This window comes from Nuphar pumila, chromosome 14, assembly GCF_984573655.1.
Source record: "Nuphar pumila chromosome 14, dmNupPumi1.hap1.1, whole genome shotgun sequence".
Taxonomy (NCBI): Eukaryota; Viridiplantae; Streptophyta; class Magnoliopsida; order Nymphaeales; family Nymphaeaceae; genus Nuphar; species Nuphar pumila.
The window spans coordinates 31,171,447-31,315,625 of NC_143262.1; the positions used below are offsets into that span (position 1 = coordinate 31,171,447).

Genomic DNA, 144,179 nt, shown 5'->3' on the forward strand with positions numbered 1-144,179 from the left:
TGGTCAATGGGACAATGTGTTAGAACTAAGGGAAGAGATGGGTGTTAGAGGAGCCATCAAAAGTAATCCAGGTTGTAGTATACTTGAGGCATAAAATGTCTGTCTAGAAAAAGATACTGCAACTTATCCATTCCAAAATAAACAAATTATATAACTCAAACAATCATCAATGGAAATTCAGATGGGTTACTTCGCTTGTGCTGATATTCCTTTGATGTGTCAATGCTCAAAACTTCTGTGCTTCATCATCTTTATTTGATTAGATTCCACTTATGTTAGTTTGATTACATTTTAATGAGATATGGATGTCCTTCAAGTACTAAACTCAAAGCTTTTCCATATGGAAGTTTTTGGTGGATATAATTGGGCCTGAACTTTTTTGAAACTGATTACGGCTTGCATCTATCCATCTTTCTTGCACTATCGGAACAACTTTCAGAATCACAGGTGTTCACATGATGAATATCCCAAACTGTACATTTGATGTTAGAGATGCTGTGAGCACAGTTCTTGTTGTTTTAGACTGGTTAGCAAAGTTTGCCTGCACTGACAAGGAATCGGGGTATGTTTGGAAGGCATGACAAGTTGTCTTCGATACTTTGATGTTGACTGTCATGCCATTGTTTCAAATGAATATAAGCTATTGACTGGTTCTTGTAGAAGAGAGAATGAAGGTTATCTTTGTAAAAAATGTGGTGATTTTGGAGGGTGGTAGTAACAAGAGAGGGTAATAGTTACCATATCATCTGATGTAAATGTGATAGTGCTATATTGGGCAACATAGGAGGAACATGGGAGCTGCTTGAGTTTTATTAAATGCAGGCAAGAGTGGTGGAGCAAGATTGATCTGCAACCAAGAAGGTCTTTCAACTGCTAAGCAAAAGAGCTACACTATGGCAAAGAGGATAAAAGATTAGTACTGACATGCTGCAGCATAAAATCTTGCTGTTCAGGATGGAAAGAGCAAGGGTTTCGTTCACAAACACAAAAGGAGCAGGTTATCCAGACTGAGAGGTCGTTGGTAGTGGAATTTGAACTTCAGTTCTTTTAAGATGGAATTTTGTCCTGCTATTTGTGTCTGGATAGTTTGGAGGATGTGTTGGTCAGATTAGGGAGGTGTCGATTTGACGCATGGGGGGTATACGTCTTCTGATTAGTTTATGTCTAGTGGAATGTTTCATTTGTATGAATATGACAAACAAAAAAGCAAAAAAAGAAAGTACGGAAAGAAGAGATGTATGGCGGAGTGTGTGGGGGGGGGGGGGGGGGGAGAGGAGGAGAAAGAACACATGCATAGAGATTCTTTCTGTCTTAGGTTCGAGAATGTATGAAAGGGCAGGCACATCTAAGGAAGAACGAATGGAAGTCCATTACAGAGAAGTGGCCTCTGAGTATCTATATTTTACGTTGCTATTAAATTTCTTTAGTACTTCCAATCTTTGAATTTCTCTACACATTTTTCCCGATAGAGGCGGCTTATGGTGGTGCTTATGGAATTATTACAGCAGGTGGGTCTAGTAATTATGGGCATCCTTTTGGTCATCTATGATACTAGGCCCAATGGGTAAATTAATGGGTTTGTGTTACAGATGAGCGTTTTACTCTACACAGGCTTGGGCATACCGGGCTAGGGCTGAATGTTTGAGTTTGCTGCATCTTAACTTCATGCTGATCCTTCAGATTGACTGGGTTGTTCAGGTGTTCAGAGATGCACGACGTCTAGTGCACTATACTCATTCGTGGATCCCATGAAGGGGTTCGTAACATTGCCTTTGACAATGCTTCGCTAAAGATAAGCTAATGTGCAAGAGTACATGTTGAAACTTGGCATTCATAGATTCAGATGGTCATTTTATGAAGACCAAAATTCATTTCATAAGCATCATGCATGTTCGAGGTCATGATGAATAAGAAGCTTGTCCATACCTCATAGGATGTTGGTAGGCCTATCACTTGACTCAATACTGATCCAGTGATGAATGCAATCTGGAAGCCGAGGAACTAGTACTGGTCTTGACGGTGCCGGACTTGGTATGCACAGTTTGAAATAGGTTCTTTTCCTTCTTCACATTCAGTGAATTGAAGTGTAAACTTAGAAGACAACATAGACCATTAGATTACAACTGCATATTAGGAAAAGAAAAAAATCTCTAGAAAGTAATTGTTTGATGACGGTTTGATTGAAAAGAAGCACTATAGATTCGTTGAAACAGGGAGGGATGGGGGAAAAGATTCAGAAACAGGTAATGGGAATGTTAAGTATGGTGGATTGAGTGGTGTAATAGTATTAGATTTAAGGTAGTCATGGTAGCGGTTGTTGCACCTGGATTGAAGACATAAGATCATGTGGCAGCTCTGACACCATATGAAGCATCTTGAGAAAGATTTCTACGTTTTTTTTGTAATTAATTTCTGGAGGTAGCTGTTTTAATTAGTCATTTGTGCATACTATTTTTTTCAACTTTTTTGCATTTGTCTTTATAGACCTAACCTTTACAAATGTGATTCACATAGTTTTGTTTAGTAGAAAATAGGTCTCTCATCGTGTATTTGCAAAATATAAGCAGTTTTTTCAAGGGATTCAAAAATCAATGACCCACAAAGTGTCAAATTTCCAAGAATAAAAAAATCATATTTTCATATCGAAAAAATATGACCCAAGGTTTTCTAGCAAACAAAATATGTTGAACACATCTATTAGCTCAGATTGAGTAGATACAGGGGCGGAGCCACACTAGGGTCAGGCTGGGCACAGGTTAGGTCAGAGTAGCAGTGCCCACCCTGACCCGACCTGCCACTTAAGTGCCCCCATCTATCCCGGTTCTGACTCTCTCTCTCTCTCTCTCTGAATCTCCTCCTCTCCCCGATGTTCTCACGATGGCCTGCCCGTCTCTGCACTCTGGCGCATCCTCCGTCTGACCGGCGGCACCAGCAGCAGTGGCCTCTTATGCTACATTGAGGTCCTCTCTGTCTCTCTCTCAACTGTCTGACATCTGGTGGCTTCTCCGGCATAAGCCCTTGGGTCTTCTTCTTTTCATTTTTTCCATTTTTTCATGAATGAGAATGATGAATCACGAATGAATATGTATTTTAGGTTTTTTTTTTCAATTAGCATAATGTATGATGTTTGATAATGTTTAAGTTTTTGATTTATTTATTTTTAAATAGCACTTATTGGGAAAAGCTTTTCATCGATGGTGACCTTAATGGACATGTAGGCATTAGTAGGGATGGATTTGAGAGTATCCATGGAGGCTATGGTATAGGAGAAAGAAACGAAAGTGGAGAAAGGATTTTAGATTTTGGTTTGTCCTATGATATGATCTTAGCAAACACTTGGTTTAAGAAGAGGGAGTCCCACCTAGTAACATTTAAAAGTGGGGTTAATACGAGTCAGATAGATTTTTTCCTACTTAGAAAGAGAGATAGGTGTTGTTGCATCGATTGTAAAGTTATACCGTGAGAAAGTGTAGCTACACAACATAGAGTCTTAATTTTAGATCTTAGAATTAGACAATGCCGCAAAAGGAATGGACATAGGATAAATCTTAGAATTAAGTGGTGGGCACTGAAATGAGCTAAACAAGGAATATTTGTAGAGCAGGTAGTTAAGAAAGCTGATTGGTGTCTCGAGGATGATTCAGAATCAATGTGGAATAAGATAGCGGGTGGCATGAGAAAGATGACTAAAGAGGTATTCAGTGAATCTAAAGGCGGTGCACCGCTAGGTAAGGATACATCATGGTGGAATGAGGATATCAAATTAGCTAATAAGGTTAAAAGAGAGTATTATAGAAATCTAAGAGTCGTGATAATGAGAATTTTGAGAAGTATATGATAGCAAAGAAGGAAGCTAAAAAAGTAGATCGAAATGCGAGGAATAAGGTATATAAGGAGGTTTATGACAAGTTGGATACCAAAGAGGGTGAGAAGGATATTTATAGGCTTGCAAAGATGAGAGATAGAAAATCAAGGAATGCAATTATCATCATCTCACGCACGCTTCTCTTATTTTTCTTGCAGATCTTCAAAGCGCAAATGCATGAAAACAGAACTGAAACTGTCATGCTGAGGAATGACCCTATTAAAGCCATCATGTATGAAAAAATGGGAGAGCCAAGGCAACAAGTACTGTGCTTGCCACTAGTATGGTTCTGGTTGCAAGGCTGGTGATGTTAGCGCTCTTGAACACCAAATTGTCCTCAATTGTGGTTGCTATTTGTGTAACAACAAATGCATATTTGGTTAGGAGGTTTAGCAATGTGACATATATTGCTATTTTTGAGCTTAATTTGTCCACTGAATGATTCAATGTCACTTGAGATTCCACTTCTTTTCCATACATCAAGTATCCCAGTACTGCAATTGATCCATAATTGAATGTGCAGAGGGCAAAGCAAGTCATCAGTACCTGAAATACAGTGTCACAAATGAACCTGCATGATTATGGAAAAAGACTAGCATACTCGCACAAATTTGTTGCAACAAGGTTATCATACAGATAACTAGTAAAATCTAGAGAAAATTCCATTTAGAGACCCAGCTTTTGCCAGATATTTCAAAAGGATCAACATTTTAACAACAAATTAGAATCATGCTTCTCGAGCTCAATATATATATATATATATATATATATATATATATATATATATATATAGTGCTTCTATAGTGGTACAGTACCACCATAACTTCCGATGGTACACACTATCTCTAAGCTCAAAAAACAAAATCTAACTTTGGTTGACCTTAACATGTCTTATTTATTATGTTCATGTGTTAAAGTTGACTCAAATAAAACGTTTTATACCATTTCTAAACCACTTTTATGGTGAGCCATTGATTTTTCATCATCTAAAAAACGAATCTCATGGTGTATTAGACATGTTCTAAGATATTAAATAGATATGTACGGTTAGATTTACCAATCGGTGGCTAGATCCATATAAACAAGAGCATGTACCACCATAAGATATCTTAGTCCATAACCACCATATATTTTCCCAGATATATAAATAATTGTCCTGACCCACATACCATACCACGGTAGACACTCTTGTTTACATGGATTTAGCCCAACATATGTTGGATCTACCCATACAAATTTGTTTACTACCTTAGTAGGTAGGCTTAATCATCTTTAATACATTGCAAGATTAAACATCCTAGACTAAAAACCTATGGCTCACAATTCAAGAAAATGAGGATTATTGAAAAGTGGCTCAAAACATCATTGTGGGAGAGGGTGTTGTGTGTTCTTCCCGGAACACAAATTGCGTGTTTCGGTATGTACGGAGGAATATTTTGGGACCCGAAATAATTCATATGCCAATGTTGCCCACGATGACTTTATAATAAAATAACATATAAAAAAGGTAGATACACTTTTGACAGAAATGTCCTCTCGTAAGATAGATATGTGTTGGACGAAAATGCCCTTCCGGTCCCCATAAATAGATTTGCACGTTCCGCCTTTGTTTTTAGCTTTTGTTACAACACATGGCTACCTTCTCGTTCCTGCCTTGTGTTAGATAGAAAACTTTTTCGGGTTCGTTCCTACCTCGTAACTATAAATCGAATGACTAGTTCGATCATTGGTGGGCGTCATAGGGGGATTTGTCGGCCATCTCTTTTTACAGTCTTCTCTTCTTTGTTTTCGTTAGGCAGTATGGAAAAAAAGCAATGACGCACAAACATTCCAACAAGTGCCATTAAGGTCACATCGTGAGTATCTTTCCATGTCATCATGCTATTGTTGAAGAACATATATCGTTGTGAGTGTCATTAAGGCATTGTTTTGTTATTGTAGGTAGATTTTATCGTTTCAACGGTTCGAAACTTGAAGACATTTGTAAGATGCTGGGACCTGTTGACAAGAATGCTTGGTTACAGATGCGAACAAGGGCCTCTACCCCATCCGGTATCGTCCATTCACTAAGTATATTCAATGTAACGTAAATCGCAGTTATAGTAACATATATATCAATTTGTGAGATATTTTTTTGTTTATTAATATCGATTTGTAATATACTATGCTGAGATATCGTATATCGATTTGTAATATATATTATGTGTTTTCTAGTGTTGATTTATGAAATATTTTTTTGCTTGATAATATCGATTTGTAATATATTATGCTGAATTGCCGTATATGGATTTGTAAGATATTATGTATTTTCTAGATTCATTTATGATATATTGTTTCGGTTAAAAATCTTGATTTGTAATATATTTTGTTGAATTTTCGTATATCAATTTGTATATTGTTATGTGTTTTCCAGTATCGATTTGTGAGATATTGTTTTGTTTGTTAATATCGATTTGTAATATATTATATTGAGTTGTTGCATATCGATTTGTAAGATATTATTTGTTTTCTAGTGTCAATTTGTGAGATATTGTTTTGTTTGTTAATCTTGATTTGTAATATATTATGTTTAATTTTCGTAAATCGATTTGTAAGATGTTATTTGTTTTTCAGTGTTGATTTTTGAGATATTGTTTTGATTGTTATTATCGATTTGTAATATATTTTTGCTGAATTGCTGTAAACGTATGTGATGGCTAATGCAAATTGATGTTTTGCTCATGACAGTATTGAGCATATCAACTGGTTACAATGAAGATGATGTGTCTCAATCATTGGAAAGTCATGGAGAAACTTACATCCGTACTATCAACGCACCTGAAGAAGTGAATATGTGCACTATTGATGCATATGATAATAAGGGTGCAGGCATTGAATTCACTCTAGACTTGAATATTTCAGCAGACGAAATGCAATTCGATAATGATATTTGTGAACACCCCAATTTTTTTCAAAATTTTGTAAAAATACCCTTTTTGCCTCTGGCCTCCATTTTCTGAGTAATTGAGTCAATTTTGAGCTAAAATTCCAGTTATTTCTCAGATTCACTAGAATCAAAATCCATTTTCTATATCTGACTCGATTTTGGATACAGATCTAGTGTCAAAACACCAATTTTGAGCCCCGTTATCCAATTTTTAAATCAAATTTTATAAAAATCCAAAATATAATTTCTGAAAGGTTCAGAGAGTCCATCCAGTATTCGTTTGGATCCACTGCTCTGTATTTCTTGATTCAAGGTCCAAAACTCAAAATATTTCCTCAAAACTGTGGATCTAAACCTGTTTTCTGAAGAAAACTCCAAAGAATAACCCGAATTCTCAGAAAACTCCTCTTTTGTAAATATTTTTAAATTTTTGCAAAATTAGTTTAAAATCCTTTAGTTTTTAGAGTTTTTATTTCAAAAACACAAAAAAATATAAAAATTACAAAGAAAAAGAACAAAAAAATAAAATAGAAAAGAAAAACACAAAAAAATAGTTTTAGAAATCCCTTTTTGGAAATGGACTTTTTGCTAAAACCCCCTTTTTGAGAAAACTGTTTCGAAAGGAACAACTCTTTTGAAAATTTTCAAAAATCTTCATACCTGTTTCATATTTTTCCTAACGGCCTCTCGTTGTAAAAGAGAGACCGCAGGGAAGGGAGGGGAGAAGGCTTCATTCGCCTCCACCCTTCGATCCTCCTCCTCCACAGATCACCCTTCCATTCCCAACCACCCACTTCTGGATCCTTCCTCTTCTCGATCCTTCTGCCCCTCCCTATATAATCAAACATCTAAGAGGCAGAGAGGATCATCGATTGTTCTCGCATCCGTTTCTCGACGCATCTCCCCTTTTGATCCCCATTGCCTCCTTTTTTTCAGCAATAGAAGATCTCCAGAGCAGAACAAAGAGAAGGCACTTTTGCATCCTTTAGAACTTCAATTGAGTCACAACATTAATCCTTGGCAATTCGCCTCCACCATCAACTATCCATTAGCATCCCTCTCGGTCAGACCTTTCCCCCTCCTCTTCTTCTTCTCGATCGGGAGAAGAGTTTAAGAAGAAGGTAGAAGGGAAGTTCCTTCTGGCCCCTGCAAAGAAATCAGGTAAGTTTCCACCCACATTCTCTCTGGTTATTCTCCTTCTGGACAATGTCGTTTAACAATATTACTTATCTTTTTATGGTTTTCTCTTATTTTCTATGTCCTTTTTTTCTTTTATTTATGATTCTTTTTCAATTTTCCTTGTTCTGCCCCATCGAAGCACCCCTGCTAACATCGATTTGCTTATAACAAATCGATCTTCCTCTGTGCGACATTAACAAGAATTCGATTTTGACATTTTCTATTTATCATTTTCCTTTTTGTTGGTTTTGAATTCCAGTAATTCTATGTATGTCGATGTTCTGATTATCATACCGTAGATCGTGACTCTAATTTATGTCCTGATCTACTATGATTTCTTTTCCCTATCTCTATTTTTCTTTTATACCTGATTTCTAGTTTTCTTTTCAACAATCGATCAGTACTTTGATCGTCCATTACTAGTCGGATCCCTGTTTCGATTATCGGTAAATGTTGGATTAACGACCGATCAATCTTGATGTTCGTAATGGTCTTGATTTCCTATCTATCCATGAATAGTTTGTCTTCGCCTTGGTTTTTTAGCAGTCTACAGGTTTTTATCGGTCCCTTTTGATAGGTTCACTTCATCTGGATTTTTGTTCTGTCGTGAATAGCTTGTTTTAGTTATTTTTCTTTTTACCTTTGACTATCTCCTTTGATAGTTGATCCCAACATCTGTTCTTCTTCTCAGTAATCGTTCCTGGATCACTTTTGGTTTGCATTTATTCTTGCCTTCGCATAGCTATTTTTTTTTTTTTACTTTGATCGCCATTAGTTTTATTTTATCTTCTTTGAGTACCCATGTTTATTTTGACTTCTTTATAAACATTGAAATGTAGTTGGTTTGATCTACTTCCATTGGTTTGAGCATTTGGCCATTTACTTTGATCACCGTTAGTTGACAGATATGAGAAGTCTGGGGTTTATGGCAGATGACTTCAGAAAATAACTGCTCGATTAATCCCTCGATCCATCTGCTTGTGTCACTCGCTTGTTGATTAGTTGTAAAATTTGCTGGCCCCTTTGTTAATCAACTGTTATTTAGACCCATTGATCTCCTTGTGGGGTCTACGTATTTGATTTATTAACAAAAGCTTGAATCCACAGATTCACTTGTTGGTTTATGCATTTGATGTATTAACAATCGTTTAAATCTGTTGGTTTATCCGCTGGGTTCATGTATTCTGTTTGCTAATTGCTGTGTAAATCCATTGATCCGTGTGCTTCAATCATTTTGTTTGATTCATTGATTACTTGCTAATCCATCGAGTCCCGTTGTTTCATTTCCACCTACATCATCATTCACTCCTTATGTCTGGCTTGACCCTCACAGTAGTTGTGATTATGCTCTATCTTCGATATATATTTTCAGTAGCAAAAACCCAGGTGAGACTTACCCTCTATCGATCATGGTTAAAGTGCCATGCTGCCCTCCCCACTGCCCTAGTATGTTGTTCAATAGCTATATTCCATCCTGCTATATGTACATCTTCTGTCATACGCCTCTCATAGCAGACCCATTGCAGGGTCATGGCTGAAATACCTTTCAAAGCTACATGATTATAGGCATTGTGGCCTTAAGACTATTTATGCCCATCAGGATATGGCAAAACAAACAAAAACAGATCATAGTGATGTGGGGTTAAGGGCATTTGTTGCCATTAATAAAAACTCTGCAAATAACCAGACGACATCATGAGGAGAGGAATATGAGAAAAGGGAAAGGCTTCTGAGCAAGCCTCTGCTATACCTGTCAAATTTCTAATAGATTTATCGTCTCTGTAGCCTCATTACAGGTGCCTCTGCTTTTGTCTAAATAGTGGTGTCTTATTGTTTTTTCATTCAACCTCTCATTCAACACCAGCATATGACCAATAGCCTATCCAAGCCACTGAAGGTCACAAGCATATCTGAAGCTCCATCTACGAAGTTACTGCAAAGGCTGTAGATGCGTGTGAAATTCCTAGAGCATTAACGACCCTACATTCAACCGAGGAAGGGTTAATACTTCAAGCACTCAGAGTGTTCTTTGGTTCTTGGCAAATGGATATCTTCTTAATAATACCTGTCACTCCACCTCTGCTTCAGGGAGTTTGAAAGTTACCACTTCTCTGTGCCCAAAATTTCATCATATACAGGTTTTTAACATACCAAATTAAGTTCATAGCCCAATAAACAAGGGTGATTAACCCATACACAGAATCCCAATTTTATAATAAATTGCCCCTCATAGCATTCTGCCTGTATGGTGACTTTAATATCATACATTACATTTTTTTTTCACGTGCCAGGCCATCTTTATCACCTGTTGCATGTCACGGTTCACCATCATGCATCTCTTGCTCCACCTGTAGCACTCCATGCATACATTTTTTTTTATTATTCCCATCACCTTTCAAATAGCAACATTGTGCTATACACACAGCAGGGAGACCTCTGTCTGCAACTGTTATCATCACCTAACCCACTCCACCTTTGCACTTATCACACACGTGCACTATATCACAACACCTCAATTCCTAACCCATACCATCTCCATTTTTTTCACAGCAGCATAGATGTTGCCATTTTGCAGGAAATCATCTTCTGTCATCCATCTAATTACTGTAAGCCTATTGGTTTGATTGAAATATATGCCCATTCAATAGATTTCTGGACTGACTATGAAAATAAGTTCAAGTAGCAGATCTGGATTACCGTGAAAGTAGATGTAAATGATTCATCTGAGTTGCCATGAGGATAGATCTATTCCGTCATGAGTGCCAAAATTGATAGTCAGCCTGTTTAGCCATAAGGAGCATCCTCCTGTCAGCTGTGAAATCCTCAGTCGTTCTTTATAAGACATTGGGGCCTCACCTGTAATATCTTTTCACTCCCTCTCTTAATATCTCATTATAGTATACCCTGCTGCTACAAAACCTTGTTCATCCCATTATATGTCACCTTTGCTGTCATTACCTGCCAACACCCACCACCAATGCCTTTAGTTTTTTTGCTGCAATTGCCATCCATATTACCGCACAACAAGCAACAACATTTTAGGAATTCCCTGCATTATTCCCCTGTCATTTCCAATCACTTAACAGTACCATATGCATGATCAACATATCTCACCTACAGTTAGCCTATCAATAGCAACTTTCAAAGTTGGTATAATTTCTCTAACTTGCACTCATAGCAAATCTCAAAGCTATTGTAGCTCCTTGATCATGTATAAAGCATCTCCTATTAAGCATGTATGACCATGTTTTTTTTAGGCATTGAGGCTTAAGCAATTTTGTAAGCCTTTAATGCATCTTGCTATCTCCTTTCTCATTGGCTAGTATACCAAATAGGCATTCCAACACACATTTTCTTGTTAACCTAATGCATAGTATTTTCATTAGTACAAGACAGATACATGAGCATCTCATAGTTACATCTCACATCTAATATGATATTTCATCGTCCCCTTTCCTATTTGTCAAATCATCTTGGTATTAACCTTATTTTGCAGGAAATGCAAGGAACTTGCTATTTTCTTTCCTAGAATTAGAAACTCTTGTAATTTTAAATTAATTTCAAGGATGTAATGGTTAGATAATAATGAGAATTTTACATTTCTAGCATAGATTAGAATGTATGAGCATGTAAACATCATGAATTATCTATTTCATATCATTTTTCTTTTATTTCAAAAATTCACGAATGGGAACATGAATGGCACGTGCATCATCCTAATAAGAGGTAATTAATCCTAAGCAAATGACCCACATTGATGGCCATAGTCAAAATCTAGACAATGCTTAGGATTTTTATCTTTTATGGAATAACATTGGATCCACACTGGATCTCTTTAAAAAATCATCATATTTTCTGAATTTTTCCTCATTTATTAGAGTTTAACTTGAAATTAACTTAAAACATATATCAATGGCCATAGTCAAGATATATTGAGAGTTAATTTTATTTCAAACTCTATAAAGGCACCAAAATGTGTTTTATTCTTCATTTGAATTTAAATATAGATTGCCTTATAATACATTTTATGACCATAGTCAGAGATGTATTATATTTTCAATCTTATTTTAATTCACTTAAAGAATGAAATATGCTTTTCGATATCCAATTTTCAAAATTCTTTAATTCATTCATCATTTAGGATAAAATTACATCATTTTTTTTAAGTATTTCAAGTTTTTCTTCAAAATCCAAGTAATTTTGAGATGATTCTTCAAATATCTTATTCATTTCTCAAATCCATCTTCAATTCCTATTCAAATTCATCTTTCTATTCTCAATTCTTTCTCATTTCAAAATTCAAACTTCAAATTCAAAATCCAATTTGATTTTGAAATTTCGAATTCACTTCTATATTCAAAATTTAAGTTTCAATTCAAATCCAATTTCAAAGTTCAATTCAACTTTAAAAATTCAAATTCATTTCCATTTTCAGGATTCAATTTTTCAATATCCCAGATCGTATTTCAAAGTTTAATTTAAACTTTGGAATTTCCAGATTCATCTCTTGGTTTTAAAATTCAAGTTTATTCTTTATTTTTTGAAATCTCCAAAGTTCTATCTAAAGATTGAGTCTTGATTCTCAATTCAATTCATTTATCCAAAATCAAGGTTTTGAGATTGATTATGAATCTCAAAATTTGATTTTTCCTAAATTTAAGCCCACTTTCAAATTCAATCTGGATTTCCAAAATCCAGATCTATCTTCAAAATCCCATTTGGATTTTTAAAATCTCATTTGGATTTTTAAAATCCCATTTGGATTTTTAAAATCCAATTCCATCTTGGATTCTAGATTTAGAACCCAATTCCACCTTGGATTCAGATTTTCAGATCCAATCTCATCTTGGATTCCAAATTGCAAGATTCAATTCCATCTTGGATTCCAGATTTCGGATCCGATTCCATCTAGGATTCTAGATTTCAAAACCTATTCCATCTAGGATTCCAGATTTCAAATCCCATTCCATCTAGGACTTCAGACTTCAAATCCAATTCCATATTAGATTCCAGATTTAAAACCCAATTCCATCTTGGATTCCAGATTTCGGATCCAACTCTATCTAGGATTCTAGATTTTGAATCCAATTCCATTTAGGATTCCATATTTCAAATCCGATTCCATCTTGGATTCAAATTTTCAAATCTAATCCCATTTTTCATTTTGATTTCCAATTCCAAACTCAATTCCATTTTCAAATCTTATATTAATTTTCAAATCTGGATTCCAATTCCAACTCTATTTTCAAAATTTACTTTTTTCAAGTCTAAATTTAACTTCCAAATTCAGTTCTTGTTTCAGGTGCTGAATTTAAAACTCAAGATCAAAGATCCTTTTTTGAAATCGATTCTTGAAAATCGATCCGAATTCAAAGTTCATCTTGACTTTGAAATTTCATTCTTACTTCAAGAATTCTAATTTCAAATTCCAATTCTCCTTTTCTCTTTATCCAAGATTTATTTTCCAAACTCTGATTATTCCAAGATTTAGAAATTCAAGTCCCTTCTTCCAGATTCTTTTCCAAATTCTAAGTTAGATTCAAAATCTAACTTTTTCAAACTAATTTCAAACCTTTTGAATCATTTCTCCAGGTATCTTCAAATTATTTCAAAATCACTTGAAAAATCCTAAAATTTCTAAATTATTTTCTTAAAAGCATACATCTCTGCACTTGCATTCCACAAATATAATTCTTTGTGCATTCTAGACTTAGAATAATTTCTTAGATAATATTTAGGCAAAGTAAAAGGCATAAGTTCGATCCTTGGTTCAATTACCCCTGGTAAAGGCGCCAAGAACGGTCGAACTTCGTACCGACGAGCGAATCCCGTCTCTCCATTTTTTTGCAAAATTTCCAAAATGGAGGCGAGTAATTTCAAAATATTTTTCAAAATTTAGGTCAAGTGAGACCTTTGCAAAAGAGTTCCTCTCACTTCTTTCTTTTTTTTCTCTCTCTTCTTTTCTGTCTTTTATTCCCCTTTAAAAAGAGAATAGAGGCTAGAAAGGCAAAGAAAAGGAAAAGAGGAAAACAAGAGGAAAATTTTTGCAATGATCACAGAAGTTGGCGACCATGATGGGACCCGTCTTCATCTGGTCGGATCTATGCCTTCTGCTTTGCTTTGATATTGTCTAAGTTATTATTCTACAAATGTCAGCTTCATTTCCATGCAAACCTTAGGAGCCTAGACTCTGTCCTAGCTGACATAATGCATATAGGATTTAAGTATGGTTTGGTAGGACCATATTGAGGAGATTATTGCATGCTCACTTAGACTTAGGTCTGAAATACAACTCTCCTCAATTCTAGGGATTGAATGCAAACAATGTATGCAAGTGTATGCTTCTCTTCATTTAAATTTTATCTCTTTAGGACTTACATTAGAGTCATCTGGTTTATTGCATGTTGAACATGTTTTCGAAAACATCCTCTACCTATATTGTCCCGGTCTTCACGTTGCTGGGCTGTCTCACTAAACCATATTTTGGGAGAGAGCCTCACAACTGGACCACTTATTTGGGTTAACAACCCCCTACCACGTACTTAAGGGCCATAGTCCGAAGTATATCGATAGGTGCTCAAGGATATTGGGAAGCCATTACCTTAGAACTAGAGAAATATTTCTATGCCACATACTTTAAGCTTTGGCTTGAGTATATCGATGTACTTTGATTGGAATTAGATGATCTGAACCATAGAGTTAGGATTAAGGTCCAACAAGTTATTTCAAATATTGCATTTAGAGTCAGCTTTTTAGGGAGTACTGTGTGCGTATCCTTGTTTGTGCAGCTGTAATTATGTGATGTTTTGTATTTCCTTTTTTAAAACCCTGGGTATATTATTCAAAATTTTCCTTTATCTTCACCACCGAGGTGTATATTTTCCTCTATCTGCATCCTTTTCTCTTTTAGATCAAAATTTTCTCAAAACCCTGGAAATTCTTTTTTTCTAAATTCTCTTTATCTTTCAAAAATTTCAGGAATGTATCTATTCTCTTTTCTTCAAGAGTCTATCTGTAAGTCCTACATCCTATTTGATTCTCTTCATTCTTCTTTGCCCCAGTATTATTCCAATGGCATCCAATTCCCCCCAATGCGGTCTTTCCCAGAGATCATATCTTCTATCAGATAAGGAGTGGATCCCCATATCATCGGGCTATTCAGACTCATTCCTTCTTCCTTCGGTGGTATTATTCTTGGTTCGTCACCTTCTCGCGTATGTTCCCAGACCACTTGGATGACTGTGGATTGGAGATGGCATCGACAGTAAGCACGCATACCATCAACGAAAGTCTGATTCAAGCTATGGAAGAACGATGGAATCCACATACCTGCACATTTTGGTTTCCATGGGGAGAGATGACTCTACTGATGGATGAATTCAATGATATCATGGGATTGCCAGAACCAGCGGGTCAGCCAGATGATCCTGTCGAGCAGCAGTTCTTGATCAACATCAAGGGGGTAGATGTTCGAGAAGCTTTGGCTAGAGCAATGGAGAGCAAATCTTGGCTTCTCATGGAGATCAACAAAAATCAATTCATTAACCTGTTTGGAATCTATCGCAAGTATGGAGCATACGAGGAGGTTGGCACCTTGTCCCGAACAACGAAAGATAGAATTCAGCATGCCATGGTCCTATGCACAGTGAGATTAAAATTCTTTCAGGACGGTCAGAATTTTGTTGATGTCAAAGTTGTCCAACTCTTTCGAAGATGGAAAAACAAGCAGACCCGTCATATTTTAGTTTCTATGGTCGCCCTAGCCTTCCTTTACCAAGGCTTGGCTCGCTTTGCTCTTGGAGAGACCATCTTGGTGGAAGGATGCACTTATGCCCTACAGTCGTGGTTTCTGCGACACATGCCATCAAAGGCCAGTTCCTTCAGGTTCAACAGTAAGAAGTCGAAGTTAGCTCTTCAGTATCGAGCCTTGATCGAGAGTCTGCATCAGGAGGAGATCGTTTGGGATTACTTCAACCAGCAGGAATCAGGTCCTCGCTACACTTATGCACGGACAAGCGTTACAGATTGCTGGGGCCCTTTATTTGTGTCAATTATTAGCCCGAGAGGTGTTTCAGACAATTTTCGCAGCGACAGGTTCATGCCAACACTCATTTCCCGATGGGCAACATGCCAGAATTTAATCTACAGTCGAATCAGTGGTCTGGGGCATACCATGCTACCAAATACACTCGGGACTCTTTCATTTCTCTTTCTGTATTTCCTAGACCCAATGTATCTACTGAATATCAAGAATGGTGGCAAACTGTTTGACCACCATCTCTTTGTCTTTGAATTTATCATCAATAAAGTTTACTTTTGTTGTACTGAAAAGCTTTTTGAGCCAAATTTTATTCTTTTATTCATTTTATAGCATAAATGGTCACGATTCTTGTGATGACCTCATCCCTGGTAATGGGACATTCTTTTTAAATATCTCTCATATTCTTCTTCAATATCTTTTATCATGGTTGACGACCTCGCCTAGGTAACAAGGCATGTTTTTCAGTTATCATGAAAATGATAATGCAATTGTCACAAGTCTTGTGATGACCAAATCCCTGGTAATGAGATAATCTCTTCAAATTGTCTACCAAATCCTCCATTCTTCCCTTATCTCAAAAATTTTGTCTTAAAAGCTTCTTCCATATCCTAACCATCCTTTATTTTGCAGAAAACATTGGCATTATAGAAATGGTTCAGACAAGAAGTGGAAAGCAGACAGTTTCACCTCAGCCCAGCGATAGTGAAATAGAAGGAATGAATTCTCCTAGGTCGTCTAGAGGACGAAGTCAGGATAGAGGGGATGATGTAGATCCCATCATTTACCGCATGTTTCAAAAGATGATGGCCAAAATGGTGTCTGAGCAGGCCGAGGCCAGTCTGAAGAAGGCAAATCCTAAGAACAAACTGAGGAAGAAGCCTGTGAAAAAGCAGGTAAGAATCATCAGAAAGAAGGTTCAACCAGACAACACTTTTGAGGGAACTGAGTCAGTAGAGGAAGAAGAATCATAGGAAGAACAATTTGTGTTCAGTCAGAATCCTCCATGACAGTTCATGAAGATAGTTGAAGAGCCCGAATCAGTCAACAACAGGCCTAAGTATGGGATCCCAGCAGAGGATCAGCAGTTGAGGGAAGTAACTTGAGCAGTGAAAGACATTCAAGCCAAGAGTAAGGGCAAGCAGACCTATACTGGCGAGGACTTTTACGATGGCCTCAATGAAGACGATACTCTAAAGAATCTCCCTCGCAAGTTCATTAAGTTTGATGGAACGGGCAATCCAAAAGCCCATCTGACCACGTTCTATGCAGAATGCAGCCGCTTCAGAAAGGACAAGAGGGCTTTGTTCATCTGCTTCCTGCGCAACTTGGAGGGAACAACAACAAGGTGGTATGCGGACCACATCAATCCTATCGAACTACGAGAGTTTGATAAGGTAGTAAACATATTCATCGAGTGCTTCATGTTCAATGTCGAGGCCTCGCCCACTCTCAACCATTTGTACAACCTGAAACAAAATGAGAATGAGAAAGCAAGAGAATTCATTCACAGGTGAAGAAGCACCTGTAACAAGATGAAGATTCCCATTTCAGAGGAACATGCACTGCAGATAATCCTCATTAACTTTTCTCAACCTCTAAGGAGTCTCATCTCCACTTCTCTAGCGAAATCTTTCATCAAGCTGATTGAGCGAGCAGAATGGCTTGAGACAGGGATGAAAAATGGTCTTTATGTGGGTTTCTCTCTTGTTCGAGGTAACCCCGAGTAGAAGAAAAAGGCGCATTTTACCTACTCTATGGACATTTCAAACAGCAGCGGTACAAACAGTAAGAAAAACAGAAAAAATTGCAACAAGAGTTCAGAAAGCTCTAAAACTGAGAGAGCAAACTCTGCAGCTCAGAAAGGGAAGTTTGTCAAGCTGCTACCTGTTTAGCCAATGACACAACTAGAAGTAAAACCGCACATGAAACTGAAGCACGATGGCTGGAGTTATGACAGAGAGTTCATTGCTCTAGAACAATCCCGTGAAAATGTTTTGGAATATATGCTTTCCAAGGGGATGGTCAAACTCCCTAAAGTGGCTGATCCTCCAGTTATCATGGGCAAGTGGAAGGAGAAATTCTGCAAATTTCACCAAATTGTAGGACATGACACGAAAAACTGTTTTGTCCTCAAAAACATTATCCAGGACTCTATCGACAAGAATCTCTTGATCGAGGATAACGAGGAAGAACAACCTGAGATCTTGTCCAAGCCTTTTCCAAAGCATTCAGCATCTATAATTTCTAAACAAGCATCTTTCCCCTATGGCAGTATTCGACCATGTTTCAGCCAGGACATTCAAAATCAGCATCAGGTCCTAGTACTACACCAAGCTCAGTCCACCACCAAGAGGGTGGATATTATTTCAATTCTCAGCAAGATGAAACTGACAAGTGAGACAGCAGGAGCAACAACAAAAATTGCTATACAGACTCCTAAATTCTCGAAGTGTTTCATCAAATCAGCTTCAAAGAAAGGTGAAACATCTTAGTTAGTTCAGAGACCTATCACGGCTTTGTCAAACATTTTCATCATGCATTTAGCCCATGCTTCTCTTGAACATCAGCAAGTTCTGGATGACTTGCTAAGAAAAATCAAGGTAAAGCCAAACATGACTCCGCAGGACATGGATCAGATAGTCAATCAAGCCATGACAAACACACCAATAACCTTCTCAGATGAGGACTTGCCAAAGCCTCATACATTCCATAACAATGCTCTCTACATAGTGGTGCAGACCAGAGGCATGACTGTCCCACATATGCTCGTATTATGGAGGCAGTAGCCTCAATATCTATCCTGAAATGACAGCCAAGGCCTTGGGCCTAAAAGAAGAGAAATATGTCCCGGATCTGATAACGATCTACGATTTTGACAACCACGGGCAGACAACCAAGGGGAAAATATTCCTTGAAATCTTTATCAACTATTCAGTGCACACAATGTTATTTCATGTGGTTAATGTGCCGCCTACGTATAATCTTCTGCTAAGGTGCACATGGATTCATAACACCAATGTTGTTCTCTCCACCCTTCATCAGTGTATCAAATGGTTGAAGGGAAGCATGATTACCACAGTTTTGGGGGAAGATCCGGAAGAGAGACTCCCACAGCCAATGATTTCTCGTTCTACTTTCACCGCAAATATCTCTAGCATTAGGGAAATCGATGAGATTAATCTGAGTGTCAGTCTAGACATGTTGAAGCTGAAAGAAGTCCAACCTACGGAGAATGTCACAGTAGTGGTCCAATGGTAGGGACCTCACTTCTACAAGCTAGGAGAGTGCCTCAATTGCGCTTCTCTCAAGGATCATCCTTTGTTCCCTCAGTTTTCAAAAACTAAGAAGGGATTCGATCTATTGATAAAACATGGCTACCAGCCCTTCAAGGGCCTTGGTAAGAATGAGGATGGCATACTGGAGCCAATCATTCTCGCCCGACACATCACCGGTTCAGGACTGGTTTTTACTGGTCAGACATCGGGCAAAAGAACCACATTCATCAAAGGGGCTGAATAAAGATAATGCCTTTGTTTTCTGTTTTCCTCTTTCTTGCTTTTCTAGTCATCTTGTAGGGACAACATAATCCTGGTTTTCCTTCCTTTGTTAGAAAAATCTGTAAATATAAAGTTGTTGTCTTCAGCTTTAGCCTATCAATGAAATTTTGATCTTTTCTTCACATCTTGGCATATATCATTCTTTTACTTATATTCTGTCTACATCATTATTCTTCATTTCTGTACGAAAGGCTACTTTGAATTTTTTATTTTCCTCAAACAAACCTTTTCTTTACAATTTTTAGAATCGCCAGAATCATGGCACCTAAACCATTCAAAAGGCTCGTTATCAATCCCAATTTTCTCAAAATAAATCCAAACCGGCCAGAATTTGTAAGATAAAAGCAGGGGCAGGGGTCAGCAAGGTGACAGGGCAGATTGAAGAGTTAGCAGAGTTTGACTCAGCGATTCAAGAATTGCTAAAATTTTCCATTATTCAGAAGCAGGATGAACCATCGCCTTTGGTTCAGAATCCGACAGAGGATGTCAACATTGGTTCATAAGATGATCCGAAAATCCTCAAAATTGGCTCCACCTTGAATTCAGATAAGAAGCAAAGGCACGTCCATTTCCTCAAGCAACATCAAGAGGTGTTTGCTTGGACTTATGAAAATATGCCAGACTTATATCTCAAACTAGTTGAGCATCGTCTTGTTTTGAAGACAGACTTCAAGCCAATCAAGCAGAAACTAAGAAAAATGGATCCCCGAGTGGCGCCCCAAGTTAAAGAAGACTTGAGGATTTGTTAAAGGCAGGATTCATTCAGACTATTGATTATCCAGACTGGTTGGCGAACATCATAGTAGTTCCCAAAAAGAATGGCAAAGTCCGGATTTGCATTGATTTCAGGGATCTCAACAAGGCCACCCCAAAAGATGATTATCCACTCCCTAACATCGATCTTTTGATCGATAGTACGGCGGGCCACGTCATGTTTTCCTTTATGGATGGATACTCAGGCTACAATCAGATCAAACTGGCCGCTCGTGACCAGTCAAAAACTTCTTTTACCATGCCTTGGGGTACATTTTGCTACACAGTCATGCCGTTTGGGCTCAAGAATGCTGGGACAACCTATCAGAGAGCAATGGCCGTCATCTTCCATGACCATATGCACAAGAACATGGATGCCTATGTGGATAACATCCTGGTCAAGTACAAAGAAGGAGAGGATCATCTCGATGCTCTCAGCCAAGTCTTCGAAAGATTTATTCTCTACAAGCTGAGGCTCAACCCACAAAAATGTGTCTTCGGAGTAAAGTCAGGCAAATTGCTTGGCTTTATGATCAGCAAGAGAGGAATAGAGGTGGATCCTGCCAAGGCGAAAGCAATCATTGATATGCCATCTCCAACCAATCTTAGAGAGCTGAGGAGCCTTCAAGGGCACATTCAGTCTATTCGGCGCTTCATCTCTAATTTGGCCATGAGATGCAAGCCCTTCAATCACTTGTTGAGAAAAGAAGTGAAATTTGAATGGAGATCAGAATGTCAGCTTTCATTTAAGCTCATCAAGCAGTACTCCTTAACTCACCCATTTTGAAGCCACCAGAATTGGAAAAACCACTTCTCTTGTACATTTCTATCAACCAAAATGCTTGTGGCAGATTTCTTGCACAGTTTGAGGAAGGCAACCGGATAGAGCATGTCATCTACTACGTAAGCAAGACTTTCATCGACTACAAGAAGAGATATTCTCAGATAGAAAAGACATGTCTCACCTTGGTATGGATGTGTCAAAAGTTGAGACATTATCTGCTGGCATCATAAATCAAAATTCTATCAAAGCTTAATCCTCTCAAGTACATCCTTGAGCAGCCTTTCCTTATTAGACGTTTTGCGAAATGGCAAGTCCTCCTGATACAGTATGATTTAGAGTATATGTCTCAGAAGTAAGTCAAGGGCCAATCTATTGCAGATCAGTTGGCAGATTTCTCTTTGACAGAAGAGATCAAGGTAGAAGACGATTTTTCTAATGATCGTATCTGCAGCGTTCAAGAGTCCCCAGTTTGGACCCTTTTCTTTGATGGAGCTAGGAATATGTCTGACATAGGGATCAAAATCTTATTGATTACTCCCGAAAAGGAGATGATTCCTTATTCTCTCAAACTTAGCTTCCAATGTACTCACAACATGGCCGAGTACGAAGCTTTGATACAAGGCCTCAAAATTCTGCAAGACTTTAAAGTAAAGAGAGTACATGCCTTCGGTGATTCATTACTTGTGGTCAGCCAAGTTAATGCTGAATGGCAAGTCAAAGATTCAAAATTGATCCCCTATCAGAAGATTGCCTTAGCTCTCATAGGCAACTTCGAAGAATTTCAGCTCAATCACGTCAAAAGGGAATACAATCATATAGCAAATGGTTTAGCCTGTTTGGGGTCCATTTTGTCATTCAAAGACAGTGAATCTTGCCGCTCCTTCGAGATTGGCAGACTTGATCAACCTGCCTTCGTTCCAGCTGAAAAAGTAAACCAAGCGACTCAGAAAGAGAAGCCTTGGTACCAAGACATCAAAGATTATATTGAAACTGGTGAATTTCCACCAGAGATGCCAAGAAATGAGCAATGTACGATCCAACGCATGTGAGCCTGCTATTTCATCCTTGTCAATACTCTCTACCATCATGGGTTCAGTTCTGAGTACACCAGATGCTTAGACAGAGATGAAGCCAGGGAAGTTGTCCAAGAGGCACACGAGGGAATTTCTGGTGGCCATGTCAGCTACCAAACACTCGTCAAGCAGATCATTCAGGCAGGATATTACTGAAAAACCATGCAGCAGGATTGCCATCAATTTGTGAGAAAGTGCATCAAATGTCAAATGCATACACCTTCCATTCATGCGCCAACCACATATTTGCAGTCTGTGGTTTCTCCTTGGCCTTTTTCGACGTGGGCCTTCGACGTGGTGGGTTCAATTACTTCTGCCTCTAATGGCTACATATATTTTCTCGCAGCTACAAAATACTTCACCAAATGGGTCGATGTTGTAACTCTGCGAACGATAGAAGGCCGACATGTGGTTTCTTTTATTCATAAGAACCTTCTTTGTCGTTTCGACGTACCACATGATATTGTGTCTGATAATGGTAGTCATTTCAAGAATGAGAGGATGAAGACCTTCTGTTTGAAGTTCAGGATTCATCATCACTTCTCAACTCCTTATTATCCTCAAAGGAATGGTCAGGCAGAGGCCACCAACAAGATCTTGATCCGCATTTTGGAAAGAACTGTAGAAACAGACCATGATTGACACAATGCACTTTGGGCATACCGAACCACCATTCAGACTCCGACAAATGCTACTCCTTCAGAGCTTGTTTATGGGACCGAGGTAGTATTACCTCTCCACATTCAGAAGCTGACATTCAAATTTGCATCGTTCATAGAACTCCCACTCGATCAGTATCAACAGTAGAGGTTGGTACAACTTGACCTGTTGGATGAGAAAAGACTCAAGGCGGCAGAGCATGCTCAAGCTTATCGTCGAAGGATAGCTCGACATTATGTCAAGTCTGTTATCGAGAGGAGATTTCAAGTTAATGATCTGGTACTTAGATCGACAACTCTTCTCAAACATCGCCCATGGGGCAAGTGGTCACCCGATTGGGAAGGCCCTTATGTGGTTAAGGAAGCGCTGCCTCGCAATTCATATCGGCTGATCAACACAGATGTGGTAGAACTGCCAGATCCGATCAATGCTCTGCATTTGAAGAAGTTTTATACTTGAAATGTCCATTCTAACCTTTGTACCCTTCAAAGAGCCTTCTTCAATAAACAATGATCTTCTGTCATTTCAATACTGGGGCATTTTTATTTTATATATATATTTGTCTTCTTTTCAACATGTGCAGGCAGGATCAGACAAACTCTTTTTCCTCAATTTTATTGATTTCCATTAATTTTTTTGTCAATCTTTATTAACTTTATCAAAATTTCATCAATTTTATCAATTTTTATTAATTTTTATTAATTTTTATCAATTTTATCAATTTTTGTCAATTTTTGTCTGTCCCCCTTCAGGTTAAGGGTTAAACCTGAACCTCGTTCTCTGAGGTATGTCCCTTTCAGGTTAAGGGATAAACCTAAATTATTTCCCATAAATTTCTCAATTCTTAATAATCTTTATTCTATTCTCCTTCAGGATAAGGGATAATCCTGAAGACATCATAAATAATTCAAATCTTAGACCATCTTGGGTCAAAAATCTTGAATAAATCCCCCATCTTTGTCGTGATCGTCGGAGTCAATTCGTAACTTTTGTCGATCCCTCCAGAATCCAACTTCAGAGTTGGAATTATTTTCTTCCCATCTGAGTTCCGACTCAGGTTTTTGTTTTACTTTATTTTCTTTTAAAGATCCGGGTTCCGACTCGGGTCTCATTTTATCTTATATTTTTGGAGTTTCGAGTTCTGACTCGAGCTTCCTTTCGGATCTAACACTCGTGTTGGACCGATCGTTGCTTTAAAGATCCGAGTACTAAAACTCGGGTTTTCCCTTTATTTTCTGTTTTTAAAAATTCGGGTTCCGACTCGAGTCTCATTTTATCTTCCATTTTTTAAGTTTCGAGTTTCGACTCAGGCCTCCTTTTAGATTCAATGCTCGTATTGGACCAATTGTTACGTTAAAAATTCAAGTTTTCAAACTCAATTTTCCCCTTTTATCTTTTATTTTTAAGTTTCGGATTTCGACTCGGGTTTTTCCCTTTTATCTTTCGTTTGAAGTTTCGGGTTCCGACTTGGACTTCCTTTTAGATCTGACGCTCGTGTTGGAACCAATCGTTGCTTTGAAGATTCGAGTTTTCAAACTCGGGTTTTTCATTTTATCTTTTATTTTAAGATCCGAGTTTTGACTCGGGTTTTTCCCTTTTTTATATTTCGTTTGAAGTTTGAGGTTCCGACTCCAACTTCCTTTTGGATCCAACGCTCGTTTCGGAACCAATCATTGCTTTGAAGATTTGAGTTTTCAAACTCGGGTTTTTCATTTTATCTTTTATTTTAAGATCCGGGTTCCGACTCAGATTTTTCTCTTTTATCTTTTGTTTGAAGTTCTGGGTTCTGACTCAGACTTCCTTTTGGATCAAACGCTCAAGTTGGAACCAATCGTTGCTTTGAAGATTCGAGTTTTCAAACTCAGATTTTCCATTTTATTCATTCATTTTTAAGATCTGGGTTCCGACTCGGGTTTTTCCCTTTTATATTTTGTTTGAAGTTCCGGGTTCCGACTCAGACTTCCTTTTGGATCCAACACTCGTGTTGAAACCAATCGTTTCTTTGAAGATTCGAGTTTTTAAACTCGGGTTTTCTATTTTATTTTTTATTTTAAGATCCAGGTTCCGACTCGGGTTTTTCCCTTTTATCTTTCGTTTGAAGTTCTGGGTTCCGACTCAGACTTTCTTTTGGATCCAACGCTCATGTTGGAACCAATCGTTGCTTTGAAGGTTTGAGTTTTCAAACTCGGGTTTTCTATTTTATTATTTTATTTTTAAGATCTAGGTTCAGACTCGGGTTTTTCCCTTTTATATTTCGTTTTAAGTTACGGGTTTCGACTCAGACTTCCTTTTGGATCCAACGCTCATGTTGGAACCAATCATTGCTTTGAAGGTTCGAGTTTTCAAACTTGGGTTTTTCATCTTATTCTTTTATTTTTAAAGATCCAGGTTCTGACTTGGGTTTTTCCCTTCTATATTTCGTTTGAAGTTTCAGGTTCCGACTCAGACTTTGTTTTGAATCCAACGCTCATGTTGGAACCAATTGTTGCTTTGAAGATTCAAGTTTTTAAACTCGGGTTTTCCATTTTATTCTTTTATTTTTAAAGATCCGGGTTCCGACTCGGACTTTCTTTTAGATCCAATGCTCGTGTTGGAACCAGTCGTTGCTTTGAAGATTTGAGTTTTCAAACTCGGGTTTTCCATTTTATCTTTTATTTTTAAAATCTGGGTTCCGACTCAGGTTTTTCCCTTTTATCTTTTGTTTGAAGCTCCGGGTTCTGACTCAGACTTCCTTTTGGATCCAATGCTCGTGTTGGACCAATCGTTCTGTTGAAAATTCAAGTTCCAAACTTGGATTTTCCTTTTAAATCCCTTTTTGTTGGAGTTTTGGGTTCCGACTCGGATTGCCCTCTCGGATCCAATGCTCGAGTTGGACTATCTTTCTGATGAAGATCTAGGTTCCGACTCGGGTTTTCACTCTCTCTCAGGTTAAGGGACAAACCTGAACCTCGTCCTTTGAGGTATTTTCTTTTCTCCTTTAGGATAAGGAATAATCCTGAAAACACCGGCAGTGATTCCCGCTTCGATTTCCAAGTATCTTGAGAGTGTCGGTCTCTTTTTCAAAATCTAGTGCTCGCACTGGTGTATTTTCAAAAATCCAGTGTTCATGCTGGTATATCTTTCAAAACCCAGTTCTCATATAGGTACATCTTTCAAAATTCAGTGCTCATACTGGTATATTTTCAAAAATCCAGTGCTCGTACTGGTACATCTTTCAAAATCCAATGCTTGTACTGGTGCGTTTTCAAAATCTAGTGCTCGTACTGGTGCATTTGTCAAAATCCAGTGCTTGTATTGGTACGCCTTCAAAATCCAGTGCTTGTGCTGTTGCGTCTTCAAAAATCCAGTGCTCATGTTGGTGCCTTTTCAAAATCCAATGCTCGTACTGATACATCTAGCGCTCATGCTAGTGCCTGGCTGACTGATCAATTAGCCCATCAGGTTTAGTCTTTGCGCTAACCGTTCATCACAATTCAATCTCTAATTCTCAATTCCAACCTTCAGGTTACCATTCTATCAAAAATCAATCATTTTCTCTTGCGAAGGACCCTCTTCTAGGGAGAGTTCGAGGGAGCTCATTCCTTTCGCATACAACCATTTTTATCGTTCGCAAGAACCCTTTTCTAGGGAGAGTTTGAAGGGACTCGTTTCTTCGTGAACTGTTTGCAAAACAACAACCCAATTCTTACACAAAGGAACCTTTTTTTAGGGAGAGCTTCAAGGGAAGCCCGTTTCCTTTTGTGGCCCCCAATTTCTTAATTTTGGCCACCCCCTTCACAGAGGACCCTCTTCTAGGGAGAGTGTGATGGACTTGTTCTTCTATGATACTTTTTCAACCTCATTTTCGGTCACCTTTCCATAAGAGAAGCCTAAAGATAGTGAGTTTTGACAAAAACTTAATTTCTCTTCGAAGTTCTGTTTTGCAAACACCTCCTCTTTAGAGAAGAGAGGAGTATTTTCTATTTTTCATTCAGATAAGGGTCAAGCCCGAGTCTCTCTTTTTGGGGAAAAAGAGAGAAGAATTTTGTCATGGATGTGTTAATTCGATGTCAAGCAATTCCTTTCATTAAAGATTTCTAGAACATTTTTGCCAATTTGCTACAAAAAATAGTTGTTGATCTCAAAGCTTTTATCGCACAAAGAATTACCTCGAACTACCTTCAGTATTGTTTACAAAAGGATAAGACTTGCGAAGAAAGAAGAAAATTCAAGTTTTTCTGTTGGTCAACCAAAAGGATGAAGAAAAAATCTTCGATATGACTAGCGAAGGAAAATTCAATGATGTTGAAAAGCCATAAGTGAACCGATATTGATCATAGCTATGGCACATTCTTAAAGAACATTCTTCTGGCAGTAAGGTAGAGAAAATATCCTGAGCGATAAAAAGAATTCACTCAATCCATATCTCCTCAGTCATTTAAGCTGCAATCAAATATTTGCAAAAGGGATCTCTCAATTAAGACGAATATGCGAGCTAGACCTTCAGGGACAAAGAAGATTTGGATCATCTCCAAGATGGAGTTTGTGACGGATCTTTCTAGGAAAAGTTCAGATCACCATCAAGATGAAGGCGAATGCGATGAACCTCCCGACAAACCCTAAAAGATATTTGATTTATACTATCATCAAACGATTTTTAACCCAAGAAACAAAATCATCAGTATGATTCCTGAGAAAAAGAAGGATCAGAGCATCTCCAAGATGAAGGAGTTTATGACGTACCCTTTCCAGAAAAAAAGAAAAGTCAAGACATCTCCAAAATGAAGGATGATGTAATAAACTTCCCCTTGAAACCCAAGAAAGCTCAATATCTCAAAAAGAGTGCCAAAAAGATCATCATGAGTAAAATTCAGATATCAAACTGCCAAACTGCCAAGAATCTTCTTTATTTATGTGAAATTCTTCTATCAATATATTTCCATTCAATTGCTTTTATGAAGCTAAAAATATTTTCTCTCTTTTCATATCAAGGAAATTGATATCTTCCTTAAAGAAACTCAACAACAACAAATTTGAATCTAATTCTTGATTTTGTAGAGTTAGCCCAATTGGAGGTAATACTCTAGGTAGAAAGAGGTGATATTTTTTCGCACTAAGCGTGCATATTTTAATCATTTTAAATCAACTACAATTTTTGCATCTTATTGGCAATATTTTCTAGTTATCCCAACATGAAGCAAGAACTTGATATCCATTTTTCACATATCCTGACGTCGTCCCTCATTAGGACAGAAAAGTCCTTCCCTTCTGTTTTGATCTGAGCGCTTAGGCTCTCGGATCTACACACTTCCCTGTGTTCCCCAGTGTCCCGCCATATACTGTTTCCACTCAGGATAAGGGTTAAACCTGAACTTTCTGCAAGAGGTTATCTGTTTTAAAAGCTATTCAGTCTCAGCAATGAGATGCCCAAGATCAATCCCTTTTCCAGCTTTAGGGACCCCCATTTTTCTCTTTTTGCAAACCCCTCTTGGATTTGTTATGCAAAATCCAAAGGTCCCATCACAGTTTTCTCGCTCTTCAAAGATTCTGTATCCATTCAAGCTAAGGATTAAACCTGTTACCTCGCTCCTCAAGGTATCGTCCCGCTCAGAATAAGGGCTAAAACCTGAATCACAAAAGGTCACCTATTTTAAAAGCTATTTCAGTCTCAGTAATAAGATGCCAAGGTCAATCCCTTTTCTAGCTTTAGAGACACCCATTTTCGTCCTTTTGCAAACCCCTCTCAGATTTGTTCATCCAAACTTCGAAGGTCCCATCATGGTTTCTTCGTTCAAGGATTCTGTATGGTCGCCCCTTTCAGGTTAAGGTTTAAGCTTACACCTCACTTCTCAAGGTATCGCCCTTTTCAGGTTAGGGTTAAGCCTGAACCTCGCTCCATGAGGTATCTTCCGTTCAGGTTAGGGTTAAACCTGAATCTCGTTTCAACGAGGTAGTTCTCCCAGTCCCATCATGGTTTTCCCCATTAAGGAATCCATGCCCTTCATATCCATCCAGAAAGGATCACACTTTCACCATTTCAGGATCTTCACCCAAAGTCCCATCATGATTTTCCTCATTTCTGTTATATTATCATATCATTTTCAAGGATTTCGTCTCCCCAAAGCCATTCAAGATAAGGTTTTAAGCCTAAGAATAATAATTTCAAAATAAATTCTTCCACATCCAGTTCAGATCTTCTGACTAGGGCATTTTTCAAAATTTGGAGTGTTTTTTTTACCACTAAGTTTGGCTTTCAACCAGCTTAGTAGCAAAGATGAGCATCTGTGAACACCCAAAATATTTTAAAATTTTGTAAAAAATCATTTTTTGCCCCTGACCCCCATTTTATGAGTAATTGAGTCGATTTTGAGCTAAAATTCCAGTTATTTCTCGGATTCACTAGAATCAAAATCCATTTTCTATATCTGACTCGATTTTGGATCCGGATCCAGTGTCAAAACACCAATTTTGAGCCCCATTATCTAATTTTTAAATCAAATTTTATAAAAATCCAAAATATAATTTCTGAAAGGTTCAGACAATCCATTCAGTATCTGTTTGGATCCACTGCTATGTATTTCTCGATTCGAGGTCCAAAACTTGAAATATTTCCTCCAAACTATGGATGTAAACTTGTTTTATGAAGAAAATTCTAAAGAATAACCCGAATTCTCAAAAAACCCCTCTTTTGTAAATATTTTTAAATTTTTGTAAAATTAGTTTAAAATCCTTTAGTTTTCAGAGTTTTTATTTCAAAAACACCAAAAAAATATAGAAATTACAAAGAAAAACACAAAAAAATTAGTTTTAGAAATCCCTTTTTGAAAATGGACTTTTTGCTAAAACCCCCTTTTTGAGAAAACCATTTTGAAAGGAACAACTCTTTTGAATTTTTTTCAAAAATCTTCATACATGTTTCGTATTTTTCTTAACAGCCCCTCATTGTAAAAGAGAGACCACAGGGAAGGGAGGGGAGAAGGCTTCATTTGCCTCCACCCTTCGATCATCCTCCTCCACAGATCACCCTTCCATTCCCAACTACCCAGTTCTGGATCCTTCCTCTTCTCGATCCTTCTGCCCCTCCCTATATAATCAAACATCTAAGAGGCAGAGAGGATCATCGATCATTCTCACATTCGTTTCTCGACGTATCTCCCCTTTTGATCCCCCCATTGCCTCCTTTTCTTCAGCAATAGAAGATCTCCAGAGCATAACAAAGAGAAGGCTCTTTTGCATCCTTTAGAACTTCAATAGAGTTACAGCATTAATCCCTGGCAATTCGCCTCCACCATCAACTATACATTAGCATCCCCCTCGATCAGGCCTTTTCCCCTCCTCTTCTTCTTCTCGATTGGGAGAAGAATTTAAGAAGAAGGTAGAAGGGAAGTTCCTTCCGGCCCCTGCAAAGAAATTAGGTAAGTCGCCACCCACATTCCCTCTGGTTATTCTTCTTTTCGACAATGTCGTTTAACAGTATTACTTATCTTTTTTATGGTTTTCTCTTATTTTCTATGTCCTTTTTTTTTTCTTTTATTTCTGATTCTTTTTCAAATTTCCTTGTTCTGCCCCATCGAAGCACCCCTGGTAACATCGATTTGCTTATAACAAATCGATCTGCCCATATGCGACATTAACAGGAATGACTCGATTCTGACATTTTGTTTTTATCATTTTCCTTTTTGTTGGTTTTGAATTCCAGTAATTCTATCTATGTCGATGTTCTAATTATCATACCGTAGATCGTGACTCTAATTTATGTCCCGATCTACTGTGATTTCTTTTCCCCATCTCTGTTTCTCTTTTATACCTGATTTCTAGTTTTCTTTTCAATAATCGGTCAGTACTTTGATCGTCCATTACTGGTCGGATCCTTATTTCGATTATCGGTTGAATGTTAGATTAACGACCGATCGATCTTGATGGTCGTAAGGGTCATGATTTCTTGTCTATCCATGAATAGTTTGTCTTTGCCTTGGTTTCTTAGCAGTCTACAGTTTTTCATCGGTCCCTTTTGATAGGTTCACTTCATCTGGATTTTTGTTCTGTCGTGAATAGCTTGTTTTAGTTATTTTTCTTTTTACCTTTGACTATCTCCTTTGATAGTCCATCCCAACATCTGTTCTTCTTCTCAGTAATCGTTCCTAGATCACTTTTGGCTTGCATTTATTCTTGCCTTCGCATAACTATTTTTTTTTTACTTTGATCGCCATTAGTTTTATTTTATCTTCTTTGAGTACCCATGTTTATTTTGACTTCTTTATAAACATTGAAATGTAGTTGATTTGATCTACTTCCATTGGTTTGAGCATTTGGCCATTTACTTTGATCACCGTTAGTTGACAGATATAAGAAGTCTGGGGTTTATGGCAGGTGACTTCTAGAAATAACTGCTCGATTAATCCCTCGATCCATCTTCTTGTGTCGCTTGCTTGTTGATTAGTTGTAAAATTTGCTGGCCCCTTTGTTAATCAACTATTATTTAGACCCATTGATCTCCTTGTGGGGTCTACGTATTTGATTCATTAACAGAAGCTTGAATCCACGGATTCACTTGTTGGTTTTTGCATTTGATGTATTAACAATCATTTAAATCTGTTGGTTTATCCGCTGGGTTCATGTATTTAGTTTGCTAATTACTGTGTGAATCCATTGATCTGTGTGCTTTACTCATTTTGTTTGATTTATTGATTACTTGCTTAATCCATCGAGTCCCACTGCTTCATTTCCACCTGCATCATCATTCACTCCTTGTGTCTGGCTTGACCCTCGCAGTAGTTGTGATTATCCTCTATCTTCGATATATATTTTCAGTAGCAAAAACCTAGGTGAGACTTACCCTCTATCGATCATGGTTAAAGTGCCATGCTGCCCTCCCCACTGCCCTAGTATGTTGTTCAATAGCTATATTCCATCCTGCTATATGTACATCTTCTGTCATACGCCTCTCATAGCAGACCCATTGCAGGGTCATGGCTGAAATACCTTTCAAAGCTACATGATTATAGGCATTGTGGCCTTAAGACTATTTATGCCCATCAGGATATGGCAAAACAAACAAAAACAGATCATAGTGATGTGGGGTTAAGGGCATTTGTTGCCATTAATAAAAACTCTGCAAATAACCAGACGACATCATGAGGAGAGGAATATGAGAAAAGGAAAGGCTTCTGAGCAAGCATCTGCTATACCTGTCAAATTTCTAATAGATTTATTGTCTTTGCAGCCTCGTTATAGGTACCTCTGCTTTTGTTTAAATAGTGGTGTCTTCTTGGTTTTTCATTCAACCTCACATTCAGCACCAACATATGACCAATAGCCTATCCAAGCCGCTGAAGGTCACAAGCAGATCTGAAGCTCCATCTACGAAGTTACTGAAAAGGCTGTAGATGCGTGTATAATTCCTTGAGCATTAACGACCCTACATTCAATCGAGAAAGGGTTAATACTTCAGGCACTCAAAGTATTCTTTGGTTCTTGGCAAATGGATATCTTCTTAATGATACCTGTCACTCCACCTCTGCTTTAGGGAGTTTGAAAGTTACCACTTCTCTGTGCTCAAAATTTTATCATATGCAGGTTTTTATCATACCAAATTAAGTTCATAACCCAATAAACAAGGGTGATAAACGCATACACAGAATCCCAATTTTACAGTAAATTGCCCCTCATAGCATTCTGCCTGTATGGTGACTTTAATATCATACATTACATTTTTTTTTCACGTGCAAAGCCATCTTTATCACCTGCTGCATGTCACGGTTCACCATCATGCATATCTTTCTCCACCTGTAGCAGTCCATGCATACATTTTTTTTTATTATTCCCATCACCTTTCAAATAGTAGCATTGTGCTATACACACAGCAGGGAGATCTCTGTCTGCAACTGTTATCATCACCTAACCCATTCCACCTTTACACCTGTCACACACATGCACTATATCACAACACCTCCATTCCTAACCCGCACCATCTCCATTTTTTTTCACAGCAGCATAGATGTTGGCATTTTGGAGAAAATCATCTCCTGTCATCCATCTCATAACTGTAAGTCCATTGGTTTGATTGAAATATATGCTCATTCAATAGATTTCTGGACTGGCTATGAAAATAAGTTCAAGTAGCAGATCTGGATTACCGTGAAAGTAGATGTAAATGATTCATTTGAGTTGCCCTAAGGATAGATCTATTTCGTCATGAGTGCTAAAATTGATAGTCAGCCTGTTTAGCCATAAGGAGCATCCTCCTGTCAGCTATGAAATCCTCAGCCGTTCTTCATAAGACATTGGGGCCTCACCTGTAATATCTTTTCACTCCCTCTCTCAATATCTCATTATACTATACCCTGCTGCTACAAAACCTTGTTCATCTCATTGTATGTCACCTTTGTTGTCATTACTGGTCAACACCCACCACCAATGCCTTTAGTTTTTCTGCTGCAATTGCCATCCATATTACCGCACAACAAGCCTGCTACCATACTGTTGCTATCTCACAGTTGCATGCTCACCATCCCATTGCATTGCCCAGCACTTCCTACACCCACCTACTGCACTGTTACAACAGCATCTTAGGAATTCCCTGCATTATTTTCCTGTCATTTCCAGTCACTTAACCGTACCATATGCATGATCAACATATCTCACCTACAGTTAGCCTATCAACAACAACTTTCAAAATTGGTATAATTTATGTAACATGCACTCATAGCAAATCTCAAAGCTATTGTAGCTCCTTGAGCATGTATAAAGCATCTCCTATTAATCATGTATGACCAACACACATTTTCTTGTTAACCTAATGCATAGTATTTTCATTAGTACAAAACAGATACATGAGCATCTCATCAATTACATCTCACATTTAATATGATATTTCATCATCCTTTTTCCTATTTGTCAAATCATCTTGGTATTAACCTTGTTTTGCAGGAAATAGAAGGAAATTGCTATTTTTTTTCTAGAATTAGAAACTCTTGTAGTTTTAAATTAATTTCAAGGATGTAATGGTTAGATAATAATGATAATTTTACATTTCTAGCATAGATTAGAATGTATGAGCATGTAAACATCATGAATTATCGGTTTCATATTATTTTCTTTTTATTTCAAAAATTCGCGAATGGGAACACGAATGGCATGTACACCATTCTAATAAGAGGTAATTAATCCTAAGCAAATGACCCACATTGATGTCCATAGTCAAAATGTGGATAATGCTTAGGAATTTTATCTTTTATGGAATAACATTGGATCCACACTGGATCTCTTTAAAAAATCATCATATTTTCTGAATTTTTCCTCCTTTATTAGAGTTTAACTTGAAATTAACTTAAAACATATATCAATGGCTATAGTCAGGATATATTGAGAGTTAATTTCATTTCAAACTCTATAAAGGCACCAAAATATGCTTTATTCTTCATTTGATTTTAAATATAGATTGTCTTATAATACATTTTATGACCATAGTCAGAGATGTATTATATTTTCAATCTTATTTTAATTCACTTAAAGAATGAAATATGCTTTTCGATATCCAATTTTCAAATCTCTTTAGTTCATTCGTAATTTAGGATAGAATTACATCATTTTTTTAAGTATTTCAAGTTTTTCTTCAAAATCCAAGTAATTTTGAGATGATTCTTTAAATATCCTTTTCATTTCTCAAATCAATCTTCAATAACTATTCAAATTCATCTTTCTATTCTCATTTCTATCTTATTTTAAAATTCAAAATCCAATTTGATTTTGAAATTTCAAATTCACTTCTATATTCAAAATTCAAGTTCCAATTCAAATCTAATTTTAAAGTTCAATTCAACTTTAAAAATTCAAATTCATTTTCATTTTCAGGATTTGATTTTTCAATATCCCAGATTGTATTTCAAAGTTTAATTTAAACTTTGAAATTTCCAGATTCATCTTTTGGTTTTAAAATTCAAGTTTAAAATCAAGTTTATTCTTTATTTTTTAGAATCTCCAAAGTTTTATCTAAAGATTGAGTCTTGATTCTCAATTCAATTCATTTATCCAAAATCAGGGTTTTGAGATTGATTATGAATCTCAAAATTTGATTTTCCCTAAATTTAAGCCCACTTTCAAATTCAATCTGGATTTCCAAAATCCAGATCCATCTTCAAAATCCCATTTGGATTTTCAAAATTCAATTCCATCTTGGATTCAAGATTTAGAACCCAATTCCACCTTGGATTCAGATTTTCAGATCCAATCTCATCTTGGATTCCAGATTGCAAGATCCAATTCCATCTTGGATTCTAGATTTCAGATCCAATTCTATCTAGGATTTCATATTTCAAAACCTATTCCATCTAGGATTCTAGATTTCAAATCCCATTCCATCTAGGACTTCAGACTTCAAATCCAATTTCATATTAGATTTCATATTTAAAACCCAATTCCATCTTGGATTCCAGATTTCGGATCCAACCCCATCTAGGATTCCAGATTTCAAATCCAATTCCATTTAGGATTCTAGATTTCAAATTTGATTCCATCTTGGATTCATATTTTCAAATCAAATCCCATTTTCCAATTTGATTTCCAATTCCAAACTCAATTCCATTTTCAAATCTCATTTTGATTTTCAAATCCGGATTCCAATTCCAACTCTATTTTCAAAATTCACTTTTCCCAAGTCTAAATTTAACTTCCAAATTCAGTTCTTGTTTCAGGTGTTGAATTTAAAACTCAAGATCAAAGATCCTTTTTCAAAATCGATTCTTGAAAATTGATCCAAATTCAAAGTTCATCTTGACTTTAAAATTTCATTCTTACTTTAAGAATTCTAATTTCAAATTCTAATTCTCTTTTTCTCTTCATCCAAGATTTATTTTTCAAACTCTGATTATTCCAAGATTTAGAAATTCAAGTCCCTTCTTCCATATCCTTTTCCAACTTCTAAGTTAGATTCAAAATCTAACGTTTTCAAACCAATTTCAAACCCTTTGAATCATTTCTCTAGGTATCTTCAAATTATTTCAAAATCACTTGAAAAATCCCAAAAATTCTAAATTATTTCCTCAAAAGCATATATTTCTACACTTGCATTGCACAAACATGATTCTTTGTGCATTCTAAACTTAGAATAATTTCTTAGATAATATTTAGGCAAAGCAAAAGGCATAAGTTCGATCATTGGTCTATTACCCCTGGTAAAGGCACTAGGAACGGTCCAATCTCGTACCGACGAGCGAATCCCGTCTCTCCATTTTCTCATAAATTTTAGAAAATGGAGGCGAGTAATTTCAAAATATTTTTCAAAATTTAGGTCAAGTGAGACCTTTGCAAAAGAGTTCCTCTCTCTTCTTTCTTTTCTTTTTCTCTCTTCTTTTCTGTCTTTTATTCTCCTTCAAAAAGAGAATGAAGGCTAGAAAGGCAAAAAGAAGAAAAAAAGGAAAACAAGAAATTTTTTTTTGCAATGATCATATCATCGGCCTATCGACGGACATCCAATCAAAATTTTTCAATTTTTTTTTTTTTCTAGTTGCAGTGAAGATGATGTGTCTCAATCATTGGAAAGTCATGGAGCAACAAACATCTGTACTATCGACGCACCTAAAGAAGTGAATATGTGCACTATTGATGCACACGATAATAAGGGTGCATGCATTAGATTCACTCTAGACTTGAATATTCCAGCAGACGAAATGCAATTCGATAATGATATTTCATCAGACAAAATGCAATTCGATAATGAGGTAGACGATCATGACAGTGCACTTGACAAAAGTGCAGACGCCTCAAGTCTACATGATATTACACTTGACTCTGTTGTCGTAGAGGGAATGCAGTTTAATAATGAGGAAGCTACATATAAATTTTACAATGATTATGCCTTAAAACTTGGATTCAGTGTTAGAAGGTATTCTTAGGCAAAAAATGCATAGGTTATCGTGGTGAGAAAGGCATATGTTTATTCTAAGCAAGGTTGGAAGAAGTCAATTGAAAATCCAACAAAGAGCAAGCCAAATTCAAGATGTGGTTGTCCAACGAGAATGGTGTTAAGAAGACTTACGAATGGGAAATATGTAGTTCGTACTTTAATCAATGATCATAACCATGAATTAGCCCCTTCTTTTATGATTCCTATGTTAAGGTCACATCGTAAAGTAACTGAAGTGCATGCTGCAGTTGCTGAAATAGCTGATAGCACCGGTATTGCACCAAGAAAGACATACAATTTATGCACGCACATAGATGGTGGTCACAAGAATATACCATTCACACATATGGATCTAAGAAACCATTTGAGAATGAAGAGGTCAGACAACATGAAGAATGGAAGAATATGTTCTTTGGTTAATTACCTACAGAAGAATTTAAGCAATGACCCTGGGTTTTTTAGTGCAATGCAACTGGATGAAGATGGGTATGTTGTGAATATGTTTTAGGCAGATTCAAAGTCAAGAGTAGATTATGAATGTTTCAATGATGTGCTTATTTTTTATACGACAGTGAAGATTAATACGAAATAGTGGTCATTTACGCAGTTTGTCGGAGTGAACCATTATTCACGGAGTTGCATATTAGGCGACGCTTTTGTGTATGACCAGACCAAGGAAACCTTTAAGTGGTTGTTCATAGTATTTACACAGGCAATGAATGGGAAGCACTCTAGAGCTGTACTTGCAGGTGGTGATCATGCAATTGCGGCTGCAGTGTCTCATATATAACCATATGCACATCATCGCCTATGTTTGTGACATATCTTTCAAAATGCAGCAAAGAACATAGAACACATTTTTAATCATAAGACAGGGTTTGGTAAAATGTTTAGAAAGTGTGTACTTGAGAGCATAAACGAGGTCACTTTTCTGTCTAATTGGAAGCAAATGATTCAGATGTACGACCTTGAAGACTGTATGTGGTTACAACATTTATATGCAGACAAAGAGAAGTGGGCATTGGCATATGAAAGACAATACTTTTGTGCATGTATAATAAGCACACAAAGAGCCGAATCTATGCATGCCACACTGAAAAAAACCTTATATTCATGTTTAACAATGTTTCACTTCATGAAACAATATGAATTATTTGTAGTCGGTCTTAGACAAAATGAGCTTGAACAAGATATGAAATGCTTCAACACCCGCCCTGTAACTTTGGGCATGAAAATATTGATGCTACCAGTAGATCTGTATACACTAACTGTATTTGAATGGACTAAGAAGGAGGTTATACAGGTCATGAATTACAACATAGAAGGACATGTGCAATATGAGAATATGCACAAATACCATGTTGTATGGGAGGGTGAAGAGCATCCAAAAAGGCAAGAAGCATATGTTACGTACAATGTTGACAACAAAATAGTTGAATGTACATGCAAAATGTTTGAATTCAAAGGCATTTTATGTCGTCATGCATTAAAGGCACTTAATCAAGAGAAGATACAAGAAATACCTGAGTCATATATAATGTGAAGATGGACTAGACAAGCAAAGATTGAACTGCTGAATAGAAATAATGTCAGTTCATCTGGTGTTGATGAGAAGTGACACATAGTCTCCTATTACCAACAACTATGTAGGTTACTTATGCATGTTGCAGATTTGGCATCGAAAAGCAAAGAAGCCTATGTATGTATGAGAAAAGTGTCAAGGGAATTACTTGAAAAAGTGCAGTTAATTCACCATGAGTCTGTTGGAGCTCGTGAAGACCAATCTAAGATAACAAGATCGAACAACATAGGTGAAAATCACGCTTCCCCTAATCCTTGTGAGAAGTTGGGCCGAAGCGTAAACATCATCTTCGATAAGTCAAGAGTAAACCTTGTAGATTATGATGGAAATATTCACTTAGCGAAGGGTACTAAAAAGAAACATGCCTCTGATCACAGTCGTCAGAGGACAAAGAGTTCACTGGAATTGGTTTGCAAGAAAATGTCTAAAAAATAACTAACCCTTAAGCAACCAAGCCCTTTACATGAACATGTATGTAATACAGTATATTGCTTCCCATGTAAATTGTATTATATGCAACCTATCAATATCTAACTTGTGTAATTTTCAACACGCAACAATACCCTACAGACGTGCATTACAATGTTGGAACCTGCAATTCACCCAACCTATTTGAGTGGAACGATGGCATGAGTTTGACAAGTCTTTTGGTATGTAACAATTTTGGGATGATGTTTGCATTTCTTGTTGAACTTATTGTAGTGCCTGATATTGTTTTGTTTAATGACAAACTCAGTTCAATTCAAAAGGTTGCAACACAAGACAGGAATCACGTGTGGATTCTTAAGCTACAAAATAGTTGTAGTATTTAACTTTCATTAGTGTAAATCGTTGTAATGTTTAGCATTCTGTAATTCTTTCTTGTAAATCAATAATTCTTTCTTGTAATTCTATAATTCTTTGTTGTAAATCTATAATTCTTTGTTGTAATGTTATAATTCTTTGTTGTAATACTATAATAGAAATCATACTAAAAATATCATAAAACTCATCCCTAGAAAATACATAATATCTCATAAATCAATATACAATAATTGTGCATAATAGCTTACAAATCGATATACGATAATTCACCATAATAGCTTATTAATTGATATTAACAAACAAAACAATATCTCACAAATCGACACTAGAAAATATATAACATCTTACAAATCGATATATGGCAATTCAGCATAATATTATAAATCGATATTAACAAACAGAACAATATCAATAAATCGACACAATATCGGGAAGCTTCATTATAAAAAAGACGTGTTGCGGATGCGGTTTTGCCTCATTAATTTCCTCGAGAGAAGAGAGGGTGTGCTGACAAAAACAGTAATCAGATTGACATTAAGAAGCCAAAGATTGAACCCGCTGATGAACCTTTCCCTATTTAATCAATTAATGACCTAAAAGTGACCATTTCTAAGAAAGCTCGTAATTCTTTTTGGCTTGATATCTTACAAATTGATTTACGGCAATTCAGCATAATATCTTCCAAATCGATATACGGAAAATCAACATAATATATTATAAATCGATATTCACAAACAAAACAATATCACCAAATCGACATTCGAAAATACATAATATCTTACAAATCGATATACCGCAATTCAGCGTAATAGCTTACAAATCGATATTAACAAATATAACAATATCTCACAAATTGACACTAGAAAACACATAATAGCTTACAAATCGATATACGACAATTCACCATAATAGCCTACTAATCAATATTAACAAACAAAATAATATCTCACAAATCGACATTAGAAAACACATAACATCTTACAAATTGATATACGACAATTTAGCATAATATTACAAATCAATATTAACAAACAGAACAATATCAACAAATTGACACTATATCGGGAAGCTTCGTACTAAAAAAGGCATGTTGAGGATGCGATTTTGCCTCATTAATTTTCTCGAGAGAAGAGAGGGTGTGCTGACAAAAACAGTAATCGGACTGACATTAAGAAGCCAAAGATTGAACCCGCTGATGAACATTTCCCTATTTCATCAATTAATGACCTAAAAGTGACCATTTCTAAGAAAACTCGTAAGAATTTTCACTTCTCTTTGGCTTGATATCTTATAAATCGATTTACAACAATTCAGCATAATATCTTCCAAATTGATATTCGAAAACACATAATATCTTACAAATTGATATCTTATCAAAATTTATGCAAAGCGATTCATTACTAGTAGATTGTTTTTACATTTCATAATTCACCATTTTAGACGTTTATTAACTCAATTCTGTAAATCACGATAGGAACAATTCGTAAAAGCAAATCAGTGGCATTTTCACTGTACACAACGCTAAATGATTGTTTGATTTTTATTTACGAATGTCGATCATTACAACGATTTGTTCAGTGATAATGGTTTAGTCCATTTGCCTTTGTTATGAAAATATTGTCATAGCATCATACAAATCGATATGAAAATTCCTGTTGATAGCTTATAAATCGATATACAAAATCAGCATATAACTCGATATTTAGAATCATAACAGTAACATATAAATCAATATTAAGAATCAAAACAATAACTTAAATCGATATCAAGAATCAACACAAAAATCGATATTAAGATTCAAAACAATATCTTAAATCGATTTGGAAATTCATTTTGATATCTTCAAAATTGATATTTAGAATCAAAACAATATCTTAAATTGATATTAAGAATCAAAACATTTTCTTAAATCGATATGGAAAATCCTATTGCTATCTTAAAAATCGTTGTAATGTTTAGTCGATTTGCCTTTGTTACGAAAATATTGTCATAGTATAACACAAATCGATGATCAAATATCATACAACTCGATATGGAAATTCCTCTTTATAGCTTATAAATCGATATACTGAATCATCTTCATAATCGAGGGTTTAGTTTATAGGTTTTAGGGTTAGGGTTAGGGTTTAGGGTATAGGGTTTAGGGTTTAGGGTTTACAAATATAATAAGGGTTTATGGTTTAGCATTACAGTTTAGTAAGATATTAAGGGTTTAGGGTTTAGGGTTAGGGTTTAGTAAGATATTAAGGGTTTAGGATTTAGGTTAAGGGTTTAAGGTTAAGGTTAGGGTTAGGGTTTAGTAAGATATTAAGGGTTTAGGGTTTAGGGTCTAGGGTTATGGTTTAGTAAGATATTAAGGGATTAGGGTTTAGGTTAAGGGTTTAGGGTTAGGGTTTAAGGTTTAGTAATATATTAAGGGTTTATGGTTTAACATTATAGTTTAGTAAGATATTAAGGGTTAGGGTTAGGGTTTAGGGTTAGGGTTTAGTAATTTATTAAGGGTTTAGGTTAAGGGTTTAGGGTTTAGGGTTTAGGGTTTAGAGTTTAGGGTTAAGGTTTAGTAAGATATTAAAGGTTTAGGGTTTAGGGTTAAGGTTTAGGGTCTAGGGTTAGGGTTTAGTAAGATATTAAGGGTTTAGGGTTTAGGTTAAGGGTTTAGGGTTTAGGTTAAGGGTTTAGGGTTAGGGTTTAGTAATATATTAAGGGTTTATGGTTTAACATTACGGTTTAGTAAGATATTAAGGGTCTAGGGTTAGGGTTAGGGTTAGGGTTTAGGGTTTAGGGTTAGGGTTTAGTAAGATATTAAGGGTTTAGGGTTTAGTAATATATTAAGGGTTTATGGTTTAGCGTTACGGTTTAGTAAGATATTAAGGGTTTAGGGTTAGGGTTTAGTAAGATATTAAGGGTTTAGGGTTTAGTAAGATATTAAGGGTATAGGATTTAGGTTATGGGTTAGGGTTTAGTGTTTAGTAAGATATTAAGGGTTTAGGGTTCAGGTTAAGGGCTTAGAGTTTAGTAAGATATTAAGGGTTTAGAGTTTAGGTTAAGGGTTTAGGGTTTAGAGTATAGGATTTAGGTTTAGGTTTTAGGTTTTAGGTTTTAGGGTTAGGGTTTAGGCATTAAGGGTTTTAGAGTTCCTGCTTTAAACGTACAAATCGCTGCTTCAAACATACAAATCAATGTAGATATCACACCGTTCATAAGTACATATAGTTGTAATGTTTGGACTTCAATAGTAAACATCGTTGTACAATTTAGCAAACTTGATTACAAATCTTGGTAACTTTATAAATCATAAATCTCTACTGCATTAAATGTATAAATTGTTGTTGCTTTAAATATGTAAATCATAAATCATAAATCGCCATAACGATTTGCCTTTGTTATGAAAATATGCCATTCATTTGTAAAAGAAACATCATTTCACACCCTGCTCGTTGTAAAAAATCGATATGCCTTGTGAGACCTGGATTCTGATTGTGATGTTTGCGATTTAAGCAATGACATCTATGTAAGCAACAATGATTTGCATTTGTATAGAAAATATTGGAATAGTATAATGCAAATCACGATTATAGTAACATACTATCGATTTGCGAGATATTGTTTTGTTTGTTAATATCGATTTGTAAGCTATTATGCTAAATTTTTGTATCGATTTGTAATATATTATGCGATATGTATATCGATTTATAACATACTATGTGTTTGCTAGTGTCAATTTGTATGATATTTGTATTTAACATACTATTTATATTGTTGCACGATTGTGGTGGCGATGTGCGTATTCAAATCCTTGTTCATTTAGCGATTAAAATTGAAATCGTTTCGTAGTGTCGTAGATGTCATTAAATCATTGTCTCTTGAATCGCTATTGTCAACACACATATACGATAAGTCATTTCTTTTATTGGCACAGTAAATAACAACTCGATGCATAGTATAGTGTGATGCAAATGACGATCATGACAGATAACATGAAGAATTATGTGCATCTAGATTTAATTTTGCATGATCGGCAAGAAGAAATCCTTTTGCCTTATAAGTGCACGTAGTTTTCATTCTCCTCCTTGTTCCTTTGCTTTTCCTTCTCTTCGTCATCCTTCTTCTTCATCTTTAGTTCTTCCTCATCTTTCTCATCTTCAATATCTGAAGGATCAGGCTTCACATAATAAATATCCAACAATTTGTTCCTGTCTTTTTTATTATCAATGTTCTTTACATAACCCTCACATATATCGGATTGATGGATGATTTCTCTAAGAGTCATCCCCTCAAATGACGAAGGCATTCTTGAAATGTAGTCAATGCTAACCTGCACAACACATAAATTTAACTGTATCATTGTATGTTACAACTGCTTTCCAAAGTATATATTATTACAAATTATCACATTCGTTAAACAATCACCAACATTGCAAGCCATCATAATATTTGGCTTCATAAATAAACATCATAGTACGATTTAAAAAAATTAAGTACAAATTAAGGTAACTTCATAATTACACATCGTTATTGCATCAAACGTATAAATCGTTGCAGCTTTAACACCACAACAAAGCAGTGGATTAGCGACGACCACATTCCATTGCTATTCCGTCGCTAACAGGCTTAGCGACGGATTAACGACGACGAGGCAACGGTATGCTTACGTTGTGAATTTTTCGACGCTAACTGGCGACAGAATAAATTTGTCGCCCGGTTCGTCACTAATTGCGACGGAATAACGAGCGACGTATTCCATCGCCAATTCGCCGGTACTAAACGGCGACCTCGGTTTTCGATGGATTTACATCTGTCGCTAGATTTATATGCATAGCGATGGAAACATCCGTCGCTAATCCGTTGCAAACACGAAAAAAAAATAAAAAGTTTATTTGAAAATTCAATACCGAGAAGGGTACAATTTATATTTCCTGTACAATTTATATTTCTTGTAAATAAAAAACAAACTACACATAAAATTTCATATAAAAAGAATCTCCAACAATTAATCATTCCACCTTAAAATTAACAAGTTTAATTATTTACAATTCAACAATTACAATTTGGAAACAAAAAAAAAATAGAACTTCTTCAACACAGTTCTCTAATCATCGCCAAGATTTTGTGCATCTTCTTGTTCATTGCCTTTATCTGTCTCTTCAGCTCCGCTACGCTGATTATCGCTAGCAGCCTACACAAGAAAAGAACAGTCAGTTTTGATAAACAAAATATAATGAAATTAATTACACACTATATGTGATTCTATCATGTGCTCATATGTGTTCTAAGGCAATAAAAAAACTTTATATGTGATTCTATCATGCTCATATGTGCTCTAAGGCATGCAAAAAACTCTATATGTGATTCTATCATGAATTATATGTATTTTAAGGCATTAAAAAAATTTATATGTGATTATATCATGCTCAGATGAGTTCTAAGGCAGCTAGAAAAACTCTATATGTGATTCTACCATGCTCATATGTGCTCTAAGGCAGGCAAAAAGCTATATATCTGATTCGATCATACTCATATGTGTGCTAAGGCAGTCAAAAAATTGAATATGTGATTATAGCATGCTCATATGTGTTCTAAGGTAGACAGAAAAACTCTATATGTGATTCTATCATGCTCATATGTGCTCTAAGGCAGGCAAAGCAAAAAACTTTATATGTGATTCTATCATGAATGATATATCTTCTGAGGCAGTAAAAAAACTCTATATGTGATTTTGGCATGCTCATATGTATTTTAAGGTAGTCAAAAAACTGAATATGTGATTATAACATGTTCATATGTGTTCTAAGGCAGTCAAAAAACTGAATATGTGATTATAGCATGCTCATATATGTTCTAAGGCAGTCAAAAAAACTTTATATTTGATTCTATCATGCTCATATGTGCTCTAAGGCAGGCAAACAACTTTATATGTGATTATAGCATGCTCATATGTGCCCTAAGGCAGACAAAAAACTTTATATGTGATTCTATCATGCTCATATGTGCTCTAAGGCAGGCAAAAAGTTATATATGTGATTCGATTATGCTCATATGTGTTCTAAGGCAGACAAAAAATTGAATATGTGATTATACCTGAGAGGGACCTACAATCGAAGATCCCCTGTTCAGCACAAAACTGTTGAACTCATCTCGGAGAAAGGGGGCGGCGGTGTCATGGAAGTAGTCATTCAGTGTGTCCTTAATGATCTGGCGTACATCATTACCAGAAAGAATAGGCTGCTGCTTGGAGCTTATGTCGGCGGAAGAAGTCTATGAGTCGTAACTGGAAGAAGCAATAACTAGTGAAGTGTTCATATTACTCCCAAACCCGAACACGCGACTTTTTTTGGGTTCACCTGCTGCAGTCACCCATGCTGCAGGATCAAATGATGGATGCTGAGTAGCGTCATCGCCATATCGCTCTATCATATGTTCCTCATATGCCTCCTACAAAATAATGTTTAAAGTATGCATTAATAATTAATGATAACATTATGATAACTTGCATATTGCAATGATTATTAATAGAATAAATACATATCGTTGTCGTTCTCGCTTTCTCTGATACGAAGACTCCCGTGGTCTTCCGTTTATATGTTTCAACAAACACATCCTTATATAGTACAATGTCTCCTTTTTCTGCTTCTTGTGAAGTTAAAGGACAAAAGATTTAGTTCACAAGTTTGCAACAATACTTATAAAATTAATATTATATATTAATGAGTTGCCATTTTCTTCAGGTGGCTCCCAAATGTCTTAGATCCACTTGTGTGTAGATGGGCTTCGAGCATTTTCGCTTGATTTTGTGCAGCCTTCGCAGAGCGATTTCAAAATGCATCTCCCGCCCACTTATCGCATATTTCATCCCAATAATCTCTCCTGATAGTAATAGGGCCATGACCCTTCCACTGTAGTGGATCATCTATTACGCTAGATGATTTTTTTGTTGCAGTCTTCATATTGTGCAGCATGTCTGCAAATCGATTGACAGCCACCTTCTGCCACACCTTCCTTACATCATTTTCTTCCACCGTAGTTGCGAAGCGATTCGAAGCCTACAAATATTTTCAGAAAGTGAGTAGATATGACTTAAAAAAATTAAATATGAAACACATTAACTATGAGAAACAACTGTATACCGTGAATGAGGACCACAATCTGTCTAACACCTCCTTTGAGTACTCTTTTCATTGAGCAACCGGTCCTGGTAGATGTTGAAGAAGTGAATTCCTAATCTCCCGTACTACTTCTTGTGGCTCAAACCTCGTGCTGCACATGAGTTGGTACACAGTAAATATCAATATAAAATATTTATATGATATGCAATAATTGAAAACGAAATACTTATGGTCGATTATCGATATACACTATTCAAATGAGTTTTCTTGTGCCAGACTGAGAAGACCCTGCTTCCTGTGTTGGCTCCTGACTTGTGTGATCAACTAGTGTAGGTGGGTTGTGTATAGGCGAAACATCATCTGTAAAAAAAATACGTTAGAAATTCTCAGAATGCGCATTTGAACTATTCAAGCATCCAATTAGTTAAATGATATACCTATCACAAGAGCCCGTGAAGATGAAGGTTGGGCCTGGCCACTACTGGATGAGCGACCACTGTAACCTCCACGAACCATATTCTAACAAATAACATATGTCATACAATACATTCAAATAATTCACATCAAGTATTACAATACATTTAAGTCATTTGCATCAAGTATTACAATAATTTAAATCATTCGCATCAAGTATTGCAATACATTCAAATGATTCGCAACAAGTATTACAATATATTCAAATCATTCATATCAGGTACTGCAATGCATTCAAGTCATTCACATCAAGCATTGCAATGCATTCAAATCATTCGCATCAAGTATTACAATGCATTTAAATAATTCAAATCATTTACATCAAGTATTATAATAATTCAAATCATTCGTATCAAGTATTATAATACATTCAAATAATTCAAATCATTCACATCAAGTATTGCAATGCATTTGAATCATTCATATCAAGTATTACAATACATTCAAATAATTCAAATCATTTACATCAAGTATTGCAATACAACTCATTCATTCTCATCAAGTATTACAATACATTCAAATAATTCAAATCATTCACATAAAGTATTACAATGCATTCTAATAATTCGTATCAAGTATTACAATACATTCAAATAAAATTTTTAATCATTCACATCAAGTATTGCAATACAACTCATCCATTTGCATCAAGTATTACAATACATTCAAATCATTCAAATCATTCACATCAAGTATTGCAATGCATTTAAATAGAGGGTTGTATTACAAGATTTTGCTCACTAGCTTGAGAATTCTTCTTCGTCACTTGTTTGACTTTCTTCTTCTTCTTCTTCTTCTTCTTCTTCTTCTTCTTCTTCTTCTTCTTCTTCATTGTTTACCCATCCACTTGGTACATCATTTGGATCACATTCCTCTATGAATGTTTCATCGGCCAATGGAGATATGACATGCATATCATGCGCAACATCGTGACCATAAGCGAAGTCATAGATATCATCTGATTGATAGTCATCGCTGTCTTCAGCTAACTCATCTTCTTGTAACTGATCATACTCAGGGTATAGTTTGGACTTCACCTTGCAAACTGCCCACCATTCATTTCTATCTGACTTTTTTATACTCGGATATGAAGTATAATAAACTTGTTGAGCTTGCGAGGCTAATATGAATGATTCATATGTTTCAAACCTGGATTTATGATTCACCTCCACAATGCCTGAAGCTTTGTCGAGTCTTGTTGCAGTTGGATCAAACCAATGACACTTGAATAAAGTTACTCTGTTATTTATGCCTAAGTAAGTCAACTCCATTATTTTCTCTATAACATCGTAGTAATTATGTTCATTTTCACCATAGCTGCTACCCTTGACACACACGCCACAATTCATCGTTGATTTGTTTATACTGTAATCTTTTGTATGAAATCGATAGCCATTTACGATGTACCCGTTGTAGCATTGCACAACTTTGGTCGGACCATTTTCTAAATCACATATTCCTTGATCTTTAACATCACCATGGCGGACCTACGCACAGACAAAAACAATAATTGTGATCACGACCAATTAAGTAACTTAGTGTTGTTTACAAGTACAAAATTTATGTTAGCTTCTTTATCAACTGTTTCAACCACTCCACAAACTTAGTTTCACGTTCTTTTTGTACTTCTACATCAATGAGATGTGAAACTTCTCTTTGCAACTCCAGATCAAATCGTCTGCAAAGCACAAATACTTATATTACCGAGCCATGTATCCATGTATAGAACATAAAAGGATTTATAATTGTGTTGCGTCTACATATACTTGATGTATGGGTGGATTTGTGAGAAATTAAAAAGAATATAGATGTGTGTTGCGTCTTGCTCTTGATCTGTCAAGAGCCTTGATCGGCAACTACCAAATGCATGCCCAAGTGGTTGAAATATCGACAGTGTGTCAGCTACAGTTACCTGTTCTCCATCATCGTTACGGGGCGGGCACGTATAACGTGTTGGAATATGAGGTTTGAAGTACATATATGAGAAATTTGAAATCTCTTTTAAAGTGTACGCCTCACAAATAGAGCCTTCTACTCTTGCTTTATTACGAACCTTTTTTTTGAGGTCGAACATGCATCTGGCAAAAATATACATTTCAAATTTTAAATATTTGTCATTAAAGAGACAAATATAAAAAAACATATACCTTTCAAATGGGTACATTCATCGATATTGCACAGGGCCACCAACCCTTAGTTCATATGGCAAATGTATGATCAAATGTTCCATAACATCGAAAAATGCTGGCGGAAATATCTTTTCTAGCAGACAAACAATGGTGATGACAGAGTCCTCGAGATTCTTTACATCTGATACTACGAGCTCCGATGTGCACAATATTCTGAAAAATCTGCTCAACTCAGACAAAACCACCCATATAGGTTTGTCTAACATATCATGGAATGCTAGGGGTATCAATTGTTGCATAAAGATATGACAATCATGGCTCTTCAACCCATATAACTGTCCATCGTCAATCTTCACAACCCAAACAATGTTAGAGACATATCCATCTGGAAATCTCAATTGTCTCAACCATTGACATACATGTTTTATTTGATCAGGTCCGAGCACGTACTTTGCCTTTGGTTTCAGTATTTTTCCATTATACTCTTTGAGTTTCAATTTTGGTCTTTTACATATTAATTTTAAATCCATACGAGCCTTCGAATTATCCTTCGTTTTTCCTTTAACATTCATTATTGTATTGAACACATTATCAAACACATTTTTCTCCATATGTATCACATCCAAATTATGTTGTATCAATAGGGTCGGCCAGTACGGTAGTTCCCAAAAAATAGATTTCTTCGTCCAATTGTGATCCTTCCCAAATCCATGGAAGGGTGTAGGACTGCGAGCATCTGTTAATACATCTGGAAAGTATCGCAATCTTCTTAGAATCTCTATGCCAGACAATCTTGAGGATGAACCTTTCGTTTCAGTTGTGCTTGCTTTAAACGCATTCTTTTATCATCGGAACGGATGGTCGCTGGGTAGAAATCGACGCTGGCACTCAAACCAGCAAGGTTTCCTTCCATGCCTCAATCTAAAAGCTTTGAAATCCTCCATGCAGTACGAACATGCCAACCTCCCATGTGTGCTCCAACCAGATAGCATACCATATGCAGAGAATTCACTGATTGTCCATAAAACAACGACCTTCATGTTGAAATTTTGTTTTTTGTGGGCATCATACGTGGTAACACCGTCATCCCACAGTACTTTTAGTTCATCAATCAATGACCTTAAATATACATCAAGATTTTTGCCAGGTGAGGTCGGACCAGGGATCAACAGAGACAAGAAAAGATTTGGACGTTTCATACACAAGCTTGGTGGAAGGTTGTATGGAGTTACAAATACTGGCCAGCATGAGTATGGAGTTGATCTACCCCCAAATGGATTAAATCCATCTGTACATAGACCGAGTCTAACATTTCGCACTTCCATTTTGAAGTTCTGATGAGTACGATCAAAGTGCTTCAAAGCTTCAACGTCAACAGGATGCATGATCTTGTTTTCATCATGTCGAACTTTATTTGCATGCCATCTCATGTGTTTAGCTGTCCTTGAAGACATATACAATCGCTGCAATCTAGGAGTGATAGAAAAGTAGCAGAGCGACTTGTATGAAACTTCCTTTGATCTCGTGTTACCATTGCCTCTTGTCTTTGGCTTGAACCGAGGATGCCCACATGACGGGCATGATATGTTGTTTTCTTGCTCCTTGAAATACAACATGCAGTGATTTGGACAAGCATCAATCTTTTTGTAACCCATACCTAGAGCGTTGACCATAACTTTCGCATGATAGAAATTTTGTGGCAATTTTTCATCTTTGGGCAACATACTCTTCACAATCATGCACAAACGGTCAAAACATGATTGACTCAAATTATACTCGAACTTCAAATTCATTAGTTGAAGAACTACATACAAGATAGTGTGACTCTCGCAACCGTTCCAAAGTGGCTCATCAGCATCTCTAAGTAAATCATAAAATCTACTAGCTGCATCGTTTGGTGATTCTTCATCTACGACAATTCTTACATCACTAGAACTCATAGCAGAGCCTAGTTCTGTTCCTACAACATCAAATATCAAATCCGTATATGAATTATCGTGCACCACATTCACCCATGCATCAAAATCGTTTCTAAATTCTTCTCCATGAAACATCCAGTTCTGATAATCACTCACAAAACCCTTCCTGTATAGGTGATGTCTAACGCTATGAGGTTCTACAAATCGATTATTCTTATAAATCTTGCAGGGACACCTAATCTGACCTGTGGGATCCACTGTACTGACACTTGTCGTTGTCAATTCAATAAAACTTTCAACACCATTCATATATTCATGCGATAACTCATTGTCCACTATCCTACGGTACATTCATTCATGGTTTGCAGTCATTTTCTTATGATGTTACGAATAATAACCTAACGAATTAAAAGAGAACAATCATAATGCTACGATGAAGAAAATATCAAATTTATCATGCAATATATGATGTCATACAATAACAAGAATTTTGATGCATGCATTGATAACTTAATATTTTCATGTGCAAACTATTAATGACACAATACAATCATTTGAAGCATGCTTTCATTATACAATTTCACATGGAAGTCATAATCAAATTGAAAATAACTACATGCAAGCATGGATACAATTACATCAAACATTGCAATACATTATAATCATTCATATCAAACAAATGGCAAGCATGTACCTGCAGCAAACACACTTCAATATTTCACTAACTACTACCATGCCTAGCATGGACTCCGTACTCCAAAAATAAGAACACTTCCATATTCATACATTAAAATCATGCTCAGCATGATCTTCGAACTCTAACAAAGCAACCCTAAATATCAACAACTAAGTGAGTGTGTGAACAATAAAGTGTTACATCTAATAAATTAAATAATATGTAATAAGCTTGCATCACTTACTCACCAGAGGTATTTACCCGATTTGCATTGTTTTTGTCACTTACTTACCACAGGTGGCTGAGCACAAGCTGGTTTCGTTGAAAAATCTGCACAAAAAAAATGATGTTTTAAAATGAAGTCACCACACACAAAAAAAAGAGGTTGTTCCGGCAGAGGGTCGACTACCCTACTGTTCTGGCAGGGGGTCGACCCCCTGCCTGTTCCGGCAGAGGGTTAACCCCCTATCGGAAAGGCAGGGGGTCGACCCCCTGCCGGGGTCGACCCCCTGCCGGAACAGGTAGGGGGTTAACCCTCTGTTGTTCCGGCAGGGGGTTAACCCCCTGCCGGAAAACGTGGGGGGGCCGACCCCCTCGTTTACCTATCTTCGGGCGGCGGCGAACAGTGGGACCGGCAAACGACGAGAGTGGGACCGGCGTACGGCAAACGGCGGGAGTGGGCGAACGGCAGGAGCGGGCGAACGACCAGAACTGGCGAACGGCGGGAGCGGGAGCAGTGAAAGAAGAAAAGGAAAAGTTGTCGGGGATTAGGGTTATTCGAAAATTAGTGACGGCTTAGCAACGAATTAATTCCATCGCTAAGCCGATGTAAATGAAATTTACGAAACTAGAAACGGAAAATATTCCGTCGCCCAGTCCGTCGCTACATAGCGACGGAAAATCTTTCGTTGCAAAGGCCGTTGCCAAATGTTGTGTCTGTCACGACGAAACACTATGTCGCAAAATCCGTCGCTACATAGCGACGGATTTTGCGACGGGAGCTATTCCGTCGCTATTTTCGTAAACTTCATTCATTATAGCGACGGATTTTTTCGCTCGTTAATCCGTCGCTAACTAGCGACGAAAGTATTCCGTCGCTAACAACATATTTTCTTGTAGTGTAAATGTATAAATCATTATACAAATTGCACCCTTCATAAGTACATATGAAAGTGTTATAGGATAGAGGCAATGAGCACTAGAGGGGGTGAATAGTGCTTTTAAATAGCATCTTTGGAATTTTGACGGATTTTGAAATTCACAAAGCAATCACACAAAGAACACAAGAATTTATCCTGGTTCAGTCTTTCCCGACCTATATCCAGTCCCCAAGCAAAACCAACTTGAGATTTCCACTATCAACCTTGTGTAACTACAAGATCATACACAGACCAAATTCAGTCTCACTTTCAGTAACAAACCTACTGAAAGCAAACAATTCCTTTAAACCAAGGAGTCCTTTCCTTTTACAGAAAAAATGAAATAATCAACTTACAAACAACCTACGAGCCCTTCTTATAAATGCAAATGAGATGAAATTGGCTTTTGAGGTTGTTAAAATACTCAACTCACGAATTCACTGTCTCTCAAAAGAATTTGAGTGAAAAACTAAAGTGAAAAATATCAAGTGAGTGAGAAAATGAATATGAGTGAAAAGCAAAGAGTAATTCAATGTAATTCGATTGAATTGCATTGCTTTTGAGTGTGGAATGCACTCATATTTATAGTTGAAAGATTTCATACGTTGAGGGTATGAAAGGGTGTCAAAACAATTCATTTTGAATGATCAAAATATTTGAAAAATGAAAAGACACGCCTTTTAAAAGTTTCAGGAAAAATGACAAAATTAGTTGACTGGAACAGTAGTTAGTCGACTGATAATTAACTATTAGTAGACTGACAGTTATCGTCGGTCGACTAATGTGTTTATCAAGCCGTTTAAAAATCTGAAGTTTTAAAACTTAGTCGACTAGAGAAAAAATTAGTCGACTGATAATATCATCAGTAGACTGAAAAATCTTTAAGTCGACTGCTGCTAAATTTTTCTGAAAATACATGTTCTGTCAAGTCGACTGATAAAATCATTAGTCGGCTGCTGCTAAAGTTTCCAAAAAATAGACATTCTGTCCTGTCGACTGATAAAACCTTCAGTCGACTAATTTGACAAAAATAACATTTTGCTTAGAAAATTTGGCGCGAAAGGATTAGTCGGCTGGTGAGTCTATTGGTCGACTAATAAACATGAAAAATTAAATAAAGAGTTTTCAAAAAAAAAAATTATGAAGGGTTCTTTTAGAAAAAAAATTCTAAAGAGTTTTTAGGTGAAATGCAACTGAAATATGCACTCTAAGTAAGGCTCTTACAAGAATCTAAGACTTTTAATGAATTTTACATTTGCACACTAGTCTTCGAAAATTCTTCATCGAATTCTTCAATTCTTCTCATCTTTCTTCATTGCCTTAGTTGAAATACAGTTGATTCACTTGTTCATCATCAAAACCTTGTACTTGAAGTATCATGTACGACTTCATTGTCGTAACAATCTCCCCATTTTTTATGATGACAAACTTAGTCAAAGATGGAGCATTTAGATGCATTAGATGGAGATTTTACTCCCCCTATCAATATGCTGCAAAACATTAGAAGTTAGTACAATCAAAGCACATATATCACATATTGATTGTTTTGCATTACTTCATGCATTTCTAAAACTTTTTCATGAATGCAGTTTTCAATTCTTTCACATGATGCAATTTTCATGTCATGATACAATATGCAATTTTCATGTGGCATGTTCTTTTTCTCCATGTGGCATGTTCTTTTTCTCCAATAATTTCCATCCATGTGTTTCCATCCATGTGTCTTTTTCTCATAATTTCTCATGCAAGTTCTATATTTTTCTCCCCCTTCGTCATAATAAAAAAGAGTAAGTGAAGATATAGCAAAAAAAATGCAAATTCAAGTTCAAAAGATTACAACCTAGAAAGTATCAAAGTTCAGTAATGATAGTAAACAAAGTTCAAGAGAAATGTTGCTTGATCATCTCCTTGAGTTCAGCAATATCTTTCTAAATTGAAGAAAGTTATTGAGTCACATCTTCACGAAAAGTGTGTTGATGCAGCTCCAAAGCTTCCATTCTCTGCAAAATTTCATCATTGTCTTGACTAGTAGAGAATTTCTTTCATTTTGCTTGAGATGAAGGTGTCACAGGCGATGGTGAGGGTTCAGAGGGTGAGGGTTCAGATGGTTCAGTTTGATCAAAGTTTAAAGGAGGCAGATATTTGATTTTCATATATTTAAAAATAGTTTGATCAAAGAACTCCTTTTGTTCAATATATTTTTCATTGGTTAGGGGTACTTTGAAATATCTGAAAATATGAGTAAGAAGACATCCATACGGAAGAAAATGTTTTTGTTTCCACACAGTAGTAAAATACATGTTGGCCCAATTTACCAAAATATTTCCAAATAAGACGTAAAGAGCCGTAGAGAGATCTGTGGAATAGTAATCAAAAGATCCAATTTTAGGTAGAACATTGTGGGCAAGAATTTGTCCAGCAATGCGAGCGCGAGTTTGAAAATTGGTATTTTTGAAAGGAGGACAATGAGGTGCACCGGGAAGAAGAATTTGTTCAAAAATTCTTTCATCATTAAGTTCAATAGTATTGAAAAGAGTTTCTGAAGGTGGAATATCTAAGATTTGTCCAAGAAGTTTAGAATCAAACTCAATTTCAACATCGCGAACAAGAGAGGAAAGAAATCTAGTTTCATGATCAATTTGTAAATTTGTGTAAAACAAATGGATCAAAAAAGGATAATGAAGAGGGTTTGAACCGACGTCAAACAGATGTGAAATGTCTATAAATAATTCTCTGATTTTGTAATGAGAAAATAGGTGAAACAGGACATTTCGGTCTGGTAAAATAGGAAGTGCAGAAATCGATCCAAAAGTATCATATAAAAGAGGATTTCTGAGTAGTCAGAGAGAAAATTTATGATGTGCTTGTGGTGTAGATAGAGGGGTACCTTGTGCGAAGGTTGTTTTCTGACGAGGCATGGTTGTTAAGAATTAAACAAATTCACCTGTCAAAGAGAATCATTGTTGATGTCGGTTTCGGCAAGAGATTAAAATCTCCTAGGGTTTGTGGAGGACGATAGCTATCTGCCAAAGAAAAACTGGAGAAGCCTCCGTGCGATGCGGACAGTGCTTCGTTGATACGCTGAAGAGGATTTGATGGACAATAGGCCTTCACCGATCAAAATCTTTGTTAGTGGCCAAATCAATCGACAGTAACAATCCACCAAAAAGGAATGTCGAGTTTCCACGGATTTTAGGCAAGAGAGAAGAGGCGATAAAGAGTTCGGCGAACATGAGGTGACGCAGTGGATGTCGGCAGGTGAGAAGAGGCTGTCGCAAGCGTCGTTGGCTGAAGAGGCACCCTGTCACGGCAAGAGGATTCCGGTGAGGAGGAGTTCGTCTGGCACTCCTAGGGGTTTTTAGAAGAGACAGAGGAGAGAGAGAGGGTTTCGTTTATGAAAAGGGAAAAACATACGGGCATAAAAATGAAACGGTGTGTTAAAAAAAATGATTGCCAAAAAAAAATCCAAGGGGTATCGGGCCACTTCAGTTGAAATTTAAAAACATCAGTCGACTAGAATTTTATCGGTCGACTAATAAGGTGCGCTTTTGAGATTTTTCAAAAACAGTATTTTAAAAACAAATTTTATAAATCTAAAAATGAGCAAATGCCTAGTTCTCTCCTAATTCTCATAAAATCTTCATTTTTAAGTGGTTTAGTGAAGATATTGGCATGTTGTTCATTAGTGGATATAAAATTTAACGAAATGTCTCCTTTTAACACATGATCTCGTAAGAAATGATGTCTAACTTCAATGTGCTTAGTTCTTGAGTACTGAACAGGATTTTTTGAAAGATTTATAGCACTAGTGTTATCACAATAAATAGTTGTTGTGGAGTAATTCAAACCAAAATCTTTTAAGGTTTTTTTTATCCATAATACTTGTGAACACGCTAAACTAGCCGCTATATATTCTGCTTCAATTGTTGAGAGTGACACTGAATTTTGCTTTTTACTAAACTAAGAGACTAAAGAATTTCCTAAGAAATGACAAGTTCCGCTAGTACTCTTGCGATCAGATTTACTTCCTGCAAAATCTGCATCACTATATGAAACTAAATCAAAGGAAGATGATTTTGGGTAAATCAAACCAAAATCTGAAGTATCTTTCAAGTAACGAAGAATTTGTTTTACTGCAGTTAAATGAGATCCCTTTGGATTAGCTTGAAATCTAGCACACATACAAACACTAAACATTATATCAGGTCAACTAGCAGTTAAGTATAATAGAGATCTGATCATACCTCTGTAGAGCTTAGTATCTACATTTTTACCATTTTCATTTTTATCAAGAGAAGTAGTTGTGCTCATAGGATTTCTTCTTGATTTCGATGAGTCCATCCCAAATCTCTTGAGAAGTTCTTTTGTATACTTAGCCTGGTTGATGAAGATTCCTTCTTCAATTTGCTTTATTTGAAGTTCAAGGAAGTAGTTTAATTCGCCCATCAAGCTCATTTCAAACTCTTTCTGCATAGCTTTAGCAAATTCTTTACAAAGAGAATCATTAGTAGAACCAAATATTATGTCATCAACATAAATTTGCACAATAAGCATATCTGAATTAAGATTTTTAATAAATAAAGTGGAGTCTACCCGACCAATGGAAAAACCAGATTTTTCTAGAAAATTTCGTAGTCTTTCATACCACGCTCTTGGTGCATGTTTAAGTCCGTACAAAGCTCTTTTTAATTTGTAGACTTTTTCTGGATATTTCTCATTTTCAAAGCCTGGAGGTTGCTCTATGTAAACTTCTTCATTGATGTGTCCATTTAAGAATGCACTCTTAACATCAATTTGATATAACTTAAAATTCATGTAACTAGCAAAAGCAAGCATCATTCGAATTGACTTCAATCGAGCCACTAGTGCATAGGTTTCATCAAAATCTATGCCTTCTTCTTGATTATAGCCTTGTGCTACTAATCTTGCTTTGTTTTGAATGACTTCGCCATTTTCGTCGAGCTTATTTCGGAAGACCCATCTTGTTCCAATTACAGGATGATCCTTTGGTCTATCAACTAGATCCCATACATCATTTCTAGTAAATTGGTTAAGTTCTTCAGACATGGCCAAAAGCTAAAATTCACCATCACAAGCCTCATTGATATTCTTTAGTTCTATTTTAGATATGAAATCAATATTTGCAATATATTGCAATTGTCTTCTAGTTTGGACACCACTCTTTATTTCTCCAATAACTTGTTCATGTGGATGATTGGGAACTTCTTTCCAAACTGGTTGAAGAGGAACATTTTCTTGAGAGGTACTCTCTATCAAAGGTTCTTCTTGAAGTATGACTTCTTCTCCTTCGCTTAAAGGTATAACCTGCTCACAATTCTCATCAAATGCAACATGTAAAGATTCTTCAATGCAAGATGTTCTTTTATTAAAAACACGATAAGCTTTACTTCTAAAAGAATATCCAAGAAATATTGATTCATCTGAATTTGAATCAAACTTATCAAGATTATCTTTGGTATTTAACAAGAAGCATTTACTACCAAAAATTTTGAAATATGAGATCTTTGGTATACGATCATAATACAATTCAAAACATGTTTTATGTAAGATTGATCGAATAAGAACACGGTTTAAAACATAACATGTTGTATTTATTGCTTCAGCCCAAAAGTATTTTGGTAAACTTTTATCTTGTAGCATGGTTCTAGCATATTCTTGCAAAGTTCTATTCTTTCTTTCAACAACTTCATTTTGTGGAGCCGCTCTAGGAAAAGCAAAGTTGTGAGATATACCATGTAAATCACAATACTTTAGAAAATATTCATTTTCAAATTCACCACCATGATCACTACGAATTTTAATAATAGATGTAGATTTTTCATTTGAAATTCTTCTACAAAGTTTGGAAAATTCAGAAAAAGCATCATTTTTGTTTTTTAGAAAAATCACCTATGTAAATCGAGAATAATCATCTACTATAACAAAAGCATACTTGCTACCATTCAAACTTTGAATTCTAGATGGTCCAAATAGATCTAAATGTAAAAGTTCAAGAGGACGTTTTGTTGAAACTATATCTTTTGCTTTAAAAGAACTCTTAATTTGTTTACCCATTTGGCAAGCATCACATAAGTGATCCTTCTTATATGGTATTCTAGGTAGGCCTCTAACAAGATCATTCTTGGATAACTTGGAAATAATTTTAAAGTTAACATGTCCAAGTCTCTTGTGCATAACCATTGAATTTCATTTGAAACAATAAGACATTTTTCATTAAAAGTGGGTAACTCATCTAGATAAAGTTCATACACATTGTTCCTTCTTTTACCTTTAAAAATGATCTTTTTTAATTGAAAATAAGAAATTAAGCATAAATCATGTTCAAAAGAAATAATAAAACCTTTATCACATAATTGACTAATGGATAATAAATTATGCATTAAACCATCTACTAAAAGAACATTTTCTATCAAGGGAAATTTTGGATTACCAATGTTACTGATACCGATTACTTTTCCCTTGTTATTGTCACCAAAGGTGACGGTTCCTCTATCCTTACTTTGAAGAGTGGAAAATAACTTCGGCCTTCCAGTCATATGTTTGGAACAACCGTTGTTCAAGATCCATTTGCTCCTTATTTTGTGTACCTATAACAAAATTGGAAGACAAAGCATTTGACCCATTTCTATTTTTGGGTCTATGAGAGTTAGTCTTAGGAACCCATATCCATTTAGATTTTGGTTTCCTTTGATAATAAATATTCTTTATATAAAAAGATTTAGCATTTCTAGAGTAATAATGTCTAGGCTTATAAGCATTATAAGTTCCATGATTAGATGCATTTCTATTATAACAAGAAAATTTTGTTCTTTGAACAAATGGTTGAGAATATTGTCTTTGATTCTTCATCACATAGTTTGGTCTATTTTGAGTATCAAAGAAGCTACATCCCAATCTGGTTTTATTAACCGAGCATCTTTGAGAACCAAGAAGTCTTTCTAGATTCTCTTGTCCATTTGTGAATTTGGTCACTATAGAAAGAAGATTATTTGATTTTTCTTTTGGACTAGTTATTTCTTTTTGTAAGAGATTGGTTCTAATTCCAATTTCTTTTATCTCAAATGCTTAACAAGAGTTTTCCTTCTTGAGATCTTCTATCTCTTGAAGTAACACTTTGTTGTGAGAGTCAAGAGTTGAATTTACAATTTTTAACTCTTTGTTTTTAGAACTTAGACTCCTAAATTTAGCATATAAATCATTAAATGCTTCTAATAAATCATCATACTCAAATTGACTTACCGAGTCTTCTTGTGCTACAAAACACATGTTGGCGACTTCTTCATTTGATTCTTCATCGAAAGAGGAGTCACTATCATCCCAACATGCTTGAAATGCCTTTTTCTTCTTGAATTGGTCCTTTGTCTTGATTTTGAAAAGAGGACAATCTTTCTTGATGTGTCCTGCCTTTTTGCAGTTAAAGCACTTGACTTCATTAGGATTGGAAGAATTCGTTTTCTTTATCTTTATTTGAAATCTTCCCTTTTTGATGAATCTCTTGAATTACCTTGTAATGAGGGCAATATCTTCGTCTTCATCTTCTTCTGAATTTTCAGAGTCAGAAGTAGCCTTAAAAACAAGAGATTTCTTCTTGGGTTCTTCTTTTTGTCTGTCTTGAAGTTGGACTTCATATGCCATTAAGTTACCAACCAAATCTTCAAGAGTGAGAGTATTTAAATCATTTGCTTCATCTATAGTTGTGGTTTTTCTCTCCCATTCAAGAGTTAAACACCTTAGAATTTTTTTGACTAAATCCACTTGTGAATATTCTTTTTCAAGGGTTTTAGAGTGTTAGTAATATCGGTCATTCTAGTTACCATGTCTGATATAGATTCATTTTGTTTCATTTTAAACAATTCAAATTTATGAACTAAAGAAGCAATTTTAGATTCTTTTACCTTTGACATACCTTCGTGAGTCACGAGAAGAGTATGCCAGATTTCATTTGCTGTAGAGCATTAAGAGATGCGATTGAACTCTATCTTGTCAACGGCACAATACAATGCATTCATAACTTTGACATTAAGTGAAGCAGTCTTCTTTTCTTCATCGGTCCATTGACTGAAATCAGTTGATGGCATTTGGTACTTTTCTGAAATAACTCTCCAAATTTTGAGATCCATGGATTGTAAGAATATTGTCATTCTCACTTTCCAGTATCCATAGTTTGTTCTGTCGAAGAGAAGAGGACGAACAGAGAAGCATCCTTCTTTATGCTGAGATGATGTTGTTGTCATGCTAGATGATGGTAAGATCAAAATATAACTAACCTTGCTCTGATACCAAATGAAAGTGTTATAGGATCGAGGCAACGAGCACTAGAGGGGGGGTGAATAGTGCTTTTAAATAGTGTCTTTGAAATTTTGACGGATTTTGAAATTCACAAAGCAATCACAAAAAGAACACAAGAATTTATCCTGGTTCAGTCTTTCCCGACCTATATTCAGTCCCCAAGCAAAACCAACTTGAGATTTCCACTATCAACCTTGTGTAACTACAAGATCATACACAGACCAAATTCAGTCTCACTTTCAGTAACAAATCTACTAAAAGCAAACAACTCCTTTAAACCAAGGAGTCCTTTCCTTTACAGAAAAAATGAAATAATCAACTTACAAACAACCTACGAGCCCTTCTTATAAATGCAAATGAGATGTGATTGGCTTTTGAAGTTGTTAAAATACTCAACTCACGATTTCACTGTCTCTCAAAGAAATTTGAGTGAAAAATATCAAGTGAGTGAAAAAATGAATATGAGTGAAAAACAAAGAGTAATTCAATGTAATTCGATTGGATTGAATTGCTTTTGAGTGTGGAATGTACTCATATTTATAGTTGAAATATTTTATACGTTGAGGTTATGAAAGGGTGTCAAAATAGTCCATTTTGAACAATCAAAACATTTAAAAAATGAAAAGACACGCCTTTTAAAAGTTTCAGGAAAAATGACATAATTAGTCGACTGGAACAGTAGTTAGTCGACTGATAATTAACTATTAGTAGACTGACAGTTATCGTCGGTCGACTAATGTGTTTATCAAGCTGTTTGAAAATCTGAAGTTTTGAAACTTAGTCGACTAGATAAAAAATTAGTCGACTGATAATATCATCAGTAGACTTAAAAATCTTTAAGTCGTCTGCTGCTAAATTTTTCTGAAAATACATGTTTTGTTCGGTCGACTGATAAAATTATTAGTCGACTGCTGCTAAAGTTTTCAGAAAACAGACATTCGGTCTGGTCGACTGATAAAACCTTTGGTCGACTAATTTGACAAAAATGACATTTTGCTTAGAAAATTTGGCGCAAAAGGATTAGTCGGCTAGTGAGTCTATTGGTCGACTAATAAACATGAAAAATTAAATAAAGAGTTTTCAAAAAAGATTTTCATGAAGGGTTCTTTTAGAAAAGTTTTTCTAAAGACTTTTTAGGTGAAATGCAACCGAAATATGCACTTTAAGTAAGGCTCTTACAAGAATCTAAGACTTTTAATGAATTTTACATTTGCACACTAGTCTTCAAAGATTCTTCATCGAATTCTTCAATTCTTGTCATCTTTCTTCATTGCCTTAGCTGAAATGCAGTTGATTCACTTGTTCATCATCAAAACCTTGTACTTGAAGTATCATGTATGACTTCATTGTCGTAACACATATCGTTATAACGTTTTGGCTTCCTAAGTAAACATCGTAGTACGATTTAGCAAACTTAAGTACAAATCATGGTAACTTCATAAATCATAAATATACATGACTACTGCTTCAAACGTATAAATCATTGTTGCATCGAACGTACAAATCACTCCTTCAAACGTACACATCGTTATAAAAATTGAACCCTTCATAAGTACATATCATTGTAAATCATAAATCGCTACTGCATTAAATATATAAATTGTTGCTGCTTTAAATATATAAATCACAAATCATAAATCGTAAATTGCTACTGCTTCAAACGTATAAATGATTGTTGCACCGAACAAATCACTACTGTATTAAATGTATAACTCTTTGTCAATTTCAAACTTACAAATCGTTGTAGAAATTTAGCCTTCATAAGTACATATCGTTGCCTTTCACGACTTTTGTTTCAGTATGAAAATAGGTGTTATTTAGCATGTATAGTACAACCACTTATAAGATTTAGCATTCGGATTTACAAATTGATTTGTTTACATAACGAAAACTTACACAAAACTCACCTTCTAGGACACAAGTTTTGCTAATCCAACAGTGGAGGAGAAACACCTAGAAGGTAGATGCAGCCAATGGTAGCAACGGTGCTCCGACTACGCTCCGGCGGCAGCAGACGACGACAAAGGGTGCTCCGACGGCAGCAGACGACAGCAAAGGCTACGTTGTCAAGGGAAGCTCCTGTTGCAGTAGATGGTGTGTCGTTAAAGTGTGATCCAAAATGTTTAGGGCGACATATTGCGAGGAGCTCCTGTTAAAGCAAAGGAGTTTACTCCTTAGGGCGAAAACGATGATGATTGTAACCCTTTCTGGCGAGAGGACATTTTTGTCCTTTACTCGAAACACCATTTCACAGTGCTAATGATGGGAAAGGGTACTTAAGTATTTGCAAACTCTGTCAGGAGGACATTTTTGTCCTTTACTCGAAATGTCGTTTCATGGCGCTAATGGCAGGAAAGGGTACTTAAGTCTTTGCAAATGCACCGGACTTCGATGCTAAGTGATGCAGACACACACACGTGGAAACAAGCCCCATGTGCTTACATATGTGGCGCTCATTCAGACCCGAGAATACACACCTGCGTGTTCCGTGGGGGAACATATAACCTGCTTTGTCATTGTGGAGTTGCATTTAACATAGGAAAATAGTAAATAAATCATGATTCAAAGGTTAGGTTTTGCTTCTAGAACCGGATCTATGTGGATCAACATAATTATTGTGGCTCAGGACCACAATAGGCCCACGCAAGATTAATTTATAATAACTTGAGTTTATGGCCAGTAGGATTTAGCCCCTAGTTGTCTATTTCTTGGTAATCAAGATTTTAAAATTGCCGTTTTTGAAAGCGTCTGTTTTTAAAATATAAGATAAAAATGGGCCCCTATATGAAGATTTCCCATGAATATTTGAGAGAGAGAGAGAGAGTATCGAAGTCAGTTTCTAGTGTAAGAGAAAGTCACCTTGGAGAATCCAGTTCTGTCCATTAAGGAATAGATAGTGGGAAACAAAGCGTGTCCACAATAGCAAAATGCAATGATACTGACAGCAGTGGGCACTCCATTGAAGCTGAAAAGCTTTCCCTTTTGGTGAAGAAAGCCAACGCCATCAATAGTGGCAGCCCAAAGAACAAAAGCCACAACAATAACAGAAGCCACATTCTTCTTTCAAAAAAAACCAATAACAGAAGCCACTACACCCCCAGCAGAAACATAGGCCATCAACTTGAGGCTCTTGAGGCTTCTGAGCCAAACAGTAGGGAGAAACACAAGGGCTGACGAAACATTGAACCCTTGGCTCCCTCCAAATTTGTGTCCCCCAAATTTGAAACTTAGATTGGGAAAGAGTTTTGCTAAGTTGTCACCTTCCAATATCAGAAACTCAACAGCTACCAAGTATAATTCTAGGAAGAGGAAAACAGAGACCATGATCCTTCCCTTACTACCAAATGCAAGATCACCAACATCCTGGTAGGTTCGGATTTGTGGATCTGCATCCATGCATCGTTTTAGAAGGATTCCAGTATAGCAGCATAAGACAGCTAGTAGAAACAGCTACATCAAGCTTAGCCATCCTCCTTCAGAAAGCGCATATGGAGTCGATAGTATACCAACTCCTGTAAAGAGAACAACCAGTGAGCGTTCGTGCACTGTTACCACTTACCACAACTGTAGTTATTAAATATCATGGTGAATTTCTTATAGGTGCCTATTATATGAAAAATTACATTTAACTCCCTCAGGTTTCAAATATTGAAGATAAACTTTTTAAGAAATTGCTCAGATGACTGCCTGAGTTAATTTTACACTCAGAAGTTACTTGATTATAAATATTGAAGCATTCATCTGAGCAATTTCTTAAAATGTTAGGTGCTTATCTTTGACATTTGAAGCTTTAGGCAGCTAGAAGTAAATATGCCATATGTTATGCACCTATATGTAAATTGGCCTAAACATTATTTCAGAGCATCCAATAAGCTTTTACTTTTTTCTTTTGCTTTGTCTGACAAAAATTCCTCCGAAGATGCTGAATTTGGAAAGCCAAGCTAGAAAATTTGGTATTAAGTAAAGAAATCGACGTTCACGGGTTAGGCAGGGACACGGCCAAAAGGATGGCTCACTCCCAAGGAAGAGATTTCACACATATGTTAGAAAGAAAAACTCCGAAGCACACACCAAACACAAAACTTTTAAAGTAGTATGAACAACCTATGTCCACAATGCCTCTATCTCTCACACGTTAAACATGAGATAGAGGTCCTCCATCTATAGAGAGGCTTACACATTGGGATCAGCCTGTTCTCTTAAGGAAACAGATTTACATGAAGTCTTTCTTGTTTACAAATTCAGAAACAGCAGGAGTCTCACAATTTGGGATATACTTGTTATCTTTGTTTTCCAACTTGGAGCTGCTACCTTGAGTCATTGGACCTTGATGGGGATGCATAGTGTAGCTTGGATCCGGTTTACATGTTTTGACATCCCCCTACAAGCGGAATGGTCAGGGAGTGACGTTAAGCTTGGACCTTAAATAATGAAATCGTTGGTGAGAATGCCTTTGAGCTGGTCATTGGTGGAGATGTGTTGAGCAACAAGGTTACACGCAACTACCTTGTCTTGCACAAAGTGAACATCGAGGTCAATATTTGGATCATATTTCATATCACACTGTTTCACAATCAACAGCATGACATACAATAGGATATGAATCAATACAGTAATCACGACAGACAGTTGATCGAAACATAAACAAGAAGCAAACATGTCGAGTTTCGCAATATACCAAAATCCAGACACATGCAAATGAACAAACAGATGCAAAGAACATAATATAAACAACAGAAACCTGTTAGTATTATATAATAGGCTAAGGCATACGAAAGTACTCCCTCTTAGAGAAGATTTGCCCCCACATACGGTGCAAATAGGGTCTGGCGTCCTTCCTTCAGGATATAATAGCCTCGACGATCCAGATCGGTGCACTTCGATGGTCGATCGTCCTTCGAAGACAACCTCTCGAAACCACTGTTGCAGAAAACCCCTTTCTGACAAAACTCAAGAGAACGAGAGAGAAAGATAGCAGCAGAGAGAGAAAACGAAGAGGCAGGCGACTTCCTCAGTATATCTGTAACCCCAGCCCTAACCACGTTTTTATAACCCACGAACGGTTACAAAAGCATAGAAGAGACCCGTTACGGAATACGAGGGGTTGTGACACATTAACGAAACTATCTGTTATCCATTCTCTTAACCCATAATCTAATCCAAATAAAATACAGAAAATCAGGGCAAAAAAATCATTGGACTCTTATTGGATATGGCCCTAAAGGGCCTGAACCCGGCTCGGCTCGGCACGACACGGCACGGCGGGCAGGTGCACGCGCATGTGTGTGTGGTAGTCATCCCATTCCCTTGTTCTTTGGAACAAGTGTAAGAGCTTCCATGTAGGTTATAAAGCCCACAACATTCTTGAAACTCTTCAATATGGGACTATTCCACATCATCAAGTCCAAACATACTCCAAAAAGGAGTAGTCCCCATAGTTTTCCATTATTTGAATTCCCTCTTCTCCTCTACTTACACCCAACATTCCCCCACAAATTCAACGAATGAAAACAGGAGGAAACCAAGATGCAAGATGGAGTAATCTGCAATAGGACATATCATGCTTTTAGTAATGGTACCTTTCGGTTTGAACCACTACCTTAGTTGACTAACTTTACCCCCACAGGAACGAAGTGAACTAAAGTCTTGAACTTGAACCTTTGGTGTAGGAGTGTCCTTAGCAACAACACGATAAAGGTTCTGGTTGTAATCTTTAGGAGCGGCGCATTAAAGGCCATGTGCCTGAATCCTGTTTCATGAGTGACTTCAGGAATAACCCAATTCCTTAAACTACGGTCACACTCACATAGGTGGGTTTCTCTAGAGATGCAATGCTAACATCTCGCCTAGAAGGCTTTGAACTCATTCAGAGTTTTAACTCTTTCTTAACTTGCAGCTACAGCACCTTTCCAGAGTAATCAGAGAAACAGACACAGATACATAATATCACATTAAGAAAGTGCTATCCAGTTCACCCTACAACTTGTTATTACACTACAATAAACCTGTGGATTAGCAACGACCTAAATCCGTTGCTAATTCGATGCTAATCCGTCGCTAAACAGTTTAGCAACGGATTAACGTCAGATTAGCGACAAAAAACTTTCATCGTGAATTTTTTGACGCTAAGTAGTGCCAGAACTTATCCGTCGCTAATTTTGTCACTACTTTAAGACAGATATGATCCATCGCGAGTCCTTCGCTATTTTAAATTAGCGATGGATAATATCTGTCGCTAATCCGTCGTTAAATTTTAAAAAAAAATAAAAAATTTGCTCGCTGCCGGCACGTTCTCCGACAGGGAGCAATTTTTTTTTTACAGAACCGGCGCATTTCGGCGTCGGGACGCTCTTCCGCAGCGAGCCAGTCACGACGGGAGAAGGGGTCGTATGGCATGATGGAGGGCAATCAGGTGCTTAATGCACAAATTTTGTGACACCGCAAAAACTCGCACAGAAAAGGGACACGAAATATTTAGGCGAGAAAGAGAAGAGAGATCTGTGACTACATGAAGGTTGATCGTTTCTACAGAACAAACAAAAAACTAATAAACTGAGATCCCTTAAGAAAAGTAAAAATTAAAGTTAAAAAATAAAAAAGGAGCTTAACCAAAACGAGAGAAAATCAGAAATCTCTCAAAATCGAATCCAAGACGAAGCAAAGAGAGAGAGAGAGAGAGAGAGACTTACTGTTTTAGAATACCTACACCGGAAAACCCTTGACCGGTCGAAAACCATCACCTGCCGACTCACCAAAAAAATCCTACGAGCACCGAAATCTTTCACAGAGAGAGATACTGGTGATCTACGGCTAGGAATCTTTCAGCTAAAGAAATCGACGGCTCTCTTCGCCCAAGCACATACTTCTTCGCCCTCTCGTTTTCCTGCTCGAAAGAGGGGAAGAACACCCTCGTTCCTTCCTTACCTCCTTTTATAAGGGTTGTGCATAGGATGACATCATCACCCCAAATTGACGGTCAAGATTCAGTGCGGAACGGGGGGAGGGAAAATTTCGCGCCTCAGGTGGACGGTTTAAATCGAAAATTAGCGATGAAATTAGCGAGGGAATTTTTCCGTCCCTAATCCGTCTCTAATTAGCGACGAATTAGGGACGGAAAAATTCCCTCGCTAATTCCGTCGCTAATTAGCATTTTTTCGTAGAGTTTTGGCGACGAAAAAATGTTGTCGCTAAGCTATCGCTAATTAGCGACAAATTTAGCGATGGAGATATTTTCATCGCTAATTTTGCAAATATTTCAAATGTTAGCGACAAATAGTTTTCGCTCGCTGATCCTTCGCAAATTTGCAACGTAAAAAATCCGTCTCAAATTTCCGTCGCTAATTAGCATTTTTCTTGTAGTGTTACCACATTGAACCTACTTTGTGGGATGTCCACTCAGTTAGGTTGGGTTGCCAGTGTAGATGAACTACTGATGGGTTTCAGTCTCATCCCCTCTCTGGATTTCAGGACTAATGAGTTATCTAATCCTTTCGTTAATGAATCAACTGTGTTCTCTTTGGATCCAATATAGTCCACAACAACCACTGACTGAGACACCAGTTCCCTTACAGATTTTATTCTGACTTGGATGTGTCTTCTCTGCTTTTGATTATATTTTGTACTTTTAATTTTTGCAATTATTGTTATATTATTATAATGTACAGATATGGCAGGAATTGGTTTGCTCATTAAAGGAAGTTCCTCTAGAAGTCCTTTTAACCATTCAGCTTTCATTCCTGTGACATATAAAGCACAAAGCTCAGCCTCAAAAGTAGACCGTGACAAGATGGTCTGCTTTACTGATCTCGAGGTGACTGCATCGCCACCCAAGGTAAATACATACCCTGTTACGCCATAACTCATAGAGTTCATGGCTATTCAACTTGCATCACTATATCCCTCAAGAACGACAGAGAATCTCTTGTAATGCAAACTCAAGAAAATAGTTTCTTTCAGGTATCTAAGTACCATGTCCAATGCCTTCCAATGAGTGTGATTTGGATAACTTGTGTATCTACTTAATTTTGTCACGGAGAACGAAATATTTGGTTTTATGCAATTCGCAAGATACATCAAACTTCCAATAATCTGAGAATACCTTAATTGAGACACAAGAACACCAGTTGTATTCTTGTAAAGAGGAATAAAAGGGTCATATGGAGTTGCTACAGATCTCCCTTGGTTATAGCCAAATTTTTTAAGTACTTTCTCAACATAATGAGATTGAAAAATAGTTATATCATCAGCTGAATGAGTCAGTTTTAAGCCCAAGATCACATTTGCAACACCCATATCCTTCATATCAAATTTACTACTAAGAAACGATTTCGTCTCATTCACAATTCCTATATTGGAACCAAACAATAGAATATCATCTACATATAGGCATAAAATAATACATGCAGCATTTTTAACTTTGCAATAAACACATTTATTAGATTTATTGATAACAAAGCCAAATGATAAAATAACATTATCAAACTTCTCATGTCATTGTTTAGAGGCTTGTTTTAATCCATATAATGACTTAACAAGTCTACAAACTTTATTTTCATTACCAGGAGCTACATAACCCTCAGGTTGATCCATATAGATCTCTTCTTCAAGATTGTCATGTAAAAAGGCAATCTTCACGTCCATTTGATAGACTGAGAGATCATAAATGGAAGTCAGTGCAATAAGCACCCTAATTGTGGTCATCCGAGTAACCGGAAAATAGGTGTCAAAATAATCTATTCCCTCCTTTTGTTTGAACCCCTTGGCAACCAGTCTTGCCTTGTATTTATCAATAGATCCATCTGGTTTCAACTTCTTCTTAAAGATCCATTTGCACCCAATAGTGTAACTACCACGAGGAAGGTCAACCAGTTCTCAAGTGTCATTAGAGACAATGGAGTCCATTTCACTCTTTATAGCGTATTTTCAATGCCTTGCTTCAGGTGAAGCCATTGTATCTCGGAAAGTAGGAGGATCATCCTCGATAAGGTAAGCGATAAAATCACTTCCCAAATCCTTGGTAATTCGTGGTCTCTTGCTCCTTCTTGGTTCAACCACTTCTTCATACTCAATTGGTCTAGGGTGGGAACAAGATGGCTCAACCCCCACATCTGTCATCCTTTCCATATGTTCGGGAATAGAACCAGAAGTTGAAGATATATCTAAAGAAGAAAGATTCTGAGGTACACCAACTTTCATGGAAAATACATCCTCAAAGAATGTAGCTTCTCGAAGCTTAACAATAGAGTTTACATTTATGCCAGATATCTCAGACTTAATTACCAAAAAACTTGTAGGCATAATTGTTCTCTACATAACCCAAAAAGACAACATCTATGGTTTTAGGACCCAATTTCTTCCTGTTGTACTCTGGGACAAGTACCTTTGCAAGACATCCTCACACTTTAAGGTATTTCAAGCTAGATTTTCTATTTATCCAGAGTTCAAAAGGGATACTATCCTTATGCTTCTGAGAAACTCTATTCAGAATATGACAAGTCGTATTCAAAGCATCCTCCCACATATAGGTAGGTAATCCAGAACTCTCAAGTAGAGCATTTATCATGTCAGTTAGGGTTTTATTCTTTCTTTCTGCAATCCCATTAGATTGAGGAGAATATGGAGCAGTAAACTCATGAACTATGCCAACAAATTTGCAATATTCATCAAGTTCGTTAGAGGTATATTCTCCCCCTCTATCAGACCTCAATATTTTAAGTTTTCTACCAGTTTGTGTTTCTGCATCATTCTTAAAAATAAGAAACTTATCAAAAGCTTCATCTTTTGATTTTAGCAGATACACATAATAATATTTAGTGTCATTATCTATAAAAGTGATAAAATATTTTTTATGATTTCTGATTAACACTCCATTAAACTCACAGATATTTGTGTGCACCACATCCAATATTTCAGAATCTCTAACAATCATATGGAATGGTTTCTTACATTGTTTTCCTTGCACACAATTTTCATATTTTTTAGTTTTATCTATGGAATGCTCAGGAATCATCTTCAAGTTCATCATGCATTTTACAGAATTAAAATTCACATGACCCAATCTATTATGTCACAAGTTAGATGATTCTACATTATAAACAATATTAGACAATGAATCAAAAGAAACATCATTCTCTAATTTATCACTGCAAACATTTTCAACACGAAGTTTAAATAAACCATCATCTAAATACCCCTTGCCAATAAATATTTCAGAATGCAAAATAACAACTTTATTACATTTAAAGTTAAATTTATAACCCTTTATAACTAGACATGAACCACTTAAAATGTTCCTTCTAACTACATGCACATGGTGCACTCTATATAGAGATAGAACTCGTCTTGAAGGAAACTTCAGATCCACACATCCAATCCCTAACACCTTTGCAGCCATTAAATTGCCCATAGTCACGGATCTTCCTGCAGCAGCCTGGTATGAGACAAAGACAGACTTATCAGCATAAACATGCACATTAGCCACAGTGTCAACCAACCACTAAGTTGACTCATAAACATGATAGATTTATGTGTTAACAAAAACATACCCAGTATTGGTCTCAACGATCTCAGTCACCATATTGACTTGAGGCATTTCATCTGTGGTCCCATGAGCCTTGGCCTTCTTGGAAGGATATTCCTTAGCCCAGTGCCCAACCTGCCCACAGTTCCAGCACAATTTGTTCTTTGCCTTTTCCTGGATTTTGGCCATAGGTTTAAATTGATTTTTCATTGCAGATTTTGGTTTTTGTTCATTTCCTTTAAAATATCCGGTCATCATGTTCACTTTAGGTTGTTCAGTTGGCATCACAACCTGTTTCTGACTCCTATGCTCTTCTTCAATGGCTATGGCTACCATAAAATCATCCAAGGAGATCATCCCTCTACGATGCTTGAGAGACATACCAAAGTCTACCCAAGACTTAGGAAATTTTTCCACGATGGTCATAACTTGAAACTTCTCAGGAAGTTTCATATCAGCCTCAGCCAAACTGTGGAGCAACAACAGAAACTTGTGTGCCTGTTCAGTGACCGGCTTGCCCTCTACCATCTGATATTTCAGAAACTTGGCAACCGAGTACTTCTCAAGACCTTGGTCTTCGGTATTGTTCTTTTTGTCAAGTTGATCCTATAGGGCTTTAGCAGTGGTAGACGAGGAACAGTATACATCGAACAAGGTGTTGGACAGAGCCAACAAAATGCAACCACGACATATATTGTCCTTCTCTTTCCACTCTACAACCGCATTCACCGCAGCAGGATCATATTTAGTTTCAGAAACCGAAAGACAACCGAGTTTCAGAACAGATAACAAACCTATGGTCGTGAACCAAATTTTTATGCATTGTTGCCAACATTTAAAATTTGGACCGCTAAATTTCTCAAGCATACCAGATATGTCCACTTTCAGTATAAAACCGGATGCAATCGACATGCTTAGAATCTTCTCTAAGACTGTTGGATCATATTTCAGATCACACCATTTCACAATCAACAGCATGACATACAACAGGATATGAATCAATACAGTAATCACGATAGACAGTTGATCGAAACATAAACAAGGAGCAAACATGTCGAATTCCACAATATACCAAAATCTAGACACATGCAAATGAACAAACAGATACAAAGAACATAATATAAATAACAGAAACATGTTAGTATTATGTAATAGGCTAAGGCATATGAAAGTACTCCTCTTAGAGAAGATTCGCCCCCACATACGGTGCAAATAGGGTCCGGCGTCCTTCCCCTAGGATACAATAGCCTCAACGATCCGGATCAGTGCACTCCAATGATCGATCATCCTTCGAAGACAACCTCTCAGAACCACTGTTGCAGAAAACCCCTTTCTGGCAAAACTCAGGAGAACGAGAGAGAAAGATAGCAACAGAGAGAGAGAAAACAAAGAGGCAGGCGACTTCCTCAGTATATCCGCAACCCCGGCCCTAACCACATTTTTATAACCCACGAATGGTTACAAAAAGCATGAAAGAGACCCGTTACGGAATACGAGGGATCATGACCCGTTAACAGAACTATCTGTTATCCATTCTCTTAACCCATAATCTAATCCAAATAAAATACAGAAAATCGAGGCAAAAAGATCATTGGACTCTGATTGGATATGGCCCTAAAGGGCCAATTACCCGATCCGAACTGGCTTGGCTTGGCTCGGCACGGCACGACGCGACGAGCGAGTGAGCGCGCGTGTGTGTGGTAGTCATCCCACTCCCTTGTTCTTTGGAACAAGTGTAAGAGCTTTCATATAGGTTATAAAGCACACAACATTCTTAAAACTCTTCAATATGGGACTATTCCACATCATCAAGTCCAAACATACTCCAAAAAGGAGTGGTCCCCATAGTTTTCCATTATTTGAATTCCCTCTTCTCCTCTACTTACACCCAACACAATATGCTTGCTACCACTGTGAAAGGTAGGATGTGCAAGGTACGTGGTGGAGACATTGTCACAATATATAACGAGGGCATGCCAAGATACGATGACCAAGCTCACGAAGAAGGTACTAGAGTCACATGCATTCAGCAGCTGCGTTGGCAACGAACTTGTACTCAACTTGGGTGTTGGATCGGAAAGCAATAATTTTTTTCTTAGAGCTCTCAGAAATAAGGTCAGGTACGAGATACACAACATAGGCAAAGGTGGATTATTTTATCATCAGGGGACTTGGCCTAGTCACCATCTGAATAAATTGAGAATCAACAAGAAGAGCTTAGAGAGAGTTATAGTCCATCTTGAATTGAGTACTTGAAATACTGGGGAATATGTTTAACTACAATCAAATAGAGCATGCATAAACTGACACACTCGATTCACCGAAAAGGACAAAAGCAAACGAGTAAGGGTGATGCACTGGAGAGTACCGGCAACACTGCAGTACATGAAAGGATTGTCAAGGGGTGTCCCATAGTGCGTGAAAAGCTGTGTGGCGGATGTCATGGGGGTGGACATAAGTTTGGCATCAAGTATGTTTGTTTACATAATAAGCTCAAAGGTGGAGACCGCGGGAAAGGCGAACTACTTGAATATCCAAGAAATAATGCAAATCTCCAAGATCCTTAAGAGCAAACCTGTGACTTAAGTAGCAGATAAAAGAATGAATTGCCATAGAAGAGTTACCTGTGACAAGAATATCATTCACATATACCAAAATATATAAGTGAAGTTTGTTACAGATGAGAATATATAAACAAGGAGGGATCTGTGCGAGAGATGTGAAACCCATGGTCAATAAAGGTCAAACTAAACATTGATTCCTCCAAGTCACCATTGAAAAATACGTTATTAACATCTAGCTGTCGGATAGGACAGTGATGACTGATGGCAATGGCGATAATAGTACAAATAGTTCGATGCTTGACCATTGGGCTGAAAGTCTTAAAAAAATCCATACCTTCCTGATGAATGCCTCTAGCAATCAGACTAGCCTTATAGATCTCAAAAGAGCCATCTTCAAGTATTTGATTTTGTAAACTCACTTACAATTGACCATATTTTGACTTGGATGAGGAGGAACAAGAAACCAAGTATGATTATAAACCGGAGCTTGATATTCAGTATTCATGGCCTTTTGCCAATGAGGGTCACAAGAGGCTTGTTTATAGGAAGTGAGTTCAAGGTCAGTCGAGAGCTTAACGAGAAGGGCAAGTAGAGAGTGAGAAATAGTATAAAACAACCTTGGTTTTAAATTATCATCTTGCACACGAGTGATCATATGATGAGTGCACTTGGGAGGAGTAGCGGGGATGATGAAGGAAAGCTTGGGGCAACAACCAAGGGTATGCTCGACAGATCATAGGAACCCGAGGAATCGAGTTATAATGGAGATCCAACAGGAGGTTGGGCAACTGGGTGGACTGGAGAAGGTTCGACTGAAATGGTGTGTTTGTTAGGCTCGACAGTGAAAATCGATGGAGCAAGAATAATTACTGGTTGGGTGTCAAGTGGTTTAGGAGGCGACTGGGTAGAAACAGGGGACACTTAAGAGAAATTAGTCTTCATCAAAGACAACATGTCGAGAAATGAGAGTTTTGCTAGAGGAATGATCTAAGCAAGTGAACCCATGGTGAGCAAGACTGTAGCCTAGGAAAACATAGAGTTTGGATCAATATTTTAATTTATGAGAGTGGTAAGGTTGGAGATTAGTATAACACACACAACCAAAGGTTTTCAGGAAACTATAGTTTGGTTTATTTTGGAAAAAGATTTCAAGTGTAGTTTTGTGGCCTAGGTTGGGGGTAGGAAGGCTATTTATTAGGTAAACAATTGTAGAAAAGGCATAGGTCCAAAACCATATATATAAGAACACCTGCATGTGTCATAAGAGATGGGCAATTTTGATGACATGCTTGTGCTTTCTCCCAGGACATTTTGCTCTTATGTGTGAGGACAAGACACACAATGTTGAATCCCACAATAACTTAAATAAGGTACCAAGGTAGTAAATTCTCTACTACCATCAGATTGAAAGGATTTTATTTTCTTACCCATAGTGGTTTATGCCAAAATTTTGAATTTTTGAAAAGCACCATAAACATCAGACTTTATAAGATAGCAAATATATATCCACCTATACTTAGAAAACCCATCAACAAAATTTATATAATATTATAGTCCATTGTTTTCCTGGTCCAGGGGCTGATTCCCAAATATCAGAATAAATAAACTCAAGAGGTTGAGGTTGAGGTTGAGTGACAGGACATGGAAAATGGCGGTTTAATTATGAGATTTGTCCATTTGACAAGCATGACAAACACAATAAATTTTTATTAATAAAAGACAAATCCTACATAGGAGATTTAAAGGATGGCCTCCTCTATTTTTGAGTGTGAACTAGGTTCGCTATCCATGAAGTATGTTGGTTTACCACTACATTTCGGCGTATCTCGTGAACTTAGTTAGACCCACTTAGAGGTTAGGGTCACCAAAAAGATACAAAGTTGTGCAAACCGATTGCTTTCTAAGGCAAGGCACATTTATTTTTACTTGAAACCGCACCACGTGCAAAGACCTAGCTGCGTTGGCTCAACCTACCGTACTATGGTCATTGACCATGTCGTCATAAAACTTTGACAGCTTACCCCTCGATCCAAAGGAATTGCCAAGCTTCGGCTTACGCTGGGGGGTGATGCCCATGGGATTTGAACTTAGAGTGCCCGTCAAACAGTCTAGGCCCCATCTCACTACGCCAAACCACTTTAGTCATTAATATTGCTTCCTTCACGCTCTTTAGATTGTTTGTCCATTTCCAGCTGTAATGCTCTCGTAGAACTAATCTTCTTCTTCTTGAACTTTGACTTGGCTATGATTTCAGGAGGCAGCACTAGTTTACTTTTGTTACTCTTGCGGGTCCTGGACTGGATAGTCTGGATAGAGTATTTGTCCAAGTCCACATCCACTACACGCATGATTGGAAATAGGTGCCAAAGCCTCCCTAATGAGGCTATTTCCAAACTTTTCCTCCACAAAATTAGTCATGGATTTCACCTTCAGTTTAGGGATCTTGATGCGATCCTTATCCCCACAACTTCTCTCCAACACACTTACCATATTATGCACTATGCCGGATTCCTGGACTGGTCACCAACACTGAATCTCTCATGGATTTGCAACTTCCAACCGGCTGTTTTGCATTAACTTGCACGGACAATTAGAGTCGCTTCTCCATTTAGCTCATTCACAAACATCTCGACATTAATATCAATAATATCATAATTAACTGGTTTTAAACAATTTTCATCATTATGATATGGTAGTACAACGCCGTTATGATCATTCAAGTAAAGTATTCTCCTTCATATTAGGTAGTACCCCTTCCTCCTTATCATAAGTTTTCAAGACCATGAAACTATTATTATTATTGGAACTAACCTGGTTATATTACCTGTGATCCGCCTTCATCTTCCACACTTTTTTGTTATGTACTTGATGCCATCCTTCTTGATCCACTGTCACTTGCTTTTGGTGCTCCATAGTTCTAGATCAAGCTTTGTCTCTGTGGCATATGGACCCACAAAGTGTACCATATGTGACTATGCCATCAAACTCTAATTGCTTGTTTCTTAATTATGCCGTTTGCCACCATGTATTTAACATATATATTGCACTTTCTGAAAGTTCAAAGGAACCTCCATATTCTAGCAAAGTAGATCTGATATGATCGGTCAACAGGGTAATAAACTTTGATAAGTTTTGCCATTTATCTTAAATAGTTGAAAACTGAGGGAGCTAAACATAAATTTGCCATACACCTATAGGTAAACAACCCTCTATTGTATTACATAAAAGATCAAATAATTTATGATTAACCAAATCTATTTTCCGCATTAGAGAATCAGTTTGCTAAGTAATCAAGTTACAAGATTAACACTGTTTGGTCAGCTGAATGCGCCGCCTACTTTATTTTTTGAAAGAAAAATAAGTATTGTTATCATACGAAGAATTGACCTCAGTACTAGGGCTGGTAAACGAGCCAAATGAACCGAACAGGAGCAGTTCAGGCTCGGCTCATTTACATACACATAGTGCTCGGACTCGGCTCGTGCGAGCCAACACAATTTGAGCTCATATAGGTTTGAGCCGAACAAGCCAAGCCCGAGTTGAATCGCTTAAATAAAAAAATATTTTTTTGAAAGGGTTTATACTGAGAATGAGACCCATGACCTGTTAAATGCAGGTGTGTCCACCAACCTAACATACATTTTTGACATTTATAGTGCAATAAAATTTACATAGCACATCTAAACAAGCCTATATGAGCCGAGCCGAGACAAACACCCCTTATTCGTGCTCGACTCGGCTATGCATAACGAAAAAACTCGTGTTTGGCTCACCATCCAAATGAACCGAACACGAACGAGTTTGGGATGCGCCGAACCGAGTTAAGCCACGACTTGCTCGGTTCGTTTACCAGCCCTACTCAGTACAACTTCTTCAAGTAGGGATGATGAGGTATCACCCCTACAAAGAGGTAGCCTTAACAATTAAGAGGCACCGAAACATACAAGAATGGGTGTGAGTGAATCGCCTTTCATGCAGCTTCTAATTCTATTGCATTCGACCCAACCAATGTCTGTGTTGGGCCATTTTAGCTTGATTCTTTCCCTCAGTTCAAGTTTAACTTTAATGAGAACTGCGTCCGAGTCGGACGAGATATCCTGGAAAATCGGGCTATTCCTTTCCAACCAAACTTCCCTCCAGGTGACAAGCAGCCAGCATCACCAAACAAAAAGCCACTTTTTCCCATTTGCCAGCCCTCAATGGTTCTGTGACGAGCAAGTCTCTGAGAGGGGTTCCTGACTTCCCCCATGAAAATGTCATCCCATGCCTTGTTCAGCATCTGGAGAAATCACATTCCCACAACAGATATTCTGTTGATTCTTCTTGTTGCTTACACATAACATTTGCTAGCCAAGTGAGTTCCTTTCTTCCCTAAAACCAGTTCAGTATTGATTCTACCCAATAACGCCAGCCAAGCAAAATAACTGCCCTCGAGGGGGAAGGATCCCGCCCCATAATGAATCTTTTGCAGGCCAAACTTACAAAAGGACTGCATTGAGAGATACAGCAGGATACAACTGAAAACATACCATCATTTGTAAATTTTCATATAATATAGTCCTTGCAATCCGAGAGTACCACCTGATGTAGGATCTGCATTAGTTGGATCCACTCCTCGGCTACCATATCCCAACTCTTATTTTCATGATACCAAATCCTTTCTACTTTGAGTGTTTATTATTTTTTAACTATTCTTAATGATTTTTTTTTAGAAGTACTTAAGTTGATCTAATGAGATATACATTTGAAACCTTGCATCTTATCTAAGATTTTTTTTCTATGATCAAAACCAATTTGGTATTCAAATATATCTTCGAAGTGACAATGAAACTGAATTTTTTTCTAACAACACGCAGTCTTTCCTTCCTAATCAAAAGGTAGTGCATTAACATCATTAGGTTTTTACACCAACAAAACATAGTGGTAGAACACAAACATTACATCGTGATCTGGCTATTTTTCCTTCAAAATTTTGGAGAACAACCCGTCCTTAATAGTAATAATCCACCATCATTTAGTCAATAGCTCCCGTTTAAATTTCCCAATGTCTTTTATACCCAGTGCCTGTGTGCAGCAACCTTATCCCATCTAACTAGACTATTTCTCCTCTTTCCAAGTCACCCGACCAGATGAACTTCTGGAGCAAACGAGTCAGTTTCTTTTTCACACAATCTTTGCATGAGTAATAGTTGCATGAAATCGAGGACAGGGTATGCTTTACCAATATAATCCTTCCTGTATTGGACATTTCTGGCCCTAATTTTATCTTCAATTACTTCCCAGTTGGAATGTATAGATATATATTCCCCAATGCAGCGGCAGGCCAAGATATTTCAATGGTGACATACAAACATAATAGGGGCTGCTCTAACTACTACATCCTCATTGAGCACTACAACCTGAGATTTATCCCCATTTATTGTAACTTTCATGGAACCGAAACCTATAAAACTAAATTTCATGGGCTTGGATGCCAAAATTCTCAATCACGCAGGAGCATGCACTAAGATTAATCCTCATATTGTTAAAATTCCATCGTGTCCACATCATGTAAAGGTAGATTATTTACCAATACAAACTAAAATAATTCATATTAATAATTATTTAGCTCGACGGCCTATATATGAGAGATAGAAGCATTTACATGGTACACTATGTTAAGGAATTATTAGAGATAATGATGTTAATTGTGTAAATCAACTAGTGAAGTTCTTTGGCCTTTGTCACCTATTGTGTGTGAGAGAATTGCATTTTAGAATCAAAACATGTTATTTTGGAAGAATATGTTGTGATGTTTTTATATACATGTTCTAAATTGTGTGATTGGTGGATGCTTTTTCAGACCTGGAGAGACAAATATTAGCCGGCACTTTCATATAGTGTTGAATGTTGTATTGAAATTGTATTCATTTTTTTATTTTTTTTTAAAAGCAAGCAACATCAACAACACCAATAGAAAGATTTTACTCACAACGCTAGGCATATTGCCATACTTGGTAATCTCTCTCTAAAGGACAGCTGAAGATTTGTCAAGTTTCAATATTTTATCGCGCTCCATTAGCTCATATGAAACGTGAACCACGTGCTTCTGCCAAAGGAGGAAATCACTGTGGTTTCATTGCAAGATTGTCACACTAGGAAGGACCAAAAGGTAGCGCTTTTGGTAGTACGGTGGCTCAATCAATTTCGTGTAAGGTGGACATGCATTAGAAGCTTCCAATGTTAATTAACCTTCGTAGGCTAGTTTGAATCTGTTTTTATTTATTGTTTACAAAAATAAATTAAAGTATATTTTATAAAGAAGATACTTGCCCTTATTTTAAAATTAAATGAATGCTTGGATCACCAATTATTTAAATGATGATCATCAAGAAAAGAAGATTAGGGAATAGAGGCGATGGTGGATATTTGCCGTGGTGGTGATGGCAGATGGTAGTGACCCATTGACACCCCCTGTTCATAGGCCTCCTTGCTGAAGGATAATGTGTCTTTGACATAGGGAAATGCTCCACTCACATACCAATATTTAGATACCACCCACTTGCTACAAGTGCTTCTTAATGGAGGTTTCGCAAACACTTTATCATATTAGTGACCTAAGCAACGCTAGAGCGGGTATCGCTATGGGTGAAAATTAACCGGTTGGGTACGGCAAGGATTGTGATGGATCCAAATTTAAATCAAATTTAGGAAACTAGTCGATCCATAACTGAATATTATGTAAAAAGCAAAAACTCGAAGAAAAATTAAACAAACATACCAGGTTATGTCAGCTGGATCTGGGTTTAACTAAAGCTCCCTGTGATTAGACCTGGACCCTGACCCACCTGGCTCCGGTTCAGAGCACCATCTACCAAATTTGCCTAATTTTGAATGAATCATAAAAGGAGCAAGAATGACTTTACTGTGCTTGGCCATTTCTGAAATTTTTTGTGTTTTGATACTTATTCATAGGTAGGGGGCGGAACCAGACCCAGACCTGATCTGAGATGATGGTACCAGGTCCAGATCCAGGTCTAATTGGACTCACCATAGGAGAAACCATACCAGGATCCTACAAGGATTACATGAACAAAACCTGGACCTTGCCTCGTAAAATAAATTTTTTTTATCATTTTTACATTAAAAATTATGAATCTTAATCAGAACTTGGGTCAGGCCCGGGTCTAGTATGAAATTTCACAAACCATACTCAGCTCCATATATTAATCAGACCCTTCGGGTTCGACCCGAATTCCAATTGGGCCTTCTTATTTATCACCAAACCCTGACCCTATAGGGTTTGGTATGGGTCGGGTCTGTGTCAATCCTGACCCATTGACACCCCTATTCATAGGCCTATAATGTGTCTTTATCATAGGGAAATGCTCCACTCACATACTAATATTTAGATACCACCCACTTGCTAAAAGTTCTTCTTAATGGAGGCTTCACAAACAATTTATCATATTAGTGACCTAAGCAACGCTAGAGCTGAGGGCATCGCTATGGGTGAAAATTAACGGATTGGGTATGGCAAGGATTGTGATGGATCCAAATTTAGGAAACTAGCCGATCCATATCTGAATATGAGTCCAAAGTATACATGACATAGATCTGAATCAGGATTGGGTCCAGTAAGAATGGTAAAAAAATTAAAAAAACATGCTTTTTACATATAAAGTACAGGCAGATAAGATTTGTTTAATATCCAAACGTGGATCCTACAGAAACTGTTGACTTGAGTCTGAGTGCAAATCCAAAAATAGTAAATCCACATAAGCTTGAATCCAATCAAAAAACTTCTTTGATTATATATATGTGTGTATTCGAAAACCGGATCCAAATTTAATACACAAGAGATCTGGGGTCTACTGTTCAAGTTGTGCACCTTTTTTCCTCCGTCAAGCAGGGATAATCCACATCAGAGATTTAAAATCTTCAACAGTTGGGCTTTTAGCTTGCAAGTGATCATACCTCGTACGCAGGCCCTAAAAAAGGGTGACCTTAATCCTATTTATTCAAGATCCAGAGATTCAGATCAGTCCACAAATGATTTGACGAGATATGATTGGTTGTTGGCTAGAACATCTCTTTTCTATTGGCTAAAGGTTTTCTAGCGTAAGAGCTAAGGTTTTGGGACAAGAAGATAGACCTCAGAGGTTTTTGGGATTCCATAATGGGGTATATGTAACGCCCCAAATTTTTAAACCAAAAATTTAGAGATTTTTTTTTAAACCCCTTTACACGATTTTCAAGAAACACAACAAAAACTCTTTTTAAATACAGTTCAAGCCTTGGGCGAGTTATAGATACAACACACACAGATACAACATACACGTATAAAACTAGAATAATTAAATCAAACCATAGTATATATTTAAAATAAATCAAATACTAGTCTCTCAAATATTATCAGAGTTAACAAGACTTAATCAAATAAACAAAAAATAAAATATCAAGTCCTCTCAAAACCGTAAAAAACTGTAACCCTCTTGGTGCCACCCCGAACTTACTGTTATCACCCTTCGACCTACTCATTATCTGAAATATTATAAGTAGAAATATTATAAGTAGAGGCATAAGTCCACAGCTTTAGTAAGTAATCAGCAAAACACGTTAACATAAATATTTCAATCACATAAACAAATATAGCCACATATCAAAATTAAACATAACTCACATTTATGCATAATTGAAATATTACAATGATTCCATTCTGATTTTTTATGTGCCACTTTTTCTCATGCCCGAAGGAACATTATTGGGTTTCTAACTTCGATTCATCCAATCCAATGAAGGGTATATTGTGTCATGTATTTTATTAACCTCATTGAACTGAAAGAATCTGCAACATCTCACTGAGATCTCACTAGAGCGATCCGTAACTGAGAGAAACTCCCAGTGGTCCTGTACGAAATTGATTCCTACACTGCAGAAATTTTGGACCTACCACCTAGGACACATGGTAATTTGGGCCCCCACCGACTGGAGATAGGGGACCAGGAGACGTCGCCGCTCTTCAAAATAAAATAACAGTCACTCGATCATGTGTACCCCCACTCTCTCCAAAGTGGGGCCTCAGTCCAAAAGACCTGTTCCAAATGAGTCATGTGTGTTATTTAATTATTAGGCTCATAACTTAAATTATATGTGCTCACCGCACATACACCCGGGCTCACCGGCCCAATCTCTCCATTGGAGATTTCATAAGAAAATCTATTTTAACCCATCTAGATCCCACAGTTAAACACTGTGAGCCCCTCCTGCATGAGGCAATTATATGATTATGTGCACGGATATATTTTTTGTCTCTAGTGCACCACAGACACCCATAGGTTTCACCGAACCCTAACTCACACCTGAGTCATACACACACACACACATGCTCATATCACACATCATTATCACCATATCATATATCTACATGCATGCATAAATGTTGCAACTACATGCAATCCATGATGATGCTTAAACAAGCAACAACATATGTAACAATTTATTTTACATTGATCATGCCTTATGATAATCAGTGTTCCTTAACAATGCATGTCATATGAATAGTTATAAGTCAAGAATAACATGGAAGACATTCAGTTTGCATGCATATCAACTAAAATTTTAAGATAAATATGCATAATCATGTTGCATAATGTAAAATACACTTAAGCATCCATACATGTCCTTATATGTAAATTTGGATGCATATTAACCTATTTTTGGAAAACTTACCAAAAATCACAGAAACCGAATTACACTTTTCCCATTTTACTAGCAATGCCCCTATGTCTCACGAAAATAGTCCAAGAAACAGAACTAAAAAAATTATTATAATTAAATCATAAAATTTTCTGAACTAAACCCTATTTAAGAAAAATATAAGTCAGATCCTATTATTTGCAGAAATTTATCCCAGTTTGGGGATTTTCTCTAGGCCTACAAAAAACTTGATCATGCATAAATTCTGTATTTTATACATATATTTTTATGCATGATCCATCAAAAAAATGCATTAAAAACTCATTCTTATCAATGTTTTGGAAAAACTGCTTTAAAATTCAAAATAAAGATAAAATCACATATTTAAATCCTTCCCTGTGTTTTTCAGTGTTTTGAGTAGTTTAGGACTTTTTAATTTGTAGTTTAGGAATTGTCAACTAATATTTTAGTTGGTTTAAAAGTGTTCTTTTCTGAAAACACATTTTTCTAGAAGTGCTCATTTGAAATTCTGAAAATTAATTAGAGTTTTTCTAGAAAATCGTGTGACTTAATTTTTTAAGTATAAAAGCTAAATTTTCAGTCAGAAGGGGCATCTTTCCCCATGGATTCCACGCCAGCCTCATCTCCCTCTTCCTCCTCCTTTTCGTTCTCAACTGGTTTTTCTTTGTACTCTTACTCTTTCTCTCTCTTGTTCTTTTCGCTTTTAATCCCTTCTACTGTCGGCTCTTCTTGTCCCCATCATCGAAGGCACGTGCAACTCAGAGAAAATATCACTTCTTTTTCTCAACCCTTCCATCGAAAGCAGATCATGAGGTTTGCTTATTCTCCCCTATCTCTTTATTTGCTTCATAGGTAGCTTAGACGTATTACATACATCATATTCAAGTTTTTAGTTTAATATTGCATCTAGTGTGAATAGTTTTTTCTTTTGGTTGATCGTTTCTCTTAGCGTAAAACAAGATTTAATTTCTTTTGCAATAGCTAGTGAGTAGATCGTTATTTGTCGTTGCTTCATTGTTAGTGATTTAGTTTTTTTTAGTTTTTGATTAGATCATGCACAAGGTAATAACTTCAATCGCAACACACGATCTGCGTGACTTTCTTTTCACGCATGTGTGGACGGACGTATGTAGCAACGTGTGAACCTACGTGTTCATAATATTTGGGGTTGCGATTGCCGCAATACACGATCTGTGTGATCTGTTTCTCACACAGTCCGTAATAAAAACAAAATTTAATCTTGACGTGAACGTCAACTGCATAGCGTGCGACTTGTGCATAGCAGTCTACAGCCTGCACTCAATCTGATTTGTTCCGATCATATTGAGAACGCAGACAGTAGCAGTCTTTTGATAACACAGATCAGTGCGGATCTCTGTCCAGCATCATTGCCGACCCACGCTGAATAGTGATTTCTCTGAGTTAACCTGTCAGCGTTGGTTCAGCGATCTGCAGATTTTCGACCATATCGATAAACTGCAAGATGCTAGAATAGTTATACTTGCTGTGAAACTAAAATTTCGGAAGCTCAGCAGATTGTAACATGCATATTAAGCACAGGTTGGAACTGCATTCAACGCTGTGATGTTAATCTCAAATCTTTTAGCATGTGTGATCCAATCCAATTAGTTTGTGTTAGCTTTCAATAATCAGTTTAGGCATGCATGTTAGTTAGATTAAATTGTAGTGTTTCTGAAGGAAAGTAGTTGGTCAATATTTCTTTATTGTAGCTAGTTCAATTAGGTTGTTTTAAATTTTAGTATCATTGGTCAGGTTGTTTAATCCAATGTTCTTTTTAGTTATTTAATCCATTTGTAGTTAGTTCAAGATCTTTTTAGATTTAACATTTTTTTTCGTTTTAGTTATTTTTCTTTTATTATAATTAATTCGGGTATAGCCTCATTCACGGTTTTCTTTTCATTAGTCGTTCTTTCTTTTCTTTCTTACATTAGTTTGCTTATTAAAATTAGTTCAATTAATTAGTGAGAGTAGATTAGTTATGTTTCATGCTTTTAATTAGTTCATTCAAATTTTAGTTAGTTTAGATTCACGTTTTTTTTAGTTAGTTTCGTTCTTGTTTCAAGTCAAATAATTGTTTCAAGTTGTTATTTAGTTGGTTACTTAGTTTATTTGTTCATGTTAGTTTATTTCTAGATACATATCCATTAGTTTGTTAAAGTTTGTTAGATTAGTTTGTTATAGTCTTGTTTTCGTGATTTTTATAAAACTAACATTAGTTTTTTGCATAGTTTTCTTTGCTTGTTCTACTCATTTTGTCTTCTTCGTGCGAGGAAAAGGTTGTGCATGCGATAGACCCTCAAAAGAACCCCTGAAGAGCCCTCTGAGACCCCTCAAAGGTCCTCTGAAGGTCCCTAAAAAGCCCTCTAGAGAGCTTTTATCAAGTGAGCAACAAGTACAAGAGCCTATAGATCAAATGCAAGCAACTCTGGGCTTCAAGTAAAGTAGTGAAGATCAAAGGGACCAAAGTTCAAGCAACTAAAGACCCTTTTTTCTTTCTTTTAGATTAGGTTTATTTATTTCATTAATTTGGGTTTGTAATAAGGTCATTTATTATTTTTGAGCCATCTGCAAGAGGGTAACTCATTATAATAGCCAATTACTTTTAATTGTTCTTTTAGGCAATAAAACTTGCAATTTATGTAGAATACAAATTTTTATCTTGTTTTCTAAGTTCGACCCGATTTTCACCCTAGTGTGAGCCGATTTTTATTATTTGGTGTTTGGCTTTCACAAAACGTTTTTATCAAAAATATCTCTTTAAAAATCTATTTCATAAAACTTACACCAAAACTCTTTTGACAAAACCCTTTTTACAAGATCTTCTTATACCTATTACCTGCACCCAGATGTTTTCCAAATTATTTTGATCAGTCTTAGTTGGGTCTTTAGAACCAACAAAATCGTAGGTCGGAACAGTCCTGCAGACAAGGCAGAAAATAAGTGCTATGTTGCAATGGACGTTTCGGCCTCAATACTGCTCCAAACGAAGCGAATTAATATTCTAAATTCGAGCCCTAGACGTGTAGAACACTCTAAGATTTTTATTTTAATTTATTGACTATATTTTTATAAATATATCGATTTCTTTCTGAAACAAGACGAGATAAAAAATGAAAACAAAAAGCCAAGAATTAAACTCATGCAAGATCCATCAAGTAAGAACAAGATTCAAGGTAAAAAACCATACAATCATGATTTTTGATGTTTTAAACATGTTTAGATCTTCATACAATAAATATTTGTTCAGATTCATGTTAATCTTGCTAAAACAAATAACATACATTATCCAAGAATCACAAAACCATCAAGAAATACCTCAAACATACAATAACATGAACATGAATTATGGGTCTAATCCATTAAATTTATTTAAGTAAATAAATTATGAGTCCTAATTCATTAAATTTCAAAATTACTTAAGCTAAAAAAGAAAAATAAAGACTTCTTACCTTGGCTTGGGTTCTAATGACATGGTAACCTTCTAAGAGGCCTACAGACCTAAAGACTCATCAGAATCGGATGTTTAAATAGTAGATTTGATAGCCCTCAAAACGTAGATCATCATGGTAGTCTTAGATTTAATCGTACACATATGATTTGACAAGAACATTTAGTCGATGCCAAAAAATGTTAATTTTCGACATACAATTAGGCATGAACTTTGGTCAATGATAAAATGCTCAAATCAATACCAATTTGGGTGTGTAGATAGTCGATTTTGATGCCCTCAAAATGAGGAATGTCAAGGTTGAATCCAGTTTAATAGAAGAGCCATTGATCGGCCAAAATTTTTGTTGAAATAATAATTGTGTTGTTCAGAGCGTCCGACGCTATGGGTCTAATCCAATGAGATTAAATATAAATCCAAAATCCATAATCTAAAAATATACAAATCATTTACTTTCTTATTTATTCCACATATTTTAGCTTATGAAAATTATTCTTGAAATAATCTTCATAACTTGAGACAAAGGTTCATAATTAATTAAAATCAAGAAAATCAAGAATTCACAATTATAGTCATAAATACACCAATAATTTATCATTTATTTATTTTATTATAAAAAAAACTTGAATTTTATAATTCACAATTATAGTCATAAATACATCAATAATTCATTATTTATTCATTTTAATTATCAAAGAAAAAACTTGGGTTTTACAGTATAGGTTCATCATTTAGAGTTTTCGAGTTTTTGGGATAGAGATAGGAAATTTTTCGAGGTTTATCTCTAATTGGTGTGTGATCCTGAACCAAATGATAGTAGAAACATGCTAACAACAAGTCATCTTAACGACAAGAGTGATGACAACAAGTGGCATCCTGACAACAATCGTGTCAAGGGATTTACCCCCGACAAAATTTGGGTTAACCGGATTATTGATGACGACAATTCAAAAAATGTTGCTAACGACCTTCTAAGTGCTAACAACAATTGCTTTATTGTTATTGATAAGTCAACTTGTTTTGGCCATAACTTTTCAACAAGATGTCAGTTTAAGATTATTTTTTATGTGTTAAAAATGTAGCATTCTCAACTTTAATTCATTTTTTGAATAAAAGCCCAAATTCAATATTTTTTTGTGATTGAAAATGCACTTGAAGTTAAATAGTGCCCAAAATAGGGTTTTGCCTGTGCAAGGCCCTTATTTTTTGTTCATTTGAAAGCTAGGGTCTTCATTTCTTGGCTAAAAAATTGAGGATGTCATTTTTTTTGTTGAAAGTGAATATATATTGTTATAAAATGACTTGGTAAAAAATGAGGTGTATACATATTGCCCCTCTTTGATATCGAGTGTGTGAAAGTCAGTCAATAACAAAGAAAGTAGACACACTAATTTTGAAGTTAAAAGATTGGTTTGAAAGAAGAAAATCTTATGACAGGCAAAGACTACTAATTGTGCATTTCGCATATACACAACTCAACACAAGAGTCTCTCTTTGAGCGGCTATCAGAGTAGGCAGAGAGGTCTTGCCAAATGAGGTTGGATAACAGACTACGACAATACTTTGTTTCATATGAGGGTTTTCCCTTGAACTCAGTATGATGAACAGAAAGTCTTTGTTGAGCAAGGTCAGGCGAAAGATAAAACAAGTACCCTATTATGTAGGATTGCACAAGAGATGACTAACAAGTTTTTTAAAAGAAAGAGACTTATTTAAAAAGATACAAACATAGACATAGACAAGATTTTTTCGGTGAAAAGCATCAAGCATAAGATAGAGACAACTTAAGTGTGACTTGGTCCAGATATGCCTAGAGATACAGGTGATTAACGTGCTCATCAATTGGGTGTCATATTGCTCCATTAATGCATAGAACAACCTATGGATATAATGTCTAACTATCTATAGGAAGATCCTAAGATAGGACTGAGTAGGCCTTTCATATTGGGTTAAATGGGTTCATGCAAGAAAACATGTTAGAATATGCAAAAGAATGCATGAAAATGCTATGGAGAATGCACATTATCCATGAGAAAATGCAACAAGGATACATCAAACTGGGATCAATGTTGATGATAATTGTGTTGCCATCCTGACGACAACTAAACTCGGATCAACTTTGTTGTCGCCATGGAGTCTTGACGACAATTGACTTGTCATTAAAATGCTTATGACAATAGTCCTTCTAAAAGTTGTTGATTTAGTTGTTGATGACAAACTAAACTCTTTATGGTGACAACCCACTTGTTGTCATCGTGGATATCGGTATTTGAGCCTGAAATATTGTGTTTTTGTTGGAAACCTTCTCTCTTCCTTCTTCCAACACCGAGCCACCATGGCACTAATCGTGAAAGATCAAGTTTTTCTCACTTCTAAAGCTTTTGATTGCGTTCATGAGTTCTAAATTTGGTTCGGCTCTTGGTAAGCTTTTTCTTTCAAAATCTTTTTTCTTTTTCTCTTTTCTTAGATCTTGAAACACTTCTTCCTTGATTGCTAGAATTGAAGATGCATTATGGATTTTTCTCCTTTACTGGCTTGGCATCTTGAATGGGCATCCGAGTTTGTGCCCCTTCATCGTGAGTAATTGAGAGACTTTCACCTTCATAGGGTTGTTTTGTTGAAGGATTTTGGAGTGAACGAGGACTTCAATACCGCTTTGGGAGAGCGATGAAACCCAAGGACAAACACTTTTTGGATGCCAATGGGTGAGATGACAATCACTCTTGATGAGGATATTGGAGTTCTTGGACCCCTTTCTCCTCCTCGGGATAAGCAAGTCATTGAACAATTTATCCTCAACATGGGACCCTATGATCCCAAAGAAGCTCTAAGAAGTGTCACCAGCAAATCCGATTGGGAGCAATTGACTCATCGAGGTACAACATGCCTCAACTTGAAGGATCTATGGGTGAAGTTTAGGGATTCTACCTTAAACACCCACCTCTCTGACTGCCAAAAGAAGAAGCTTGGTGGGAGTTTCAACACTTTCTTTGATTCTTTTTGGGGAATTTCATAAGTTGATGGACTTGAGGCTTGTAAGCTTGTTGAAACCATGGTTCAATCAAGGAAATCACTTCTCTTTTGGTATGGCGGTGTCGGCGTGCCTATATAGAGGGTTGAGCCACTTTCATATAGGAGGGATCCTTTCTTTCTAGGGCGCAAAATTCTTGAAATTTTGTTTTATGAACACATTCTTTTGTTGAGGTCGGATCAAGTTCTCACAGACAGATGTCTTCATCATTGCTACAATTTTGAAGGTGACAATAATCAAAGTAACTTATGATTTTACCAGTTATACTTTGAGAACATGAAACTGAAGGATGTGACATGGGACATCTTGCCTTCTCTACATTATTGAAGAGTGAGATTTACCAAGGCATTTCTTCGTGAGACCATTCTTTGGTTATCTAGGACTTATTGTGAGTTTCATAACCCTCATGTCGCTGCTACCAACATTTTTTGCAAATTCAGAATGTGCCTTGCGACAACGTTCGACATGACGACTTACGAGAGTCCGAGTTGGGAACCAAACAATGGGTTGCAAACTTGGATATAGTGATGGGATCTTGGGAGTGTATGTCCATTCTTGTTTGTTGTGTTTTTTCCTTTGAAAACTCCATCAAATCGGCCAAAAAATGTCCGAAAGGACCCATACCTAGGTTCAGTGTTGATGACAATTCAAGTTGTATGTGATGACAACTTTCCTCTCACTATAAAGAGAGGCATGGTTGCTTGATGAGAGAAGCCTAAGAGTCCTAGTTTTTCTTAGTGGGTTCAGGGTTCTGCTCACAATCAACTTGAAGGCTCATTGTGGGGGCATCGACAGGATGAGGAGAACGTTGAGCACCTGCACGTAGCTTCGTTCATGATGTCTACTGTCTCTTGGTATGCATCATTTTTATATTCCTAACCTATTTTAAAATACGCCAACATTGGGTCATGGGCACGGGAGGGTGGTGTATGTTCTCCCTCGATGATTCACTGAATCCCACGTCTGTGTTCGGGGGGGCGAATAAGTGCCACGTATTTATGCACATGGGGCTCGTATTCCCGTGTATGATGACATAACTTTGCATCGGACTCTGGTGCTGTTGCAAAGACTTAATCACCCTTACTTGCTTTTCTTGCCCTGAAATAACGGTTCGAGGAAATGACAAAAATATTCTCCATTCAAAAGTTGTGAAACTACGGTTTGAGAAAACGACAAAAAAGTCCTCCATCCAGAAAGTTTGATGTTAACTATTTAAGTTGTAGACGTTCTCTATTCATTAAACTCTTGTGCCATCTGCTGTAACAGTAGCTCCCATTGTCAACACAAGCTTTGCCTTTGTCTCCAGTCAAGGTTTCCGCCTTGTTTTGTATCCTATTTTACAACACATTGTCGCTTTCTCGTGCCTGCGTTGTGTTACAAAACATTCCCGTGTCTTCTCTTCATTTTCGTTGTCGTTAGGCATTATGGAAGAAATCAATGATGCACAAACATTCCAACCAGTGCCATTAATGCATCGTGAGTAGCTTTCCATCTCGTCATGCTATGATTAAGAACGCATGTCGTCTTGTGTGCTATTAAGGCATTGTTTTGTTTGTGCAGGTAGATCTTGTTCTTACGATGGTTGGAAACTTATCGATATTTGTAAGACGCTGGGACCTGTTGACAAGAATGCTTGTTTACAAATGCTAGGAAGGGCCTCCAACCCATCAGGTATCCTACATTCACTCATTATATGCTTTGTATCTCAAACCGCTGTATTAGTAACATACTACCGATTTGTGAGATATTGTTTTGTTAGTTAATATTAATTTGTTTGTTATTATGCCCAATTTCTTCCGTATCGATTTGTAATTTATTGTGCGATATATTTATCGACCTTTTAGATATTATGGTTTTGTATTGTCGATTTGTAAGTTATTATGCTTAACTGCTGTATCGATTTTCAATATATTATTCGATGTGTATATCGATTTGTAAGATATTATATGTTTTGTAATATGTATTCATAAGATATTTCTACACAGACTTTGAAAATGTGTGTGTGCAGAAACACATCATTACACGCATTCAAATCGTTGCTCTGTCAGCGTTTTGTATTGAACTCGTTTCACAACCTCTTGGATCTACTGACAGCGTTATCGTCAACAGACATATACGACATTTCGTGTCTTTTATTGGCATAGTAAGTGACAACTCGATGCTCAGTATAAGCAGATATCAAACCGTAGTTGTTTTTATACTATTATTCTTTAAATCGATTCTTTGACTTGCTAACCCTTATTGGTATCCGTTGTTATATGCATCCTCATTAAATCATAGTAAACGTATGCACTTGCTAACGCAACATGATATATTGCTTACAAAACATTCTCGTGTCTTCTCTTCTTTTGCGTTGTCGTTAGGCATTACAGAAGAAAGCAATGACACATAAACATTTTGACCAGTGCCATTAAAGTGTCGTGAGTAGCTTTCCATCTCATCATGTTGTCGATAAAGGACGCATGTCGTCTTATGTGCCATTAAGGCATTGTTTTGTTACTACAGGTAGATCTTGTTCTTACGATGGTTGGAAACTTATCGATATTTGTAAGACGCTAGGACCTATTGACAAGAATGCTTGTTTACAAATGCTAGGAAGGGCCTCCAACCCATCAGGTATCCTACATTCACTCATTATATGCTTTGTATCTCAAACCGATGTATTAGTAACATACTACCGATTTGTGAGATATTGTTTTGTTAATTAATATCGATTTGTTTGCTAATTTGCTGGCAACACAAACTGATATATTGCTTATAACATTGTTGAGCTTATCATCAAATTGTAATGAAGACGATGTAGCTCAATCAATTGAAAGTTATGGAGAATTGAACATCTATAGTAATGACGCAACTGAAGAATTGAACATCTGCACTAATGATGCACATGATAAGAAGGGTGCAGGCATTAGACCCACTCTTGACTTGAATGTTCCAGTAGAAGAAATGTAATTCAATAATGAGGTAGATTATCGTGACAGTACACATAATAAAAGTGTAGGCACTGCGAATGAACATAGAAGTACACTTGACTATGTTCCGGTAGAAGGAATGCAGTTTAATAATGAGGAAGCTGCATATAAATTTTGCAATGATTATGCCCTAAAAGTTGGCTTCAGTGTGAGAAGGTTTTCTTGGTCAAAAAATCCAAGGGTGTCGTGGTGAGAAAGACATATGTTTGTTCCAAGCAAGGTTGAAAGAAATCAATGGGAAATCCAACGAGGAGCATGTCAGAATCAAGATGTGGATGTCAAGCTAGAATGGTTTTGAGAAGACATCTGAATGGAAAATTTCTAGTTCGTACTTTAATCAGTGATCATAATCATGATTTATCTGCATCATTTATGACTCCTATGTTAAGGTCACATCGTAAAGTAACTGTAGCTCATGTTGCAATGGCTGAAATAGCTGATAGCACCGACATTGCACCAAGGAAGACATACAATTTGTTTGCCCACATAGACGGTGGTCGCGATAATATGTCATTCACCCTTTGGATCTAAGAAACCACTTGAGAAAGAAGAGGAATGATAACATGAAGAATGGAGAAATATGTTCTTTGGTTGATTACTTATAGAAGAAATCAAGCAATGACCCTGGTTTCTTTAGTGCAATGCAATTGGATGAAGATGGATATGCTGTGAATATATTTTGGGCCGATTCAAAGTCAAGAGTAGATTATGAATGCTTCAATGATGTGCTTGTATTTGATACTACAGTAAAGATTAATATTGAACAGTGGTCATTTGTGCAGTTTGTCGGAGTGAACCATCACTCACAGAGTTGTATATTAGGCGACGCATTTTTGTATGACTAGACCAAGGAAAACTTTGAGTAGTTATTCAGAGTATTTACACAGGTAATGAACGAGAAGCAACCTGGAGTTGTACTTGCAGATGGTGATCACGCAATTGTGGCTGCAGTGCTTCATGTGTGGCCAGATGCATATCATCGGCTATGTTTGTGGCATATCTTTCAAAATGCAGCAAAGAACATAGGACATATATTTAATCAGAAGACAGGGTTTGATAAAAAGTTTACTAGGTGTGTGCTTGAGAGCGTAGACGAGATCACCTTTATGTCTGATTGGGAGGAAATGATTCAGACATATGACCTTGAAGATTGTCTGTGGTTACAAAATTTATATGCAGAAAAAGAGAAGTGGGCATTGGCATATGGAAGACAATACTTTTGTGCTGGCATGATAAGCACATAAAGATCTGAATCTATGCATGCCACTTTGAAGAAAACCCTGTATTTATGTTTAACAATGTTTCGCTTCATGGAATAATATGAATTATTTATAGACGGTCTAAGACAGAATGAACTTGAACAAGACGTGAAATGCTTCAATACACGACCTCCAACTTTTGGCATGAAAATATTGATGCGACCTGCAGATCTGTATACACTAACTGTATTTGAATGGATCAAGAAAGAGGTGTTTCATGTCATGAATTACAATATTGAAGGACCCGTGCAAACCGAGAATATGCGCAAATACTGTATTTTATGGGAGGGAGAAAAGCATCACAAAAGGCAAGAAGCACATGTCACGTACAATGTGGATAATGGACGAGTTGAATGTTCGTACAAAATATATGAATTCAAAGGTATTTTATGATGTCATGCATTAAAGGCACTTAATCAAGAGAAGATACAAGAAATACCGGAGTCTTATGTAATGTGAAGATGGAGAAGACAAGCAAAGATTGAAATGCTTGATGTGGACAATGTGAGTAAACCTAGTGTCGACGAGAAGTGCCACATAGCCTTCCGTTACCAACAACTATGTAGGTCATTTATGCATGTTGTTGATTTGGCATCGAGAAGTGAAGAAGGCTATATATGCATGAGAAAAGCATCAAGGGAGTTACTTGAAAATGTGCAGTTAATTAACCTTCAGTCCATTGCAGCGAATGAATACCAGTTGAAGATAATGGGATCGAACAGCATAGGTGAAAATCATGCTTCGCTCGACACTCTTGAGAAGTTGCGGCGTAGCCTAAACATCATCTTCAACAAGTCGGTAGTGAAAGTTGTTGATTATGATGGACATATTCATGAAACGAAGGGTATCAAAAGAAAACTTGCCTCTGATCGTAGTCGTCGGAGGACAAAGGGTGCACTAGAATTTGTTGGCAAGAAAAGGTCTAAGAAACAGTCAACCTCTAATCAAAAGCAACAAGGCCCTTCTCATGAACAGGTATGTAAGACATTATATTGCTTCCCATTATGTGAAGCTTGTCAATATCTAACTCGTGTAATGTCCAACATGCAACAATACCCTAAAGACGTAATACCCAACGTGCTAACCTTCATTCCTCCCGACCAGATTTCTGGCAACGATAGTTTCAGTTTTACAAGTCTTTTGGTATGTAATCAATGTTGGGATGAGGTTTGCATTTCTTGTGAAACTTAAGGCAGTGTTTTATATTTTGTGTTTCATGAGAGGCTCTGATGAATTCGCAAGAGAAAACTGGTACACAGGAATCTCGTTTGGGCTATTAATTAAGTGGTCATGCCTCTTTGCATGACCCGATTTCCACATTATCGAATTTGTTAAGAGTTTAGGGTTTTCAGCAGAGCTCGTTTACTGAGAAATTTTTGGGTTTCCCTTCTTATTCGGACCGTAGCAGAACTCCTAAGACGTCCACTGATCTTGTCGAGGAAGTCTTTCGTAATCGCTAGATTTTGATTTGTCGGTGACGATTTGTGGTTCGTGGTTGGTGGTGCGTGAATCGATTTCGTATTCGCTGTATAGCGATTTGTGCAGTCATCCGACTGCGATTTGTATGAGTAATCTATAACAGTCATTCGTATACGCTTAATACATATATACAATGATTCGTAGTTCAAATCATGTGCATCGATTTTATGAGAAATTTATAATAAAGTAATGATTTCAACACATAAATCGATGTACGTACAGCATAATACAACACAAATGGAGACGAAAATTGAACATGAAGCCTATAACATAAACCATATACCCTAAACTGAGTGAACAACGGAGAACACATTTGCGATTTATGCGGTCAACACAGGCATGTAATCGACGTTCGGAAATAATAAAAGTAAAGATCTATAAGAAATGATTGACGTTCACAAATCGCTGTAATTCGCTACCTCCTGTACTGAAAATCGCAAAATAAATTTGGGTTGTATGCTATCAAAAAAATATGGTAATGTTCCCCGTTGAATGATAATAGTCAGCAACGATAAGGTAACTAAACCGTTCATAAATTACAATTTCCCTCGTCGTCATTGAATGTAAATCGCAGAACACATATGTGATTCGTACGGACAGCAAAGGATGTATTGAAAATTTTTTGATTGATCATACATTATTCATTGAACATGGTGGTTGAGCAGTAGATCTTTTGGCTCATAAATAGTCGCACAAGTACTGGACAGTGTGATTATCTTCTACTTCATGAACCAGCAACAATCAAACTGACGGTTCCTTTATAAACCTGGAGTTCCTTCCTCGAACATGTAACCAGCTACATAGCAAATTGTGGTCGATGAGGCAGACGAAGACAGCTACATGACCAACAATGGCGAATCAAGCGTATATTCTCTACACATCGTCTCCATTTTCATCAAAATTTGTCTCTTTCATGCCGTTTTTGCGATTTGTGTTGTGTACTGTATAATGTAATTTCAATATCGTTCATTACAAAGTCCTTATTCATTTCAATAGAACATCCACCGACGAAGTTGGGCGAAAACTTAGTCAATCACTCCTGGAGGACATCAAACAAATGCACGATGTATTCGCACAATGCAACATGATCAGTAATTTTGTTCGTATGAAACTAGTAGGAGTTGTCTATATACGTAAGCCATGTGTACGTACGTTAACATCATATTTGCTGCAAATAGACTATATCTGATTTCATTAGTTATATTAAAAGTAACGCACCAAGTAAAACTATAAGCATCGTCAGCCTGTATTTCATGGTATATCGGTTGTATTTTATGTTGCTTTTGGTTATTGATTTAGTCCAGTTAATTCGTATTTTAACATTGTTGTTAAAAATGTTTTGGTTTGCAGACTATCTTACGTTGTTTGCCATACTCCAGTGGATTTAAAGACGACCTACCTTTTTGGGTTAACGGTAATCATTGCATGAAAAAGTAAGTAAACAAACCTAGAGTGCAAGGTTACAACATAACAATGCTAACAACATTTTTACGATCCATTTGCAGATATTGATTCCTACACTCTGGCAATCTGAAAAGCATTGGGTCTTATACGTGATGGATTTACATGAAAAACAACTATGGTGTTACAATTCGTTGGAAGTTGACAGTGGTTTACGGCTTGACATTTCCTATCTCGTAAGATTTCATCTATATGAGTATCGTGTCGTGTACTGGGGTCATGAATTTACTTTCGGCCGCATTTTTCTCAGATCGGTTTCGTCAAAGGCATTTTGGGAGTCGACGTTAGCGAGTGGATTTATCGCATAGCATACCATGCTCCTTTACAAAATAATGGCGTTGATTGCGGCGTATTTGTAATGAAGTATATTGAAGCAATATACAATGGTGCAGACCCCTGTTTCGACGTTGTATGTCATTTCTTGGCCTCTGTTATTGGGGATTAAATGCATGTCTATTGGTTCCACATTACAATTTGTTTTTACAGGTTGATATACCTGGATTCCGTGAAGAACTCTGTAAAAAATTGACAGCCTTTCTAATTGCGGAGGAGAAACTAACGAAGCCGCGACAAGGATCTAAAAGGCAACGAACAACGGTGCCCACCACGCCAGAGTAATTTCATGTTCGTCTATTTCAAGTAGATTTTAGAGATGGTACAACCAAGTTGTGTGTAATCTATCATATTTCGACCGAATATTAGAAGTCATTGTTGACTGCATGAATCACAATCATTTTTCGTGGTTTGCATTTAAAGTGTCTCAACAAAAGAACGATTCCTGATCAGCAAACAAATTTTACCGCTATTGACCTTTACCATGGACGCATATCTTACAGCAAACATGATTTATGCATACTCTAAAAAAACATGTATATGTTCGCCCAAAAATAATAATACTCAACAGCGATAAGGAACGGTTGCTGTTCTGAAATCGCAATATTATTTGTCGTCATTGAATACAAATCGCAAGGAAAACATAGGATTTATACAGTAAGCATGCGCAAATAATGAAAGCTTGTAATTGATAAAAGATGTGCGCTCAACCCGCATGATTGACAGTCACAGAATTAGATTGCGATGTATGCAATCAACAAAGGCTTCTAATGTTCGAAATGATAATAGTCAACATCGATAGGAAATGCTTGATGTTTAAACATCGCTTTATTGCTGACACTCACAGAATAAAAATCGCAGAAGAGATTCGCGATCAATGCGGTGAACAAGAGTCATTAATGTCGCTTTCGTAATTAGAAATAGTACACAGCGATAAGACAGGTTTGATGTTCAGAAATGGTGGTCTAACGTCATCTTCACTGCTACTACCAGGAAATATTGTGTAATAATTTGAAAAATTTTGGACTGTGAAACGACGTTTCCTTTAATTATGATATTGCAGACATATGAAATAAGTCTAGACGGATACCTCAATTGCGTCGAAGCCGCCTATACACTCGATTCAAGAACAAGTCGTTTATGCCAGAATTGTCGGTTTGTCGGTTCCTTATTCATGAAGCAAAGTGGAACACATCCTTAACCTGTGTGATGTGTCATTCATATATTAATGAAACGTCCTATCACCCTCCACCAGTTTTCAAATAAATACGACAGTTTTAATAAACACAGAGCAAATCTCAAATAAAATACACTCCGCATTAATGAAATTAAATAATGTCATTTCAGAGAGCTATTCCCAAAACTAATCAATGCGATTGGACATAGTAGTTCAAATCACGGTAGCACGTAGCGTGTGGGTTTGATTTTAGAAATATTTTTTGGTCTTATATAAATCCACAACTTCGTCCACTCGCCTCCCAACAAATCGCCTTAGGTGTAAATTATGGAGTTACACCTCGACAATGGGTCGACCCGAGTCACTCTCATCTACCTATGCACTATATTCGTTCACGATGGGGCATACATATTACAATTTTCATTCTCGTAAGTTCAACAATACAGTGATTTCTGAGGAACAAACCTTTCTTATCGATAAATACTTTGTCATTTGTTCAGAGCGAACATTACATGCCTTTGTGGACCACAAATCGCGAAAATCTATTTTTGCGATTTTCATTCACGGAGTGTGAGTTATACAAAGATTTCGAAACAGCAACAAAATATCTTTCGCTGTGCAGTATTTTTAATTACTGAAGAGCAGCATTACTAGCATTGGTTAAGCGCATACAACACAAAATTATTTCTCGTTACGATTTAATTTTCGTAGATGAAGCAGTACAACGATTTACAAGCATGTTTTGTAAAGTTCAATTTATATTTCAACAGAGCCAGATTTACAAAATTTGTAGTCTTACAAAATTTGCCTACGGAAATTGGTTTAGACAGTCTCAAAAATCTGTTACAGATCTATTTACATCCTTGTAAACTTTTCTGGATGGTGTCGTCTATATCCTTTGTAAGTAGTCTTGTTGGCTGATTATTTATATCTGTCGACTTTTTAAACTCAATCAAATTTTGACATATTTTATCGCGTACTTTCGGTATATCTTCCTGCAACAAAATATATAATGTGAAACTAATATATAACAGAAATCCCCAATAACAGCGGATACAAAGCTGTTATTGTCGCGAAATTTTTCCTGTCTTCCCTCCCTTGCGGAAGAGAAAGGGAAACGCTTTCGCGATTCAAACTTGACCGGATTTTGGAAATTGTTTTGAAATACTCGCCTCCGTTTTGAAAATTGTGGGAAAATCCATGGGATGGGGCTCGACCTGTCGGTACGAGGTTCAATCGTTCCTGCCGTCTTTAACAGGGGTAATTGAACCAAGGACCAAAACTATGCTTGACTTAGTTAAATCATCGAAATTATGTTCTATCCTAAATGCACAGAGAATTCAGGCATGTGCTATGAGATTTTGGAAAATGTAAAATGGGAAAATATGATGTATGCTTAGAAAAACATTTGGAGTTGAAAAGCATTTCTCAGAAAAAGATGGAAATCAATCTCTCAGGAAAACTCAGAAGAAGAAGGTTTGAAATCTCGAGAAAGTTTATAAAGAGTTGGAAAATCTTGAAGAAGGGAGAATCTTGAGAAAGTTTATAAAGTCTTATGAAGAAATGATACTCTCGGGAAAATTTTGAGAAAGTTATAAAGACTTGGAAAACTACAAAGAAATGATAATCTCGGGAAAAGTTTGAGAAAGTTTAGAAAGACTTGGAAAAATCATGAAGAAATGAGAATCTTAGGAAAAATTTTAGAAAGTTTAGAAAGACTTGGAAAACCATGAAAGGAGAAAAAAAAATATAAGAATCTCAGGAAAATGAAAGAATTCTTGAGAAAAGATGGTCATTTGAAAAGAAAAACACTTATCAGGAAAACTTGGATTTTTGAGAATTTTCTTAGGAAAATGATAGAAAATTTTGTAGGGAAAATCATTGGAGAAGGAAATTTAGAACTTAGGAAATTGAAATCCTGAGAATCTTGTTTTTGAAATGTTTGAAAATCAATTTTGATTCTTGAAAAAGATGAGAAATTCCTTTTGAAATCATCTTAAGAAAATAACATTTCCAAGGAAAATCACAGGAAAACTTTGATTTGGAAAATCCAACTTCGAATATCATCATAGTTTCTTGAGAAATCGATTCCATGAAGTGAAAATTTCATGAGAAAATCATGAGAAAACCAATGATTTCATGATGCAAATGACATGAGTGAATGAATGCACTTTTAAAGATTTTCAAAGAAATTTGTTGGAAAAATGTGTATTAAGTCAAAATAAATCATTCACATATTCTGACTGTGGCCATGAATATGTTCAGAGTTTAATTGATTTAATGCACAATACTTTGAAAATATTAGAAATATGATGTGCATTTTAAGATAGCCTAAGAGTGTAGGCTCAATGTGACTGGTAGAAAGATGATGGATCTGGGTCTCGTCCATATTCCGACTAGGGCCGTAAATATGGACTCCACCGAGTCCGTCAACTCCCTAAGAGTTGGTGCACGTGCCATTTGTGTACATCCACAGTGAATTTTGAAATAAAATGCATGAATCACATAAACAGGATTTTGCAGAAACTCAAACTATATGATATGCATTCTAATCTAAGCGGGAAAGTAAAGTTCTTATTCCAAAATTTCATCAAGCTATTACATCACTAAATAGTATAAAAGAAAAGGAAAAATCGCAGATTCTGGCTCCTTCTTCTGAATATACCTGCCAAGCTTGAAATAGGGTTAGCTCAAATATGTGAGTTTTTCCAAGATTTTCCGATAATATCCAAGAATTATCGGATTTATCTAGATATAAACTCAATTTCATGCCTCCTTGATATAAATAGAATTAACATGATGTGAATGTGAGAAAATATGAAAATAGAGATTTGAAATTTCGAAATCATGATGAAATTGACCAAAATATAATATTTACGTCAGAATAATATATGAGTATCTAAAAATTTGAATCCTGTATACAAAGTGTATTCATTTAACAAATAGATATCATTCAATCCCAAGCAACCAAATAACCTAATGCAATCATAAATAGTGAAAGTCACTAGCAAAACTAAGCAAAACCAAGCCTAGTACATAACCTGTGATAATAAAGGAAGATCATACCGACAATAGCAAAAGTAATAAGATGGATTTAAAAGGGGAGGTCACAAGGCCGACAGGCTAAACAATAAAAAAGGGGTACCAACAGTATTTCAAAATGTGTAGGGGGGAGCATGCAAAAGGGAGAGACTTCTAGCCAACAGGGACTCATAAAAATTCGTGATGGAGGAATGAGGAAAGAATAGAAGATATTTAATTACTAAACCAGCCAGATAGAAATTGAAATTTCATTAATGCAATTGAGATTTGAAAGCTAACTAAACTGGCAATAAAAATTCTCTGTGAACCAAGATCTATTAAGTTCACCACATAAGGCATTGTCACTCTTATCCAACAAGTAAATAAAACCACACAGTCTGAATTTTAAACAAATTCTTTCATTACATTCAAAGAGAACCAATCTGATCAAAACAAAACCGTAACAAATATCAAATTTGAATAGGAAACTATGAAAGGAATATCCTAATCAGACCAAAACTGACAGATTATGAGGTGAGAGTGAAAGAGTATGAGAGACATTATGTTAATTATGTGTAATAAAGGGATCGGCTCTCCTGAAATTATAATATATATATATATATATATATATATATATATATATATATATATATATATATATATATATATATTAAATCTAAAAAAAAAGAAATCAGTAGGGAATTTCAGCATCATACAGCGGACATCTAAATCAACTAGACTTCCTTTTTCCTGCTCTAGTAACAAGTTTACTTGCAGATATTGAAAGGTCTGATCGAGTCAACCTGAAGGCCAAATTTACTTGCAGGAATGTTACATTTTTGCAGGTATTGAACCAGATTTCCTCTTTTGGGGAAATCTTGAATTTTTACACTGCCCATATTAAGCTAACAGTTAAAAGAGAAAAGAAATCAAATCATACGAATGGAAAGGAGAGAACTGTGGGATTTAGGAATGAATCTAGATACAGGGTATTGAACTATATAAAATATGAGAGCAGATACGACCAAAAAAATTTTTTGACAAAAACTTGATTCAAATGTTTAACAAAAGCTAATTCATACGAATGAAAAAAAAAGGAATGGGAGGTATGACATTTTGTTGATGTAGACTGTGAGAATGAGAGGCTTGATCCATAAGAGGGATGAGCCGTCTCATCTACATAGTCTGAACTCCTCTGTTATACCACAGAGAAGAAAGAAAAAACAAGAACTGGGCGTTCAAACAGGTATTCAGGACACGTCAATTCCATCCAGCAAATGGCAAAACAACCAGTTTAATGAAAACTGAACTAGAGAAAAAAAAAAGAGGGTAAAGTGATAGCAGATCACATTACCTTGGTATATTTTGTACCAGCCGAAACCGTAGCCGTGATGGAGTGGATGGTCCTCGTCCTTTGGTGTTTGGATCGTAATCCTCCTGGGAGCTGGTCCTTGAAGATTTTGTTTATCAAGAAACAGATGCTCGGTTTGGGAACAATGGCAGGGAGATGGTGTTCCTGCTATGCTTTGCAGATTTTCGGTATCCCTTAGCTCCTCCGTCGGGTGATGGTGGATGCAATCCAGGAAAAAGGGGGGAAAGGAGCCGTCGGGTTTCCTCTTTTGCTGGAAGGAAAGAGGCAAGGTAATGAAAGGGAAAAAAAAGACAAGGGGAGAGGTGTCGTTGGTCTCCTGCTGGTTGATGGGCTGAAGGAGGTGGCGAGCAGCAATCGTTGTGAACAGGAGAGAGAGCCGAGGTTGAGGGAAATTCTCGATGCCTTTACTGGGCCTTCCCCTTTTCTTTTAATAGCCAATGCTTTCAAAACTCCTTCTTTTTCTCCCCTTTTGCCGATCTTGATAGCTTTTGAAACCAACTTTTAAAACTTTGAAATCCTTTTGAAAAAAAAGGGCTCACCGTTTTGAGAAGGGGGTGACTCCTATTCTTCAGCCGATATTTAAAACTTAGGTGAAGTGAATTTTTGGTAGGGTTTTCACAGTGGCTCCATTTGGGGTTAAAAAAAAATGAAACGAAAGTAAAATTTTTTTTTTTTTAAGGTGGTGCCACCTCTAGTGAAAATTTATTTCCTTTTGGCCAAGAGTCTTAGTGGGGTGCCATCTACGTGGGCCCACTAAATGTTTTATTAAAATTGAATTAAAAACAAGGTTTTTGTAAATCGGTGCCACTTTCGAGTGGGCACTATTTTGGAAATAAGGGAAATTTTGAGAATTTGAGTGTGACACCACCTCGAGGCGGGTCCCAAGTCCTTTATTTGAAATAAGAGCCAAATGAGATATTTTGGAATTTTCACAATAATAGGCTAGTTTTGGAAAACACGAAGCCAAATTTGGCTTGATTTCAAAAGTTTGAAAGAAAATGGTTCTTCGGGGCGAAATTTTGAAAGAAGTAGGGAAATTCAGAGTCTTTTTGTAAAAGTTTGAAATAAGATCTTATGAATTTTGAAATTGTGTCCCCCTCTTTCCAACTGGCAAAATTTTGAAATGTCAAAACTATCCAGATTGTTTTCTTGAGAAAACTTTTCGTAATTCGGGGTCCTGGGGGTAAAATGGGAAGAATTGATAATTTTAAAAACCCAGGGTTTTGAAATCAATTTTGAAAAGTTTTAAAATCAAATCTGGATTGACAATTTTGAAAAATCAAGAGTTCTGGATCTCAAAATGACATGCTGTGCAGTGAAATGATATGAAATGCTCGTGCAATGCTATGCAAAAGACATGTCCTACGAAGTTGTCATTCTGAACTTGAATTTGAAAATTCTGACTTTTGGTTAAGCATGAGATTTTGAGAATTTGCAATTTGAGGGTGTCTCTGAGTCTAAATGGAGAAGTCTTGAGACTCGAGAATGAAATTTAGGACTCTCTGCAAGGTTCAATCTTGGAAAATGACCATTTTGCCCTTTATTGGTTCTGGAGAACCGAAATGTGATGATTGGTGGAAATGTCAAGAAGTTGAGTGAAAATTTGGGGTGTTTACAAAAGCTCATACAGCGTCAAAACAAGGTTCTTCTCTATTGTATATTGCTTTAATATGCTTCATTACAAATATGCCACAATCGACCCCATTACTTTGTAAAGGAGCATCGTCAACACATAGCAACATCCACTCGGCAATGTCGACACCCACAAGGTCGTTTAGGAATCCCGCCTGTGATAAAGGGATAATATAGTACAATCTGGTCTACCTCAAATAGCTATGATTCACTTATGGACAAAAGCTTACCAAATGCATAGCGTCACGTTCTACACCACTGTGGCAGTCCAATGAGTTGTAGCACCATAGTTGTTTTTCCCGTAAATTCATCTCGTATAAGACCCAATGTTCAGGATTTTGCTTTAGTGTAGGAAGTAAAATCTGCGAATCGATACAATAATTTATAAATTCATAGACATATCGTGATAGGGATGTTAGGACTAAACCTTGGAGAAGAGGTTTGTTCACTTACATTTTCAAAATTCGAAAAGTCTACGCACTGATCACCGTTATTCCAACAAGGTAGTGCATCTACAAATCCACTGGTGTATGGCTTTTGTCGGGCGTACATCTGTTGCACGAAACAGTAAGGTTTAACCACCAAGACACGTGAGTAAGTCATAAAAGCAAATAAAACAATAGCAGGCCAGACATACCATGAAATAAGAGGTGATGATGCATACTGTATTGCTCGTTGCGTTGCTTTGAATATAATTGACAAAATCAAACATTGTCTGGTTGCAAAATTTTACGAACTTCAAAACATACAAATCGATGACCTAAAAAATGATAGTGGTTACATACGTACAAAATTACTGATAGTGTTCCTGTTTGCAAATTCATCTTGCATTTGCTCGATGTCATCTACGAACTCTTTAGGGCATTGTCGCTCACCCTTGTCTGTGGATGTTGCACTGAGTGCACTATGAGCATAGTATTCAGAATTCGACATTGAAATTATTTTCTACAATAAACAACACAAATTGAAATACGACATAAAAAGGTAAATGTTGACTAAACCGGTCAGGAGGTTCAAAAAATATACGCCTTAAGCGCTAGTGCTGGTCCTGTGGATGTGGTTGTTTTCTTCTTCGGTGCCATGCTTGGTCGTATTGCTCTCATCGTCCTCTCCTTTGGCACCATGTCTGGTCGTATTGCTCTCATCGTCCTCTTCTTCGGCGCCATGTTTGGTCGTATTGCTCACATCGTCCTCTTCTTCGGCGTCATGCCTGATGAAGATATCGATGTCACCTTTGCAACGCAGCTACGGAATCGACGTCGTCAGTCAAATATAAAAGAAACGTCCTTTAACATGCCATCCTTTTTCAAAAACCGTCCGCAAATTAAATGATTGTGTTTTAAATAAATAAAAAAACATCCTTTAACATGCCGCCCTTTTTCGAAAACCGCCCACAAATTAAATGATTGTGTTTTAAATAAATAAATAAACATCGTTTCACATGCCGCCCTTTTTTGAAAACCACCCACAAATTAAATTATTGTATTTTAAATAATTAAAAAATTGTCGTTTCGACTGCATATTATAACAATAGTTGAGTGGGAGATTGACCCGACCCGACCAAACCCGGTTTCCAGGTATGTATAATCTTTGACGATTATTGTATTGATTATGATATATGGATACATCGATATATTCATGCCACATACTTTCCTTATAGGTTTTTTAACAACAAACGTTCATTATCGCTTTATACTAGTATCATTTAACATCGGGAAAATTGTTTCGTCTTGTTGTTCGCATACATCGCAAATCGATGTTGACTTACACCGTTTACAAAGGCCGATTATTACAAGCCATTGACAATTGCATTGTTGACCTCATGAATTGCAATCCTATTTCGCGGTTTGCATTGAAGGTGTCTCTGCAAATGAGCGATTTCTGACCGGGAACCATATCGTACCGATTTTGGTTGGCCGGCATCCTATTGCGCGATTTTAATTTACTAATGATCATCAATAGCGATTTCTGAGCATCAAACTTTTTTTATCGTTGTTGACTGTTATCATTTACGACGTCAGAACTCGTTCAATTATTGTTCACGGCACACATCGCAAATCCTTTTTGTGATTTTCTATCAAGGCGGAGACAAATACAGCGATTGCTAAGCAAAAATGCTCTATCATATTGATGGCGACCTTAATCATTTTCTAACATCGATTACGGGACCATGTTGACCACATAAATCGCATGTTTTCTGCGATTTTCATTAAAAAATGATGAGTTTTATTGCGATTTGTGAAAAATATTACTCGTGCCAATCAGACATCTATTGCGATTGTCATTCAAAAATGATGATTTATATTGCGATTTTCAATCAATCAAGGAGGTTAGGCAATGCCACGATTTCTTAACAACAGACATCTATTTTCGATTAAAGTTTATTTATTTACGAGATCCACAGACGAAACGTGTCTGTTAGATGTAATAAAAAAGAATTAAAAAATAAAAGAATGTCACGTTACGACAATTACTTATACAATTACAACAAATACCTATCGTGATAAAAAAGAATACCTAGGGTTTATTCTGTGGCACTTGACGAATCAGATGAAATATAATAGACTCATCTCTTTCTTTTTCTTGGTGGACTGTCTATCTTGGGTGGCCTCTTGGTTGCGTCCATCTTATTAAAAAAATTGGTCATCATCTCTACCACTGAGTTCAATTGTATCTCCATATTGCTTACATCTGTCCTTAATTTCTTATTCTCCCTCTCCATCAGTTCGAACCTTGCGGCGGAGACAATCTTCTCTTTTGTAGCAAGTGTTCACTCTTCATCGCGATTTGTTACTGAGGGAATCGTTGTTATACCCGGAGAGAGATGATGAACGGGTTGTAGAGACTGGGCTGCAACATGAAAGGGGGCAGTTGGGAGGCATGGGTTCTCAATTTTCTTAATCTCCAGATTTCGCCGCATAGGTTTTTAATACCTTTCAAAATAGAAGGGATTGAATTGTCGTCCTTTATAATCATACGATACAGCACGGACACCACTTGTGTTCTAAATTAATAATTTGTCTCTGTAGCGTTCACGCCAATTCACGTTCCGGCCCCCACCACTATTCATCTTTCTTCTCACTTCCAAAGGCTTATTTGGGATAGACTGCCCCAAGCCGGATTGTAGGAGAACTCGACTACCATGTTGCAACTCGGCTTCATAATTGCAAAACAGCCACAAATCGCGGTCAGACAATCTAGCAGCCTCTGCAACAACGTCTTGGTCATCGTCCTCCTCATCTCTATACGGTCTCCACAAAACCTGTACATTGGTAATTCTTTTTAATAATGAGTGACAAATATATTATAATTTATTTAAGAATGATATGGCGACAACGATATGTACTAAGGAAGACAAAATCCTGCAGCGATGATTACTTAAGAATGCTAAACATTACAACGATTTATAATATTGAATGATAAATGCTGAACCGATTATAAACAATTTTAGAACATTTACCTCATTTAGTTGCAGCCCATCTAAAATGGACTTAGCATTATGAACTGTGACGTTTATTCTAGCCCAGAGACCGATCTTTGGAAAACCACAAATCGCAGGGCCACGATGTGGATGTAATAAGATAATATGTTCCCACGCCCAAGCCTAACAAAAATAATATATTAGTAACACTACAACCTTCAATGAGCTTAGTCTACAATTACTAAGTATGTCATAAACAAATACCTGAACAAATGGCAAAAATCCCCCAACTGTTTTTGTACCATTACTCGCACGGTAGAGTTGACTGTATAAGTGTGCGAGCATAGCGGCACTCCAGGCATAGTTTTCGACTTCATCTAAGTCTGCCAGGTACTGCAGCCACATGTAACTTATTCTCGAACCAGAACAATCGAAAAATAAAGTAAGACCAAAAAAATAAAGAAGAAAGTCGCGCAACTCTTGGTCAGCTATTTCAGATGCACAAGTAGCGGAGCGACCTTCCCATTTATTACAAAAAAATGAGACTTTCATTAATGTGGAATTGATTCCACCAGAAATACATTGACTCCATTCATCCATCGACATTCCTAAAAGGGCCGTGCATTTTTCTCTTGCGTTATAGTTTGAATGTCGTAATAGGACAGCACTGTCATCGCACTTAAGGCCAGTGATTCTTGCCACATCTTCTAGAGTCATGGTGATCTCAAAAGAATCAAACTGGAATGTGTTTGTCTTATCATTCCACTTATTTACCAGGTGGGTCATGGTATTCCAGCAAGTTTCAAAATATTGTTGGTCTAAAAGGCCACCGAAGTGCATATTTCATAATTGGTCCTTCTGATATGCACTCAGCTGACCATACCACGACAGAACTACAGGCCATTGACACCAACCTCCGAGCTTTTCACCTGGTGCTCTACTTCTCTTGTGACCTCCCTGTAACACACAATAACATATTATTCTTACTAATTGTAAATTAGTATCATTTGTACTTATAAATAATATTCTACTAATCACTATAAATAATATTGGTTGCACACAAACTATCACAGTAATCACTATACATATTAATACCTAACATAGTAATCGCTATACCAAAATCGCTAAACATATTATTAAATCTTCACAGATAGGACGGATTTATTTACCTTGGTCGCTCTTTTCTCTTGTTCTCCCTCCAACCTAGGCCTTTCTGGTTGGTCCACTGCCTCCCATTGCCTTTCCCTTTCCTTCTCTTCCGGCTTCACCTTCTCCTTCCTTTCTCTCTCCTTTTTCTCGCCCTCCTTATTCTTCCTTTCTCTCTCCTTTTTCTCGTCCTCCTTCTCCTTCCTTTCTCTCTCCTTTTTCTCGTCCTCCTTCTCCTTCCTTTCTCTCTCCTTCTTTTTCTCATCCTCCTCCTTTCGTCGCCTTTCTTTCTCTTCCAAATCGTGTTTCCTTCTTTTCTCCACTTCCTCCTCCTGCTTTTTCCTTTCTCTTTCCTTTTGTTCCTCCTCCTCCTTTTCCTTCCGTTGCCTTTCCTTCTTTTTCTCATCCTCCTTCTCCTTTCTTTGCATTTCCTTACCTTCCTCAAACTCCTTCTCCCTCCTTCGCTTTTCCTTTTCTTCCTCATCCTGAGGCTTATTCCTCCTCCTTATTCATTTGCCTTCGCCTCTCCTCCGCCTCCTTCAGTAGCTTTACCCTGTTTCACATTGCTATAAGCTCCAACAACATCTTGTCTGTTTCCGTTTTAGCATCCTTTATTAGATTGTTAAATTTCTTTTCCCTCTCCTCATTCTTTTTTTGCCTTTCCCTTTGCTCTGCCTTCTTCCTTTGCTTTCTCTTTTCATTCTCCTTATTTCTTTGCTTTGCCTTCTCTTGGTCATCCTTCTTTTGCATCTTTAGTTCTTCAGCATTCTTCCTTTGGTCTGTAGCCTCGATATCTGATGGATAATCCCCCGCATAATACAATTCCAACACTTTTTCCCTGTCTTTATCGTTCTCAATCTTAAGTATATTTTGATACCTTTCAAAAACCTTAGATAGGTGGGACTGGCGCATCACTTCTCTAATACACAACCCATAGAACGACGGGGTATCTCTTCTCTGATGAGCCGCAGACATTGCTAACCTGCACAACATATTAAACAATCATCATGATTACAAATCGTCGCAATATTTGGGTTCATAAGTACACATCATTGTAAGATTTATCAAACTTATAAATCATTGTATAAGAAGCAACCTTCAGATTGAATAATGAAACCTTACACAAAACTCACTGAAACGATAGGATTTTGGATATTCTAACTGTAGAGTAAGAAACAATAAGAACGTATACGCAACAGATGGTGGCAACGATGTTGCGACTGCGCGTAAAACAAAAATGGATGCTCTGGCGGTAGCAAAACAAAGGAAAGGATGCTCCGGCGGCAACAGAAGAAGGCAACGAATGATCCAGCGACAACAGATGAAGGCAAAGTATGCTCCGGTAGAGTTTTCTACTTAGGGCGAGAATGGATTGTTTTGAACTATTTAAATCCTACAACATACAGCTTGCTACATACACAAACTTTGCTGAAAATTTTGGTGCGATAATGATGGAGGGCAGTTTTGTCCTTTTCACGAACCGCCGACTCAGTTTTCTAGATGGAGGGCATTTATGTCCGTTCGAGGAAGAGGAAGAGAATGACGGTAAAGGGTACTTAAGTCTTTGCGACGGCACCAAATTACGATGCAATGTGATGCGGACACACATGGGGATACATGTCGGTCTGCATCTTATACGTGGCGCTCTTTGGGAACCCCCGAACATGAGATGGAGCTATCGGCCCTGTTCGGGGGGGGGGGACATATAACCTGCTTCACATGGACACGCATTCGGCTGCGTGTGTCAGTGCGTAGGCTGCGTTGTTTCGATTCGACACTCGACTAATCTATTGAAGGCGTTATTTCTCTCATCCATCGTCATTGGACGCCTGCTTTCAGTAGGCGCAGCCTGGTCGGGTGACTGGCTCGGTCCAACTGACCTAACGTGCTACCTAAAGCTAGGTGGCAAAAGGGTCGGAGGACTCGCCAGCGGCAGAGTCCTCATGGAGTAGCCTTCGCCATTTCTAGTGTCGTTGACGGAGGCTGACCGACGACAGGGAGTCACCATCACTGGCAGCATTTTGTGCCAGTCGCTAGTGCTGGTGATGGCGAGTAGTAGGAACGGGGGCCAGCATGCATAAATTCCTGTCTGCTACCTGTTTTTTATTTTTCACCAGTACAGTGGTAAATGATGGGTTTTGTCGACGCCATCACATATCCTCGTCGGCCGGGCAAGCAACGGTAGACCGCCGGTGGCAACGGAAGCCCCGGTGGTAGTGTACATCAAAAAAAAATTTTATTACACACCCTACCTGCGGCCATCCAGTTGTTGTCGCAGGGGAGGGGTGCCGATCGCCATCTCCGGAGAGGCCTACCTGATCTTAGTAGCTGGCAGCTTCGTCGGTGCCGTCCTCTGTTTTGCCAGGGGTCAGCGGCAGTCCTTTTTGAAACGCAAAAGGGGGGGGGTATCCGATCGCTGGCGGATGCCCTTCACATAACCGACATTCGTCGGGGAGGTGAGGGGGCAGACAACCACCGCCACTGGCAGCCTCGCCAGTGTCGTCAACAGTAATGAGAAGGTGGTGATCGGTCGACTCTTCCATCCTGGACTTCTGAGAGGGCAAAAGGGCTTTTGCCCTTTTTGGTTTCTGAGAAACCGACGCCGCTGGTAGAGGTGGATGGTCGCCAAAGCACCACCGTCGTCGGTGATATTTCGGCCGGCCTCTGGAGCCAGTGGTCGAAGGGGGAGCCGGGAGCCGAACACCATCACCGCAACAACAAGGGTTTCTTCCCCTTTGCTTCTGTCAGAAGGTCGGTGGTGGCTGATGGTGGTCGTCGTCGCCATCGACCAACCGTCAAGGCCGGCTGACTTGGTCGGCGGCCGGCAGCTTTGACCGACCGCCGGTGGAGTGAGCAACCCTGATTACTATAAAATATATATATGTATGTAAACCCTTACCTTTTGCGGGGGGGGGCAAGCCATGGTCATCTGATCGTCATCACTGGCGGCTTCGGCGGTAGCGGATTTTGGAAAACAGGAGGGTGAAGGGTTTTTTTCTTTGCCCTTTTGATTTTTGTTAGGTTTCTCAGAAACCAAAACTCAAAACTCATTTTTTTATCGCCCTCTGGTCTGGGCAGATCGGGCTCAGATCCGGACTCGTTCTGAGGGTTTGGACTAGACCCAGATCCATTTGAGATCCCAGGTCTGGGTTAGGTCCGAGCTGAACCCGTGGATTAGACCCGGACCCATTTGGGTTCTGAGTCTGAGTCTGATCTGAACAGTGGGTCGATGATCGGATCTGACTAGGTTGGATCGGACTCGAACCCGAACCCAATTGGGTCTCTGTCTGGTCTGATCTGGATAGATCAAGTCAAGATCTAGATCCAACTGGATCTGGGTCTAGTCTGATCTGGCTAGATCAGGTCGAGATCCAGATCGAGTCAAGATCCAGATCTGGGTCTAGACCAGGTATAGTTTCTCAACCCATCTTGGGTCTTGTTATGGTTTGGATTTGGATACGGATTTGGGTTTGGATCATTGGATCCAATTTGGGACTCGATCATTATGGGTCTTGATCCAGATTGGATCTGGACCAGAGGGCATCCAACCAGGGATCCATTGAAACTGGATCTGGTTCTCGATTGGATCAAAACATATTTCTAAAGGGGTTTGTTTACTATTTACACCTAAACCAATTTTGTGACTGATACGGCGCATTTTGGGACCTGTTTAGAGCCATTTTTTACTGGTTTCTATCGATTTTTAAGCGATTTTGAAAAGTAGAGACCTTATTTTCATGAATTAGTAAAAGAAGAGGGAATTTCTCCTTCAGTTTTAGGTTTTTATGAGCTTGTGTTCATCTTTTGGACCAATTCATAAGTTCTAAAACCGGTTCAAACCCTTGGATGAACGGTTTAGGGCCATTTCAGTCCGGTTTAGAGTACTTTTAGACCGGTTCCAGTTTGAGAACCCTGGGTTTTACCCATAAGAGTATGTTTTTGTTATTTTTCATGCCTTATAAGTGTTTAATGTTAAGGAAGCATGACTTATGCATGTCTAATATATATGTTTTATGTTATTTAAGTTATGCATAATATTTTTAAGCATGAATTATGACTAAATTCATGACATTTTTAATGTGTTTTCATCAAAATTATTTGTGCATGTAAGTTGAAGCATGAATTTATATTTTTGATGATATAATGCATATTTCATCATGAATATACATGTATTATTATGTGTGCATGGACATGCTCCATAATACGAATATGTTTTTGATAAAAAATTTTGATTGAATGACTTACGTAATCACCAAAGTGATCTGAGTTGTGTTGATTGAGGATTTTCAAAACCGTATTAAGATTCAGTATTATGATGTGTGTGACTTTTTGAAATAGTGATTCTACCCAAAGGTAGGTCATTGTATTCCAAATTCACATAGAGTGCAATAGTAGATGTGTATACCAACCCATGAAGCATGTTCGTACCCAAAGGTACGGTACTGAATTGCCTCTTGTTACATGATTGGCTAGTTTCACCAATTGAAGTCAATTCTTTGTGAATTAAGGAGAACAACTATGAGTATTATCATTTTCACCAAAGTGGAACGATAATGGCCCAATTATGCTTGTCTCTGAAAAAGTGAATAATAAAGGGTCTCATATTTACCTTTTCAATATAAATCTCGTATAAAGCGATTAATCTCTCACTCATACAGAGAATAGAATAGTTGCTCTAAAGGCAGTCTATGAGAAGTGAGCGCTTAAAATGATGTCTATGAGAAGTGGAAGTGCTTGAATAATCTTAGCATACTATTTTTGCAATCATGAGTGGCTAAGAATATTTAAGATGTCATCTCTCACTACAAGACACTGAAGTAATTTTTAAAATCCATTGGGGTAGAAATTATTGATTTTATGCGAGATTTTATCTCAAGCCATATAGATTAGAAGCTTCATTATAGATCTTGGTATAGTGGAATCTATTGGGAGGCTAATAAAGATCTTATGTGATAATAAAGTTGCCATGTCCTTCTTGAATAACAACAAAAGCTCAATCTTGTGTTGACACATAGAGTTAAAGTACTTTGTTGTTAAAGAAAGGATTGGGAATCATCTAGTATATATTAATACAACTTGTATGATAGAAATGACTGTAGTTTTTCTTACTAAATGGCTAACACCGGGATTATATTTCCAATGTATAAAGGGGATGGGTCTGTTTGATTCCTTCTACTATATGACAATACATTATGGTTATATGTGATCACATTTGTGAAACTGAATTGATTCTCTATGACTTTATGTATTGTTGATTTTGCATAAAGAATCTCTTATTTGGTTAGAAAGAATAGTAGAATAACAATATTAAAGGACCAATAGAATGGGTCAGAGACCAACCTATTCATAAAGGTAATCTGAACATGCTAAAGCACTGAAAATGAATTATATTGTAGTTTATGAAAATATAATATTTGATAAAACTGAAAATGAATTGATTCTCTATGACTTTATGTATTGTTGATTTTGCATAAAGAATCTCTCATTTGGTTAGAAATAATAGCAGAATAACAATATTAAAGGACCAATAGAATGGGTCAGAGACCAACCTATTCATAAAGGTAATCTTAACATGCTAAAGCACTGAAAATGAATTATATTGTAGTTTATGAAAATATAATATTTGATAAAGAAGTACTCATCTTTATGACTCATATGATTCATTTATGTGATACCGGATAGCATGTGAACCCACATGAAGAACTAAGTCGAGATAACGGTATGAACCTCAATTTTGTGCTTTTTCATGTCAATGGGTCAAGTGGGAGAATGTTGAACATTTCGGTTTGGATCCAACCTTAAGTACGACCCGGTTTGACACTAATGAAAAGGTTAGTGGGGAAGGGGTTACGTGAATGTGAAAGGGTTTATAACCCCCCACTTTTCTCCCACTATAAATAGAGGCATGGCTGCTTGATGAGAGAAGCCTAAGTGTCCTTGTTTTTCTTAGTGGGTTCAAGGTCCTGCTCACCATCGACTTAAAGGCATGTTCTCATTGTGGGCATTGATAGGCTAAGGAGAACGCCAAGCACCCGCACGTCGTTTCGTCCATGGTGTCTACCGGTATGTGTTGCTTTTATATTTCGGTTCTAATTTTTAAAATATACCAACATGATCACCTTCCTGCCAACAATGTTGACGATAACTATCTTGTCGTCAGTATGCCTTGATGACAAATATAACTTGTCGTTAGGATGGAAAGTTGTTTGTCGTAAGCATGAGATTAGGATGAGAGTTACTTGTGTTTTTTTGGCTTTTATGCTTCAGTGACACTCATGTTCTGGCTTTAGCTGTGGTTCCTAGTGTTTTAGGTTTTCCTAAGCTTACTATAAATGGATGTGTATGGATTAATGAAGCATATGACTGAATGCATGGATGAATGCTCTCGATGTAATTATGATGCATGGATGCATAAGAAAACTAGTTCTTAGTGCACAGAATAAGGTTCAGAGTACACTAAGAAAAGAACCCTACTGACCACAAGTTAGCCAAGTCCTAACAATAATTCATATAGCTGTGATGACAATTCTAATACATAAAAATCGACTTTAAAAGGTTCACTTCTCTTAGAAAACACTCAAAAATGAAATTTTGTTGAAAATCAAGCTTAGAAACATGTTTTTGGCTTGCAATAAGCTAAGAATCCTTATAGAAACATTTTATAACGTTTTCTTATTTGAAAACTCCACCAAATTGGCCAAAAAATGGCCAAAAGGACCCCTACCTAGGTTCAGTGTTGACAATAGTTCAAGTTGTCAATGACGACAACTTGGTTGTCGTTAGAATTGAATGGTTGCATTCTTGCCAACAATGTTGGCGACAACTATCTTGTCGTCAGTATGAACTGATAATAAATAACTTGTCGTTAGGAAGGAAAGTCGTTTGTCGTTAGCATGAGATTAGGATGAGAGTTACTTAACTATGTTTTTCTGACTTTTATGCTTCAGGGATGCTCCCGTTCTGGCTTTAGTTACGGCTCCTAGTGTTCTAGGTTCTTCTTCAGTTGCTCTAGAGTCTTCTTCAGCTACTCCTCCTGAACCAGACACAAATGCGACTGAGGTTGAAGTTGGGGATTTCATCAGCACTAGGTGAGCTCCACTCTTCAAGTGGAACATAATTTGAGAGGGTTGCGACTGGCTTCTTTAGGAGATGGCGGCTTCTCAAGGGATCCAACCTGAGCTTACTACTTCAGTTCTGGGTGGACTGGCTGCTCGACACCATTATTCCACCTTTGTGGACTTCCTGGATCAGTTGGTTTAAGATTTTCTGACGGATCAGCCAAACCATATTTCATTAGTGGTATTGGTTAGCCATATATAATCTTACACTCTCCTAAGCTCTTTATTTTCGAAGTTCTAATAATCTTTACAGAATTACCCTCCTTCTAACTTCTTTTACATAAATGCAAAAGTATGTCGACTGAATAGAGGTGTGAGATTCACCTCGAGATGCTGAGGACCTAGAGGGATAAGATGGAATGTCTTAGTCCAAAATGGGGTGTCTACAGATGCCCCTCTTTGTTGTTGAGTGTGCGAAGCTTGATCGATAACAAAAAAGTAGACACCGATTTCGCAAAAAAATGAAAGATTGGCTCTGGCAAAGTTTTTTTTTTAAGTCCAGTGAAAGATAATGATATTGACAATAAGTTGTGTGTGTTTTAGCTAAAGGCATGTACATACCTTAATACGAGGGTCTCTCTATGCTGCCTATCTACATAGGCAAAGAGGTCATACCAAACAAGGTTTTGTTGAAGACTAAGCTAGTACTGCATTTTACATGAGAGTTTTCCCTTGAACTCGGTGATTGTGAGAAGGAAGTCTTTGTTGAGCGAGGTTAGATAAAAGACAAAATAAGTGTCTTGTCATTTGGAATCGCATGGAAGATGACTGATATATTTGTAAAACAATGACTTCTTTTAAAAGGACAAAGTTAGAGATAAGCTTTTTGGGTCAGAAGCATAAAAACGATAGAGACATTTTGAAAATTAGTGCTTGATTCAAAGGTACGCCTTAGAGAAAAGAATAGGTAAGGATAGTTTATGTGCTCATCAAACGGGCTTCAGATTGCTCCATAAATCCATGAGTTGACCTATGGATCTAATGTTCATCTATCTGCAAAATGATCATAGAAATTAGGACTGAAATTTCTTTTCTAAGGGTTAATTGGATTTCTAAAAACTATATCAACTGCAAGAAAACTTATTAGTAACATGTAGAAAAATGCATATGACATGACATGATGATGCATGATGAAATGCTTTGATTTAACCATTTTGATCAAGGTGATCATGAAGTAAGTTCTTAAAATAAATTTTCTTATGCATGAAAGATCAATTTTTTGAGAAAACAATACAAAAGATACTTGATCTTAGCTTACTTGAAGTAAATACTTTCAACTTTGACGAAAAAGAATTATGTTGACAAAATGCATTTCAGACATTCCTTAATTCTTTGCTTAATGATCAGCCATTTAAGGTAGGAGGGTCTTGCTAATGACAAACCATCAGTCTCAAGATAAAACAAGCAAGACAAAATTTAGTAAGTCAGACATGTTTTTAAAAGATTGACTCAAAATAATATTTCTTGCAAAAGTTATGGCAATGATTCATGCATTGCGAAAAACTCAATTTGGGAGATTTGGACCTTTTCTCCATTATTGCCCTAGATGTGGCTCTGTAAAATAGCATATGATGTTGATCATTCATATTTTTGAAAATTTCTACTGACCTTTTGGCACTCTTAACTTGAGATAGATTTGCTCTGTATAATGCAAATTGCATGTGACTCTTTCACCAATTTCAACATCAGAGGTGAACACTCAAACTGAGTATATGAGGACCTTGGTTTTTCGTTGGATGCCACCCATGGTCCAAGTTAGAATCAAAAGGTTAATGAATAACATGAGCATGGTAATGAAAAGTTGCATCTTTTCTCAACAAATTTGAGTTGTTTTGAGAAATCTCATCAATAGAACTTTCTTCTTTCTCCAAAAAGTCATGAAAAGTTTTAGCTTTTGAATTCTCCATGACATAATATGGATAGTTCATCTGAGCATGATTAGGGATGGCAGTGGGGTGGGGTGGGGGACAAGGTCTCCACCCCCGCCCCGCCTCAAGATTACAACCTCCATCCCCGGCGGGGATGGATTTTAACCTCCACCCTTGCCTTCATCCCCGTTTCATGTCCTCCATCCCTGATTCAAACAGGGATGAGGTGAGGTGGGGTGGGGCGGGGCGGGGATATTGCGGGGAAAAGTGACGGGGACGAGTCGGGCGGGGATGAGGCGGGGATCGTGACGAGGATGGGGCGGGGCGGGGAAAAGTGTACATCCATCTCCGTCTCCATCCCCGAACGGGGATGGATTTTAACCTTCGTCCCTGCCTCCATCACTGTTTCATACCCTTCATCCCTGATCCAAACGGGGCAAGGCGGGGCGGGGCCCCGCTTTCCCCTGGTCCACTGCCATCCCTAAGCATGATCATCTGCATCTACCAAGTTGGATGAGTCATGATCTTCCATCACATTAGCATATTCAAGGTTTTCCTCTTCAATGAGAAATTCAAATACCTCTTCTTCCTTTGGATCACTAGTGGTTGGTTCCAGCACAACATGAGCTTCTTTTTCTAGAACCATGACAAGGCTTTTCTCTTTTGGATCCTTCGTAGGGTCCTCCTCTTTCTTCTTTATAATGACAGTTTCACTGGATGACTCAGGCATAATCACTTTTTCTGGGGTTTGACAAAAAAACATTTTCTTCTTTCTCCTTGACTTGAGTCTCACGTTGGTGGACCTAAGTACAAGCAGACTGTGGTGATTTAGATAACAACGAGGCTTCTTTCTGATCAACAAGGTCAACGTAGACTTTGGGAATTATGACAAAAATTTTCAATACTAGATCTACTTTGCTAATCATATGAAGTTCCTTATTCTGAATGCAACTTGGTTCCTCTTGAACTTCTTCATTTTTCATGATGAGTTCACTTTTGTCAATGTGGTCCTGGATTATGTGCCTAGAGGGAATGCACTCTTTAGTATCATGGCCAAGAGCCAGATTATAATGCCCCAAAAATCCAGAGACTTAAAATTTTTATAATTTTTTAAAAACACAGCATAAGTTATTTTTAAAATAAAAAATTTGCTCTGATCTTCGAATCCATCACAGGTTGAAAACCAAACCACAATAATCACTTCAAAAACATTTCATTTCATTGAATGAATATCAGAGTTTATACAAGCCAAAAATGCAAAGACTCAGAGACAGTTCAAATCAACTTAATCTATACCAAAATTTCAGTTGAGTCCACTCATTTATATGAACCTAAATTTTTTTAATAAAAGCAAGACAACTTAATGTCAAAGTACATACTAGTAGACCTCTATGGTGTCTGTACGAAATTATAAAAATATGTCACACCTCTCATATGTGGCATTTCACAATATTTATGCATAAAATGCATCTCATTTATGTGTTTATTCGCAATCAGTGCATATTCTTATTTCATTTCACATGGCAATCTTTTCAACTGAACTGAATCTAAATACTTACAATTAAGGAGTTGCTTGCATCTCACAATCCTTTATGAGTTATGTATATAACCAAAATAATTTAATCTAGATAAATAATGAAGAATTGTATATATAATCAAATTAAGCAATTAATTAAACATATAATTATGTATTTACATGTATATCCTATATACATGAATCATGTTATTATATTTCAAATTAAATTGCTTTTACATTAAATATCATGCTAGCAAACATTTTACAAAATTAAGTGACCATCCCAATTCAACACCTGAGGCACCACTATCTTGGTACACTGAGCGTTCGTACCTTCAGGGTGTTTTTATTGACACATTTCATTTTACATTTTACCCTTGGCTAGCAGAGACACATGCACTAGAGTCAAGGAACCTTCGTCAAGGATTTTTGTGAATGGTTACGATCACAATGCAACTATTAAATACACGTACGGGGTTGGACTACCAGCTTCTTTCAGTCGAGCTCAAAAATACCTCTAATTCACCATGGTTTAGGGAAACGATTCATTGTTTTTAAGATTTATTGATCTTGGACTTTCGTCCTCATAAAAAAGATTTACTGATCATGGATTTTCATCCTCACAGCAATCCTGAATCTTGGATTTTCATCCTCAAAGAAAAAATTTTCTAGACTACCTAGCATTGTGAATTACCTCTTATAATATATCAGATTAAATTCTAAAAATTAAACAATAATTCAAATAAATTCACCCAAATTATTTTGAGATTTCTTTTCTCTATTTTGAAATATCATAAAGTACCTACCCTATTTCAAATTATAGTTTAAAAAATTATTTTAAATTTTGGACAACACCTGTTGTATTTTTTTAGCAATAATGCCTACAAATTTACTGAAATTTGAAAAGTATCTGGCCTATTTTAATTTTAAAAATTCATAAATTGTTTTAGAAATTTTGATAGAACCTTCCCTATTTTAGTATAAAAAATCCAAAAGTTATTTTAAAATTTTTTATAGAACCTACCCTATTTTAGTATGAAAAATTCAAAAGTTGTTCTACAAATGTTGACAGAACCTCCTTTATATAGGAATATAATTGGACAGAAATTTTGACATATTTATTGTATTTCAGTTTGTAAAAGAAATCTTAAGTGTTTAGGAGAAAGCTATAAGGTTCTATAAGTCCGTACAAAGGCCCAAATGAGTTCTACGGGTACATACCTTGTCTTGAAAATTTGGGCAGCGCTTCTGCGGTGATTTCTCATAAACTTTGACTGTGAGCAAAAAATTTGGCAGTGCTTCCACTGTAGAATTTCAAATTTGTCTTAAAAAAGATAGGGATTTCACTATCAAACCATAAATGAGGTACCCTAGCTAGGCAGGCAGGGGTTTCAGAGGTTTCTAATAGAACAATCTGGGAAAATAATAAGGTTTAGGTATTAAAATAGGAGAGAGAATGTAGGATTGAGCTAGAGTGAAGAGAGAGAAGCTATGAGGAAGGAGAATTTTTTTTAGAGAGAGGGAGAGAGACATACCTAGGGGTATTTATATCCCCAAGGGGTGTCCCCCCCTTGGGTGTCACCTCTAAAAAATGAGATCTAAATTTGGTTGTTCCTTATTGGTTGATTTCTGATATTTTTAATGTTTTATTATTTCTTTAGACAAACTTCGTCTGTGTATAACTGTTTAGTTATACACTGCGGGTCTCATGCTCGGATAAAGGAGGAGGGTTGCGGTAGGCCAGTGATAGCCAGCATAAAAACTTAGTCACACCCTATGAATATGAACCAATATGAGAATTCCGTTGGGGCGTTCCCTACTGAGCGATGCGTTGTACTCTATAGGCCTAGAGGCAGTGATAAATGGGCAAGGGTTGCTAGTTCATCGCCCAAAAGCAACGTGTCACACTAGCGCCCGGGTGTGGTGTCAAATAAACAAGGGTTCCCTCACTTTGTTGGATGAGTGGGGGTAAAGAAAATAGTTCAAGACCATAAAATTAGGTTAGCTACTTGAAACATAGGGTCTTTAGCTGGTAAGTTGGTAGAGTTAGTAGTTGTTATGTGTAGGAGAAAGATTGATATTTTATGTCTACAAGAGACCAAATGGGCAGGTGAGAAAGCAAAAGTGATAGAACCGTGGGGATATAAGATTTGGTATACAAGAATAAATAGGAATAGGAATGGAGTAGGGATTGTTATTAGTCGTGAGTTTACAGATAATGTAGTTGAGGTCCGTAGGAAGGGTGATAGGATTTTACTTATTAAATTAGTATTAGGTATGGATATTATTAATATTATTAGTGTTTATGCACCTCAAGTAGGTTTAAATGATTCCATTAAGCGTCAATTTTGGGAAGATTTAGATGGAGTACTACAAGGGATATCTTATGAAGAAAAGATTTTCATCGACAGTGACCTTAATGGACATGTAAACATTAGTAGGGATGAATTTGAGAGTATCCATTGAGGCTATGGTATAGGAGAAAGAAACGAAAGTGGAGAAAGGATTTTAGATTTTGGTTTGTTCTATGATATGATCTTACCAAACACTTGGTTTAGGAAGAGGGAGTCTCACCTAGTAACATTTAAAAGTGGGGTTAATATGAGTCAGATAGATTTTTTCCTACTTAGAAAGAGAGATAGGGGTTGTTGCATCGATTGTAAGGTTATACCGGGAGAAAGTGTAGCTACACAACATAGAGTCTTAATTTTAGATCTTAGAATTAGAAAATGCCGCAAAAGGGATAGACATAGGATAGATCCTAGAATTAAGTGGTGTGCACTGAAAGGAGCTAAACAAAGAATGTTTGTAGAGCAGGTAGTTTAGGAAGTTGATTGGTGTCTCGAGGAGGATTCAAAATCAATGTGGATTAAGATAGTGGGTGGCATGAGAAAGGTGGCTAAGGAGGTATTAGGTGAGTCTAAAGGTGGTGCACCGCTAGGTAAGGATACATCATGTTGGAATGAGGATGTCAAATTAGCTATTAAGGTTAAAAGAGAGTGTTATACAAATCTAAGTAAGAGTCGTGATAATGAGAATTTGGAGAAATATATGATAGCAAAGAAGGAAGCTAAAAAAGTAGTTCGAAATGCAAGAGATAAGGTATATAAGGAGGTTTATGACAAGTTGGATATCAAAGAGGGCGAGAAGGATATTTATAAGCTTGCAAGGATGAGAGATAGTAAATCGAGGGATCTGGGTATGGTTAGATGTATCAAAGATGAAATGCAAAGGGTTTTAGTTAAAGATGAGGAGATTAAGGAGAGATGAAAAGATTATTTTGATAAGCTATTTAATGGAAGTCATGCTCAGGATCTTGGAGACTTCTCCATTCCTTTTCATGAGATGAATCATAACTTCATGTGCAAGATTCAAAAGAAAGAAATTGCGGAGGCTTTGAAGAAAATGAAATCAAGAAGGGCAGTTGGCCCATATGGTATACCTATCGAGGCTTAAAAATGCTTGGGTGAGAAAGGTTTAGAATGGTTGACAAATCTTTTTAACAAAATTTGGTGGACAAATAAGATGTCTAATGAGTGGAGGAAGAATACTTTGGTGCCTCTATATAAGAATAACAGTGATATACAAAATTGCACAAACTATCATGGTATAAAACTCATGAGTCATACTATGAAACTTTGGGAGAGGGTGATTGAGTATAGGTTGAGGAAGGTTGTCGTGATATCGGAGAATTAATTTGGTTTTATGCCTGAAAGATCAACTATGGAAGCTATACATCTTCTTAGACAACTTATTAAGAGATATAGAGAGGAACAAAGATTTGCATATGGTTTTTATTAATTTGGAGAAGGCATACGATAGAGTACCTAGGAATGTTCTCTGGTGGACAATGATCAGGAAAGGTATTTCTCTCAAGTACATTAGTATAATTAAAGATATGTATGAAGGAGTAGTAACCAATGTCTGCACGTGTGGAGGGGTGACTTCCAATTTTCTTATAACGGTTGGGTTACATCAAGGATCTGCATTAAGCCCTTTCCTATTTGCTATAGTGATGGATGAGCTTACGAGATCAATTTAAGAAAATGTGTCATGGTGTATGTTGTTTGTTGATGATATTGTTTTGATTGATGAGTCTAGAGCTGAGGTTAATGCTAAGTTAGAATTATGGAGACAGACATTGGAAACAAGAGGTTTTAAGTTGAGTAAGAGTAAGACAGAATATATGGAATGTCGGTTTAGTAAGCAACAAAGTAGTGATGGGAGTGTAGTGAAGTTTTGTGAGCAAGAAATACCGGTGGATGATTGTTTCAAATATTTGGGATCTATCATTCAAAAGTATGGAGAAATTGATGGAGATGTAAATCATATGATAAAGGTTGGGTGGATGAAATGAAAAAGTGCAACTGGAGTGTTGTGCGATCATAGAATGTCATTGCGGTTAAAGGAAAAGTTTTATAGTACGACAATTAGGCCCGCTTTACTATATGGCACAGAATGTTGGGCTGCTAAGAGACATCATATTCAAAAAATGAGTGTAACTGAGATGAATATGCTTAGATGGATGTGTGAAAATACAATAAAAGATAAGATTCAGAACGAGGAGATACATAAGAAGGTAGGCGTTGCATCCATTGAAAATAAGATGAGAGAGAATCGTTTACGGTGGTTTGGACATATTCGGCGAAGGCCTAATGATGCTCCAGTTAGAAGGATGGAGAAATGGGAAAATATATTAGTTAAAAGAGGTCGGGGTAGGCCTAAGAAGCCTTGGATGGAGATGATAGGAAAGGATATGAATGCTTTGAACCTCACCGAGGACATGGCATTGAATAGAAAAGATTGGAGAAGAAGGATTCATGTGGAAGACCCAGAATGATTTTCTTTTTTGGTTCATATCGTTGACCCTAATTGTTTTGGGATGAAGGCATAGTTGTTGTTGTTGTTGTATTATTTCTTTAGACAAATTTCAAAAGTTTATATTATGTTTCTCAGTATTTTATTTTAAGTACCTAAATTTTTTACCATTATATCCATGGTCAGTTTCATTAATTACCAATTTTATTAATATTTTAATGTCCTTGGTAAATTTACTATTTTACCTATAGTAAATTTAAATATTTATGAAATATGGATCCGGATAAATATTCAAATTTGCTAAAAATATCTATTTGGATAATATCCAGATCTGTTAAAAGATTCATATTATTTTTGGATATGGGTTTGGATTAGTATCAAGATCCGATAAAAATTTCATATCTGAATATTATTTGGATCGAGCTTCTGGACTTCGGATCATGTTCAGATCTGGTTCAAGATCCATAAATTTTATATAATGAATTTATTTAGCATTTATAAATTATAGTTATTACATTCCTACCCTCTTAAAAAAGTTCAACCTCGAAATTAATTATACACTTAATTGAATAGATGGGGATAATTTTCCCGTATCTCTGTTTCTGGTTCTCAAGTACAATCTTTGATACCGTGATACTGCCATCAGACCTTGACTAGCGAGACTATCTTGTTTCGCAGTATTTTCTAAACCATAGAATTTTTCTTCTGAACCATGGTATGGGATCTATCAACAAACAAGAATCTACACAAATCAAACAACACTCAGATCAAATTTCTTAAAATCAGGTTTACTAGATATCCTTGAATGCTCAATGGATCTATGAGGTCACTTCAATGGGTTCTAATAAATTGGGGTTCTTTCTTTCCAAACCTTTTGCTATATATTGAGCTATGACTCCTAGTACATGCGAGCAAGTTCTCGGTCTCCTTGGCCCATTATTGATATACCCAAGTTGATGACTTATGGTATTAGTGGGGGATTTGAAGATCCAAAATATGAGAGAAGATAACAGTTTTGAAAAATCAAGCAATAAAACAATGGCTCTATAATCAAAGTCCTAAAAAATGAGGATAAAATAGAGAAGGCAAAGGCAAAGCAAACAAAATCTCACACAAAATGCAGATCCCAACTTGCTAGAGGTTGATGAATTTTCCTCAAAAAATCTATCCGTCATGAGATTTCTCTAACAAGGATTTTTAAATTATATTTTATAACACTAAAACAAGTAAATAAATACCAAGTCTACCTAGGGTATATACTTAAAAAGCAAAAAAAAGTAACATACAAAACACACTGTTTTTTCAAGGAAAATAAATTTCATAGGAAATTAAATTCATAATTGGATCAGATATGGATAAAACAGAAGCCTTTACCTAAAAAAATCTCTAGATCCGCTTGCAGCATAAAAGCAAACAAAAACTGGAAAAGGACAATGGGTAATGGAATAACAGGATTCTAAAACCAAAAAACCAAAATCCAGTCTGAAATGAGTTTTCACCAAAATTTTCTGAAATCCAATATTTATGGCAGACTTTGCCATTGATTTTGGACACAGAAAATGGAAGATTCTCAGAAAACTTCAAAAAGAACATAAAACTAGACAAAAATATCTTTTCAAAGACACTTGATTTGCTAAAAACAAAAAACTCGTGCTAAAATACAGCCTCGACAACATTCCTAAAAAAGGAGAAAAATAGGCACTACAACACCTATTCCTATTGTTCTATGCAATTTTCTGACCACTTGTGCTAAAAAATTTAAAAAAAAGTAAAATAACATAAACACCTGGTAGAGTCATCTTTCTAACGCCACCAAGATCACATCAATATGATGAGCGGTTAGAGAGAAATGTCCTTTGGAAGACACTGTTCAGTTGTCACTGTTTGTAGGACAGATTTCTGTTTTGATCTTTGGAACCCAGAAATGAGGACCCTGAGGGGATTTTCAATTCTGACCCAAAACTAAAAACTTCTAGATCTATATCTTAACTTTCCAATGAATATAAAAACATAGATTTTAAATGTCAGAGCATTGTGATCTGGCCTTAAAAACAAGAACTGTTTTGCAAAAAATAGTCATAAAAGTGATTGTTTTCTATGTTCTGACACATTTTTGGAGACTTTAATGTCATAAGCCGAACTTATGCTGAAGATGAGAATGATAGAGTCAAACATCTATTTTTCAACAAGTCCTAGAATGCAAAAACATGTGCTAGGAACAGGGAGATACAACTCTATCAACAAGACATGATCTAATAAGACAAAAAACATGATTTTGGATCTAGAGTGGAACCAATATTTGAAAAACAAATAAAACACTAAACTCACAACATTGATTTCCCAAAAATGTTGATTTCGGAGTCTAGATGGTGATCACCATACTATGGATTCCATTTTTTTTAAAGCAAAAAGAACGGTTTTCACGAGAAATTTTTTTGAAAAGAGATCTGAAAATTGGATCCGAATTTGAGAGTTGTAAGGTCCATTTTACAAGGTTGTGCACCTTTCTTCCTATGTTGAGCAGAGATCAGTCACATCAGAAGCTCTACATCTTTATCTGTGGATCTTCAGCTTATGAGTGTACGTACTTTGTACGCGGGTCCTAAAGGAAAAGTGAGTTTGGTGGCATGGTCGACCGAAACTCAAAAAAATGGTAGAAACAAACACATGTGATCATCGCAAAATTTTTCCTCTCTTGTGGTCTCGCTCTCTCTTCCTTCTTTTTTCCTTTTCTGACCTTTATTTTCCTCCTTTTTGAAGGGAGTAAAAATAAAAGAAAGAAGAGAAGAGAAAAGAAAAGAAGAGAGAAGAGAGAGAGGAACTCTTTTGCGGGGTCTCACTTGACCTTGATTTGAAAATATTTAGAAAATTACTCGCCTTCATTTTGAAATATATTGCGGGAAAATGGAGAGACGGGATTCGCTCGTCGGTATGAGGTTCGACTGTTCTTGGCGCCTTTACCAGGGGTAATCGAACCAAGGATCGAATTTATGCCTTTTGCTTTGCCTAAATATTATCTAAGAATTTATCCTAAGCCTAAATGCACAAAGAATCATGCTTGTGCAATGTAGGGATGTATGTTGCTTTCAGAAAAATGGTTTTGGAAATCTCCAAGTGTCCTGAGATGGACTTGATAATGGAGTGAAGAAATGGTTTCTGAATGGTAGAATCTAATCTTAGAACTTGAGATAGATCAGAGAAGTTCTAAGTCTTTGAAGTAATTTAGAATTGGAAGAATAAATCTTGATCTTGGAATGATTTAAAGCTGAGATAAAAGGGAAAGAAAGGAAATTTTCAAAGTTTAGAAAATGGACTTTGAACTTAGATTTAGGGGAAGGGATAAAATTTGAAATGGAATTGAATTTAAGATTTGAAATCAGGATGGATTTAAAAAATCCAAATGGTATGGATTTAGGAAGTTCAGATGAGATCTGAAAATGATTTTAGATTTGAGATCTGGAAATGAGATGGAATAGGATTTGAAAGTTTGGAATTGAAAATAGAGTTTGATTTGAAATCTGGAATTCAAATTCAGAGTCTGGATCTTAAGATGGATTTTAGATCTGAAATCTGAGATCTAAAGTAGAATTGGATTCTGGATCCTAAGAATGGATTTGGATTTGAAGTCTGAGATCCAAAGTGGAATTGGATTCTGGATTCTAAAATGGAATTGGATCTGAAGTCTGAGATCCAAAGTAGAATCGGATTCTGGATCCTAAAAATGGATTTGGATCTGAAATCTAAGATCCAAAGTAGAATTGGATTTCGAATCCCAAAATGGAATTGGATCTGAAGTCTGAGATCCAAGATGAGATTGGATTCTGGATCCTAGGATGGATTTTGGATCTGAGGTCTGGAATCCGAGATGTAATTTGGATTTGGAGTCTAAGATCCAAAAGTAGAGATTGTATTTAGAAATCTGGATCCAAGTTGATCTAACTTTGGATTTGGGCTTTGAAAGTCCAAATGGGACTTTTGAATATGGATCTGGGTTCTGAAAACCCAGATTGAATTTAAAATTTAGGAAAGGTCAAGCTTTTGAGATTCAGGATCAATTTCAAACTTTGATTTTTGAATTTGAAGATAGGAAGATAAACTTGGTTTTGTATTTGAAGATGAATCAGAAACTTCAAAGTTAAATTGAACTTTGAATTATGAATTTTGAATTGAATTGAAAATTGGAAATTTGAAATTTGAATACAAAATGATTCTGAAATTTCAAAGTCAAATTGGACTTTGAAATAGAATTTGAATCTTGAAAATGAGATAGAATTGAATTTGAATCCATAAATAAGATTTATTCTGAGAAATAAAGAAAAGAATCACTTGGAATTTTGAAGAGGAAATTTTGAAAATATGATGCAATTCTATCTTAAATGATGAATGAATTTAAATAGTTTTGAAATTAGATTTTGAAAAGCTATTCCATTCTTTAAATGAATAAAAAAAATGAGATTGAGGATATAATACATCCCTGACTATGGTCATTGGATGTATTATATAATAACCACATTTAAATTCAGGTGAAGAATAAAATACATTTTTGGTGCTTTTATAGAGTTCTAAAATGAAATTAACTCTCAATATACCCTGACTATGGCCATTGGTATATATATTGAATTAATTTTAAATTAAACCCTAATAAAAGAAGAAAAATATTTATAAATATGATGATTTTTGAAAAGGGTCCAATGTGGATCCAGTGTTATTCCATAAAAGATGAAAATCCTAAGTTTTGTTTACATCCTGACTATGGCCATTGATGTAAATCATCAACTTAGGATTAATTACCTTTTACAAAATGGTCTACGTGCCATTCGTGTTTCACCATTGGTGTATTTTTAAGAAATAAAGAAAAACGTCATGAAATGGGGAATTTATGATATGCTCATATGTTCTAATCTAAGACTGGAGATGAAATTTCTTATTGATATTACAATATTACAATATTACAATATTACAATATTACAATATGAAATCTAGAATTTATAAGAATCTTAAATTCTAGAAAACAAAGAATGATCTCCATATATTTCCTGCAAGACATGAATTAGCATAAACAAAAGAATATATACATAGAAGGGAATCATCCTATGGTGTATTAAAAGCATAAGTAGAGTTACCTGGAAGATCCAAGCTAACAAGTGTCTTTATAGTTCCCATTCAAATTCTTGATGATCCGCTCTCATTCGCATCGAACAGACAACAATCTTAGACTCCCTCAATTTTTGCATCCTTTAGCATTAGAGTTCTTGAAAGGTCAGATCCAACAATATCTAAATAAAAAAAATGAAGGCCTGAACAGAATCTAAAATCTTAGTGTCAAATTTATCAAATTTGGCCATAACACCAACACATGATACAAATGGGTATAAGCTGCTAGCCGATCCTAGACCAATTTTAGGAACTATCGACTCAGTATAAGACTTGGAAAGTGAATCGGACAGAGTTGATAATGATTTTGAAATACATAATCTAAAAAAAAAAGTTCAAACAAATAAGATTTCAGCATGGTTGTGATCCATCAGTTCATGGTCAATATGAGAATAAGAGCTCTTGAACTTCAATCAACCTGCTACAAGGACCGCATTTACATGATACAAAAGAAAGGGTTTTTTTTTTAGATTTAGCAAGTATCTAGGCTAGATATTGCAATCGTCCATCCTACTAATGGCATGAACCACATTCACAAAGAAGTGATAGGCTTGCTATCATTGATGCTAGAGGTGATTTACAGCAGGTGGGTGGTGTTTTGTAAGGTGTAAGTGGATGTGTTAATGGTGGAGAAGAAGTGAGTGATTGAATAGTGGAATATGGGTGGTGAAGATAGTGGCTGATAGGTGAGGGATAAAGTGCTCACTACAGTAATGAACAGAGTTTTAAACAAGAAGTCTAAGTTCTCTGATTTTCTGCAACAAGTCTTACTCATGCTAAAAGCTCCCTGGATCTTGATTCCACTTCTCTGAGCCCTTTGAACTTTAACCAAATTTTTCTCTCTCTCCCACAGTAGATACATTCCCACTGATGGCAGATCCAGCATAATTGATTTGTGATATATACAGTCCATAACCATGACTATGCATTGGATCAATAAATACTCAGAAATAACGAATAATAGTTCTGGGTTTATAACTTTATTCAAGCAGGGTTCCATTATGGGCGACAGAATTGGCCCCTCATTAAATGAGCAAGCATGAATAACCTGAATAAAAAAAAAGGGAAACTTTATTACTTTACAACATCAGATTTTGTCAAGAACTCATTATTGCCTCCTTGAAATGATGAATTGCATGCAACAGGTAGGCAGGTGGGCAGTTACATAGCAGTCACTTGTGAGAAAAAATGAATCAGTAGATCAGAGCACCGAAAATCCAAATGCTGAAACAAATCAAGAAAAGAATCTAGAGGAAAGAACTGAAAATGGCTTCAGCATATATTTAAAAGGTGACCCAGGGCTCCATAGCTATTCAAATAGACTTTCTTAAAAAAATCACTAAGATTCAAAATGGGATAAAAAAAAAAGTTCCATGGTGAAATGAACGTATGTGTGTCTTTTTTTTCTTTTTAACCCAGAACTAATCTAACTTCAATTGCAAAAGTGTGAAAAAGTTTTGATAGAAAATTTCAAGGCCCAGAATATCATATGTGAACCTGATAAACAGAATAGTAATAAAGCAACTAAACGCTGAATAGGGGAGATGAAAATGAAAAACATAATTGACCTGCTTGAAGGACTAAGCCAAGGAGGAATGAATTTGAACTCATAAATATAAGAACTTTGGGGAGTTTTCTTGAAGAACGAAATCTGATGTTGCCTTGTTCATGGATCATGAGAGTGCCCATCCCTTGCTAAAAGCTGTCATTGAAGGCATATTCCAACCTCAAAGGTCTCAAGGGAGAGTCTACACGAATGCCTACACCATATCCATAACCACTGCCAGGTTTGGTCCTTACACCAGTGGGGTCTCCTGGAACAGTTGATCCTGATCCAAGGTCACTTCCACAGTCAACAAATATTGCACCTTCTACTGGATCAAACTTTCACCAAGTCCTATATTGACTGCCTCAGTGATACAATCTTCCTTTTTGCGAGTTCAGCGTTTACACAGGTCTGCCACCGGCCCTAAGAATTCTTCACTCATGTCACATATGATCCCCTCATTGGGTGAAGGAACGATTCAGATGGGCCAGACAGGTTTCTCTGACCTTATTTTCCTACCTTTAACAACCTGCAAACCTCAGATTTTCAGAAAATATACCAAGGTCAAATGAATTAGGATGGTAAAACCCAAAGAACTTTTTTTTTAGGGAGAGAATCTGATTTTTAATGAACAAAGTTTTTGCTGGAAACAAGAATGATGATCATTCAGAGTGATGCTATGGCCATCAAGGTTGTTATCAAAACATAAGCTACAAGCCACCAGGATGCACGCATATAAAAAAAAATTCACCCCATGCACACTGAGTCATAGCATCATTCTAATAAATAAAAGAAAAAAAAAACAACAGTAGGCCTGCACGATTTTATCCATAATCCTGATGACATTGTCAAGGTGATCTTGGCACCTGATTAGTGTTTTGCGAGGCCAATTTGCCCCGACCTAAGAACTCAAAAGTGGAACCAAGATTCAGCAAGACTTTCATATATTGCAAACTTCGATCTGTTCCTTGATCAGAGGCATAACATGTAAAGCTGACCCTTCAACCAAACCATCACACCCAACCGTGGTGGGATCTTTTGCATGAGAACGACCAAACTAACTCAGTAATACCACAAAATGTGAGACATTTCTCAACCAATATACGATTCATTCATGGGTTTTCACAGGAGAGCATAGATAGACATCATGATAATATCAAAAACTAACATAGTGTTGCAGCAGGAAAATAACGAATCCTTTACAATCTACTATTCCCTAGATATTCTTTCTAGAGAAAAACAAATGGAGATCAAACCTGTAATGGAAATATGGCATTCATGAAGTGATCCTGGCACTGGTACTCTAAGAGGGAGATTCCATCCACAGACTGATTTTAATGGTAGAACAATTTCTGATGAACTCTCATAAACATTGGATTAACGTCAGCTAATCTGAATGAAAATTACAAATGAAACTAATCCCTCTTTTCAATCAGGATCACCATCGTTTGATTCTGAAACAACCTCTTCCAAATTCCCCACCCCCTTTCATACGTTTCAATGACACCGTGTGTGTATGAAAGATTTTATCAGTAGATTGGCAACCGATTCTTCTGGGAATCGGTATGTGAATCCATGATGAACAAGAGGGTGAAAAGCACATATTCAGATGGGCATGTCTTTGACCATTGGCCTAAGGTAGACGACATCGAAATTGTCGTGAGGAGTTTTGCATCTTGAGGGAGAAACGTTGAGTTTCTATGAGATGCAGGATCTAATGTAAAATTCTTGGTTAATACTAAAAATGGAAACCACGAGTTGAGAGAGAATGCTAAACCATACACGATGAAATTTGAACCACAAAACAATAAAAAAAAAAAAGCTACAGAATAAAAGAGAAATGAGACCATACATATAGGGTAAATGATGCAACGCATGGTAACTTCAATTTACAGAAAATGCTAAACAGAGGTATCAATATTATGCAATATGTATCATCGAAGCTACTAGAAGCAGGTCGATGATACAAGTATGCCTTTCAGGGAATAGGATTACACAGGGAGGATGAAAATTATAAAACATAAAGAATCGGGAAAAGAAAGAAAGAAGAAAAGAAAAACAAAGAAAAAAAGAAAAAAATGTAGGATCTGAGTATTCTCTTTGTTGTAGCATAGGGGTGTGTTGACGTTGCACAAGCAACAAAACGTTACCCGTGGTGCATTAATGGAGTTAAAGAAAGCAGAGAACTAAAGGGAAGTCAAAAAAAAAAAAGGAAAGGTACTTAGCTGTTCGGCGTAAGATAGTGGAAGAACTTCCTTCGGTTGATCGGTAAGGGAGACCAGAGGAAAGCAGAGCATAGATAAGGAGGAGCAGAGAGGGATAATGGCGGGGTGATGACGGATTTTCCTTTTGCTTGCAGGGTCTTCTCTTTATTGCAGGATTTCCTTCATTCGATTGAGGGTGGGAGCCGATGCCAACAGAGAATAGGGGGTGCGGGGGTGATAACGGATCCTTGAACCTTTCCCATTCGTGCTTTTTTTTAAAGAGGAGGAAGGAGGTTCGAGAAGGTCTTCGGTTGGCGATGAAGGGCTTACAGAGGAGGAGATGAAGGTTGTTGGGGAATGAACGGGAGATGGTGAGGAGGTCGCACATGGGGGCGTGCGATGAGGATTCGGCTGGAGTTCTGCTGGAGGGGAAGAGAAGGGGATGGTTTGCGAAAGAGGCGCCACCCTTTTTTCTTTACGAAGGGTTTTCAAAAACCCTAGAAACAGATTTACAACAGGGCCTCCTTCATTTTCGGGATTTAAAAAAAAAGGGGGTTTTAACAAATTTTTGCTAAAAAAATGTTTTCATAAAACTTGATTTTCAAAAAGGTGTTTTCAAAAGGTTATTTTTGTGTTTCTTCTTTTCCTATTTTCTTTATTTTTTTGTTTTTTTCTTGACATTTTCTGTATTTTTTTGTATTTTTTGGAATGAAATTCTAAAAAATAATTTCAAAAATATTTACAAAGGAAAGGTTTTCTGAGCAATTTTGGAAGAAAATGGGTTTGGACCCGAGTTTTGAGAAAAGGTTCGAGTTTTGAAACTCGAATCGAGAAATACAACGTGATGGATCCACATGGATGTCGGATGGACTGTCCGAGCTATTTAAAAACTATTTTTAGTATTTTTTGTAATTTTAATTTAAAATTTGGACAACGAGGCTCAGATTTGGATCTTAACAATGGATCTGGATCCAAAATTGAGTCAGATATATAAAATGGATTTGATTTTAGTAAAACCTGAGAAATAAAATAGAATTTCGATTTAAAAAGTAACTCAATTGCTCAGAAAATGGAATCAGGGGCAAAAAGAGAATATTTAAAAGATTTTGAAAAATTTGGGGTGTTCACAACACACTATGTGAAAGTTAGAAAATTTTAAACTTATAAAAAATGTAATAAATGAATGAAATAAATGAATGAAATAAACAATAAAAATACACAAAATCTCTCCTCAGGCTTAGGTTGCTCTTTCTACGTTGTTGACATGCGCGAGAAAACTCAGACAACACTCTGGCTAGGTGCAGGCTCCAAAAGGAAAGTAAGATAGGGGAGCTGGGTGCTAGGACTCAAACTCCAAATATTGGAATTAGAAGGTGGCCCCCTATTTATAGTTTTCTGGCAGATCTGGACACTTTTTCGAATGTCCAGGATCTATATTTTTGGATCCATCTGAAGTTGACTTGGAGGTCTCCTATTGGTTGGCTTCCTAGGTGGCTCAACATGATTGGTCTGAGCGACTCAAGGGGTGAGTTTATTTAGGTGGTATATGGCTTGAGAATATTCTTTTCTCAGTTTGGAATGTTGGTGCAAAGATAAGGATACAAACAAACTTTCAACCAGTGTGCGTTGATACGGTCTAAATTATACAGGACCCTGCTCCAGATCCATTGCCCCAATCAAGCAAAATGGATCTCAGGGTTGAAGACCCTAACCCACACTCATCGGCTCAAATGGATCTAAGTATGGTGTACTCGGATCGAATTCCATTATACCAAGAGATATGGGTGGATCCAAGCATTACTACAGAGCTAAATGTCTAAGACCCGGTTCGAATTGTGGAAAACCTAAATCCAAGTATCGTGGTCCAGACAATCGATAAGGACCTATTTCCTGTAAATCCAAATCCAAGTTTCATCCTACAGCGGGACCCACCCCTAAGGTGTCACATCAGCATTTATAGCATCCTCATCCAAGTGAAGCATTTGATTTGGGGAATCACTTCATTCTGTATTTGGGACATGAATCCATTTCGTTGTTGGATAGAACAAAGCAAGAAGAAACCAGATTTGTTTGGACGAACCTGGATCAAGGAAGCAATCAAGGGCCAGCCAGCTAGGTGGGCCCCACCTAGGAAGGGCGACCTTACCTCTTGAAGATGTCTAGAATGAACCCTAGGAAGGCTTTACCTATTTTTAGAGTTTAGACTCCAAGGAGCCTCTTAGGATTTCCTATTTTTATTTATGTTTCTTATAATTGGTGTTGTGTTAATGCTTTCCCTAAAGCCTACATAAAGGGCTTGGAATTCTCTTGAGGAGAAAATGATATATATATATATGAAATTAAAGTTCCTCCCTCTCCCTCTCTTCTCACTCTAAGGACGTCCCACTCTCTCTAAGTGGTCTCTCTCTCTCTCTCTCCCCCTTCTTTTTCATCTTTTTCTTGACCCCTAGGCCCTCTTCTTTCTCTCAAGTAGGCTTCGTCCTTTGCGACTAGACCTCTTGTAGGCTAACCCCAACCAGACTTGGTGTGAACTTAAGTCTGGACAGTGCAACACAACAAACAAACTCGGTGGAATCAAGCTTGTATCAGCCAAACTGATTTCCCTGGACCATCTCCCAATCGTTGACCCTTAAAAGACCTTCTAACTAACCCCTCAAATCCCTAGTAGGTCATATATATATATATATATATATATATATATATATATATATATATATATATGAAGTGTGTATAAAAATATATGTGAACATCCTGTTAAACTCAAACAATGAAACTTCGCAAATACCAGACTAAGTGTGCATATATCTCAGTTGATATAAAAATAGGTGCAAACATCCTCAAAAACCTCAAAACTTCGCCAATATCTGACTAAGTTTGCATATACCTGAGAAGTTTGCATAAAAATAGGTGTGAACATTTTCTTAAATTGAACCTCGTAACCTCGCAAATACCTCACAAAGTTTGCATATACCTCACAAAGTTTATACTCCTTAACGATTGGGTATAAAAGCTGATTCTCCACACCCGAGGGATATTTTCACATATCTTTTTAGGTTCTTTGTGGTCCCCCAACCTGTTTCCTACTGGTGACATTTCTGGAAACTATTCTAGTGGCACTTCATCCTTGAGTATTCTAGAATCATCGATGATTTTTTTCTGGTAAGCACATCTTTAACGATTGAACCCTTCGTAAGCCCGAAAGTCTGTGTTCAAACAATCAGCAGCAAACACAAAAAATGTTGGTTAACAATTTCAAAGTGGCATGTATCTAAGGCATAATGTGTAGAAAAGGTTGAAGGGTTTGTGGTTGCAGTCTTGTCTCCCATCCCAAAAGCATTTAAGGGGAGGGTAACTTAGAGGTAAATAAGAGTGACCTATTGGCTTACTCTGATATTGTTGTGGATCTCAATGCCCAGATAGATAAGGCTGAAGATGTGAACCCTAAGGCTGAGGTTAATATGGACCCTCCTAAGGAAGTAGATTTGAGTGATGCTCTTGTGGCTGAATCAGATGTTGAGGGCGATGTTCAGGCTGGGCTAGAGAGTGCACTTAACGATCATAAGGGAAATCATCCTTAGGAGTCTGAGCATCTGATCCTAGAAAAGAAAGTGCAAGCTCTAAAGCAGAGATTGAAGTGAGGAACAAGGTTCGATGCTTGCAGATAGGTATCAATTATATATTTATCTTCTAGGCAATCATTATTAGTTATAACATGAAATTATTTGTATTTATGTTTATTATAATTAGATAGAGATAAAATCTCTCCATGCCTATTTATGTGTATTTTCTCGTTGAATCATTTATGTGTGAAACATATAATAGTTAAGATAACTAGATTGTTAAAACGTTATATTTGTATGTGCATCTAATTCAATGATTAATTTGACTAATTCCAACAAAATTAATTATGATTGCAGTATCCGCAACCAAAAGATTCAGAAGATCCAACATCCCGCACTTGCCAGTTCTACTAGATCCAAGCCCACAAGTGGTTCCTAACACTATTTGAGGAAGCAAAGGAGATGTTGCATGGGATGTATTTTCAATCATTTTTGGAGATCACACCATGGAACATCAGTCACCCATCTTATAGGTTGTTGTTCAGTTCTGTAATCCGAAAACCAACATATTCTGATTCAGAGATCTTGAGATGACCATCACGTTGGAGGATATGGCATGAATAACCAGATTTAAGTATTAAGAGAAGTTAGTGAGTGGACACCAGTGGGCAGATTTTAAGCATTGTTGTAAGATTTATTTGGAAGCGAAGGATGTGTTTGACAAAGAAAGGTGAAATCTATCATGGTTGAGGAATTACTATGACCCCAGCAGGGGAGGAGGATTAAGAGAAAGCTACTGTGTGTTGGATGGAAGGGTGGTAGTAGGGTGAACAATGAGCATTCTTTCTCTACTTCTTTTGGGCATGCTTATTCATCGACACTGGTGTGCAGTTGATCCATGCATCGTACATTCAAGTTTTGCAATATATGGATCACATCGATGAATATGCATGGGGAGTAGCCTCACTTGCACACCTGTATACAAGTTTGAGTAGCAGGAGGTGTGAAAAAAAAAATTGGCGAGGTGTTGGTATTGTTGTAAGTATTTACTTCTTCATTGTACAGTAGGGCTTTTGATTTATACTCAAACATTATTTAACATTGTTGATATATTATACTGCATATTAATCTTTGTTACTCCTTGTAGGTTTGGATAAGGAAGCAAATATCCATTGCAAAGCCCTTGATGCATGACTGTCTCCATGGATTTTTGCATGTTGCAATATGGAGTCAGTTACGCAATGAAGAGGTAACTAGTTGAAGAGTGGTGGGTCCGCAGATTGGATGCGCCCAATGGGTTGCATCATTGTGTAGGCTGAGCATGGCGAATGTAAGTTTTGTTAATGATTTTTTGTACATTTTTATACATAATGTGATATAGGACTAACCATGAATTCGACTTCATTCTATACATAAAGTGGTTCCGCTATGAAGACATAGAGGAGGAGGAGAATGTCGATGTAGTTATGGAGGCAAAGGGCATCACGAGCACAGACATTTGGATCCACAACATGAATGCAGTTGAGTGCCAAATAGCCAGCTGAGTCATCCGGCAGTTTGGGTTTGTTCAACAACCTTGTCACCCTTGCATCATAAGCAAATTTGTCTCGCTGCAAACAAAGGGTCGGATGAAGGATTACCCCATCAAGTTTCTCTCCAAACTTGAAGAGTGACACAACAACGGTGAAGATATCAGCTTGTCATCCATGGTATATGCCACTGATGTAGTTGTTGTATCCCAATAGGTTGCAGATAGTATCTCCACAAAGAGGGTCATTTAGAAGGAGGAAGTTGGGGCGAAGCATAGAAAGACTGCATCTATAGCAGAAACAAAGTTAGTACATGTACTAGATGAAATCTACATGAATGATATGTTATGGACTCAATCTTGTCTTCTCGATAACATAAATAAGGCAAACGAGCAGCTACGAGCGCGCCTAAAGTATCTATAATAGTGACTACAAAACCTTCAATTATTTTATATTTTTTAGTATAACTGAGATTGTTTTGTATTTTTTTTGTGTAAAACTGTAAATGAATTTGAATTGAGTAGTTTGAATTTAGCAATTTGTAAGAGGTAAAACTATAAATGAGTTTATGAGATGTTCTATAAATGATATGTATTGTATGGATTCTATAAATGAAATATTTTGTATGGATTCTGTAATGATATATTTTGTATAGATTATGTAAATGATAAGTTTCTAAGTTTGTAACTGACAAAAAATGAGGTTGAGGAAGTTTACGTATAATATAAGCAAGGATAAGAAAGTTTGCATATAATATAAGCGAGGATAAGGAATATCGCATATAATATAAGTACGGATGAGGAAGTCTGCATATAATATAAGCGAAGATGCCCATATTATATATGGACTTCCTCATCCTCACTTACATTACATGTGATCTTCTTTATCCTCGCTTATATTATATGTGATCTTCCTCATCCTCGCATATTGTAATGCCTCAAAATTGTAACCCTAAAATTTCATAGAAAACTCTTTTTTCTTTTTAAAATAGCGAAAACAACTTTTTTTCTTTAGATTAAACATGTTAAGTGGGTTATAATACAATCAATTATCATAACTGAATTAAAATGTGAATATTAATATTTAATTCAGTTTCAATAATTTAAAATATATATCAGAGTATTTTGATAACAATAAATTTTTTTTCAAAACTATCATCGAGAAAGGAAAATACTGGCTCTCAAAACCGCCTAAGCATTCCGCATCCGCTCGACACTTGCACATCATAATTTACTTGAAACCCCATAAAATGGGTCAAACTCGTGAAAGCCTTGTAGAAAATAATACATTTGCAATAAATGAACGATATCAAAATACATTCAAATACAGCCTCATATATCAATCATATAACACACATCTTAGTAGACAATAACATAAAATCATGCTAACAACAAAATAGCAGTTTAATTTAATGCGCATCCATTCATGCTAAGATTTGCATCAATACAATAAATTATGCACATACATGAACATTTACAAAATGCATGAACATATACATAATGCATGAACTTACCATTTCAGTGTTGTGAGTCCTTCATACATGAATAAGTTATTATCTTCAATTATCATTTTCTTACTTAAATAATGTATGTCATATTATATATATATATATATGCAATTCACATTCTTGTTTCACTTGCCAATATCTGTCTGTGGGTACAACACAGACTCTCCCAGTATAGAGGTAAGACCCAGGTTTATATTTTCAAGCAATTGTGTCTTATTAACCTTCGTGATGTCCCAATTGTGACTACTCTGGAGAGGAAATATAATTTATAGAAAGGGTTCTCAACCTCTTGCAACCCGATATATCAAATTTTCCTTATATGTCTTACCTAACACACTGCGAACAATTCGTGGTAGTTCTCCCGATTATGGGTCCTATGGATGGGGGACAAAAGCAACCTTCCGTGCTAAATCAATATCCCATAGAACCATTAGTACAATGCTTACTCTCTCAATAAGCCCCAAGAGAATTAATTTTGTTTTGATTTCTTAATTAACTCACTTGTTAATTATGCCAATGCAAACATACAACCACATTCAGGGTTCATATGCAACAATATTCATGTCACTCTATGCATGCATTCAATTAGTATCTACCATAAAATCAGTACAATAATGCAATCATTATGCATTTACACAGTCAAGGTAGGCTAATCATTTATATTTGTGCATGCACAATTCAATCAATAATAAAATGCATTCAATTAACATGCATCTCAGTTCAATATCTCATTTAAACATCAATAACATACTGCAGAACGTAAAATACAACCAGACATCAACAGATGCCATATTGTGCAGTTCAGATCCCTGTTAACTCGATTTCGGAAAACCCACCAAAAATCACGAGAACCGAATTTCACTCTCCTATATTACTGGGATAGCCCTAACATCTTAGGAACACATCCCAAGAAACAGAACTATAAAATTTATTGTAATAAAATTAGAAAAATTCTAGGACTAAACTATATTCAGGAAAAATATCAGACAGATTCTGTCCACTGCAAAAATTTATTTCGGTTTGAGAAATTTCTCAAGATTTACAGAAAGATCTTATGACAAAATTCTTTTTACAAAGTTTTGCTATACATGTTACCTTTCGCCCAGATTTTTCACAATTTATTTTGATAAGTTTTTATTAGGGTTTTAGAGCTTTCAAAATCTTTGGTTAGAACATCCCTACTGACAGGGCAGAAAACTTGTGTTTTGTTGTAATGAACGTTTTAGCTCAACACTAAACCAAACAGAACAAAACAAGATTCTAAATTCAAGCCCTGGATGTGTAGAACACTCTAGTATTTTTTGGTTTATTTATTAACCTCATTTTTATAGAGATGTCAATTTTGTTCTGAAATTGGGAGGAACAAAAAATAAAAACAGAAAATCAAGATTCAAACTCATGCAAAATCTATTAAGCAAGAACAAGAATCATGGTGAAACTCATACAATCACGATTTATGATACTCTAAACATATTTATAACATCATACAATACATATTTGATCATATTTATGCTAATCTTGCTAAAACATTAACATCCATAATCTAAGAATCACAAAACCTTCATGAAATATCTCAAATACAATTTCATCTATGCAAGAATCACAAGAAACATTAAAACAACATGAAATCATGGTTTATTTATGCAATAACATAATGTTTAATCATGCTACACATGTACTAATCTATCATATATGATCAGATTAACTTTTTTTATCATAAAATATCAAAACCCTTGCAAAATCTTCTTTAAAACAATTTTTGCCTATTTTTTTACCAAGATCTATGCAAGAGACAAATTTATAGCATTAAGATCTAGGAAAAAACACTCAAAAACATCCTTATATATTCATTATACATGTTGAACAATCTAATAAAATACAGATCTATCTATTTACATAATTTTTGCTTTTTAGGGTTTTGAAACTAGTCTTTTCCAAATTGTTTTCTCAAAACCGATCTTCCAAAACACCATTTTAGGTTTTTGAAAATCTTTTTCATGTAGATCTAATAGCCATGGATGTTCTAGGCATAGATTCATATAGATCCAAGCCCTAGGTAAAAAAGAAGGTATGTTAATGCATCTTGAAATCGAACATCATGAAAGTAGAGATTTTCTACCAAAAACGTGTTTTACGCAATAATACCATCACTTTTTCTTTCACTCGCACCTCGCTCTGGGCTGGTTTAGACCTCCACTATGGTAGTTGCAGGTCTCTAATGGAGGTATGGACTACCTCAAAGGTTGGGAGGAAAAAGGAGATGCAAAAAAGAAAAAGGAAGAGATGCACTTCAATAGGGAGAGGGAGAGAGAACTAACCTTGTTAATCCTCCTCAGAAGAACCTCTATTTATAGATGGGCTTAGGCAAGAGTCTCATCTTTATTATAAGAGGTTAATATATATTAATTTTTTATTAATAAAATAAATAAATAAATTATGGGTCTTAACTTATTAAATTTTGAAATTAACTAAGTTAGAAAAGAAAAGTGGGGTCTTCTTACTTTGGCTTGAGCTCCAGTAATATGGTAATCTTTCGAGAGGCCTACAGACCCAAAGACTCAACATAATTCAACATTTAAATAATCGATTTAAGAGCCCTCAAAACGTAGATCATCATGATAGTCTTAGATTTAATCATACGCACACGAATCAGCAAAAACATTTAGTCGATACCGAAAAATGTTGATTTTTGATCTATAATTAGGCATGAACTTTGGTTAATGATAAAACACTCAAATCAACACCAATTTAGGCATGTAGACAATCGATTTTGATACCCTCAAAATGATAAACGTCAAGGTTGAATTTGATTTAATATGTGAGTCACAAATCATCCAAAAATTTTGCTGGAACAATAATGACATTGTTTATAGCCTCCGACCCTATGGGTCCAATCCAATGAAATATGATCCTAAATATCCTGGGTTATATTCAATCCAATCCATCTCTAAATTAATCTAAATGTCATAGATTATATGTAACCTAATTGGGTTTGATCCAAAATTCAGTCTGATGAATTTTAAACAACCAAATTTTGAACCTTATCCAAGTTGAAAAACCCAAAATAGAGGTCGGTTAATTTTAAAAATTGCAATTTTTAAACCAACCAATAACCAAAATCCTTAAATCTGATCTTCTATGAGATCTACGGCTCATAATGGACCTAATTAGATTCCTAGTTCAATTTAAACTCTTAAATTTTGCCTAAAGTTAACTTAATTTTAACTTGAATTTAACTAGAATTTGGCATGAATTTAAATGTTAAAATAAGCAAAATTTGCAAGTGTTACACTTATATTATATGCAAACTCCCTCATCCTCACTTATATTAGTCGCAAACTCCCTCATCCTCACTTATATTAGTCGTGAACTTCCTTATCCTCACTTATATTAGTTACAAACACTTCGAAGGACTTTTAATGTCACCTATATTGGATGCGGACATCCTCATCTTTGCCTATATTATATGTGGACTTCCTCATTATATGCAGACAACCTCATCTTTGCCTATATTATATGCAGACTTATTATATGAAGAATTCACACAAAATGCATTGAAATATATCATTTATAAAATCCATAAATAACATATCATTTACAAAATCCATATAAAATATTTCATTTACAAAATCTATACAAAACATATCATTTATGAAATCCATACAACTCAAATTCATTTACAATTCAAATTCATACTAAACATCCAAAATTTAAACTCATATCTTAATTTACAAAGAATCTGACACAATATTGAATTCATACAAATTTAAAATTACAGTATTACATTGACAATTCAAACTAATCTCCGTAAAATTGTCCACAACTCAGCTATCAAGACCTTACCAGCCGACACCTGACTGTTTGATGTCTCTTCAACCTCTGCCTTTTTTATGTTCTTCGTACCATTCATGTCCTTCATTTGTTTATAGAATTTGATTTTATGCCTCC

The 144,179-nt window shown here is 36.5% G+C and overlaps 1 pseudogene; it reads right to left on the reverse strand.

The window, feature by feature from the left end:
- Positions 1–1,958: 1,958 nt before the first annotated feature.
- Positions 1,959–112,196, reverse strand: LOC149816724 (amino acid transporter AVT1J-like; annotated as a pseudogene).
- Positions 112,197–144,179: the final 31,983 nt, after the last annotated feature.